Raw genomic sequence first — 131167 nt, forward strand, 5'->3', positions numbered from 1 at the left:
GTGGAATTGCGGTGTCACATGGTAGTTCTATTTGTAGTTTTTTAAGGAACCTCCATACTGTTCTCCATAGTGGCTGTATCAATTTACATTCGCAACAACACTGCAAGAGGTTTCCCTTTTCTCCACACCCTCTCCAGCATTTATTGTTTGTAGATATTTTGATGGCCATTCTGACTGGTGTGAGGTGATACCTCATTGTAGTTTTGACTCTCATTTCTCTAATGATTAGTGATGTTGAGCATTCTTTCACGTGTTTGTTGACAATCTGTATATCTTCTTTGGAGAAATGTCTATTTAGGTTTTCTGCCCATTTTTGGATTGGGTTGTTTGTTTTTGTGATATTGAGCTGCATGACCTGCTTGTAAATTTTGGAGATTATTCCTTTGTCAGTTGCTTCATTTGCAAATATTTTCTCCCATTCTGAAGGTTGTCTTTTCATCTTGTTTGGCTTCCTTTGCTGTGCAAAAGCCTTTAAGTTTCATTAGGTCCCATTTGTTTATTTTTGTTTTTATTTCCATTTCTTTAGGAAGTGGGTCAAAAAGGATCTTGCTGTGATTGATGTCATAGAGTGTTCTGCCTATGTTTTCCTCTAAGAGTTTGATAGTGTCTGGCCTAACATTTAGGTCTTTAATCCATTTTGAGTTTATTTTTGTGTATGGTGTTAGGGAGTGTTCTAATTTCATTCTTTTACATGTAGCTGTCCAGTTTTCCTAGCACCACTTATTGAAGAGGATGTCTTTTCTCCATTTTATATTCTTGCCTCCTTTATCAAAAATAAGGTGACCATATGTGCATGGGTTTATCTCTGGGCTTTCTATCCTGTTCCATTGATCTATGTTTCTGTTTTTGTGCCAGTGCCATATTACCTTGATTACTGTTGTTTTGTAATATAGTCTAAAGTCAGGGAGCCTGATTCCTCCAGCTCCATTTTTCTTTCTCAAGATTACTTTGGCTACTCAGGGACTTCTGTGTTTCCATACAAATTGTGAAATTGTTTGTTCTACTTCTGTGGAAAATGCCATTGGTAGTTTGATAGGGATTGCATTGAATCTGTAGATTGCTTTGGGTAGTATAGTCATTTTCACAATACTGATTTTTCCAATCCAAGAACATGGTACATCTCTCCATCTGTTGGTATCATCCTTAATTTCTTTCATCAGTGTCTTATACTTTTCTGCATACAGGTCTTTTGTCTCCTTAGGTAGGTTTATTCCTAGGTATTTTATTCTTTTTGTTGCAATGATAAATGAGAGTGTTTCCTTAATTTCTCTTTCAGATTTTTCATCATTACTGTATAGGAATGCAAGAGATTTCTGTGCATTAATTTTGTATCCTGCTACTTTACAAAATTCATTGATTACCTCTGGTAGTTTTCTGGTAGAGTCTTTAGGATTCTCTATGTATAGTATCATTTCATCTGCAAACAGTGACAGCTTTGCTTCTTCTTTTACGATTTGGATTCCTTTTATTTCTTTTTCTTCTCTGATTGCTTTGGCTAAGGCTGCCAAAATTTTATTGAATAGCAGTGGTGAGAGTGGGCAACCTTGTTTTGTTCCTGATCTTAGTGGAAATGGTTTCAGTTTTTACCATTGAGAATGATGTTGACTGTGGGTTTTTCATATATGGTCTTTATTATGTTGAGGGAAGTTCCTTCTGTGCGTACTTTCTGGAGGGTTTTTATCATAAATGGGTGTTGGATTTTGTTGAAAGCTTTTCCATCAACCGTTGAGATGATCATATGGTTTTTCTCCTTCAATTTGTTACTGTGCTTTATCACATTGATTGATTTGCATATATTGAAGAATCCTTGCATTCTTGGGTTAAACCCCACTTGATCATGGTGTATGATCCTTTTAATTTGCTGTTAGATTCTGTTTGCTATTATTTTGTTGAGGAATTTTGCATCTATGTTCATCAGTAATATTGGTCTGTAGTTTTCTTTCTTTGTGACATCTTTGTCTGGTTTTGGTATCAGGGTGATGGTGGTCATGTAGAATGAGTTTGGGAGTGTTCCTTCCTCTGCTATATTTTGGAAGAGTTTGAGAAGAATAGGTGTTAGCTCTTCTCTAAGTATCTGATAGAATTCGCCTGTGAAGCCATCTGGTCCTGGACTTTTGTTTGTTGGAAGATTTTTAATCACAGTCTCAACTTCAGTGCTGTGATTGGTCTGTTTATATTTTCTATTTCTTCCTGGTTCAGCCTCAGAACGTTGTGCTTTTCTAAGAACTTGTCCATTTCTTCCAGGTTGTCCATTTTATTGGCATATAGTTGCTTGTAGTAATCTCTCTTGATCCTTTGTATTTCTGCAGTGTCAGTTGTTACTTCTCCTTTTTCATTTCTAATTCTACTGATTTGAGTCTTCTCCCTTTTTTTCTTGATGAGTCTGGCTAATGGTTTATTAATTTTGTTTATCTTCTCAAAGAACCAGCTTTTAGTCTCATTGATCTTTGCTATTGTTTCCTTCATTTCTTTTTCATTTATTTCTGATCTGATCTTTATGATTTCTTTCCTTCAGCTAACTTTGGGGTTTTTGTTGTTCTTCTTTTTTCTCTAATTGCTTTAGGTGTAAGCTTAGGTTGTTTATTTGAGATGTTCCTTGAGGTAGGATTGTATTACTATAAACTTCCCTCTTAGAGATGCTTTTGCTGCATCCCATAGGTTTTGGGCCATCGTGTTTTCATTGTCATTTGTCTCTAGGTATTTTTTCATTTCATCTTTGATTTCTTCAGTGATCTCTTAGTTACTATTAGTGTATTGTTTAGCCTCCATGTTTTTGTAATTTTTAGAGTTTTTTCCCTTTAATTGATATCTAGTCTCATAGCATTGTGGTCAGAAAAGATACTTGATACGATTTCAATTTTCTTAAATTTACCAAGGCTCAATTTGTGACCCAAGATATGTTCTATCCTGGAGAATGTTTCATGAGCACTTGAGAAGAAAGTGTATTCTGTTGTTTTTGGATGGAATGTCCTATAAATATCAATTAAGTCCATTTTGCTTAATGTATCATTTAAAGCTTGTGTTTCCTTATTTATTTTCATTTTGGAGAAAGTGGGGTGTTAAAGTCCCCTAGTATGATTGTGTTACTGTCGATTTCCCCTTTTATGGCTGTTAGCATTTGCCTTATGTATTGAGGTGCTCCTATGTTGGGTGCATAAATATTTACAATTGTTATATCTTCTTCTTGGATCGATCCCTTGATCATTATATAGTGTCCTTCTTTGTCTCTTGTAATAGTTTTTATTTTAGTCTTTATTTTAAAGTCTACTTTGTCTGATATGAGAATTGTTACTCCAGCTTTCTTTTGATTTACATTTGCACGGAATATCTTTTTCTGTCCCCTCACTTTCAGTCTGTATGTGTCCCTATGTCTGAAGTGGGTCTCTTGTAGACAGCGTATGTATGGGTCTTGCTTTTGTATCCGTTCAGCAAGGCTGCGTCTTTTGGTTGGAGCATTTAATCCAATCACGTTTAAGGTAATTATCCACATGTATGTTCCTATTACCATTTTCTTAACTGTTTTGGGTTTGTTATGTAGGTCTTTCCCTTCTCCTGTGTTTCCTGCCTAGAGAACTTCCTTTAGCATTTGTTGTAAAGCTGGTTTGGTGGTACTGAATTTTCTTAGCTTTTGCTTGTCTGTAAAGGTTTTAATTTCTCCATCGAGTCTGAATGAGATCCTTGCTGGGTAGAGTAATCTTGGTTGTAGGTTTTTCCCTTTCATCATTTTAAATATGTCCTGCCACTCCCTTCTGGCTTGCAGAGTTTCTACTGAAATATCCACTGTTAACCTTATGGGGATTCTCTTGTATGTTACTTGTTGTTTTTCCGTTGCTGCTTTTAATATTTTTTTCTTGTGTTTAATTTTTGACAGTTTGATTAATATGTGTCTTGGCATGTTTCTCCTTGCATTTACCCTGTAGGGGACTCTCTGTGCTTCCTGGGCTTGATTAACCATTTCCTTTCCCATATTAGGGAAGTTTTCAACTATAATCTCCCCAAATATTTTCTCACTTCCTTTCTTTTCTCTTCTTCTTCTGGGACCCCTATAATTCGAATGTTGGTGTGTTTAATGTTGTCCCAGAGGTCTCTGAGACTGTCCTCAATTCTTTTCATTCTTTTTTTTTAATTCTTCTCTGCAGTAGTTATTTCCACTATTTTATCTTCCTGGTCACTTATCCGTTCTTCTGCCTCAGTTATTCTGCTATTAATTCCTTCTAGAGAATTTTTAATATCATTTATTGAGTTGTTCGTCATTATTTGTTTGCTCTTTAGTTCTTCTAGGTCCTTGTTAAACGTTTCTTGTGTTTTCTCCATTCTATTTCCAATATTTTGGGTCATCTTTACTATCATTATTCTGAATTCTTTTTCAGGTAGACTGCCTATTTGCTCTTCATTAGTTTGGTCTGGTGGGTTTTTACCTTGCTCCTTCATCTGCTGTGTGTTTCTCTGTCTTCTCATTTTTCTTAACTTACTGTGTTTGGGGTTTCCTTCTTGCAGGCTGCAGGTTCATGTTTCCCGTTGTTTTTGGTGTCTGCCCCCAGTGGTTCAGTGGGTTTGGTTCAGTGGGTTGTGTCAGCTTCCTGGTGGAGGGGACTAGTGCCTGTGTTCTGGTGGGTGAGGCTGGATCTTGTCTTTCTGGTGGGCAGGACCACATCCGTTGGTGTGTTTTGGGGTGTCTTTGACCTTATTATGATTTTAGGCAGCCTTTCTACTAATGGGTGGGGTTATGTTCCTGTCTTGCTAGTTGTTTGGCATGGGGTGTCCAGTGCTGGAGCTTGTTGGTCATTGAGTGGAACTGGGTCTTATCGTTGAGCTGGAGATCTCTGGAAGAGCTTTTGCCATTGATACTACGTGGAGCCGGGAGGTCTCTGGTGGACCAATATCCTGAACTTGGCTGTCCCACCTCAGAGTCACAGGCCTGACACCCAGCCAGATCAGCAAGACCCTGTCAGCCACACGGCTCAGAAGAAAAGGGAGAAAAAAAAGAAAAATAATAAAATAAAGTTATTAAAATAAAAAATTAAGAATAAAAAATTTAGGGCTTCTCTGGTGGCGTGGTGATTGAGAGTCCGCCTGCCGATGCAGGGGACGCGGGTTCGTGCCCCGGTCCGGGAAGATCCCACATACCGCAGAGCAGCTGGGCCCGTGAGCCATGGCCGCTGAGCCCGCGCGTCCGGAGCCTGTGCTCCGCAAGGGGAGAGGCCACAGCAGTGAGAGGCCCACATACCGCAAAAAAAACCAAAAAAACAAAACAAAACAAAACAAAACAAAAAAAAAAGAATAAAAAATTTAGAAGTAATAGAAAAAGAAAAAAAAGAAAGAAAGAAGAGAGCAACCAAACCAAAAAACAAATCCACCAATGATAACAAGTGCTAAAAACTAAACTAAAAAAAAAAAAAAAATGGACAGACACAACCCTAGGACAAATGGTAAAAAGCAAAGCTATACAGACAGAATCACACAAAGAAGCATACACATACACATTCACAAAAAGAGGAAAAGGGGAAAATATATATATATTGTTGCTCCCAACATCCACCTCCTTAATTTGGGATGATTCGTTGTCTATTCATGTATTCCACAGATGCAGCGTACATGAAGTTGATTGTGGAGCTTTAATGCACTGCTTCTGAGGCTGCTGGGAGAGATTTCCCTTTCTCTTCTTTGTTCGCACAGCTCCTGGGGTTCAGCTTTGGATTTGGCCCCGCCTCTGCATGTAGGTCGTCGGAGGGCTTCTGTTCTTCACTCAGACAGGACGGGGTTAAAGGAGCCGCTGACTCGGGGGCTCTTGCTCACTCAGGCCGGAGGGTGGGAGGGGTACGGATGCGGGGCGAGCCTGCGGCAGCAGAGGCGTCATGACATTGCACCAGCCTGAGGCACGCCATGCGTTCTCCCGGGGAAGTTGTCCCTGGATCACGAGACCCTGGCAGTGGCGGGCTGCACAGGCTCCGGGGAGGGGAGGTGTGGACAGTGACCTGTGCTCGCACACAGGCTTCCTGTGGCGGCAGCAGCAGCCTGAGCGTTTCATGCCCGTCTCTGGGGTCTGCGCTGATAGCCGTGGCTCGCTCCCGTCTCTGGAGCTCGTTTAGGCGATGCTCTGAATCCCTTCTCCTCACGCACCCTGAAACAATGGTCTCTTGCCTCTTCAGCAGCTCCAGACTTTTTCCCGGACTTTCTCCCGTCTAGCCATGGCGCACTAGCGCCCTGCAGGCTGTGTTCACGCAGCCAACCCCAGTCCTCTCCCTCTGATCTGAATTCCGAAGCCTGAGCCTCAGCTCGCAGCCCTGCCCGCCCCGGCGGGTGAGCAGACAAGCATCTCGGGCTGGTGAGTGCTGGTCGGCCTCATCCTCTGTGCGGGAATCTCCCCGCTTTGCCCTCCGCACCCCTGTTGCTGCACTCTCCTCCGCGGCTCCGAAGCTTCCCCCCTCTGCCACCCACAGTCTCCACCCATGAAGGGCCTTCCCAGTGTGTGGAACTCTTTCCTCCTTCACAGCTCTCTCCCACTGGTGCAGGTCCCATCCCTATTCTTTTGTCTCTGTTTTTTCCTTTTTCTTTTGCCCTACGCAGGTACGTGGGGGGTTTCTTGCCTTTTGGGGAGTCTGAGGTCTTCTGCCAGCGTTCAGTAGGTGTTCTGTAGGAGCTGTTCCACATGTAGATGTATTTCTGATGTATTTGTGGGGAGGAAGGTGATCTCCACGTCTTACTCTTTCGCCATCTTGAAGGTCTCTCCTCAGTCTTCACTATATTTAAAAATAATATTAGTGTCTTCTGAGTGGCAAAGTATAGCCACAATAAATTTTTTTCTTAATAATCTAATCACTCAACAGGTTGTTGGGACAAATCTCTCTGTCCCTACACTGAAAGCTGCATTGTGGATACATGAGGGCTTATGGAGGTACTGAGCAGACAATTGGTTCTTCATAAATGTTTCCTGAATCTTTCTCTTGTTTCAAGTCAGCCACTATCAAGCTGGGTGAGGTCAGATAGTTACCTGTCCTAGTTGACCTATAATTTCTTTATTCTTAAAAGATAAGCACTTAACCAAATGAGTGGTTTTTAAAGTTATCTATTGGTTTGATCCTCTGATCCTCTTTTTATAAAAGACATATTCCATACAACTTCAAAATGTCAAATAAATGGGAGTGGGACTATTCTGGCTTAGGCTGTGTTGAAGAGGCTGACTTTTACCTGTTTAGTCGTCTTTTCTTTTTATCCTCACCCCACCCCCAAAGGCCTTGATACACCTTAGAGAATCCCAGAGCTCCAGAGAACACAGTTATAAAATCATAGTACTAATTATCATTATTATTTATTTAAGCTCCAATTTAAAAACTTGTTTCAAAATATTATTTAGTTAATTGCCTTACAGGTTCCTACAATTTTAATTTTTCTATTGTTCTGTAATAAAACTTTTTTTTCACTTCAGTCATCAACATGTGCACAAAGGCAGTAAAGTAGAAAAGATGAATTTTCAAGGTTCATATCTATCCTCATGCTTTGGAGACTTTATGAATCTATAAACAATTCTATTTAATCACACACACTTGAGTATCAGAAACTCAACTTGATGTTGGATTTTGTAAGGATAAAGAAACTGGTTGAGATATCTAATTGACAAAACTTTTGAAAACTATAAAGTACTGTATCATAACTAATTGAATAACACTAAAATATATATGAGTGTTGAAATTCATGTGATAAAGTTGTCTGAATTTTATTGCTGTTCAGAGGAAAGGGAGGCCAGTATATTTTGCAGGAGTCAGAAAAAGGACAAAGTGAGGGCTTCCCTGGTGGCGCAGTGGTTGAGAGTCCGCCTGCCGATGCAGGGGACACGGGTTCGTGCCCCGGTCCGGGAAGATCCCACATGCCACGGAGCGGCTGGGCCCGTGAGCCATGGCTGCTGAGCCTGCGCGTCTGGAGCCTGTGCTCCGCAGTGGGAGAGGCCACAACAGTGAGAGGCCCGTGTACCACAAAAAAAAAGAAAAAGGGCAAAGTGAGATGAGCTGAGTCTAGAAGAAAGCAAGACTTTGGACAGACAGAAGCATCAGAGGTTGATGAGGTTCTTATACAAGTTTGGTGGCAGGACTGAATGCATGGAACCCAGCTTCGTGAGGCTGTGTGGTACACAGGAGGACCAAGAGCTGGGGTCAACAGCTCTGCTGCTGGACCCTGACTTTCCTCCTTAGTCAATGAAAGAATGTGAAGACACAAACAATATTTGGCACTTAAAACCATTCATTTTTTTCTTCTCTCTTAGAGGGGGATATGAGGAAAAAATTAATCCACTCTGCTCCCACCTATATATTATTTTGACCGTGTAAAAATATTGGAAGAGTACAATATATTTATGGTATAAGTGCATAACTTATACTTTGAAATGTGTTTAAGTTTTGACCTTTAAGCAGAGAATTCATTTTTCATATGTAGATTGGTGATGTTAAGAATTGGTATAATATCTTCAAACATGAATATGTATGGTTCTGTGAAATATTTCTTACTGGCAGATAGTCATGCGTAAGGAACTCTGCCTGGTAGGTCAGTGCTGCCCAAAACAGATGGCACAAGTCATGGGGTATCAGCTGTTCTAAGAAGTGGGATATGTTATGTTGGAAATCTAGCTTTTCACATATGAGAGGTGGAATACGACTATAACGAAGGGTGAAATGTCATTTTTAAGGAACAAGCCCCAGATAGATAAGGTAGGATCAACTACTACCATGTTACCTCTTACCATGTCTATCTGGGCCTTGTTCCTTAAAAATGATGTTTCATCCTTCATTTGATGATTTTATAAATCATCGTAGATCCTATTTGGTGAAGGAGCAATAAAAATCTGCCCCTCCATAGAAGTTGGTGGTGTTTCTCCTCTTAAATTGCTATTATTTTTCTTTTTGCACCCTGGCTCATGGGCTTTCTGGCCCTGAAACAGGTTGAAGCAAAAACAGGAAAACATCATTTCTCCTACTCTGTTTCCTGCCAAGTCAGCACTAGGAAGTATTAAAGGACCTGGAGGTGTAGACTCAGGTCAGTTCCTGAAATCTTCCTAAATCAGTCTGGTTCATTCCCTGAGAAGGAGACTTACTGTTGATAAGATTGTGACTCCCACCAAGAAAGAACATTGATAGAAAGTCAGTTAACATATTTTATCACATTTATAGGCCGAATGGAAGAAAAATATGATACTCTCAAACAATGCTGGAAAGCTGTTTGAAAAAAGAAACTCAACATCTGTTCACCAATGAAAAATATTTTAGGACACTTGGAATCAAAAGATGTATAATACTAGAATAAATAGGCAATATGTTTTCTAGGGAAAATAATATATAAATAATGGAAAAGAGGACAAAGAATTATTATTATATGTACATGATGCACCAACCAGGAAAATGAACAAATTACTTTGACAACTATTTAGAACCAAGAGATTTTAAGTGCATGATTATAATATTTACATATGAAAATTATTAGATGTTCTCTTTATAGCAATAACAAGTTATAATGTGAATGGGATATACTCCACTTACAATATCAAGAAAAATGAAAACATCATGAATAAAACATACCAAGAAATGTTTTAGAAAAAATTTTGAAGGACATAGTAATAGAAAATGATTTAATGTAGATATAATCTATTGTGTTACTGAAACTTGCAAAGTTTATTTCTTCAGCTGTGGCAGCCTTGGGGTGCAAGAGGTAAGAGATTATAACTATGCTAATATTAGGAAAATTCTCTGCTTTTCAATCTATGCCCTGAGCTGAGAATTCTGGACTTTTAAGTTGTTACTCCCTATCTTTAAGTTGTCAGTCACTCTTAGGAGCCACCAGTTCACCTCCAATCCCTTGAAATTCTCATGCCCTACATATTCTTCCATGCACAGACCACTCAGACTTCCAAGCTTTGCCTGTAATGGGCCGTTTATTACATGTGATCCCAGACAGCCCATGCATGCCTCTAGCTGCCAGAATTCCAGCCCTTAATTGCACCAGGATTTTTCACTGCTCTCAGCACCAATTAGGCCAGTAATACATCCTAAATTTCACCACCTTTCTTGGTGGAATGGTTGTCAGTTGTATTAGTTTAGTTGTAAACATGAGAGTCTAACTTATAATGTTAAGAGTCCAACAAAACCTTGCTATAAGCAAAAGGTTGATGGTTTGTATAGGTAGGAAAGGATTATTAAAAGGATGGTGGTAACTGACAGAATCTCTTAAGGTGCCAGACAAATAGGTATAGAGGTTACACAGAAAAGAATGCCTCAAATCCTACCCAGTACTCTTCTGCTACTGCTGGGACGTAGGTAGTACATATGATTAAAACTGGACACTAATGCCACTAGAATTGCTGTCACTGCAGCTCTTGGAAACTAGAAGTAGCTGCTGCCTCTGCTACTACCTATCAACACAACGTGAATTTCCAATCACGAAGGGTGTGTGATTGGAAAGGGTGTGAGGAAGGGTGTGTCTGATTGGCATGGCATAAACTGTGTCACCACAACTTGAGCTATGGAGGCTGGGAATGCAAATACTTTACATTTACAAGTCTTCTAGAGACGCAGCCTTAGCTTCTTCAGGAAAAGGAGTCCCTAAGCATAGGAAGGGGTTCTGTTTCCGGGATGCAAAAACAATGACAAATAGTAAGTAGGGGAAGTTCTTGCTCATGTATTTTCTTTCTGAAAAACATTTCTTCTCAACATTTCTATCTTATTTTTCGTTTTCAAAGGAATCATAGGGTCACATGACACATTTTGAAATAATAGAGTTCCAATTTTCATTAGAGTAGATTTAAATCAATCAGATAACCTGAAAAAAATTTACATTTTGTGATACCCAGTATTTCCATCTAGGAATATAGCATGACTCAATTGATTTACATATTCATTTATATTTTATAACGAAGTCTGCAAATATCTTCACGTGAAGATAAATTTACTAAATTTATTCCAAGGTAATTTTTCTGTTTCAAATGAGGTCTTCATATGGTTTTTAAACTGGCGTTTGCCAAAATATAGAGAAGTCATTGATTAGTAAGATTGTTTTATTGACATATACATTTAGAAAAGTATGCATATCACATGAATTTTCATAAATTGAATATATCCTATAATCAGCAACTAGATCAAGAAACAAAAAATTACCAAGCTTGACACCAAAGGCAAAAATCTTAGCATAATTTTCTTGAGCTCTATCCTTGTTGTTTATATGTATCAGTAATTCATTTCCTTAGAGCTGAGTAGTATTTCATTGTATATATATATCCCAATATATTTATTTATTCATCTGTTGATGGACATTTGAATTGTTTCTAATTTTTGATTGTTACAAATGAAACTGTTACGAACATTATGTGTAAGTTGTTGTATGGACATATGCTTTCATTTCTGTAGGATAAATATTCTGCCCTAAAAACTTACCTCAGGTTCCCATCCCCGTCTTCATAACTCAGGGAAACTACACACTGAGTCTGCCTTCTTGTGCTTTGTCACGGAAAATCTTTCTAGGCTGGAGCAAATGTAAGGCTTACCTCTGTGTTTCTCATCATCCTGGGATCACTGTCTTTGAATTGCTAAATGTCCAAATTCTTGAAAACTGTTGCTTAATGAATTTTTTCCAGTTTTTTATTTGTGTCTGCTAGGAGGGTTAATGCTACTCCATCTTGGCTTGAAGCTGAAGTCCTAGTAGATTTTTTTTTTTTTTAAATAGCTTTACTGAGAGATACTACACATGCTATAATGTTCACTATTTCAAAGTGCAGAATAATCGTTCTGTAGGTTGCCTTTTCATTTTTGAATAGTTTCCTTTGCTATGCAGAATCTTTTTACTTTTAGTTAGTCTCACTTGTTGATTTTTGCTTTGGTTGCTTTTGCTTTTGGTATCAGATTCAAAAAATCATCACCAAGACCTGTGTCAAGTAGTTTACCACCTGTATTTCCTTCTAAAAGTTTTATGGTTTTAGGTCTTATAGGCAAGTCCTTAATCCATTTTGAGTTAATTTTTGTGTCTGGTGTAGGATAGTGGTTCAGTTTCATTCTTTTGCATGTGGCTGTCCAGTTTTTCCAATACTATTTATTGATGAGATTGTTCTTCCTCCATTGTATATATTCTTGCCTTCTTTGTCATAAATTAATTGACCATATCTGCGTGGGTTTATTTCTAGGCTCTCTATTTTGTTCTATTAATCTATGTTTTCATGCCAATACCATACTCTTGATTACTGTAGTTTTGTAATATAGTTTGAAATCAAGACGTATAATGCTTGCAGCTTTATTCTTCTTTCTGAAAATTGCTTTAGCTATTTGGGGTGTTTTGTGGTTCCACACAAATTCAGGATTGTTTGTTCTATTTCTGTGAAAAATGCCATTGGAATTTTGATAGGGGTTGTGTTGAATCTGTAGATAGCTTTTGGTACTGTGGACATTTTAACAATATTAATTCTTCCAATGTATGGGCATGGAATATCTTTCTATTTATTCGTGTGTTCTAATTTCTTTCACTAATGTCATAATTTTCAGTGTACTAGTCTTTCACCTTTTTGGTTAAATTTTTTCCTAGGTATTTTACTCTTTTTGATGCAATTGTAAATGGTATTTCTTTTCCTCAATTTTTCTTTCTTGTCATTATTATTACTGTATAGAAACACAACTGATTTTTGTACGATTTTGTTTTCTGCAAGTTTACTGAATTTGTGTGTTAGTTCTAACAGTTTTCTGGTGCCTTTATGGTTTTCTCTATATATGATATCATGTGATCTGCAAATAATGACAGTTTTACTTCATCCTTTTTAGGATTAGGATGCCTCTTATTTATTTTCCTTTCCTTGGCTAGGACTTCCAGTACTAAGTTGAGTAAAGGTGGTAAGAGTGGGTATCCTCAGCTTGTTCTGATCTTAGAGGGAAAACGTACACCTTTTCACCATAGAGCATAATTTAATTATGGACTTGTCATATATGGCCTTTATTATGTTAGTGTCCATTCTCTCATACCCACTTTGTTGAGAGTTTTTATCATGAATGAAAGTTGATCAACATAGTCTTATATATTTCTTTGTACATTTGTTTTAAATCAGATAGGAGAAGAAAAGTGGTACAAGCAAAAATACTCATATAAAAGAGTAAATGGATTTCATTTTATTGCTGTTTTTTATTTCTGCAGTCAATCAAATCTAGTATCCTTTAATTTCAGCCTGAAGTACTTTTTTAAGCACCTTGTAGTGCAGGTGTCTTACAAAAGATTTTCTCAATTTTTGTTATCTACAAATGTTTTAATTTCACCATCTTATTTTGGAGGATAGTTTTGTTAGACATAGAATTCTTGGTTAACAGTCTATTTCTTTCAGCACTTTCAATAGATTATTCCACTGTCTTCTGGCCTCAATAGTGTCTGATGATAAATATTCTGTTAATCTTATGAGGATTCCCTAGTATATAATTAGTCAAAAGTGACCCTTGATGCTGTCAACATCCACTCTTTTTCTTGACTTTTGACAGTTTAACCGTGGTGTTTCTAGGTGTGAAACTCTATGAATTTATCCCAGTTAATATTTGTTGAGTTTCTCAGATGTTACATAAATGATTTTCCTTAAGCTTGGGAAATTTTTTGGCCATTATTTCTTCAACTATTTTTTTCTACCCAATTCTTTCCCCTTTTCTTCTGGGACTCCAGTTGTGCATACTTTGGTATGATTTTTGGTCCCCACATGTCTTTGAGACTGTATTTTTCTTTATTATTATTTTTTCAGGGAGAAGCCAGACAGGTCAAATAGTGACAATTTCCTGTTGGGTGTTTAATAAAAGTCTGTTATTAACAACAATAGTTAATACTTAAGTTTTATTGTATGTCATGAGAATCGATACCTGAACAATTTTGAGTCTTCTAATACATAAACGTTGTTTATTTCTCAATTCATTTAGCTCCCTTTAATTTCTCTTAGCAATATTTTATAATATTCAATGTATCAACTTTGTACATATTTAAAAAATTTTGTCCCAATTATTTCATGATTTTTGTTGCCATGGTTTATGGTATTTTTAAAATTTCACTTAAATTATGTGTTGATAGTATGTAAATATACAATAAATTTTGTATATTCACCTGTTTGCTACACTCCTCCTTAGTTGTAATACTTTTATTGTAGATTATTGAAGATTTTCTACCTAAATTATTTTGTCCTCTATAAATAAGGACAATTTTACTTCTTCCTTTCCAAACTGTTAGCCTTTTATTTCTTGCCTTATTGCACTGGTTAAAACTTCTAGATAAATGTAGTGAGCAGATATTCTTGGCTTATTCCATATTTTAAGTATAATGTTATCCAGAAGTTTTTCATAAATGTCCTTAATCATGGATATTGAATTTTTTCAAATATTCTTTTTCTTCATCTATTAAGAAAATCACATATGTTTTCTTCTTCATTCTGTTAATATGATAAATTACACTGATATTTGTGGTAAACCAGCATTGCCTTCTTAGAATAAACTATGGTTAGTCATGACATATTATTCTTTTTATACGTAGCTGGATTAGATTGTTAATAGTTTAAAAAAATTATTTTTGTATTTGTGTTCTTGAGAGAGGTCACACTGAACTTTCGTTTCCTGTGATATCTTTGTCTGACTTTAGATCAAAAGTATTCTGTTCTCATAAAGTGAATCTAGAAGTACTTGTCTGATCTGTTTTCTGAAGGAGTTTTTGTAGGGTTGGTCTTATTTCTTCTTTGAACGTTTTGATGGAATTATCAGTGATATCACGTGAGTCACCTAAAATTCTGAGGATAGATACATGTATAGATTATAAATTCAGTTTCTTTAGTAGTTATAGGACTACTGAAATTTTCTTTTTCTTCTTGTATCAATTTTGGTAATGTTTATCTTTCATGGAATTTGTCCATTTCATTTGAGTTTTCAGGTTTATTGGCATAAATTTTTTCTATAATACTCCCTGATTGCCATCTTCATTTCTATGAGACCTATAGTACTGAAATCTATTTGATTCCTGATATTGGTCATTTGCACCTTCTCTCTTTTTTCTTGATCAGTTTAGCTAGAAGTTTATCAATTTTATTGACCATTTCAGTAAAACAGCTTTTGGCTTCATGAATTACTTATTGTTTGTCCATTTTAAATTTTATTTATATCTATTTATTACTTTGTATATTTCTACTTACTTGGGTTTAATCAACATTTATTTTTCTAGCTTATTAAGATGGAGACCTAAGATAATTAATTTTATAATTATTATTTATTTTCTAATATAAAATTTAAATTTAACTGTTTCTAACACATTTTGATACACTATGCTCTCATTATCATATAGAAGAGCTTCAAAATAAACAAAAAAACCCTGATATGAAAAGAGAAATAGAAAAATATGTAAGCTACAGCTGTTTTATTATTTGTGTTTGTATAATTCATTTTTCCTATTCTTTTAACTTTAAACTTATTTGTTTCATTAAATTAAAAGTGAATTTCTTAAAGACAGAATATAGTTGGGCTCACATTTTTATTCAGTCTGATAGTCTGAAAGTCTGACTTTTAATTGGAGTATTTAGTTTATTTAAATTAATGTTATTATTGATAGAGTTAGATTTAATGTACCATCTTGATATATAAACTGCTATTTTATTTTTTTCCTCAATTTTATTGTCTTTTTTTGATTAACTAGTTTTCTTAGTGTTCCGTTTTATCTCCAATAGTTAGCTAACTCATCTACTTTAAAATGTTAAGCATTTACAATATGTATTTTCAAATTTATTAAATCTTTTTTCAAATAATGTTATTCTAATTCACATATAATTTGGGACCTCTGTAAAAATATACTTTCATTTCATCCCCACTGCTTTTGTATACAACCAATTTTTAAGGAATAAAAGTTTTTAAGGAATTTGATAATTAAGAACAAGTAAGTTACATTTCCCACATATTTCTGATGCTCTTCATTCCTTTGTTTGGACACCATTAGAAAATGAAATGCAAACCTCATTCTGAATTAATTTATTTGCAATGTATATATATGACAAGGAAGTAGGACCCTTAATAGATAAAACTCATAAATTAATAACAAGATAAAGCAAATAAAAATGGTCAAAAGATTTGAATTGACACTTTACTAAAGACGGTCTTGAATGGCTAACATACATGTTGAAAGATGCTCAACATCATTAGTCACCAGGAAAATATCAAGATGAGACTGTAATAGATATTATATAGCCTCTAGATAGCCTCTAGAATGGTTGTAATCAAGAAGACTGAAAATACCAAGTGTAGGGGATCTTGTGGAAAACTGTCACTTAAACACTGCTGGTGGAAGTATAAAGTGGTAGTAATACTCGGGATACTTTTTGGATATTTCTCATAAAATTAAACATTTTGAGGATAATCATAAAATCCAGCAATTTTACTACTAGGTATTTATCCCAGATAAATAAAAATAGATGTCCATACTTGGTCTTGAACAGGAATGTTCACAGCGATTTTGTTAATAATAGCTTCAAACTGGAAAGTCAAATATATATCAACAGGTGAATGAATAAGCAAATTACGGTGCATACATGCATTGGAATTCTACTTATCAATAAAAAGAAACAGTCCACCAATACAGGTATTATCATGGATGACTCAAAATATTTCACAAAGTGAAAGAAGGCAGAGGTATAATAATACATACTGTATGATTCCATTGATATGTTCTATATAAAGCAAAGCTTGATATTAACAAAAATCAGGTCACTAATTATCTGGATTGAGGAAGAGGGATCGCCAGCAAAGGGGCAGGGAGACTTCTTTGTCTTAGGAAACATTCTCTGTCTTGATTGTGATGGTAGTTACATCGGTGTATACATTCTTCCAAACTCATTGATCAATTTAATTAAAGTAGGTGGATTTTATTGTAAGTAAGTTATAACTCAATAATATTGACCTAAAAAACAAAGAATAGAAGTTTGTACTTTAAAGGACCACTGAGGGCTGGTCATTTTGGGAGGAGAGGATTTTAATAACTTTCACTGTTTCTTCTTTGAAAATCAGTATGTTTTTAGTTCCTATGTTTTCTGTAGTCATTTGAGTATATTACATATTTTTAAAATATTTTCCATTTCATTCATATTTTCTAGTTTATTTGCATAGAAAACAAAGTTGTCTTCTATGTATCTACATTTTTCTCTTTTTTGTGGTTATTTTCATCTTTTTAATTCTTTAGGTAACTTTTCGTTCTGTGTGTTTTTTTTTTACTAGATTTAGATGGTGATTTATTTTCTTACAGAACCATCTTTCTTTGTATTTATTAATTTTACTCTGTTTTCTAGTTGATTTTTGCTTTTATCTATCAGTTTTGCCTTTTGTTTCCCTGTAATGGATTGTTTTTCCTTTTCTACTTCTGAAGTTATATGCTTAATTTATTTGTTTTCTTTATTTTTTCTTAATAATGCTATAATTTTTTCTGAGCTATACTTTAACCACAGCCTACAGACTTTCCTATATACCATCATATTATTTTTGGAAAATGTGAAACTTTTGCTTTATTATATAAATGACGCGCAAGTTATTTAAGGTAAAATAATTTTTATCTACAAGCAATAAGAGCTCTTTGTTTTCTGGTTTCCATAGTAGTTTCCAGTCTGTTGCTTGAATCCCTTTCCCCCCTAGGATGTTTTTTTTTTTTTTTTTTTTTTATTTATTTTTGCTGTGTTGGGTCTTCGTTTCTGTGGGAGGGCTTTCTCAAATTGCGGCAAGTGGGGGCCACTCCTCATCGCGGTGCGCGGGCCTCTCACTATCGCGGCCTCTCTTGTTGCGGAGCACAGGCTCCAGACACGCAGGCTCAGTAATTGTGGCTCACGGGGCTAGTTGCTCCGCAGCATGTGGGATCTTCCCAGACCAGGGCTCGAACCCGTGTCCCCTGCATTGGCAGGCAGATTCTCAACCACTGCGCCAACAGGGAAGCCCCCCTAGGATGTTTTTGAAGATATTTTGCCATCTACTCCTTTGAAGAGGCTGGAGCAGTTTGGGGGAAAGTTGTTGAGAATATCAGTGACATTGCCAGTAATATTTATTTTAGGGTCCTCTTCATTCTCATTCACACTTTTTCAGAAAAAAAGCAAAGCATGTGAAACTAGACTTTTAAAAAGTTAAGAGTCAGGGACTTCCCTGGTGGCACAGTGGATAAGACTCCATGCTCCCAGTGCAGGGGGCCCGGGTTTGATCCCTGATCAGGGAACTAGATCCCACATGCATGCCACAACTAAGATGCCACAACTAAGGAGCTCACGTGCCGCAACTAAGGAGCCCACCTGCCACAGCTAAGACCCAGTGCAAGTAAATAAATAAGTAAATGAATAAATGGGGGAATAAGAAATAAGAAAGATAATAATCTAAAGAAAAAGGATAGACTCAAATAGGGATTACTGAATGTACTGAAATTGGTTCTAAAGTCAATTAATTCAAAAAAAATTCAAGACATTAAGGCAATGAAAGAATATCTTTAGAATAAGTAAAGGAGATAACTTTCAATGGTGAATATTTTGAAAGCAATAACATTCATATGCATCTGCAAACTCTGCATTGTTTAAAAAAATATATTCTCATTGTATCAGTACAGTCTTGTTCAAAATATAACAAATTTGGAGTTAGCTACCTGAGTTGGCATCCTGCCTTAATCAGTCACTAATTGTGTGATCTTGAGCAAGTTCTGTAACTTCACTGAGACTCAGTTTTGTCATAGTTAAGCATATAATAATAATAATGTCTCATTAAGTCATGATGTGAGGGTTATAAGTGTAGTTTATTCAAAGCACAAAACCTGCCACAATGAAGACATCCTTCAAGTGGTAGTTATTTCTGTTTGTGCTGTTATCAAAAGAACCGAAGTAAGAGTGGAAGTATAAGAATCCTCGTCTCACTCATTATATTGTACTATTTTCAATTTTGTGAATCAATAGTGTGCAAGCTTTTTAAGAAATAGGATTTATGCATCTTCCACAGAACCCAGATATATGACTAATGTGGAAGAGTTATCCAATAAATTTATTCATTCCGCATTACCTTATCGAGCACTTATGCTCACAGAAACATAAAACTGAAAAATAAATTGGGAGTGCTTAGATCTGTCTTGTCTTGGTGTGTCACAGAAAGATTTAACCACGAGGTGGCAGCAACATATAGGGAAAGACACTGACTTTCTCTTGTAGAAGTTAGCTGGTCTGTGTCAGCATAACCAGCGTTTATAGCACTGACACCAGCATAATCAGCTTCCCGGCTGCTGGTAATGGCCTGAGTTACTTCCTAATTGTCACCATGAATCCATTTCATAGCTGATGCTAATAAAGGAAAGCCATAGGTTCTCTCCTTGACCATCCCAACAGGATTCTCAGAGTGATATTTGGGAATTTCTTTTTGTTTCAAGTGAAAAAAATGACTACATGAACAATATACTTTAAAAGTGCTCCCATTACACTTGGTACTATCTCTACTTCAGCTCAAATCAGCTTGTCTTCTCTCTGTTACTGTAGCTGTGTCACGAGCCCCTGGTGAGGATATATATTTTTTTACCTTTAGCATATTTAAATTTATATATTATTATCATTCTTCAAATTTAGTTATAATATTCTCTAGGGGCATTTGTTTTAACCAATTAGAACACGGATTGTAGAACTAGCTGTGATTTTTCTAAATTTTATACTTTTTTATTTTGGAATAATTTCAGGTTTATAAGAAAGTTATAAAAATAGTACAAAGAATCCCCAACTATTCTCCCCATGAGGATATTTTAACTCTCTCTGTAACCTTGATGGCTAGTACCATTCCCCATAGTTGAGAAAGAAAATGATTCAATAATAATTACTCCAGAAATAATCTTACTTCTAAAATGTATTGTGTTGGATGATTTTAAGCAAATACCAGAGTCCAGATGAAACTTTCTGTATCTAGTCACCGTCCAGAGAAAGCCAACATCTGATAGTTACCTTTGTTTGCTCAAGGTTTTCTTTGTTTGTTTGTTTTGTTTTGTTTTAATTAATTTAATTTTTGGCTGCATTGGGTCTTCGTTGCTGTGTGTGGGCTCTCTCTAGTTGCTGAGAGCGGGGGCTACTCTTTGTTGCGGAGCACAAGCTCTAGGCGTGCGGGTTTCAGTAGTTGTGGCACATGGGCTCAGCAGTTGCGGCTCACGTGCTCCAGAGCACAGGCTCAGCAGTTGTGGCGCACGGGCCCAGCTGCTCCGCGGCATGTGGGATCTTCCCGGACCAGGGCTCGAACCCGCGTCCCCTGCACCGGCAGGCAGATTCCTAACCACTGTGCCACCAGGGAAGCCCAGCCCAAGGTTTTGAACCAAGTTGTTTCTTACTACCATTTCAAAACTCTATTCGTACCTGCCTGCTTGCATTTTATTCACAATTCTCAAAGGATTTTCATGTATTTACTCCTTACTGCAATCTTTGTGGGTAGATGAAGCAGGCATTACTGTGTCAACTTTACAGATTTTACAGATCATTTAAGTGACAATTAGGGAGATTAACTACATGGGAACTAAATCAGTGTAGGAATTTATACTGAAGAGTTTGACTCCCACTTTACCGTTCTTTCTCCTCTACCTTGCTGCTTTTTCCTCAGTAGAAATATCATGATGCTGTCCTGCAAATACATCTTAATAAGAGGTAAGAATGAATTAGGCTCTAAGGCTTTGAACAGCATTTAATCTGCAGGCTAGACATTTGAAGACAATCTCTCTTACTCTATAGTTTTCAGTAAAATGGCTCAAGTTGTCCTGGCAAGAACTATCCCTTATAAATAACCTTTGAGGGCTTAGAGATATAAAAAATTTCTCTTCATCTGACATTCTCACATACCCTTTGTAACAGTCAGAGCCCTTTGATCACAAGTGACAGAAAATCCAGCCTGCCCTGCTTTACACACCAAAGGGATTATATTGATTTCTGACTAAAAGTACAAATGTGGGTCTGACTTCAGAAGAGAATCTGGACACTCCAATCATGTTTTTAAGATTCTATTTTCTCTCTCTCTTTATCCTGCCTTCTGCAGTGTCGACGTCCTCCTCAGGCTCTGTGTGTCCTTGTTCCCGTACCAATCTCCTTGTCCCCAAACAGCTCCATGAGCAAAATGACTGCTGTGGTTCCAGACCCCAGACTCTACCATCTAAAGATGGAGAGAGATCCTCTTCCAGAAGATCCCAAGCAAATCCTGGGATTTATCTTTTCTCTTTGGCCTGAATAGAATATTATGACTATTCCTCAAACCATACAGTGCAGGAGATAGGATTCGCTGATTGGCTTCGACTAACCAGGGTCCCTTCCCATAGCTGGAAAGGAGCTAATCTTCCCAAGTCCCAGGCCGGAGAACGGAGGCAGCCTCGATTCTCCAAAGTCTTTGGGCAGAAGCAGAGGGAGATGGATATTGGGTGGCAATCAGCAAATTATACTCCCTTCACTGTGCCCCTGTTTTTAGGCTTCTTCAATATATTATTTCATCAATTATTACTTCCTCATATTTCCTCACAGTTACTTCCTCTCTTTGAATTGGAATACCTGGGGTGAGATTTATGATAACTGAGATTTTTCTGTAGCATCGAGACCTTTTATCAGGAGTCATATCTTGCTGTTGGCTAAACACCAAAATATTTGGCCATATTTAGATGGTTAGCTAAAGTTTGCTGGATACAGAATTTACTAACCATCTAACTTAAGCACATCACAAATTCTGAGTCAACAATAAAAATACTTAATTCTTGAGGGATTGAGATAGCAGAGGTTAAAACACCTAGCAGAAAATTGGTTCCCTTTTTTCTCATGAATGACTTGAATGGCTCAACTAGACACTGACCCCTCATCTACCTCAGTTCTAATAGGGCTTGGCACTAAAATGCATGCTCCAGTAGGCCCGCCATCCACTTCATCCAGGTGTCCTCAATAATTTTGTCAACCATCTCTCCCCTAGACAGACCAGAAAGGAGGACAGTCTCTGGTTAAGAGTTCACGTGACTTCTAACAAGTGATAATTTTAGTAGTTTCAGTGTGCTAAGAGAATGTCCATTAAGAGACTTTTTGGTCTGTACTAGGTTTATCCCTTGTTATCTTCAAGCCTGAGGAGGGAAATTTTGAAAACTAGAGTATGAAGAAAAATAACTAAAATTGCTATTCATAGTAAGGTAAGGTCATAAACCTAGAGCAGTAGTTCTCATCGGGGACAGTTTTGTCCTTCAGGGAACAATCGGCAATGTTTGAAGATATTTTGGGGGGTCCCAAGTGGAGAAAGTTGGTGGTATTAGCATCCAGTGTTTAGAGACCAGAGAAGCTGCTAAACTTTCTATCAGTACAATGCACAGGGCAGCTCCTGACGACAAAGAATTATTCACCTCTGCTCAAAAGTATCATTGTAGAGTATGGGACAGAAAAAATATTGTTTTCCCTTCTTAGTGGATTATATCCTACAATGTGTGAGATTCGATGTGTGTCCTTCAGGAGGTGTGTGTGTGTGTGTGTGTAGTTTGTGTGTTTGACTGAACAGTTACTTACTGAATAACCAGGAGAATAAAGAGGTATGTCTAGCTGGGCTAGATTGGACTCAATTTGGATGTCACTGCCTTCCTTATAGAAAAAGTTGAAGATCTAAACCAATACTTTCCTGTGCTTTGCCATTCAAGAATTTCCAAATATAATTGAGACTAGGAAAAATGTACTTCTTGAGAGAGGGACAGGTACTGTGGGTGAAATGGTGAGCCCCAAGTGAAGGTGGAGAGAATTTAGCAGAATTTAGAAGAGACAGACAATTTCACAGAGAAGCGCAAACAGAAGGACTATGGACTGGGGGGGGGGGGGCATACATCCCAGGTTCTCAGCAGAGTTCTAATTTACCCCTATTGTCCAGAGAGCTATTACTAAAGCCCTCTTTCATCCTAATCATGGAGCAAGCTTAGCCCCCAGAGTGAACACATAGAGCCCACACAGGGAAGGATTATATTTCTTGAGCGCTTTGCCATTAGACTAACATAAAAGTACAATTTTAAGTGTTTATCCTTCTCCTATGTTGTAATTCATTTTTTAGTTTTTCCTAACCCTTCAATAAAATCTGATATAAAGTTGTGTCTGGAAAATAAAGAAACAGGCCTGTCTGTCTCACCCTCATTAGCAACCAGCAGCCAAGTACAGAGTTCAGTGACCAGAGAGGTCGTCAGAAGCAGATCTGGGAGAAGAGACCAGTGGGGAGAAGCAACCTGGGCAAATCAGAAGGATTTCGTTCTTTTGAATTAAAATTTTTTGACTGGGGACTTGAAAAGCTGATTTAGTTATCAAAAGTTTTTTTGTACCTTAATCTCATTCTCTGCACACTGCTTGGCTCCATTTTATTTATTTATTTATTCATTCATTCATTCACTCATTTATGCATTTATTATATACTCCTCATTTCCTGTAAAACTCCTATTTATCCTGCCTGAGTATTGGACGCTACGTCTCTCCCCTCAGGCGGATCTGACTGCTTAGTTCTTGCTTGTCAACCAGACATTTCATCCACTCTTTATCTAGTTCTTGGAATTAAATTTGTTCCATGACATGACTTTTAGGTCATGGAACAAATTTAATAACTTTCACGGTTATTCATCTACTCATGTTTCAACATACTCACATTACTGCTTATGTTTCTCCTTGAGACATAAGAAAATATAAAAGCAGAGCCCTGGCCTTGTGTGGCTGGTATAAGAGAGAAAGTAACAATTACGTTTCTGGATTGGTCCAAGGTCTGAAAAGTGGAGCTGAAAATGGAGGTCCTCCAGGCATTACAAGAAAGGAAACCGGGCTTCCCTGGTGGCGCAGTGGTTGAGAGTCCGCCTGCCGATGCAGGGGACACGGGTTCACGCCCTGGTCTGGGAAGATCCCACATGCCGCGGAGCGGCTGGGCCCGTGAGCCACGGCCGCTGAGCCTGCACGTCCGGAGCCTGTGCTCCGCAATGGGAGAGGCCACAACAGTGAGAGGCCCGCATACCGCAAAAAAAAAAAAAAAAAAAAAAAGAAAGGAAACCAAAAATATGGAAGCCCAAAGAACAAATCTGGGGTGGAAAAGCTTAAGGCAGTATGCTCTCACGCCTGGCAGGTCATCACATTCCCTGTAAAATTTATAACACATAGATGCCATGCCCCACCACAGATATGCTCAATGAAAATCATGCAGATTGGGATCCAAGGATCTGTACTTTTGGAAAGCATCCCAGGTGATTCTGAAGAGCGATCAAGTTTAAGAAATTGGGTTCTGGGGATTTAAGGTGAAGAGCTGCCTTGCAGGTGTGACTGCACTTATGGATCCTGCCATGTCTGGGGACAGGCTTACAGAGTTTCTGAGATGCAACACGTATTGCTGGCCCCTGAGTCCTGCTTGGGCCCAGCCTAATTTGCATCATATACCCTCCTGTACTCCAGTCTGGGGGGGGCCGGGTCCTCACTGCCTGTGTTCCTGGCTTTAGGTAGAGCACTGACCTAATATATAGATCCCATCACTTTGTACTGGGCCTTACTCTATTTCCCTTGGCCTATACTCATGGCACAAAAAGAGATGAGAATAATTTTTTGAATTCAAAATTCAAAAAAATTTTTTGAATCCCGTATATATATATATATTATTTTATATATATATATATATATATATATATATTATTTTCCATAAAATCTGTGCCACAAGGAAGGAGTGGTTTCCCAGCCTCGGAAGCCTCTTACAGCTGGTGTGTGTGGTTTTGTTACTGAGCTGTCTCTTCTGAGTGGTTTGGAGATTTTTAAGCTACAAAATATTAATTGTATGATTTTCAGGGAAATGGCATAATTCTGTACAATGGAACCTCCTGTTTAAAAAAGACCTTGCTCCCAATCCATATATAATGTCTCCTAATCTTGCACTCATGATTTCTTTTAAAAATTTGAACATGGGCTTCCCTGGTGGCAAGTGGTTGAGAGTCCACCTGCCGAGGCAGGGGACACGGGTTCATGCCCTGGTCCGGGAGGATCCCACATGCCGCGAAGCGGCTGGGCCTGTGAGCCATGGCCGCTGAGCCTGCGCTTCCGGAGCCTATGCTCTGCAACGGGAGAGGCCACAGCAGTGAGAGGCCCGCGTACCACAAAAAAAAAAAAAAAAGAAAAAAATTTGAACATATTTATTTGTTTTTCTGTTTACCACACTTTCTTGTTTTGTTTTTTTCTTAACTACCCTTTTATTAAGAACACCTTCCCATTATTAAAAAAAAAAAACAGTGATTACAGTAATGTATGATTTAGAAGTACAGTCTTCCCACAGGACCTTCTCATTTGGTATATTTAATATTCTTAATCTGGGATACTGTTGTATATTAAGTGTAATGTGTACATATGTTTAAATATAAAAACACAGAGGCTCATAATTTGAAAGCATAAAAATAAAAGCTAACCTGGTAAAAAGCAGGCTTGGAGTGTGTATCATTGAATGGATTCTGAGATGGCATCCCTATACTAATTATATGAGTCAATGAGCAAAAAGATTAGCTTACCCTCAGCATTTCAGGGTCATATCTTTGGCGTTTGGTATAAAAAACTAAAGCTACATGAGGTTAAAATGAAACTCAGGGGATTCCAATAGTATTTTATACTTGGTGAATTAGTGCCTTTATAAAAGAGGCCCCAGAGAGCTTGTGAGGCCCCTTCCACCATGTGATGATACACGAAGTCTACGACCTGGAACAGGGCCCTCACCCTACCGTGCTGGTACCCTGATCTCAGACTTCCAGCCTCTAGAAATTTAAGGAATATTTTCTGTTATTTATAAGCAACTCAATCTGCTATTTTGTTATAGTAGCCAAAATGGAGTAAGACACTTAATATAGTGGTCAGTGCCTGGTCCCTATTGAATTTACGATATCATGTCCTTGCTTCAATACCATCCTTAGGTACTCATCGTCCATGGCCCAAAATTAAAATTATCTAGTTTTATATTTCCAATAGCTTTCATGATCTGGCTATAATCAATCCTTCAAGCCTCATTTTCACCTAGTTTTCTCTAAGAACCCTCTGTTTCACCCAGACTACACAGTTTCCTCATTCCTAGGGAAAATACCTTTGTTCAGGATTTCCCACTCTTCAGAAAGGGCAACCAAACTTTTTTCCATATAGCTGAGTCCTACTTATAATCTAACACCTAGTTTACATTGGCCCCAAACCGAAAAGACTTTCTTGACCTCCCAAGACCAAAGTGTTCTTTCCCAGAATTTCTGTATCATTGAAGGCCCATTTCATTCTTCTGGCCCTTAACATAAGCTGTCTGCACTGTCAGTGAACTTTAAAGCTATGTTTGTATCTTGTTATCTCAGTTATGTTGAAAGTCCCTAAGGATAGAAATTTGGAGGTTTCGTCTTTGTAATCTTTCATAGCATAAAATAGTGCCTTTCATACCACACTCAAATATGTATTTAATTTTTAGTACACCCAACAGAAGTAGATATAGAGTAAATATTACACAGTTGAATATCTGTTTGTAACAGTGAGGTATTTTTTAATATATGAAAAAGGTTAGTATTCGTTCCAGTCACTTATTTTTTTATTTTCATATTATCTTTGGATAACATGTGAGTTTCTTTTCCAGTTGTTTTCAACAGTCCCTAATTTTAAATATTCAAGCACAGTTTTTAAAGATGTTAAATGGTAATTCTGGCTAAAAATAATTCTTATTGAATGGCTCTGATTTGGGACTAAAATTTGAAAAGAAGACAATCAATGTTTTTCCTAGAGCTTCTTATTAAAAGCACAATAAACATTCCCAGAATTGTGGAGAAGTTATAGCACAGTTAAGTTTGTTTGTCCTGGAGCCAAAAATTCAAAGGAACATATGTTTGTCAAGTTAATGGAACGTGAGAAGATGGGTTTAAATAATCACAGGATAAATCTGTTGCTAAGTTTTTCAAGGATTTGAAAGTTTTAGATGAATGTGATTGGGATCAAGGGACTGAGGGAATGAGCAGAGCCTGTAATTGTGGTCATTTAGTCTATATTTCTTTACACTTACCATGATTGTGTGCTCCTTTCCCACAGCACACAGATGTTTGCTTTGTAGTATTCCATTACTCAGTTGGAAAATAAAAAGCTACACATTTCCAGGACTGTTCAGTAACACACTGTGTTAGGGCCAACCATCCTAACTCATTCTGCCTTCAGAGTTAATCATGTCCGTAAGACAATTACATACATTGCTAACTTAATACCCTGACAATAACTGAGGTGGTATTTTCCAACTGCTTGTATTATAACTCACCTAAATATCCTGAGAGGACCAGACAGAAGTAAGGGGACTTGACTTTCCTGTTCAAGACTTCAGAGACTAATTTGGCATTTATTTGTTTCACTCTCAGAATTCAACTCTTTAAAAAAAGAAAAACCCATGTGGTTTTAATTAAAAACAGAGTACAGACTTATACTAGATAATTTGGAAGCAATAAACAAAGATAAAAAAGAAAAAATTTTCTCATATTTCCATCCATCTGTCATGACCCACTATTAGTATTTTGTAGTATTACTGTTTTTTCTTGGAATATATAACATATTTTTAATAAAATCTGAATTACACAATACTGTTTTATAATTTTCTTTTAAATTTAACAATACAATGTGCATGTTATACCATGTTATACATTACTTATCTTTTATAATGTCATTTAAATATTTCTGTAGTATTCCATTTATCTCCCTATTCTATATTTTAATTAATATTTTAGTAAGGAATGTTTATGCTTCCATTTGTAACTATTATAAATACTTCTGCAGTAAATATCTGTGCCTATTTTTTGTTTCAGTCATTGCAATTTTCTATTATATTCGTATTGTATCAGATGAGTTCCTTGTTCCTCTTTATATTTTTTCTGTGCAAGCACTTTTCTTCTGAATTCAGGACAATTTCTCAAGCTTGTTTTCTAATTCCCTTTCTTATCCAATCTAATATATTCTGCCTCCTCTACACTTCAGTAGAGATTATATTTTTCGTCCTACAATTTTCCTTATCTGAGCTTTTTCCCCCCTCATAAAGGCCTGGCCTAATTTCAAGATGTAATATTTTATCAGATAACTTGATGAACAAAGATTAAATATTTACAAACATTTCTTCCGTTTCACAATGTATGTGTTTCATTGAGGGCTATTTGTTAATGTCTCAGCTCAACTCCTTTCTTTGAATAGCTGTCCTTTCATGTGCAGCTAATCCTCCCCTACACAATGATCCCATGTAATAAGCCATAAAAAGACACATGGTCTGAAAAAACATTTTAATGCAACTTCTGGGTGACAAAAAGCATGCTAAGAAGTATACCCTAAATGTTAGAATTTCTGGAGTACCTGGAAGGTATGTTCTCTACGATGGTGGCTGTGTGTCAAATAGTATTCTGATATTAATGGTTTCCTTCAGAAATGGACAGGATCGAAATTTATTTATAGATGAAATCACTGACATTAACAAAAGGAAGACTAATTGTTAGTGCATGTTACTATTTATGTCAGCAAATTTTGTGCAGTCTTTTACTAACATGGCTTTACAGAAAGAAAGCAAGAAATCCGTTTTATCACGTTAGGAGAATTTTTTCTAGTTTCAGGTCTATCTTGTTGTAATCTCAAGACAGTGCTGTTTTTAACATTCTAACTTTAGGTGTAGGGTAAAAAAATCTCTGTTAATGGCTATTTCTCATTAGCTACAAATTTCTGAGTTGTTTTATGTTTTGGAGGAAAGGGGTCAGGAACGTGTGTGTGCACGCGCGCGTGTGCACGCTCGCACAAGCTTAGGAGGGAGTAAGGGGGAGAGAGAGAAATAGAGAAATGGGGGGGTTGTGAAGTGAAGCTCTAATAAAGAGGATCACTAAGAGACATTTTATACTGAAATCATCAAGAATGGTACTACCTAAAAAAAGTGAATGAATGACAACAAACACTCATCAAATTATAACCTTTGTGGGAGGGCAGGTTTGATGCCGGCAACTGGAGACGCCTGTCATGCCGAGACGCTAGATGGCTGATATAAGTTTATGGCTTAACGATGACAAAATTCTTTTCAACTTCTGTTAAAACTGAGTTGAGAAAAACTAACAGTATCTCTCCATCTTACAGTGGTACTGTGCTATAATGTTGTGAGTTGCTGGGGCAAGGAATAAGATAGCGACTTAGTAAACTGAGAAGATGGTGGATGAGTGTCCCCCAAAACCATCCTGCCTGGATTTGGTGCTAGTTTCTTTTATAGAACAAAGAGGGGGTGATGAGAAGGTAAAGTAAAAAGAGGATAAGTTGTAGCAAATATTTCCTGGTTCCTGACAGACTTTTGTGGGAATGTGTTCATTTCTTCTTTCCTCCAGCCATTCACAGGTGGGCCTGGTCAGGATGTTTCCTGTGGGCTCGAAGAAAGGTGTTTTAGCTTAACATTTAGGCTTGGGAGGAAGAATTGTCAGTGGCGGATTATTATGTATACTTTATGCTATGGGCAACATTCCTTCAGTGATTAACTTGTGGTTAACAAAAGGCATAGAATACAAAAGTTAAAGTAAAAGAAACAGACCCAATATGGAGTCAGATTTGTTCTTCCCTATTACAATGATAAGAAATCTATATCTTGATCCTGGTCCTTGACTCCTGGCCAGACCTCCTAAAACCCTTGTAATTTCCTAAATAATAAGAGCAAAAGGAGCATCTTTAGTTACATTCCTTTTTTGTCCCTAGTTCCTGAAAATGGCTTTGGAGCTATAAATGTGAAATTTGCATCTTTTCTTATTCATAACAGGCCCATTTCAACCTTTATTATGTTAATAAAGTGACTTTTGGAAGCCTCTCAGGATGGGGGTGCTGGTTGCCAGGAGAAACGATCATATGATTCAAGAGGGTTAATCACCAATGACCAAAAAATGGGCAGATGACCTGAATAGACATTTTTCAAGAGAAGACATAAATGGCCAATGGGTGCATGAAAAAGTGTTCAATGTCACCAATCATCAAGGAAATGAAAATCAAAACCACAGTGAGATATCACTTCACACCTGTTGAGATGGATATTATCAAAAAGGCAAGAGATAAGTACTAGCAAGGGTATGAAAAAAATGGAAACCTTGTGCACTGTTGGTGGGAATGTAAACTGGTACAGCCACTATGGAAGACAGTATGGAGGTTCTTCAAAAAATTAAAAATAAACTACCATATTATCCAGCAATCTCACTTCTGGGAGTATATCCAAAGTAAATGAAATAATTATCTTGAAGAGATAGCTGTACTCCCATGTTCATTGCTGTGTTATCCATAATAGCCAAGTTGTGGATGTAGGCTAAGTGATTATCAATGGATAAATGGAAAAAGAAAATTATATATATAATTTAATATATATATGTATTATATATACCTCCAATGGAATATTATTCAGCCTTAAAAAAGAAGGAAATCTAGGGGGCTTCCCTGGTGGCGCAGTGGTTGGGAGTCCACCTGCCGATGCAGGGGACACGGGTTCGTGCTCCGGTCTGGGAAGATCCCACATGCCGCGGAGTGGCTGGGCCTGTGAGCCATGGCCGCTGAGCCTGCGCGTCCGGAGCCTGTGCTCTGCAACGGGAGAGGCCACAACAGTGAGAGGCCCACGTACCGCCAAAAAAAAAGAAGGAAATCTTGTCATTTGTGACAACATGGAAGAAGCTGGAGGACATTATGCTTAGTAAAATAAGCCAGACTGAGAAAGACAAATACTACACGGCATCCCTTACATGTGGAATCTAAACCCCCCAAAAGTGAAACTCATTGCAATAGAGAGTAGAAAAGTGGTTGTCAGGGCTTGAAGGTGGGGGAAATAGGGAGAGGTTAGTAGAAGGCTACAAACTTTCAGTTATAAGCTGAATAAGGTCTGAGGGTCTAACGTATAACCTGGTGACTACAGTTGATTGTATACTTGTATTGTATAATTGAAATTTGCTAAAACAGTAGAATTTAAATGTTCTCACCAAAAATAATAATTATAATAATAATAAGGTAAATATGTGGGGTGATGGATAGGTTAATCAACTCAATGAGGGAGGCCTATGGTAAATTAAACTTTAAGGATTGGAATAATCAAAGAAGACACTTTGTTAAATTAAGTATTGACAATATGTGACAAACTGGAGTTTAGAAAATGTTCACCAAAGTGCCTGAAAAATGGCTTAATTTCCTATTCATAGGTTTAATTTCCTATTTCCAATGGAAAGATCATTGATGTTAAAAAAAAAAAAAAAAGAATTACACTAACAGCCAAATGAGTGTTAGAGGCTGTAAGTATTATACACTAGGTGTTCATTAGAGCAGGAAATCAGTGTGGGCTGGGTATGGTCAGGGAATGTGTCTTGGTAAGTACAGGATCTTGAGAGATACAGCAATCTCTTTCAAGTATACTGTGAGCTTACTGGAGCATAATGGATTAAAATAATGTCAAGCTCCTTGGTTTTTACCTAACCATATATTTGCAGTGAGAGTTCAAAGATGGGGGCAGACATAGCACTTGGTCACTGCCTGTACTTCCTAACTCTTCTTCTTTTTTATAGGCAATCCTCTGTTTTGTGGGTTTAGTGGTTTCAAAGAAAACAAACCGTTTAAAGCAGAAATCAAGGTGAAATAGATTAGGTTTGAACACGAGAAAATGGTTTTTAAGACTCTACTGAGTTTTGTTTCCCTTCATTCTCTTTAAGGCTCTAAATAAATCTGAAATAGCTTTAGCCATGTCTTTTATGATTACCTGAGATTTTTTTCTCAAAGTGACTAAGTCGACTTTGGAATATACACATAGGTGCCGAATAAATACTTGTTGTCTAGTAGACTAAACTGTGGTATTAGCTCTTGATGTTGTAGACGTATGTTGTTGATTGGATAGTGTTAGAGAAAGCAACACTTGAATCTTCCTAAATCTTTCTCCCCAATGTGCTAGTAAACTTTTCTTGTAAGACAGCTTATTATTTTTTTCTTTTATTGTAACATAATTGACATAGAGCATAATATTAGTTTCAGACACACAACAAAATGATTCACTATATGCGTATATTGGGAAGTGATCATCACAATAAGTTTAGTTACCATCTATCACCACACACTGTTACAATTTTTTTTCTTGTGATGAGAAATTTTAAGATCTACTCTCTTAGCAATTTTCAGATATACAGTACAGTATTATAGTCGCCATGCTGGGTATTATTTATCTTTTAACGGAAAGTTTATACCTTTTGATCCCCTTCACTCATTTCACCCACCCCTGATCCTAGCCTCTGGCAACCAGCAATCTGTTCTCTCTACCTATGAGTTTGGCTTTTCTTGATACATGTTTATATGTAAGTGAGATCATATGGTTTTTGTCTTTCTCTGTCTGACTTATTTCACTTAGCATAATGCCACAAGAGCCACCATACAAGTTGTAGCAAATGTCAAGGCTTCCTTCTTTTTTTAAGGCTGAATAATATTCCATTGTGTGTGTGTGTATCACATTTTCTTTATCTAGTCACCCTTGGATGGACACTTAGGCTGTTTCCATGTCTTGACTATTGTAAATAATGCTGCAATGAACATGGAGGTACAGATATCTTTTCAAGTTAGTGTTTTCTTTTCCTTTGGATAAATACCCAGGAATTGCTGGATCATATGGTAGTTCTTTTTTTTTTTTTTTTTTTTTTTGAGGACCCCTCCATACTGTTTTCCATAGTGGCTGCACCAATTTACATTCCTTCCAACAGTGCACAAAGGTTTCCTTTCGTCCACATCCTCACCAGCACCTGTATTTTTCTTGTCTTTTTGCTATGGCCATTCTAACAGCTGTGAAATGCATATCATCGATATATGATACATATCACTGTGGTTCTGATATATCATTGTGATTCTGATTTGCACTTCCCTAGTGATTAGTGATGTTGAGCACATTTTCATGCACTGGTTGGCCCTCTGTATGTCTTCCTTGGGAAGATGCCTATTCAGATCCTCTGCCCATTTTTTATTAAGATTGTTTGTTTTACTATTGAGTTGTATAAATTTTTACATGTTTTGAATATTAACGCCTTATAAACTTATGATTTGCAAATGATTTCTTCCATTCAGTAGGTTGCTTTTTCTTTTTTTTTTTAATGGTTTCCTTTGTTGTGTTGATGCTTTTTTTGTTTGATGTGGTCTCACTTGTTTATTTTTGCTTTTGTTGTCTTTGTTTTGGTGTGAAATCTAAAAAAATTCATTGCCAGGACCTATGTCAGGGAGCTTACTGCCTATGTTTTCTTCTAGGAGTTTTATGGTCTCAGGTCTTTACAAGTCTTCAACAGCTTGTTCTTTGTCTACTTTAAATCTGACATTTTAAAATTTTGATTTTCAATTTCCAGTGGATGTGTTTCTTAGACAAACTTAAAGAATAGACTTTTATTTCAAGAGACATCAAAACTTAGTCACTTCCTTTTATAAAACTCTTCAGCAATACTTAGGAAAGGAGTCACAATAATAAAATAGGGAAACGAGAACAATTTATTCATGGAGAAGAATTTTTACAAAGGGAAGTAACGAGCTAAGACAACCATCCAACCTCTTTACCCAGATATTTTAACCAAGCAGATTTATGGACCAAAAAGCTGAGATTAATGGTTCTTAAGCCTGGCTGAGCGTTACAATCACCTGGGGAGCTTTTAACAAATACCTAAGTCTGGGCCTCACCCCTGGAGTATCTGATTTAATTGACTTTGGTGGTGTCTGGGCATTGGTGCTTCTTAATAGCTCTCCAGGTGATTCTAATGTACAGCCAGGGTTGAGAACCACTGGTCTAGAAACTGTCTCTACTGCCCCTATGAAATATACAGGTAATATAATCAGAAGTGCGTTTCCTTGGTTTTTCTACTCCACCTGTGGAGCTTAATCATCTTTAACTCCTTCAGGTTTCAGGAAATGTTGTAGTTAGACATTACACACACCCAGGCACAACAGAACACCTGATCGACTCAGATCTTTAGAGCAACAAAGAGGTACAGACTTTATCATGTCTTTAAATGCTATAGCTCAGAATCTTCAAGTGGCAATACCTGTCACAGTAATAATCACTGGTCTTTAATAAAAATAGAATTTCACAGTTTGTGCCTCTAAGATCAAACATTGAATAAAGCTCTTAACTCTAGTAGTATAGACATGAATTGACAAATTCTTTGGAAGAGGCTGTCCAGCGATCTTTTATTCATTCCCTCTTGGAGGTGAAAGTGATGACACGTGGAGAGTGAAAGTAGCGATGTGGATGGGGGTGCAGTCCTCATCAAAATTTTCTTCCACATTGAGAAACTGCTATAATTCAAAGTAGTTGGGCTGAATGTAGTCAAAGACCCCTGGGAATATGCCCATAAGCTTCACAATTGAAGACCAAAGAGATAGGTAGGAATAGAGTGGCAGGATTCAGCGTGATGAGGAAGGAAGTAGGGTCTCCTTGCTAGAAACATGCAAATATTTTTAAATAACCATTTATTATTTATTTTTATTAGATTATATTAGTAATTTAACATACTTTCAGAGATTAGTTGGAAGTCAGTGCTGGACAAGAATGAAACATTGACTAGGTAGCAGAGTTGAGGCGAAACGTTTTCCACCAATATATTGGAAACCTATATCCAAGTGTTTTCACATAGATTTCTCTTCCTCAAAGATTAACATGAGTGGACTTCCCAGTCTCCTACCCCCCAGATTCTGTTATTGCGACCTAAGCTTACATCCTTTCCTTCTGTACTATCTGAATCCCTCTCGGCCATTGGCAGTGTGCCTATTGGAGATCCCATTAAAATTCTGGCTCATAATACTTATGTGATATTTGTCAACCTCAGTGTGTAAAATGGAAATGATATGACATCCTATGATTTTTATTAGAGCAAAAATTAGATTAACGTATGAGAAAGTATACTGTAAACTTTTGCTACTCAACCTTAACCAAAGCTGAACCTAGGAAAATTCACGTTGCTTGCTTTCTTTGTTTTTTACTGCCAAAGATCAATGTGGGAAGTATTGCAAATATGCTGATCCTATTGACATATGCAATGTCAGTCTGGACCTCACTGCCGTCCTATAATTCTTTAACTTTTGTGGCCTCTCTGTTGCATTATCTAAAATGGTTGTTTCATACTTTTTTCACTTGCCTCAAATCTCTACTTCTGCCTCATTTTAGCTCCTGGGAGTAGACGGCCTTGGCTCTGTTATCAAGAATGATTGGGTCCATCCAACGGGAGGTCCCTTTAATGTTTTTGCATTTTATCTGGATGTATTTTCCTGGATTGTCATCTTTCCTACCTCTCTTTGCTCCTGCCCAAAATCTCTAGGTCCTAAAGATTAGCTTGACTGAAGCCCATCTTCTCCTGCTCCTATGAAGCCTAAGTCATTATCTTCTCTCTGCTCAGCCTCTTCCCTCACTCCCTACTCATTGACTTGTTGCCTTCAGACATGTTCAGGTCTCACCACCTCCATATAAACTCTCCTTCACCCTGGTTCTACCTTACATTACCATGACATCTCCCTCTTTCCTGGATCCCAAGTCTCTTAAGTGAGTAGTCTTTCCTCATCCCCCTTTCAATATTTAACGTCTCGTTATTTCTCACACCCTATTTCCTGTGACTTTTCAGGTGTCCGTCCCACCTTTGTGGCACTAGCATCTTCTTTGGTCTCTGTGACAACGGCTCTCCTCATTTTTGTCTTACATCTCACACTCTTTCACTGACTCCCTTTTCTTTCTTGTCTTCCAAGTAGTTTTACACCAAATCCATTCCACAGCCATCTTTTCATTTTAGAATTTCTCCCTTAAGATTATTAACCATTCTCACAAATTCTAATATGTACATAACTCTCAAATTTGGTCAATGCCAGTCTTTTGAGTTTTATTCTTGTATTTCCGATTGTTTGATGGTTACCCCCACCAAACTCATATTTAAAATTGAATTCGTTGTATTTCCCTCAAGCACATTTTCTCCAGTCTTATTATTTCTATTAATGACATTATCAACTGTATAATATTGGTGTTTCAATCTCACTCAACCACCGACTCAATCATATTTAGTCTAAATGTCTAAACGTATTAGATTCATATTTAAAATCATGTAATCAGTCTAGCCCATGCAGTGAAAGAAACCTCCTAAATACACACATTTTTCCTCTTTATCATTTATTTTTGTGAATAACATGTAAATATTATGAGTATGAAATTGGTTACTAAGGATAATCTGATTTGATGGCATTGTATTTATTGGAAGAAAGGAATGGATTTATAGTAATTGCACATGCGACTATTGTCCAGGAACTAACCGAATCAAATACATATTGTAGCATGAATGTCTTTTACAGTAACAAATGCATTCTGCCTTTAGTGTATTTTAAAATTTGTCTTATTTTATATCTTAGGTTGAAATGTTAAGTGATAGCAGAAATTGTATTCCATTCATCTCTGTTTTATCTGTGGCCCCTAGAACTTGCTCTTGTAAAATAGGTAATCAGTAAACATTCACTAAATTTACAAAGGCATTCACAGAGTCCTTGAGGTATAATGCAAAAAGCCACCCCAAATGTGGAATGGCTAGTGGAACAATTGCTGACAACAGAGTAGAAGGCTTGCAAAGAGCAATCTTTACTTATTTATGTATTTTTTCCTAGGCCCAGACATTACTGTGGCATCTTCAGTAAGAAACAAGGACATTAACACAAGGAATGCATACATTTCTACCCATAGTAACACTTTGTGTTTTTTATTTTTATATTAGTTATTTATTTTAACATCTTTATTGGGGTATAATTGCTTTACAATGGTGTGTTAGTTTCTGCTTTATAACAAAGTGAATCAATTATACGTATACATATATCCCCATATCTCTTCCCTCTTACGTCTCCCTCCCTCCCTCCCACCCTCCCTATCCCACCCCTCTAGGTGGTCACAAAGCACGGAGCTGGTCTCCCTGTGCTATGTGGCTGCTTCCCACTAGCTATCGGTTTTACATTTACTCCCTCAGTTCGTCCCAGCTTACCCCTCCCCCTCCCCGTGTCCTCAAGGCCACTCTGTGGTAGGTCTGTACTCTGTGTTTTTTATATCCCATCTTTTTCTTTGTCATTGGCAAGCCCTACATATTTAGCTTAATGTTCATCCTGGGTGTCCTCCTAGAAATATCATGAGATTAGCTCACTTATGAAACTTGAGCAATTGTACTACATGATTATCGCCTATAATAATGATAATGAGTTAATAAAGAGAAACATGGATTCAACAATTCTCAAGACCAACAGAGCTCTATGGAACCATCTGAAGTCCAACTGGAGGCAGTTCTTAAAGAGCCAGTGAGCAAAATCTAGACAGTTTATAAAAGCAGCCTGAGCCAAGAATCATGAAAACATAAACCTTAGGGAAACGAACTTCCAGCTGTATAGATTTCCTCTTTAAGTTTCAAAGTTACCTGTTTAAAAAAAATCACAAAATTCCAGTACTTTCCATTTTATTTTGGAACTGGATTGTCTCAGAATCAAGCCACTGTTCTTATCTGACTTCTGGTTGGTCTCATACTGCCTTTTTATTAGTTTGGCTGGCGTTGGTTCTAAGCGCCATGCCTAAAATTGTGGGCTTGTCAACAAAATCCAGTTTTTTGTTTTCGTTGCCGACATGTTATATATACCCTCATAGAATACTTAGTGGGTAAATGGAATAGTCTCCATTCTTTGTGGCAATAGGAATTATTTTCAAATGAGTCATTTGCGGTAAATGAATGTGGTGGTGTGGGCTACCGCTTATACCAGCAGCGTGTAAAGTTAGAAACATATTCTAAGAAACCTTAGAATATGAAGACATGATTTAAATCTTGGAAAGTTTTTAAATTGATAGTTTGATATTTGATTTCTTAGACTCACACATGATGTATGGAATATTTACCAGGGAAGAAATAAGGGGAAAAAAGGAAAAGAAAGGAAAAAAAAAAACCCCACAAATACCTTTTCTTTGACTTTTATTTTTTCTTTTAGCCTACACAGATAAAACAAAGTTCAGAATTTACTGCCAAACACTTATTCATGAGTGTAAGTCAAATTAAATGAAGACAAGTTAATAACAGCACTTTGTAAAATGAAAAATAGCTAAATAAAAGGAAGGCATTATTATATTGCAGATCATTTAAAGCTATATTGGACAATATGGAGCAGTTTAGGAAAGATTTGAATTTATGACAGATTGTAAGCTCCTCAATGCCAGGAAAGAAGTTCTGCTTCATCTTTGTATCTATTCAGAAAAGCGGTATATTTTAAGTGAAGATATAGATGTGAATGTATTAATATATAATTTTATATTTATATAGAAAATATATTAACATATAATTTGCATATATTATCTATAAATCTTATCTATATATGAAATTTTCAAAGAAGTAGTGCAACCTTAACAAGTTTTTTTTTTAATTACCTTAAGAGTCACCGGTATATGTTTCTATTGTTTTATGGAAACATAAAGAGTTAAATTCAGAAAAGTAAGGGAAAGCAGGGGCCAGGATTCTCCAGCGTGACACACTAGAAATATCCCTACAAAACAGAAATGTCTGTGGATTGATGTGTCATATCTCAAAATATGGCCCTACAAATATAATAGGATGAAGAAAACATCTTGCTGACTCATCTATTTTCAATAGATGCTCTAATGCAGTATTGTAAATGGGAGGTATTCCTGTCCCAAAATAACACACCCAAACCTGTTAGATAAATTCAACTTCATATGTCTGTTTCTCTATAGGAAATGTTAAAGCCAGTTGTTAACACACTTTGGAGACTTAATAAAGGTTCACCAAAAATACAGAATAGACTTCCTCCCCTGTTCATTAATCCTACCAAACCCTCCAAATCCAGGTCTCACCTTCTCCTGGACACATCCACACTGCAGAAAGGAAAATTAAAAATCATCTTATCTGGCTGGTATTTCACAGGTGAGAGGATTGAGCTGTCGAGAGGTTATGTGAGTGGCCTAAAGTCACACAGTTGTTCTGAGGCCAGAACTCAGATCTTCAAGTCCAAGTCTACTTCACTTTTGCCACTTCCTCACCATCCCTAGTAAATTTCTCAGGCTTTGAAGATGACCAATAAATGCAATTTAGGGAGGTAGTGTTCTAGGAAATGGGTGCAGTGTTCCGGGACCACCTCCCCACCTCCAGTGGGGTCTTCCTGACAAAGAAAATAGATGTAAGAGGCTTCTTAGAGGTGAAACCTCACTCTTTAGTTTGAGGGGGTGATGTTGGCAGTTACAACAGAGTGGGAACAACCTCCTTGCCAACATTATTATAGCTTACCTTTGATATCAGGAATGAGTGTGCGTTCTAGAACACTGGTTTTGAAAACAAATCAATAAATGGACTTCACAGGCTCAGTACTTCTCATGAAAATCTATGCAGAATTTTCTTAATTTTTTTTTTTTTTTTGCATTTATCGGCCAAGTCCAAAGATTTCCTCAAATTATCTAAGGGTTTTATGAACCAAAGAAGACATACAAATCACAGATCTAGACTGTCAAAGGAAGTAAATCCTGCTCTAAAACTGCAGAGTTGATGCTTTTATGTTTAGTATTTCCAGCCTCTCCTTTCTGTAATATTTTGTCTTCATTAACAATATTCTGTTCCAGTCATTCCCTCCCATTTCAGTACTCTGTTCTGATGGTCTTTTTCTCCCTCTTCAAAGCCTGTCTTCAAGAAAAAAAATATTCAAACCTCTTTCCTCCCCACTGAGATGGATGTAACCCATAAAGCTGTCATTCATCTACTCTTTCCTGTTTAGTTGAGCTGGAGGTTTGAAGGCGTCCAGCCACTTCCCGCTTTGGTCATGAGAGGATGACCTCCACATTCCTTGGCTATTTGCCATCCTCTCTTTCAGGCCAACTTTAATGATTCCAGATGGGATATAATTCTTTTCCTGTGTTTATCAACTTCATGTTCTAGAGAACATGCAGTTTTTTTCATGAAATGATTATCACAATCATACTAATTAACAAATCCATCACCTCCCATAGTTATCATTTTGTGTGTGTGTGTGTGTGTGTGTGTGTGAGAGAGAGAGAGAGAGAGAGAGAGAGAGAAAGAGAGATCTACTATCTTGGCAAGTCTAAAGTGTACAATACATCATTATTAACTCTGGTCACCATGTATAACATGAGGGCTCCAGAATGTATTCATTTTATAACTGACACTTTGTCCCCTTTGATCAGTATCTCCCCTTTTCCCTTACACCCCCATTCTCTGGTTGCTATCATTCTACTCTCTGCTACTCTGCATCTGACTTTTTCTTTTTTTAAGATTCCACATATACATGAGAAAAGGACTGCTGGACTAGCCTGAAGAGAAGGGATCTGCTTTGGGAATTATAGGAAGTAAGGCTGAACACCTACGGGAAGATAAGTTATGTAGGGTCTTCTATTCCATGGTGAATTTGAACAGTGTTATCTTTACAGATTTAGGTACAGAACATGGTCTCTTTGCGGGGACTTTTGGAAAAAAAGGATGCTCAAGAAAGTGACTTGGCTGCAAGAGGGACTCTAGAGATGGGTAAAGGGGACAGAATACGATTTGGTAAAGAATTCAGGTGGCCAGTGAATCAGGTATTCAGAACAAAATAGTAGGGAACTTAGGCAAAGGTTAGTTTTCAGATTTTGGCGGGAAGGTAAGGAAGTAGTTGTTATTTGTGAAAATTCTTTTTGGATGGCAAGATTCTTCATACTGACTTAGGTCTAGAGCAGAGCTCAAGTCTCGCGGTGGGACTAAGACAGGTGTTGGGATATCTCTCGGTACAAATACACACATGCATGCTCACACATACATTATCCCAAATCAAAGACACAGGACAGTAGGCTAGGCCACCATTTGGTTAGGCTGGAGGAGGAGTTGTATCAGTTGTACAACTTGTATCCAGAACTCTTTTCTGGAAGTACAAAGATCTGGGTTAGCAAAAGGGACTCAGAGGATAAAGCAGCAACCCAACCGGTACAACTGGACCACCCCTATCCCCTTTTTTGGTAGAAACAATTCTTAATATCTAAAAAATTCCAGTGTATCACAGAGAGTATTGAAAAAAAACTAGAAAAGCTCTCTGTTTCTACTTGATGTTTTAGACTGTTGCTGAAACATCTCACTAGTGGCTAAATTTATGCTTTTAGGTGCATTGCTACCTTTCTAATTTTGCCAAAAAAAGATTCTGTGCAATTGAATAAAAGCTTTTGCTCCAAGCCATCCAGTGTCCTTTCTGGACCAGTAAAGATCTTCGTTTCAAGAATGGGCTAGACAGTAAAAAAGAATGAAATAATGCCATTTGCAGTAACATGGATGGACCTAGAGATTATCCTGCTAAGTGAAGTAAGTCAGACAGGGAAAGACAATTATCATATGATATCACTTCTATGTGGAATGTAAAAAAATGATATAAATGAACTTATTTACAAAACAGAAACAGATTCACAGACTTAGAAAATAAACTTATGGTAACCAAAGGGGAAAGTTGTGGGGGAAGGATAAATTAGGAGGTTGGGATGAACATGCACACACTACTACATATAAAATAGAAAACAGCAAGGACCTACTGTAGAGCACAGGGACCTCTATTCAATATTCTATAATAATCTATATGGGAAAAGAATCTGAAAAAGAATAGATATATGTGTATGTATAACTGAATCACTTTGCTGGACACTTGAAACTAACACAACATTGTAAATCAACTCTACTCCAATAAAATTTTTAAAAATGATGTGCTAGACAGAACTCAGGGGTGACACCCCAGTTTATTAGGCTGGAATGGAATGAAACTCAGGTTTCTGGGTAGCTTGAGCTCAAATTACCTACCTGATATCTCCTGAGTGCCTTATTCTGATCTACAAGATCATATTTGCTCAAAATGCCATCTGAAGTTTCCCTGAAGTAAACACTGACAGGCCGAAATGAAGCTAGAGTGACAGTAAGAGCATAGAACCATGGTTAATATGCACGGAGGGCTTTTGGAGAAGACCTGAGTGCTACACCATTTACGCTGGGATCAAGCATTAATGAGATGTGATAAAGAGAAGCAGAAAGTAATCATGACTCACTTTGTCATCTGGTACAAACCACACCCTCTGGTGTGCAAACATGTCCCTCTTTCCCATCCAAAACTGGTGGGAACAGATGGCTTTGGAAAAACTTGTTTTGTAAGATGAACTTCTAAAGGGTCTAGTGTGTTTTTTACATGACCCTTATCTCCAAACACAAGACCCTCAAATCCTGTATTTTTTCTCACTGTGTGTGTAGGGGGCTGGGGGAGGGAATGCACATTCTCTCAGTCCATGCGAATGAATCTCTTGCCCTGGCCCTGGTCCATTTCTGCCTAAATGAACTCATAAGAAATACTATAATTGGAGCCAAGGTTTGCAGCAAAAAAAAAAAAAAAAGAAAAAGAAAAAAAATTTTTTTGACTGAGAGAGAGAACTGACTTTATTTCCTCCTGGGACTTTTTAAAAAGATAACTTAGCCTTGTTGATTCCAGCTTTCTTATCAGGCAAATAAGTAGGTTTGGCTAGAAGGCTCACCTAACTAGTTATTCTGTAACTCAGATCCCTGATACATTCAGCATTTCTGTTGGGGTTAATAATGGTGTATTGTGCAAAGCAAGCTTGATTTTCACAGCTCAGTCTTTCCTTTGCTTGTTTCTGTCTTCTCCCTCTCCTCCACATTATCTTCTCGCCACGCACATTATGAGTTCACTTTATAGCATCCCCGGCCTTCCTGTCCCTTCAACCTTTCATTAGTTCTGAATTCTAAATGTCTCCTTATTTCCTCACTGGTAACTCTCTCAGCCTTCAATCTTGTACCCAAATCATGAGCAATCATTACAACTGTTCCCTTTATGTCTTCAGCCTGCTTCTTCCTCCCTAAGTCTTGTTTATTCATTTTTTTTTAATTGGGGTATAGTTGCTTTACAATATTGTGTTAGTTTATACTGTACAGCGAAGTGAATCAGCTATACATATACATTTATCCCCTTTTGTGGATTTCCTTTTCATTTAGGTCACCACAGAGCATTGAGTTTCCCTGTGCTATACAGTAGGTCCTCATTAGTTATCTATTTTATACATAGTATCAATAGTGTGTATATGTCAATCCCAATCTCCCAATTCATCCCGACCCCCCCTTCCCCCTTTGTATCCATATATTTGTTCTCTACATCTGTGTCTGTATTTCTGTTTGTAAATAAGATCGTCTATACCAACTTTTTCAGATTCCACATGTATGTGTTAATATATATTTGTTTTGCTGTTTCTGACTTACTTCACCCTGTATGACAGTCTCTAGGTCCATTCATGTCTCTTCTCTACAAATGACCCAATTTTGTTCCTAAGCCTAGTTTATTCTTATAAGAAGTTTTCTTGCCTGGACAGAAAGAATCAATAAAACATGACCAATGAAAATATTGCCTCTCCTGCACCTTCTCCCATACATAGTGTGTTATTTAATCATTGATTTTATGATATTCAGGTAGCCGGTTCTTGATGATAAATTCTCAGAGAAGAAAAACGTTCTCTACTTGAGCAGTGGGCATGGGCGAACCAAATTCTCGTGCTTATTTTGTTACTTGCTTTGTGATCTTTGGCAAAGGACTGCTGTATGATGTATGCAGATTCATGTTAGTACCTGTCGCATGATCTCAGAGTGTCATCATGGTGCAAATGAGTTGCTTTCTTCCCGTGCTCTATTTTTTTCAAAAATGCTCAGATTAGGAGCTTATGTGAGCCTCTTGAAGGTAGTTTCTTTAGTGTCTGCTGTGTGTATGTGTGTGTGGGGGGGGGGGGAGGGAGAGAGAGAGGGAATGTGAGAATATAAAGAAGGTAATGAGTAATCACTTATGGAGTGAATGAATGAAACTGGTTAAAATATATGAAAATCAATGGGGTGTCATTTTCTATTAATAATTAGAACAGAGAAACACATTCACCTACTAATTTATTTATACTTAAGAAAAGCCAAAGTTCTGAAAAATTCAATGAGATTTTTTTTGTAGCTCCCACTTTTCAGATTTATTTCAGAATTTTCCAAACCCCACATCTTCTTAAATAAATCGTGCTTTCAGGAAAATGTCACCATGCTAAGAATTAGTTGATTTCAAATTTTCAGATGACCATGACTATTAATTCTCAGTTGATAGGGACTTTGTGAGCACACTACACTCAATAGCGTGAGATCTGCCAACAACAGGTGTATTTTTGTTTCCAGTGAAAGGTGTTGCCTATTTTGGCAAGAGTGGAACCAATTTATAAATCACTAGTTTACGCTGGTGTTGTGTTTATACACACACACACACACATACACACACACACACACACACTTACACACATGTATATTTATATATGCATACACTCTCCCAGCAAACAGCCCAGCTATCCAAGACTGCATTCCAATTTGCCAGTGTCAGTAAAATTGGCTACAATACCAAAAGGTGTTCTAATAAAATTGTGTGTCTATCCCCAAATGGTGAGAGTGTTCACATGCTTCTGCATGAGTATTTTCTGTAACGCTGTGACAATGAAATGTTGGAAGCAATCCCAACAGAAGTACATTAGTTAAATTGTTGTGCGTCCATCCAGTGGAGCACTGAGCAGCAATACAGATGCTTCAGAACTGTACCTATTCATTTAAGAGATTTTCACAATACATTTCTAAATGTAAAAGAAAGCTATAGAACTTAATATCATGGTCTCATTTTGGAGAAAGTAACACACATATAGATGTGTTGAAAATTTTCTAAATGAATATACCCTGGTGAGAACTTGTCTCTGATGTGGAGAAATTAGACCCTTTAAAAGCCTTTTTTTCTTTTTTTTGCTTGTTGGTACTTTGTGTTCTTCTATACTCAACAAGAGTTAATATGATAATAAGGAAAAACACTTTCAAGATGGCTATTTGGCCATATATGTTAAAGCCCAAGAATCATCATCCCCTCAGCATAAGAAAAATTTTACACTTTGGAATAAGACCCAAGAAAATGATTAGAATGTATACAACGTATCCAAAATATTGGACTAATTTCCCCTTCCTTCAGCAGTGATATCCTTGGCAGTATTAAGCACTATCATTTAAAAAATCTGTGCTAATTTGATGGGTGAAAAATCTGTTTATTTATATTTTATATATTAATCTTTAATTAATGTGGAATTAGTATATCAGACAGGAATTCTAAGTCGATGTTTTTCTTTTCTATATAGTTAATTAGCTAGACTTATTAATTAGTAAACCTACTAATTAATACCATTTATTGAGGACCATAAAGTGGTATGAAAATTTAACCTTATTATACACTAAATTTATAGATATATTATGATCCATTTCTGTACTATCTAGTCGATCTCATGTATCTGTCTGTTACTCTGCCTGGACAAGACTTTTATTTTTATTTATTTATTTTTTTTTTCTTTTGCGGTACGCGGGCCCCTCACTGCTGTGGCCTCTCCCGTTGCGGAGCACAGGCTCTGGACGCGCAGGCTCAGCGGCCATGGCTCACGGGCCCAGCCACTCCGCGGCATGTGGGATCTTCCCGGACCGGGGCACGAATCCGTGTCCCCTGCATCGGCAGGCGGACTCTCAACCACCGCGCCACCAGGGAAGCCCTGGACAAGACTTTTAAATAGTGTAGCTTCATGATTTAACTCTGGTGAAGATTTGCCCCTCCCTGTCCTCACTTTAATGAAGGGGTGTTTACTAAAATGAATAGAGAATTATTAATCAAGGAACTCAAAAGCATGAACAGGACTGTTTGGGGACCCCTTACAAAATTTTGACAGGTAAACGTGTGATGTATTTCTCTAGGTATCTGGGTCAGTGATATCATTACGACTTGTCTGCACACGTAGACAGTGTTCACCTGCAGATCAGTATTTCTCCTAATCAGCTTTTCTACTATAAATGTTCTAACTCCTTGCCACCCAGCTTCTTTCCTCGGAACAAGAAATAACAATGTAGAAACTTCAGATAACTCCTTGGGTTCTGTGGGTCATGTTTCATTCTATTCATCCTGACCCCATTCACGAGGTTGTTCCTGATAAATACCTTTCCTCTATATAGTAAGACACGTGCTGAGGTTTGCACCTAACAACTCTGGTAAGTCAAGCAACCCTGGCAGTGATTCATTAGAGAATTGCATACTGGAGACATCTGAGATTGCTTCTGCAACTCTCTGTGATCTATGAAGATAGTTCAAGACAGTATTTGTACATGAAGCTCTCATCTCCCATTCTGCATTCTACTTATTCTTCCAAGTATGTTCTCCTAGAGCTGTACCTTTATCTTTTTTTAATTTAATTTTTATTTTATATTGGAGTACAGTTGATTTACAATGTTGTGTTAGTTTCAGGTATACAGCAAAGTGATTCAGTTTTATATCCATTCCTTTTCAGATTCTTTTCCCATATGGCTTATTACAGAGTATTGAGTAGAGTTCCCTGTGCTATATATTAGGTCCTTGTTGACTATCGAACTGTTCCTTTTTCTTTCAAGTCCTGCCATTCGTGGTCATCTTCCAGGTGAAAACGACTTTGGTCAATTTTTTTCTATATTCTTGTCTCGAAATTTCTCTGTGCTTCTTGTGTCACCTTGTCACTACACCACTGCTCTCTTTTCAGGCTTTCCATTGTGCCTTCCAGAATGACTGTGGCATTGTTTACAAAACCTGTGTTACTTTTGACATCACTTCACTTCATTCATCTCTAGCAAGGATAATGTACATCTGTAGCTTTTTAGTGGACAGTCCTCATTCTGTTACCTCCTAAGTATGCAGGAAGCAGTGTTCAGTTTCCCTAAGTTTCCCAGCTATTGGTATCTTTCCTCTTCTATATGTGTGCAAATCGTTTTTCCTCTGAAGCTGGGCAGCACTCTATATTTGCTTAGCCTCCCAGCTACTTCTGCATATTCATCTACAAGTTAGCACACTTTTCACAGATTTTCCTCTTTCAAACCCTAGTTTCTACCACCATCCAAGTGAGTACAATGTTCATGTAATCTGATAAAAAAAGCTGAGCTTATCGCTCAGTTCCTTGACATTCTGTTGCATTTATCTTCCCCTTATGTCATTCTCAGAAATAGCTTCATCCTCAACCTGTTCATCACTCTAAAATTTTCCAGTTTTGGAACATTAAAAAAAGTTTTTGATTTCTAATTTATTATATAAAATTAATAATGTTCACTTTAGAAAAATTTTAAGAGAATTTAAGTATATAAAGAACATACAACTCACCAGTAAGCCCAGGATATTGATAATTTGTAATTTGATATATTATATTGATATAATATATATATATAGATATAATATATATATATATTGATATATTATATATCAATCTACCTCTGTACCGATCGATCTATCCATCTATCCATCCATCCATCCATCCATTTATTGTCTATAATGTGCATGTTATCTAGCTAGCTAGCTAGCTATTTACCTATAATTCTCCCTCTCAAAACCCTCAGCCACACACTAACACACACGTACTAACATATAGGTATACATACATCACTTTTTCTATGTCTGCATGAAGTGGCAATTGAAACTCATTCTGGCCTAAATTGCTAGGCATAAACACGTGCCCTGGAACTAAGGCTGTGTAGATGAATTCTCAAAGTTGTAATGTTGAGATCCAAGTAGATTTGAGCAAGAAACACACAGTTTCAGCCTTATTGACTCTCAGCGTCTAAACAGAACACCTCTTTAACTGCCTATTGCTCTTGAATAATCATGAATAGTGTGACCAACAGCAGTGCAGCAGCTATCCTGCAAGACATCCAAGTTCCATCATGTTCTGTGTATCTCCAGGGGCCTTGTAGTGTCTGGAGCAGAAAGATTAACTCCCTAGGCTCACATGGCCATCTGACACAGGTGTTCTTTTCCATTCTTTTTTCATTACAGGTAGCTCTCTTTGCACATGTAAGTGTTTTTCCTTCTCATGGCTTTCTTCACCTGTTATACAGACATTTAAAATATATATACTTTTCAGGGGGCAACATATGACTCCTAAATTGTTTTATATGTCTTTTAAAAAATTATTTTAACAAGCATGCTTTTTTTTGTGGAAACTTGAGAGCAATACTTCATTGCCTCATTTCTGCCTATATTTTTATAGACTTCAAGTTGGTTATTTTATCTATATTCAATTTGAATGGAAAGACATCATTCTAGTTCTGGTGTTTCCTAATATACACGCTGATGGAAACAGATTTATGAATCCCAATGTCCAACATGCTCCCCCAGTCCCTCACCTAGCCCCTACCCCTTCCTTTTAACACATGATGCTCTTATTTTATGGAGAAAGTACTTTTCATAGTGTGTATACTTCTTCACCAACCTTCAGTCATATTTTTTAGATGTTCCTTTATCTTAACAATTTATAACCCAGAACCTTAGTTTAATCCATCTATCTTACCCTCACATAAATGATCAATTAATATTTGACAAAGGAGCCAAGAGTACTCAATGGAGAAAAGATAGCCTCTGCGATAAATGGTTTTGAGAAAACTGGATAATAACACACAGAAGAATGCAGTTGGACCCCTATCTTATACCGTACGCAAAAAATAACTCAAAATGGATTAAAGACTTAACTATAAGACCTGAAATCACAAAACTCCTAGAATAAAACATAGGAAAAAATATTCTTGACAGTGGTTCTGGCAATGATTGTTTGGATTTGATGCCAAAAACAAAAGCAACAAAAACAAAAATAAACAAGTAAGACTACATCAAACTAAAACAATAAAAACTAATAAAACAAAACTGCACAACAGGTAAACAATTGGCAAAATGAAAAGGCAACCTACAGAATGGAGAAAATATTTGCAAATTATGTATCTGGTAAGGGGTTAATAACCAAAGTATATAGGAACTTATACAACTCAATAACAAAAAAACATACAGTCCAGTTAAAAAATGGGCAAAGACCTGAAAAAACATTTTTCCGAAGAAGACATACAGACGGTCAACAGGTACATGAAATGATGTTCAACATCACTAATCATCAGGGAAATGCAGAACAAAACTACAATGAGGTATCACGTCACGCCTGTTAGAATGGCCATCGTCAAAAAAACAATCGATAGAAAGTGCTGGTGAGAATGTGGAGAAAAGGCAACCCTTGTGCACTGTTGGTGAGAATGTTAATTGGTGCAACAACTAAAGAAAACAGTATGATGATCCCTCAAGATATTAAAATTAGAGCTACCATATGATCCAGCAATCCCACTTGTAGGTATTTATCAAAAACAATAGAAATCAAGATCTCGAAGAGATGTCTGTACTCCCCTGTTCAGTGCAGCATTATTCACAATAGCCAAGAATGGAAACAATGTAATGTCCATTGAGGGATGAGTGGATTAAAAAAATTTATGCATACAATGGAATATTATTCAAGCTTAAAAAGAAGAAAATCCTATCATTTATGATAACATAGATGGACCAGGAGAAGGTTATGCTAAATGAAATAATCTAGACATGGAAAGACAAATACAGAATGATCTCATTTATATGTGGAATCTAAAATCATCAAATTCATAGAAGCAGGGCTTCCCTGGTGGCGCAGTGGTTGAGAGTCTGCCTGCCGATGCAGGGGACGCGGGTTCATGCCCCGGTCCGGGAAGATTCCACATGCCGCAGAGCGGCTGGGCCCGTGAGCCATGGCCGCTGAGCCTGCGCGTCCGGAGCCTGTGCTCCGCAACGGGAGAGGCCACAACAGGGAGAGGCCCACGTACCGCAAAAAAAAAAAAAAAAAAATTCATAGAAACAGAGAGTAGAATGGTGGTTATCGGGGGCTGGGGGGGAAGGGAAATGGGGAGTTTATGGTTAAAGGGTACAAAGTTTCAGTTTTGTGTGGTAAATAAGTTCTAGAAATCTACTGTATAGAACAGTGCCTAGATCTAACAGTACTGTATTGTATACTCAAAATTTACTAAGAGGGTAGATCTTATGTTAAGTGTTTTTACCACACAAAATAATAGTAGTAATAAACAATAATTTACAAAGGAGGTGGGCGGATACTTCAGGAGGACTTGGATATATCTATGGCCTTGATAGTGGGGATGGCTTCACAGGTGTATACTTATCCCCAGACACATCAACTTCTATACTTTGAATATGTACAGCCTTTTACATGTCAGTTATACCTCAATAAAGTGGTTTAAAAAAGAATCTGCTGATTTAAATGTTAATCTCATCAAAAAAACCTTCATAGAAACATCCAGAATAATATTTGAACAGATATCTGGGTATCATGGCTCAGCCAGGTTGCCACATAATATTAACCATCACATATTTATAAGTTAAATTCTAAGTCTTAATTTCTTCAAACTCTTCTCAGTTCCTTGGCATTCAGTTGCATTTATCTTTTCTCTTCTTAAGCCACTCTCAGAAATGGCTTTATTCTTGACCTATTAAGAAGATCTGTTCAACACAAAATTAATTTAATTTATGAATAATTGGATGGTTTTAATTCATAATTATAGTGCATAAATGATCACAGACTAATAAGTGCATGGGTTAGCAGCTTTGCTTGGTTAAGTCCAGAGAGAAATCAGAAAGGATCACCCAGTCCTATATTCTTATTCTATCAAGCTTACAGAGTACTTCTGCTCAACCCAGAAGCATGTGACACAGAAGGAGAGTTTGTAGAATGACTAAGTTACAAATAAATAAATTGGTTTAATGTGACTCCTGGGACAATGTTCTTCCATACAGTTTGTATAAAAGTAAGGACAATGCCAGCAGACTCCACTTGCAGGTGTTTAAAGTTCATTTTAATTAACCTGTCACAGCTTTGGGCATTATTACTTGTGTGGCTATCCCTTCCTTTCTCCAGTGGGCCCAAGATTTGTAATACTGAGTTGATCCTCTTTGTCTGGCAAAGAATCTCTTGGAGGGCCCTCTCTGATATGCAGATGTAGGGCTAGCAGGAACACATTTTTCTAGGATTAGAGAATTAGTGTATAACCAGTTCTTTTTTGTCTTTTTTCAGTGATGAAATAGCTGCAGTATGGAGTACATCTCTGTGGAGAGGGTGACAAATTAAATAAAAAGCCCTGGGCTTTCTGGAAGGAAAGAGTCAAATCCCAATCTATATGCCTAGTGTATGATTAATTTTCTGTGTTAACTTGGCTAGGCCACAGTACTAAGATATTTGGTCAAACGATATCCTGTTCCTGTGAAGATATCTTTGCAGATGACATTAACATGTAAATCAGTAGACTTCAGCAAAGGAGATTACCCAATTAATATGTACAAGCCTCATCCAATTACTTGAAGGCTTTAATAGAAAAAAGAATGACCTCCCCTGAGAAAGAGAGCATTCTGCCAGTAGCCAGCCTTCAGACTTGAGCTGCAATCCTAACTCTTCTGGGTTTGCAGCCTGCTAGCATACCCTGCAGATTTTGGACTCGCCAGCCTCCACAATTGTGTGGGGCAACTCAGGGAATACTTCAGGATATGAGGACCAAAGACAGAGACCTCTGAATTAAATAGCATGTGGGAAAAGGGACTTTACGCCAGAGAACGGGCTTTAGACAAGGTTTTAAGTTTGATTGAGAAGAGTTGATTTGAAGCAATACGAAGCTGCCACTTCCTTTAAATCTAGCTATCCTCCCATGAACAAGCAATGTGAGCGATAGCTAACCAAGTCAATGTGAACTAAGAACCTTAGTGCCTTATTTGAAGCACCATCACTGTCCAGGGAGGGTTCAGAGCCTGTAAAAATACTTCTATATTATGGACCAGTTTTTCCATCCAGTGACAAAACAGTTGCAATAATAGACCAATCAGAATCCAGTTCTCAGTCTCTGCTTAATATCTTGATATCTTGAAAAGGCATGACGTACTTTCAGCTATGTAAATCTGTAAGAGTTTTGAATGATTTGGGGAGTGGAAGGGTGTATACAGAGAAATATAATGGGTTTCCTGTTAAGTGTGTAATGGGGGCTCAAGTGGGTTACTAAAAACTTTTCTAAAGTTAAAATATACATCAGAATTTTATGTTAATAGATAAAAGAATTTTTGCTCCAATTTTTTAATTTAAATTCATCCATTTAAAAAACATTAACGAATATTTATTGAGCATTTTCTAAAACATGCACAGCTCTAAGTGTTAGAGCTAACTTATTGAACCATTACTTGCTTCATGGAATTTACATTCAAGGGGAAGAGAGAAAGGCTTTAAAAATGAATAAACACACAAATACATAATGTAGAATGTTGGTGTGTAATAAGTGCAATGGAGAAAAATAAAACAGAAAGGGTATGAGTTGTGCTACAGAAAAGAAAAATGGAAATTTCTGATTAAGTTACACCTCATTGAGAAGGCAACCTTTTTTTTTGTTGTTGTTGCGGTACGCGGGCCTCTCACTGTTGTGGCCTCTCCCGCTGTGGAGCACAGGCTCCGGACACGCAGGCTCAGCGGCCATGGCTCACGGGCCCAGCTGCTCCGCGGCGTGTGGGACCTTCCCGGACCGGGGCACGAACCCGCGTCCCCTGCATCGGCAGGCGGACTCTCAACCACTGCGCCACCAAGGAAGCCTGAGAACGCAATCTTTGACCAAGTACTTGAACTAATCATCCAGGTACATATCTGAGGGAAGAGTATTTCAGGCAGAAGGAAGAGTCAAAGCAAACGCTGCGGCAAGCCTGTGCCTGATTATTCAAGGAATATGGAGTCATCCAGTGTGGCTTGATTAGAGTGAGCAAGAAGATGAGCTCAGACCAGAAGGGACTGAGGGGTGAGTGCCGAGTGTCGGAGTACAGGTCCTGTATAGCCTTGAAAGTCATTGTAATGGATGGAGTTGAGTTTAATTAGGGTGGTGAAGATTTTTCAGTCAGTCTGGATTTTCATGTGTAGGAAGACCATGAGGGGACGACCATAAGAAAACTTTCTCTACCTTTGATTGTAAATAAGAGGAATGAGATTTCCCTATGGGAGTTTACATGTGAAATCAACACATAATGAATCCAAACAGATATAAGCAGAATGCCTCCCTGGTCCCTTTGGAAAGGATTACTGTTTGACTAGGGGACCTTATCCATAAAAATAGAGTAGGGAGGGAAATTTGTAGTTAGACCAATCCAGGCTCTCTCTCTTTTTTTTTTTTTTTTGCCATATCAAAGCACACATATTATTGGATCTTAATTTTAGTTTTTATACCAGATGAAGGGTAGGGGAGAGTGTAGGTCAGCAGTGGAGCACAGAAAAACTAGAAGAATCACAGATATAAAGATGGACAATGTCTATTCTCATTCCACCTGGAAGACAGAGTGTTCTGACAGCCCTATCTGCTTGTTAAGTACATCAGATTATGCAAATGATGCATCAGTTTGATTGGACTCAATAAATCTCTGTGATTAGCTACTGCTTTTTAATTTAGATACTGTGTGATGAGAGGAAAGGTCACTTCATGTTACAAAGAGCCTAATGCAATGTAGCAAGTCTTAAATAATAGCTAGTAATTCAGGGTGATTCAGGGTGAGAGGAGTTATTGGCTGATTATAACAGTAAAACTTAAGGTAAAATCTTATGTAAATATAGTACCTGAAAGGAGATAACAAAAACCTGTTGGCTTTCGTAAGTAAAAATGTATTTACAGAGCTTAAAAGCCAATAGCTTTCTTTCTTTGTGTTACACTATCTACTTACCATAGGTGGGAACATAAGTTAGAAGAGGAAACCTTAAGCTTTACCTTTGTTCTGGTTTTAGAAGACTAACAGCGCTTTTCTCTCTTTTCTTCTAAGACTCAGCTGCTCATGGCTTGTAGTTCAGGGGCTCTGCTTGTTTTTTGAGTGATCCTCCTTCAAATCACTAAATCAATGTGCAAACATATATTCATTAGCTCCTGTTTTCTAAGCACTCTGTTGGGGTCTTGAGGGTGCAATGATGACTAATATGTATCCTCAAGGAGAGCTCAGTTTAGGGGAGAATAGGTCTGTTCTGAAAAAATATTTTGATTTTTGTGTTTACTTTATGTAATTTTTAAATTATAAAAATAATAGTAACCACTACTTAAATATTAAGAAATACAGGAAGAAAAGAGGTAAAAACATTCATCTTCCCAGCACATACAGAAACACCTCCCTAAATATTTGGGAATTTTTTTGCTTTTTTTTTTTTTTTTACTCCAAATAGGTTTTTGAAATTTTTATGTAGTTGTGACCATTTTGTATATAAATTTGTGGCTTCAGTTTTGTTCCAATATTATAATGTTACAATTTCCCATAATATTAAATTTCATTGTAAGTGGTTTAATATTTTATTGAGTAGGTATGTAGTTGACTATATGCCCATCTTTTTATTTTTGGATATTTAGTTTTAGTTTTATTCCTTATAGATAATGTAATTAACATCTTGATGCATAAAACCCATTTTATATTTCAGACAATTTTCTTAGAGTGATTCTCAGTGGTTGAATTACTTGTTTAAAATAGAAAATATTTAAAAATCTTGAATTTGATGACCAGTCTGTCTTCCTTTAAACTCTAAGTTTGTATTTTTGTTTGTTCTGTTATAGGGATGTGATCCAATAAATTTTCAACATGTGTACAGTATGTGTATAGAGCAGGCAGAAGGAATGTATTCAGCCGTGTTAACGCCTGAGTTCCTTATGCTCTACAACATATCCTTTAATAGCGTCTCTGGAAGCTATTTAATTTACTCAGTGCCAGCTCTGTGTAGTTCATTTCTGGGCACAGGGAAGACAAAGGTGGTGCCTCAGTATTCACTGACCCCGTAGTGTGTCTTTGGGTTGAAGGAACGTTACCTCTCTGTCTGTTCCAGAAGCAATTTGTAAGAGCATAGCAGTGTAGGAATGTTTTAATTAAATAAAAACATATTGAAGAAAGATCCTACACCCAGTGGTCCCAAGATTTGTCACACATGCTCAGAAAAGATCAATACTGGGACTTCTCTGGGAGTCCAGTTGTTAAGACTCCGCACTTCTGCTGCAGGGGGCGCAGGTTCGATCCTGGTCAGGGAAGTAAGATCCCGCAAGCCGAGCGGCCAAAAAAAAAAAAAAGAAAAGATCAATATCAAGTCTTTGATAATTCAATGACACTTCCTTCTCTAGGTTCTAGGTTGTGGTGAAGATGATTCATGTTAATACAAAGCAACTAGCACATTCTAATCACACAGTAAACATTTGCTCCTTTCTCTCTTCCTGCTAAGAAGACTTTGCATCCCCTTGGTCTGAGTAGAGTCAAGTAGGTGGTGACTGAATAATCCTTTTCTCCCAGTTCCAATACTAACATCATTTGGTCTTTTTTCTACGTGATGTTCCTTGAACTAATCAGAATGGAAAGCAGAAAGAATAGTGAGAATTCCGGGCTGAAAAGAGATTTTTGTGAAGTTCTTTTGAGGAAAAATACAGTCTTCCATGTGTGCTATTTCTCTTCGCCCTTAGTGAATAGGGACAGAGCTATAATGGTCCTGGGAGGTGAAACAGTGACAGTAAGATCTTCCTGGAGCTTCAGTGAGAACCCATCTTGGGCAGAGTTCAAGACCTGATCTCTCATTCAAATGATTTGATGATTCTAAATAATTACTGTTGAAGAAATTTTGAAAGCCTTGAATGACATAAACATACAGAGAACACAGCAGAACGATTATATTTATTAAATCAGATACAATCTATGAGTCTTAGTAACCTACCCATAATTGGATCCTTTTTTTCCCATGATCCCACTCTCGGTTTTAGGTCCATTTCCTCCTAAGAGGTAAAGATAAGGTGTTTTAAACCTTGAACACCTCCCCTACCCATTTATCTATGTCTGTTTCTCCAGAAGTTTCTTTTTTGAGGTGTGCAGCAGGGAGGAAAACAAGAAGAGAGGGTGTCCTATTGTGGTACAGACACTGCTCCAAGAAACACTTCCCAAAGCATCAATGAAAAGGCAGAGCTCAAGACCAGATCCTCCCTGATACATTACATTGATCCTCATTGCCTGTCTCCTGCTTGGTGCTGTGGGGTCCTTTCACTATCAGCCTTTCCCAGCCAGCATCCCTAAAGGATTTTCTTTTTCTGATAATCATCTCCCAGTGGACTGTGGCCCTGAAGGATGGAGTAGGATCTGAGTAACTCCAACGCTACCAAAAAACAATCCTTCATAAGCTACACACTGCTGAAGTCCCTGCAAAAACTCCCTTAATACATCTGGACCTCAGTTTCTGCATATGTGACTTGGAGTTGTTGATACATACATCGAAAAATTTTAATAGGAACTAGCGACACCACATACAATGAACTTCAAATGGCATCAGGCGTATATTAAAGGGAAGGGGCTTTACAAGTGTCTTATACATTACAATGCATAGGAACTACACAATCTGGAACACCAGTTCAAAGTAGTAATGTTCTTACCTGTAACCAGATCAGATTTCATTCCTCACTATTTTTAATCAAATGATTAAAATGGATCATCTTGTTAGAATCCTCTCTTTAGGTGACATTTAACTAAGAGAAATTTGTGTAGAATAGAGGATAAAGTAAACATTTTACAAGCGCTTTTCAAATATATATTATCATTTGATCCTTATAAAGTCCAGTGAAGTAGAATGCTGGAAGTTATTTGCTACATGACTTTGGAACTTAACTTTCTCCATAATCAAGATTTAAGAGAAAGTTATATTCCCAGTGTAATAAAGCAAGTGGCAGAGTAAGAACTTGAACCTGTATTTTCCCACTCAAGTTCCTGTGCTGATATCACAACAACATCTTCCCATTCCCCCAGACACTCTTTGCTCCAAAAACACCAAAACATTACCAGCCATAAACTAATGTGTTTATCCTCCTCACTACTTCTCACAGTTGGTTCTTCATTGATCTCATTGTTCTTGCCTCCAGGAAGCCGTCCTTGCCCTGATAGGATTTCGGCATAGAGGTCACCTCTGACTTCTGGCCGGCATAGAGGTCACCTCTGACTTCTGGCCGCTATGCCTAAATCTATCATAGCACTAAACACAAGGTACTGTGATATACGGACAGTACTCACTTTGCACAACTTCATGGTAACTGTTCTTGCCTATCTGCCTCACCAGACTGCAAGCATCTCAAAAGAAATGATTGTGTTTTCAGCCACGACCTCAGTGTCCTACGCATAAGATACTAATGAATGTGTACAGAATTAATGGAGAAAAGCCATGTAATCATTTAAAAGCAGATGTATTCTTTCTGTTCCCTGAAAAAAACAAACCAATAGAACTTGGATGGAAGAGACAAGACACCTGTGAGATTCCCAATCCTGATGGCTGAAATGTTCAATAACTAGATTAAAAAAGTCCCTTATGCTTGTTGGCCAATATGTGTATTATCATTTAGAGATATCCCTTTTCATTGCAATCACTAGTATAAGAATGTGCTCAGAATCCGTAAAATGATGCATAATTTTAGTGGACCAGGAATGGGTTTTGTAATAATACTTCAGGGTTTTTTAGTAGGAATTGTATATTTATTTCTCAACAGAAATATAACTGGGTGTATAAATCAACTGCATAAGTAGGAAGCATTAGAGTCTGTGAGTAGGAGATCAGACAACACCAGGTCCAAATTCCACTCCTACCACTTGCTAGCTAGGTAACTGTGGGCGAGCTGCTTACCCTTTTTATTCTATAAAATGAGGAAAACTGAGTCTTAATCTTCTGAATTTTTTATCTTTTTAAACCCCAGTTTTTTTCATATACAAAATATGGGTAAGATGATATTTATCACACAGGAGTATCGTAAGAATCAATATGATAATTAGTATAAAGGACCTGGAACTTGGTAAGCAGCTCTAATTAATATTAGCTATACTGTGTGATATCTGGGCATGCCAGCTTAGACTCACTACCACCTGTGACAACTCCTGAAATTATCCTGGAAATTACATTTTTTGAGTCTTAAAGGCTTCCCCCTACCCCCTTCTCTTGGTTGTTATTGATGTTACGAATACCCTTGGAGAGCTGAAAAACCTTGAGCTTATAGACTCCTACATTCTTATTTCATGAGAGTTCAAGCTCCCTGAGATCGCCATTGTGGAAGAACAGGCTAAGGATACAAAATAATTGGAAAAGAGAGTTTTATATAATAATGGGATTGGATCAGAAATTGCTTCACTGAACCACATGTATATGTGAGAGGATAACCTTCTCAATAAATTTTTGCCAACATAGCAAATACATATACATGTAGTTATTTATTTTGCTTTTTATTTTTTTAATTTTTATTTATTCACTTTTTTATTGAAGTATAGTTGCTTTACAGTGTTGTGTTAGTTTCAGGGATCCGCAAAGTGATTCAGCTACATATATATATATACTTTTATATATACATGTATTTATGTGTATATATATATTTACAAATATATATATACTTTTTCAGATTCTTTTCCCTTAGAGGTCCTTACAAAACACTGAGTATAGTTCCCTGTGCTATACAGGAGGTCCTTGCTGGTTATCTGTTTTATATATAGTAGTGTGTACATACACATATATTTATTATACACATAATAAATACACACATTTATCAAGCTGCATTGAAGCCGTTATTGCAGTGGCTTATTGGAATATAGTATTTTCCTGGAAATGTACTACTTCTGAGTGGGGAATATGGGGAAGAAAGAAAGAGAAACAACAGCGTGGGATCAAGGGATCTTAGAGCCAGACTGCGGCCAGAACTTCCGCCTGCTGTGCCACTGTCACAGGACCAGAGCCCCGAGGTTGTGCAACACCTCTAGTAAACACTTGCTGAAGCAGAGACAACAATGAACCCTGAGGTTTCATTCTGTCTCACTTGAGAGGAGGGGACAGACCCAGTGCACGTCTGCTTGAGACAGAAGGACAGACACCAGGCTCCTGGGATCACCCAGCATGTGGCCAGGGCTTCTTTTGACAGCCACTCTCCTCCTTTCTCCACTTCCAGGTAGGTGTTTAACTCCTGTTCAGGTTCTGTTAAATACCCAGGGAACTGCTTGCTTTTCATCTTCTCCCAGTATTTTTTTTTAACCAATTTTACTAACCAGTTGAGCTGGTTTAATTTGTTGTTTTGGGGGGCCCTGACTGATTTAAACACTCAGTGTAAAGGAGAGGTAAGCAGACTTCTTGAATCAGTATTTACACGTCTGATCTGAGAACACTTAGAAATCAGAGGGGAAATTTCATTCAGCATCATTTAAGCAGTGAATGTGATCTTTGCATCAAAGAATGGAATGCACCCAGATCAACCTTGTCAGTTTTTAGAGCAGTTAAGATGAGGCAGGTTTGACTGGTTATTGCGGTACAGAAGGCTTCAGAAAGTATCTGTTATTATTATTGGGGCCAGTTCGATTCGTCCTATTCCTTTCAATCACATTTTTATATTTAGTCCTTTCATTATTGGTGATGATAAATATGACGAATTAGAAATAAGTAGTGGACCCATTTCATGTTTATAAAGCACTGTCATATTACTTGATCAAAACAATGTTGCCGTTGAACTTACGTTGATCGTTCACTTCCATTTTGCTGGTTAGATCAAACATTTGTTGACTGAAAAAAAAGAAAGCACAATGTGAGAGTTGTGAGTGAAGTTTTATTTGGGGCAAAATGAGGACTGTAGCCTGGGAGACAACTTCTCAGATAACTGTGAGGAACTGTTCGGAAGAAGTAGGGCAGGGAGATCAGTGTTATGCGTTTTGGTGAAGGGGGACCCATGGAATCAAGTGTACATTTTGGCAGGAGGTTGCTGCTAGTCACGGTGAGCGGATGTCTCCATTAATAATTTTAGAGCTTTTCTAGATATGAGAAAATGCAAGAAATTGGGTTCATAACATCTTCTCCTAAAAGTATCTAATTATCTGAAGGTCTGTTCTGCCAGTTTTTCCCAGAGTACAGAGTTCCTCGTTCTTTGCCGGCCCTGAACTCCTGTTTCAGGCTGCGTATTGAAGGTCAACTACTGCAGTGGCTAGTGACTTCATTCTTTTTTTTTTTTTTTTTTTTTTTTGGCGTACGCGGCTCCGGACGCGCAGGCTCAGTGGCCATGGCTCACGGGCCCAGCCGCTCCGCGGCATGTGGGATCTTCCCGGACCGGGGCACGAGCCCGTGTCCCCTGCATCGGCAGGCGGACTCTCAACCACTGCGCCACCAGGGAAGCCCCAAGTGACTTCATTCTTGTAGTGCCAGATGGTGAGCAGCAATTTTTAGTTTAAGAATTCAAAAGTAGAGTAATATTCCTTCCTAATAATCAATTATATCTAGCAGATCTCTCCATCTCTGATGAATTCTCCAGTTAGATTTTGGTTAAATTAGATTGGCTAACACATTTCCTTTGTTTATTTCTACTTCGAGAGCTTATTGAAATTCAGCACGTTAGCTTCAGTGTGTGAGACTCCTTCCCTGGTAAACCTTTTCCTGGGCTTTAGAATGTTTGCCGGGACCTAGAAGTGGGAACACATTATCAACAAGAAGGATGGGGTTAGGTAGGGAAATATCCTCCTACCCCTTTTGCCCACACAGTACTTTGTCACTAAAAGCGACTTTCCTTTTACGCTGGTTTCTGATTTGTTTTTCAGACTTGGGAAAGTTTTAACTTAACATCTTTTGGTATAGAACTGTGCTAGGAATTTAAATTATTGACTTAAAATTCCTATTTTTTGAGTCAAAGTTAACAGAAATCTTCTTTCCCTACATTCTCCAAAAGTAGGATCACTGAACACTCTCTGGGACACTTTGCTTGGTTGAAACATAAGAATTGTTTGTGTACTAGCCTTACCCAACAGCATAAAGATCAAGCGGGATCTGTTAACAGAATAACATAGCTACCAGTGCGGTCCACCCACATTATAGCCTTTTCGGTGAATTTGGGCATACCAATTGATTCTGTTCTCCTATCTTTGCATTCACAGCATTTGCCCCAAGAGACAAAACATTTTTAGAGGTCATGTCTCAAAGTGTGACATCTCTGAATACTTGGTGAGAAGGGGACAGAGGTTCTGAAGTGGCTTTTGTGAGGATGGGGGGATGAACAGAAAGCTGCCTTCCCTTATCTTCCATCTGGAACAGAAAGCTGCCCCCTCTTTTTTATTTTCCATTGTGTATTTTCAAGAATGTCTCCGTGAATCCGCCTGCCAATTCAGGGGACACAGGTTCGAGCCCTGGTCCGGTAGATCCCACATGCCGCAGAGCAACTAAGCCTGTGAGCCACAACTACTGAGCCCATGTGCTACAACTACTGAGCCGGTGTGCCGCTACTGAAGCCCACGAGCCTAGAGCCCGTGCCCCGCAACAAGAGAAGCCACGGCAATAAGAAGGCCATGCACCACAATGAAGAGTAGCCCCTGCTCACCACAACTAGAGAAAGCCCGTGTACAGCAACCAAGACCCAACGCAGCCAAAAAAAAAAAAAAAAAAGAATGTCTCCATGGTCCCTGAAATGAAATACCCACTGAAATGTAAGACGTAAAGCAATTTCCATTTTCCCATCTCCTCCTTTTTTTGTTTCTCTGCCCCCATCATCCAGAGAATAAGTATGTGCCCCTCCAACCATGACTCCTGCCCAGTTCTTACATATGCGAAATTAAAACATGAGGTCAAATCAGGCCAACTGTTTGTAATGAGCTTTACAATCCCCTGAGAAAAATAACTTATAAGATTTCATTGTAGGAAAGGGAAAAAAATTTAAAGAATGTGACAGGTGCTTGGGGGTGAAGAAGTAAGGAGAAATTTCTTTACTTCAGAATATCCAGGGGGTACAGTACTTTTTGAAATTATTTTATTTCAAATTGCAGTTTCTTCCTGTCTTCATAAGTCGACTGGAAGACCCCAAAGAGTATACGTAATTTGATCTTTAGAGCCAAAGTGATAGACATAATTAGGATGTGTATTTTCCTTTAGTGTTTGTACTCACTTTTACTGCATGAAGTTTAAAATCACCAGATAGTTTGATGGGGTAGCTTGATGGGGTACAGAGAATCCCAGAACTCAAGTCCATGTCATTGCATAAACCCTGATTCAGGGCTTCACATCATGTGTCTAGTTTGAAAAGACATTGCTTTCAACAGTTTTGAAAAGATCTGAAGAAAAATGGAAATATCAGTATTATGTACAAAGGGGCTAAACTCTAAAATGGCTCCAAACACATTAAAAAATAAAGTAGCCATCCAGACTAATGTCTGGTATATTAATCTTGTCAACAAGATTTAACTTTTCTAAAGACAGAGGGAGGGAGGCAGAGAGAGAAAGAGAGATAGAGGAAGGAAGAAAGAGAAAGAAAGAAAGAAAACGGTTGGAAGGAAGGATGAAGGGAGGGTGGAAGGAAGGTGAGAAGTTTCCAGATTAAAAGAGAGTAAAGAGGGCTTCCCTGGTGGCGCAGCGGTTGAGAGTCCACCTGCCGATGCAGGGGACGCAGGTTCGTGCCCCGGTCCGGGAAGATCCCACATGCCGCGGAGCGGCTGGGCCCGTGAGCCATGGCCGCTGAGCCTGCGCGTCCGGAGCCTGTGCTCCGCAACGGGAGAGGCCACAAACATGAAAACTAGATAAAATACCTGACCCTAGAGTGGATCCTGCACTGGAATGGGGAAAATGCTATAAAGGATATTATTTGGTCAATTGACAAAACTGGAATACTGATGGTAGATTAGATAAAAGTACTGGCTCAGTGTTAAATTTCTTAAATTTGAGAGCTGTGCTATGGCTGTGTAAGAGAATATTCTTGTACTTAGGAAATACTCAAGTTTGTAGGGGTAAAGAACCATGATGTATGTAGTGTAACTCATCCTCAAATGGTTAGAAAAAATTGTGTGTATGTGTATGTATATTTATATACATATGTATGTGTATATATGTGAGAGACTGAGAATATTCAAAATCTCAGTGACAACAGCCTCAAAATATTGATGGCTTACAAGAATGCTTTGTCACTACATGAACATGTAGGGTAAATCTGTGAATTAGGTAAATCCGGGTGAAGGATATAAAGACGTTATTTGTACTATTCCTATTCTTGCAATTCTTGTATACATTTGAAATTACTGCCAAATAAAAAGTGTTTAAAAGTACCCCCCCCCCCAAAGATTTCACTTTTCTAAAACTAATATACAGTGAAAATAATGATCGAACCCAAAGCCAAATAACAGTTTTCTTTTTCTTGATCCGGTTTTGCTCGTCAAAACTAATCCATCCTGTGAGTTCTGTGGGAGAGAGAAAAGCAAGTATTAAAGTGAATTAGTAGAAACATATTGTGTTTCATCTCAGATTTGTGTAATCCCTGGATGATAGTTAGTTGTGTTTGTTCCACAGGCCTTAAAATGATTAGTGTGCTGTTATACAGCTGGGAGGAGACGGCAGCATCACACCTTAGGATGATGAGCCAAACAACACTTAGGTCTGTTGCCTCTCTTTAACTGCTGTATAATTTGTTGTATCTCAAATCTCATTCTTTCAGGGCCTTCTTGGTTTCAGAAAAAGAAGGGCCATTAAGGGAAATTCTATCTGTTATCTTTAGAGAATGTACCCTGTTGTAAGAATGTGAAAAGCTGGAAATCTGTTCACTTCACACTGAAGAAAGTGAGAGGTTGCTGGAGGCGTTTTAAAAAATATCCTGGTTTAGTTTATTCATTGATTTGTTTTGGTTGCCATTTGGAAGTGCTTGGCCATCAAACAAAGAGTTGGAAAGAAATTTCTCCACTGATTTACATGCTTAGACTCCATATTTCATAGTCAGTTGGGAAACATTAGCATTTAGATAGTAACTAGAGGCATGGAGATCAATGTGTATATCAGAGAAAACTTGTGTTGGTTGGATTGGCCTGTCCCCTTCTCACCACTTCTGAAGGGGAGCATGTGAGTGTTATCCCTTTCTGCTTTTATAAAAAGAATTAGTTGGGTAGTTATTATTTTATGAACTGAGGGCAGCTTAGACTAATATTTCCCATCAGAATAATGTGTGTTTCATACAGCATTTTTAGAAGAGTTACTCTGGTTGCAATGTTGGTGAATATATGGCTTCATGAGCTCCATATTAATGGGACTAATTGCATTGATTGAACACAGTCCACCAGACAGCATGTGGGTGCCTTATGGTGTACTTAGAGAGTAACAGGAGACTGTACGGAATTGCTACCATCAGTTAATTTCTGGCAAGAGTAATTTTCTTACTCTTGGCATCTTATTATTTTGAAATAATTATGATAATTAGGAAAATTTTCACTCGATGGAAAGAAAATGACTGATTTACTGTTCCTTTAGGCTTTTGAACCTCGCTTATTGTTTTAAAACTAACATTATTATTTTCCTCTACCAAAAATTAATTAAATAGAAATAAAAGATGCCCAGTGATTAGCTCTATAACAGCAAGAAGTAAGTGACTGAGGGAACTTGTGATGTAATTCTTGAAGTGTGACTATGTAATGAGACATTTTATCACAAGGTTCTGATTAGAACATTATTGAAATGACCGTCACCTATTCAAAGAGATCATTGGAGATTCTGTATTTATTTGCATAAAGTTGTAGACTGCTTGAACTGTTCTTCAAGATCATTTAATCTGCCCCCTCTTTTCACAATTAAAAAACCCAAACTAAACCCAAAGTTAATGTAGTCTAGTGTTGACGCCACGGCTTTAAGTGTTTCTGAATTATTTTTAACAGTAAATCTTGAGCCAGTGAAAGAAATGCCATTTCATCTCTTTAACACTCCATTTTGACCCAGTGAGCTTTTAGCAAATTTAATCACTTTTTCTATTCTTCAAAGTTAGATATGCAAATGGCTCTTGAATGGTCAGAAGAATGAAAGCCATCCTAAAATGATAAAAGAAAATTGATATCCCTAGGAATCTTGAAAAGTTTCTACTTTAGTTTCTGAAGAAACTTTGAAAAAATAAGCATTTATTCTCTGGAACATCACTGGGATAAGTGTACATTCATGCAAAGTGACTAATGAAAAATACTGTTTTATTTGCTAAAAGATCAACCCCATCACATAAATTTATGTTATCACAGAATTTAGGTTTGCCTATTTTAATGAGCTAGAATTACCCTCTAGTCATTTAAAGCCTTTCCAGTTCTAGTTAGGAAACTGCTGGGTTGGGGCCATCCTGTGGATCCCCTGTTCCCTTGTACCTACATTCTCCGTGGATCTGCAGCCCCTTAACCTCTAAAGAGCTGGTCTGTTGACATTTCCTCAGGCACTTCTTTATACAGAGTAGGGACTGGACCATGTGGGCAAATAAAAAAGAAAATAGAAAATTCAGCATCAGCTTTGGGAAAACTGAATTTCTCTAAAAAAAATAACTTCTAGAAACAACATTGAAATGAGAATTCAAGATGCCAGTAGTAGGTTGAATCTTTCCAATTCTCTTTCAATATAACTGCAGGTTCAGAAGTTTTCCTTCCAGGCCAGTCCTAGTGTTCTAATTGTCTGCTTCTCCAGGTTTCGTATTTTTCATGTTTTGTATTCAAAAATGAAGGTATGTCTGTACTGCAAAAGTCAGCCCATTCTATGGAGCTGATATTGGAGCCTTTTCTTACTGATTTCGTTTCTTTCATTACTGTAAAATATTGCTGTTGGAAAACCCAAGAAAAATATATTAGAATCTGAAATGGCATCCATTAGTTACTTCATTTTTATGACACTGTGTAGTTTCAGAGTGCTTCAGTTTGATTATTCTGACACTAATTAGGTTCTTAGAGGATTACTTTGGCTTCTGTTCTCCTGTCCTGGCTTTTGCCTGAACTGTTTGCTACCTTCCCCTAGGGGACACAAAGTGGTAAAGAGAAGCGGGAAAATTCTTAGTGAGGAAATATCTTCACTAAGTGTTTTTGAATTATTTTTATCTTTGAATTATCTTTTATCTTAGTGAAGATATTAAATATCTTCACTAAGCTGAGAAACACCGGTAAACTTTCAGTGGGAAAATATCTGAAGATATAGATGAAAGATCTGAGAGGAAGAGTGGGCTTCTGATTTTGTTGATCTTTTCTGGTGTCTGCACTCTTATAACTCTCTCACATAACTCAGTTAAAGCCCCTGCGTGTGGCCTCATTCATCAGAAACGCAATCAACATGACCACTACCGAACAGCATATGTTAGTTCTGCTTAGCTGAATCTTCTCTAACTTTTTTTTTTTTTTTGCTCAGTAAATTCTATAAAAGAACTCCCTGGAGTGAAAAACTATCAAGTGGTTTATCCCAGAAGACTTCATCCACTGCATAAAAGAGAGGTCAAGGATCCAGGTCAACAGGTACAGCTTTTGATTTAATAAAGAATTTTGAATACACGCACACACACACGCACACACACACACGCACACACACAAACTATATTTAATATGTAGATATATATACATACACACATTTGTGTTTTTTAACCTGTCTTACCTTTATTAATCTTCACGATAACCCAACATTCTATTATTAGCTTTATTTTGATTTTAAAGTTCTGGCAGTTGAGATAAACTAACTGTCCAAGGTCACACAGAGGGTGAACTTTATTTATGGTAATTTATAACTTATTCTGTTACTTCTAAAGAAATTGATGCAACTTCTTTTATCTATCTCTTTATATATCTCTATCTATCATCTATACATACACACATACAAACAAAACCGTGAGCACTAAAATAGAAGTAAAAAATAAAATACTGTGGGTGAATAAATGCATATATGTGTAGTAAATTAGGATTAATTCCTGTAATCGAACATAAAATTTACCTCTGTTTTTTCAAGAGTCGGCTATTAAAGTTTGTAGAATTCTTACCACTTGACAAAACACACATTCTCAGTCAGAAGAGGAAAGCTAAAACATGATGATTCATTCCACAGCAATTTTCTAATTACCTACACCTGGAAGTCTTCTGCTGGGAGCCAGGAAAATACAAATAAATGAGACATAAATGACAGCTTCTACATCTACCTATTGTAAGATGAAACTCACTGGAAGCTCATATTCCCCAACTGTACAAAGTTCCTCACAAATTATTTTTTCTAAAGCAAACACATGTATAGCAACAGAACCCAGAGTAGACTCTGTTTCCCAAAATAATTGCCTCTCAACAAAATGTTTCTGCTAAATTTATATAGGACCCATATGCATTGGATTCCCTGTCAATATGGCTTTCTTCAAATGCTTTCTGGCAGTCTCTTAAAAATGCCAACTACATTTTCCACTGAATATTTTGAGGTGAAAGCCAAGTTGCTAGAAATTAACTTTGTGGTTTGTGTGTTGAGACTCTTGGTCTTCCTTGTGCAAATAATTGATTAGCAATTACGTGAAACATTTAGAATTTAGAGTGCATGGGACAGAGGGGATCCCTGTATCTACACAGATCTCAGTCTGGATTGATCACTTCTCAAGGCAGTGAAGAGGAGGACTCTTGTACTTACTATTACACCACTGTGCCCTCTGCTGGACCAGAGAATTAAGGCACCAACATTACCTGTCAGGTATGCCAAGAGCATGGCCCATCTTTCTGACTTCCTCACACCTGGCCACATTACTTAAGATTTGAGCTAGAATGAAGTAATCCTCTGAAACATTTTCTGGAGGAGGCACTAACAGCCAAGACAGAATCTTAAAGATTTGATTCATGATTGTATTCTTGACTGTATTTTACATACATGGCATAAGGAGACCTGAATAAGCGTTTGTTGAATAAGTGAGCAAATGAGTAAGTAAACAAATAGACAAATGAATGAGTGTAAGTGGAATACATTTCCTATAAACCTGCATAGATGTATAGTCAACACATTCTCAGTCAAGGTCCCCGATGTTGAAACTTACATTCCAAAGGTGGTCACTGTTCTTGCAGTCTTCAGATCACATGCTTCCTTAGAGGCCAAAATCATCTTGCTGTTGGTCCATGCCTTAAAACAACATATCTGGGGCTTCGCTGGTGGCGCAGTGGTTGAGAGTCCGCCTGCCGATGCAGGGGACATGGGTTCGTGCCCTGGTCCAGGAGGATCCCACATGCCGTGGAGTGGCTGGGCCCGTGAGCCATGGCCGCTGAGCCTGCGCGTCTGGAGCCTGTGCTCCGCAACGGGAGAGGCCACAACAGTGAGAGGCCCGTGTACCGCAAAAAAAAAAAAAAAAAAAAAATCTGGCATCACAATGCCTCCCCTATTAAGAACAACGTCAGGCCTTAGCTAGGTCCATCAAGGCTTTCAGAGGCCTCGGATTACTGTATGTTATCACAATAGTTGGGCTACAGGGTTTCCTTTGTGTATTCACAGGCATCATGTTGACTTTACAGTTCTGTTTCCATCTCAGAACCATACAGGACTCTAACCGTCCCAATCCACCCACTAGACCTTACCCATGGTGTTTCCTGGAGGAAATTTTTATTTATATGTCCCTGTGCCCAGTTAATCTTACTCAGTGAGCTCCAAATCATTTCCTTCTAGTGGAAGCTCTCCAAATAAAGGTGCCTATTTCCTCTCCCAACCCATAGCTCAGAACCTAGATAGAATACAAATAAGACACACTTCTTATTAGCAGGCATTGTTCTCCACCATGAGCTTCTACTTGAGAAGTACAGTTATAACATTACCCAGCGCACCCTCTTTCGTATAGTCTCTGGTTTTCTTCTTTGCTGTTTTCTTTCATCCGTACCCTCTATGATAGTATTGGCTAAAACTCCCATTACCCAATTATCTTTTCTGAAACAACCTCCAAATAATATTTTATCTGAAAATCTACTAAAATCTATTGCTGACAGAAAACAGATATCTGGAAGGCTCTTCTGTTTGGACGGTCATATCTGGTATCCTCCTAATATTTTCATTTTATCTGGCCTTTCTTAAGCCTGAACAAGAAGTGGTGACAACAATTCTCCATGACGTTTGTTTTCAACCCTCAGGCTTTTTTCCAGCTCCTGTTATTCATGAAAGTAAACTCAATTAGAGCAGCTTCCCCTCCTCTAGACCCACAGTGTAGGATATTTATAGTCTGAGATTTTTGACACCAGAGACACACTTCAATAACTGAAAATTTAAAGGAAATTTTAGCTGAAATAACTGACCTTGGAGATGGTAAATCCCTGCACAATACTCTGACCAGATGGCTCTAACTTTTTTTTTTTTTTTTTTTTGCGGTACGCGGGCCTCTCACTGTTGTGGCCTCTCCCGTTGCGGAGCACAGGCTCCGGACACGCAGGCTCAGCGGCCATGGCTCACGGGCCCAGCTGCTCTGCGGCATGTGGGATCTTCCCGGACCAGGGCACGAACCCGTGTCCCCTGCATCAGCAGGCGGACTCTCAACCACTGCACCACCATGGAAGCCCCTTTCTTTTTTATCAACAATTTTATTTTTAAAAATTTTTATTGGAGTATAGTTGCTTTATAATATTCTGTTTATACTGCGCAGCGAAATGAATCAGCTATATGTATACATATATCCCCTCTTATTTGGATTGCCTTCTCATTTGGCTCTAACTTTCTATTGTCCCTGGATGAGCTCAGGTCCTTTTCTCTCCTTCAGGAGAGGGAGGAGACAAGAAAGCTTGACCTTAGGTGTAACACAACAGTGGAAGCATCACTGAGTCCATAATAACTGGTGCTTTATCACGTTTGCTCTGCCATATTGGATCTCTTTAATAACAACAATGTCCTAGTACTTCCCAGTGAATTGGTAGATATTACATGTCACCATGGCTAATAACCCTGTTTTATAGGACAAAGTCAGAATTCAGTACCTGATAACATCTTCTTTAAAATTCTTCTGTATAGACCTCTCTATCTCCTCCTGTATATATAAATCTAAACTTAAAATAGTTCTCCTTTTCCACACAGTTTACTAGAAGTGCCATTTTCTTCTCTTTCTGAACACCCGAGACTATGTTTTCTTCCTGATGACTTCTTCTTGCCTTAGGGTACGAATTCATGTTATTTTGCCCATATTCTGCCCTCCATGTAGCAGTGAGAAGACCTCTAGACCAAATCATCAGTTGAGAGGCTTGCGGGTCTTTGGGTCTGTGTGCATAGTAGTACTTCTTCTCAAATAACTTCCCCACCCTGTGTCACCTGGCTAATTCATATCTCAGCTGACATGTTCCTTCCTCAGGAAAGTCTTTCCCTGCCCTTAAGACGTGAGACATCCTACCCTGCTTCCAGATTCATACCCCTTATCATATAACTCACTTCTATTGTCTGTCTTTCCACAATATTATAAGCTTTCTGACAGTCAGTACCAATTTTTCCTGCTCAGAGGCCAGTTTCCAGAACTTAGCAGTGCCTGGCATATAACCCACACTCACATCCTCTTTGTAGAATGTGAGGCTGCCTGGATGGATAGATGGGTTTGTATAAAGGTCTCAGATAATTTGTCTATTCAGTTGGCAGCTTGACTTGTTAAAAGAGGCAGAAGCAGACATTTGGAATTACAGAGACCATTGTTAAAGAAAAGCAGGCATTGCTCTCTAATGATGAGACAGATGGACATAGCCAAGTGAATCTGTGTGTGTATGTTTTTAATCACCAGTAAGTGTTTGTACATTTTTGCAGGAAAAATTTGAAACTGAACTGAAGTATGAAATGACAGTTAATGGAAAAATCGCAGTGCTTTACTTGAAGAAAAACAAGTAAGAGTCTTTACTTCTGATACTATCCTCACCAACAGCCAGTTAGCATGTGGCAAGTGTGATGACTGAGTCTGTTACTACTTATGACTCCCACAAACCTTGACTAATCATCTTTTACTCTCAAGTGACCCAAGGGCTTCCACGAGTATTTGTTTGTACTGAAGTAGTAGAGACACTGAGTAAGGTAACAGTTTACTAGTGTTCTGCCAGTTGAAGTCATAAACACAATGAACGAGGTGCGAGCAGATGTATATTTTATCAACTTCTATGAAACAGCACATAGATTTTTAAGTCTCCCCCATGCATCACTGCATTTTGTTATTTTAACACTGAAAGATTAGATATTTTAAAAATTTGCAACTATTTTCATCAGAAAAACAAGACATACATAAGTTAAGTGAACTCTAGGGCCAAAAAACAAGTCAGTGGTAAAAACTGACTCAGGGTCCCCTGATTGCAACGCCAATGCTGTTTCTACCCAGCCAACCACTAACCCTCCATTTTCTCATACATTACATTTTCCTGTATTCCTTCATTCTCTTCATTCAGTTCATTGAAATTCAACATTCTTTTTCAAATTTCACTACCTCAGCTCTCACCCAGATCTTGATCATCCTATATCTAGACTATATCCAAAGTAGTTTCTTCCTAATTCTATGCTTTCAAGTTTTTTTAATCCCTCAATTGTTCAGTATAGGGCAACGAGATTTTTTTTTTCCCCTCAAATAGACTATCACCTTTTGCAAAAAGCCACAACTGTCGAGAGTTTGGAAACAGTGTGGTACAGTGGAAATAGTACAGGCTTTGAATTCAGACAAATCTGGATAGGATTCTTTGCCACTTGAACTGTTTAATCTCATCTGAAAAATAAGGAGAGTAGTATTTATCTGGTAGGGTTGTTGAAATGATTAAATGATATGTGTAATAGGTCTATCCCAGCAGCCAGGATAGAGATGGTATAGAATACATATTAGTTACTTCCTTTTCTCCTTGCCCTGCCTCTTTTAAAAATATATTCAGACTCCTATTTGCTGGTGGATAATTGAAAGAACTTTAAGAAGCTCAGTGAGAATGCTGAAAGAGCCCACACTACCAAGTGCAAGTCAATTTTCAATACACTTTCCACTGCTGCAACTGTTAACAGTTACTGGTAACTGACAAGGACTGGGTGAAAAAGGCAGTCATCCTTAGCTGTGGGGAAGAACAGTGCTCTTTTCAGTCATTTTTATCAGCTTTGCCCTACTCAGTTCTATTTCTTCCTCAAATCTCTCCTCAAACAGGCAGAGTCTGATGAGGAAACAGACATTGTTCCACACTACTCAGGAATGTCCCTGCCCTTCCCACTCTCTCCAGTTTAAGCATCCCTTTCACGCTTGGATTTGCCCTGAGGGGCTAAGAGGTAAAACTTTTCTCCACACCCAGGGAAAGCTCTCGCTTTGATCACTGGACTTTGCAATTAGCATGAGTAAACATGACATTTTCCTCCCACCCTCAGGGGTCTCCTTGCACCAGGCTACACGGAAACATATTATAATTCCACTGGAAAGGAGGTCACCACGAGCCCACAGATCATGGTAAGACAGAGTATCCTAAATTCATTGCTAATTGGCGTGTGACCCACACACTCAGAAGCAGTGTCATTGCCAATTAGTGAAAGTGAAATGGTGTTATGGCAACGATGTTTTTTTCACAGTAGTAATTTCTTTTCTTTAATTTTTATTTTATATTGGAGTATAGTTGATTTACAATATTGTGTCAGTTTCAGGTGTACAGCAAAGTGATTCAGTTATACATGTATATATATCTGTTGTTTTCCAGATTCTTTTCCCATATAGCTTATTATGGAATACTGAGTAGAGTTCCCTGTGCTATACAGTAGGTCCTTGTTGACTGATTATCTTATTTTATATATAGTAGTGTATATAAGATGTGGTACCTATATACTATGGAATATTACTCAGTCATAAAAAAGAATGAAAAAATCCCATTTGCAGCAACATGGATGGACCTAGAGATTATCATACTAAGTGAAGTAAGTCAGACAGAGAAAGACAAATACCATATGATACCACTTACATGTGGAATCTAAAAAAAAAAATTATACAAATGAACTTATTTACAAAACAGAAACAGTAGTAATTTCTTAATAGATCCTCTAACATTTTTACAGTCTGACAAGAATAAATGTATTCCTTGACCACCATGGTAACCGTTTCCAGCCTTTAAGGACTCCTTATAGGAGAGTGGGCAGAAAGAGCTTCTTATTTTCATTTGAAAAGTAGAGAATTAAATGTATCTGGTGTTCTTATTCAGTGCCAATCACCTCTCAGGATCATGTAGTCTCTCAAACTCAAGACTATTTCTTCAATGGTAGAATTGTAGATTTCTGTGTTTTCCCTAAATAATTTCCACTCTGGACTCTTATTCAGAGAAGACGACAGGATGAAGTGGTATGAGGAGTGTTTTATCCTTGCCATCTATTCTGAGGAAGTTTTTCAAGCATTTTCTTCCATAGCAATGCACAGAGGTTTATGTGGGCCAATACCTCACCTGTTCCAAAGTAGAAAGGTGAATTTGACTGAAGTACATCCATGTGAAAAAGTGCTAAGACTGAGCATTTGGCTTCGAGTGGATACAGGGATGTTAAACTAATCTAGTTAGTCTGGTGGCGCTCTTTGGAAAAATCAAGAAATAACAGCACAAACTGAATAATCCATTCATTGGAAAGAGCTCATCAGTGTTAGGAAAATTTACTGAGCAATTAGCCAAGGAAAAGAATGAATGTCTGGTGTTTTGGGGGCTCAGGTTTTAAACTTATACCTGTGAGTTGTTTTTTTCCCAGACTGTATTCATCCCTGTTATCCTTCTTCGGCAACAACAAAATTTACAACAGTGTTTAGTTAATGCCCCCTAAGCATTTGGGATCATTAGCTAAATAGTAAAGATTTTAACCACAAAAGGCTGCTTAAAAAATTTTTTTTTAGGGAGACTTCCCCGGTGGTCCAGTGGTAAAGAATCCACCTTCCAATGCAGGGGATGAGGGTTTGATCCCTGGTTGGGGGACTAAGATCCCACATGCCGTGTGGCAACTAAGCCTGCATGCCACAACTACTGAGCTCACGTGCCTCAACTAGAGAGCCCACACACCACAACTAGAGAGAAGCCAGCACGCCGCAACGAAAGATCCTTCATGCCTCAACGATGATCCTGCGTGCTGCAACTAAGACCCGATGCAGCCAAAAAAAAAAAAAAAAAAGAAATTAAAAAAAATTTTTTTTTGTTGTTCAGCATAAAATGATTTGAAAATATTATAGATCTTGATTCAAGATTTCAAATTCAAATTTAGTAGCGGGTCTAAAGTACATGCACACTTTTCCTTTGTCAAACCCCTTTTCCCTTTTCTCTAGGATGACTGTTATTACCAAGGACACATCATTAATGAAAAAGTTTCTGATGCTAGTATCAGCACATGTAGGGGTCTAAGGTAAGGCTTCATAATGGTTTGTACCTGTGATGATGGGGGTGTGTGTGTGTGTGTTAATTACCTAAAGAATCTCAAATATAATAAATTATATTATAGTTGAGTATGCATTCTAAGGACTCAAAAATTTTGAAATTTAAAGGAAACATGGATTTTCTTGGTAGTAGTTTGTAAATTACACCTCTGAATTGCTTGCAGAGTTGTTTTTGTTTGTTTGCTTGTTTTCAAAATATAGGTTTTTGTGTCCCAGTTTTAGAGTCAGAATCTTTAGGGAATGGGAACACCTCTCTTCACTCTAAACTCTCTCTAGTGTGTCCAATCCATGCCTATGACATCCATTTCTTTTGGGATGTTAATGACTTGTCATATATTTGTCTACAGTAAGATATCTCTTCTGATGCCCAGACTTCATTATCTCACTTCCTCTTCCATATCTCCATCTCTCTCCATATCTGGATATCTTAAGGAAATCTCAATCTTAATATACTCCAAATCAAACTAATGATATTCTCCCTCATGTGGCGTTTTTCCAGTGCTTCCTATCTCAATAAAAGATATAGTCAACCAACCACTTAATACAGAAACCTAGATTCCTTGATGACTTCTTGCCTTTCAAATACGCATTTTCTATCCATTTAACAAGCCCTATTGATTATATGTTCTAAATATTCCCTGAGATTATTCACTACATTCTCTCTCTACTGCCACATCCTAGTCCAAACTGCCATGATCCTTTAGGCAGACTATTGCAAGAAATCACCTAACTTATTTCCCCAGTCCACTCTTCTACTTCCAGGTATGCTTAGTCCAGTCTCCCTGCTATATATTCTCAGACTTTTTCTTCCTAGCAGTTATCTGCCATAATTGCATGTATTACGTATACATCATATAATTGTACATATTTGTGGATCAAATGTGATTATTCGATCCACATCCATCTTCCTTATTTGAATATAAGCTCCATGAGATGAGAGACCACGACTCTTTTCCTTTTACCTTCTGCCCTTGCTCCAGTGTCTAATGAATAATGGGTGCTCGCTCCCTAATTCATGGTTAAATGAATCTTAGCTCAGGGCTTTAGCAGAGAGAATCGAGAAGAAATTGATAATATTCATTGATTATGTGCCTTATGTATTATCTCCTTCAATCTTTACAACTATACTATTAGGTAGGTATTATTATTCCCATTTCAGAGGTGGAGAACTAAGGCTATGTGAGTTTAAGTCTTTTTCCCATGGTATCATGGATAATAAGTGATAGACTCAGAAGTTTAACTCTATCTGTAAGACTTCAAAGTCTCTTTTATTGTCGGTGTATCTTTAGAGCAGACCAGGCATGAGAATCGGAAGGACACTTGACTGAGAGTCAGGAATTTTCCATTCTAGCACCAGTTCTGACACAGGTTGGCTATATGACTGCAGTAGTTACTTCTCCCCAACTAGTCCAATTTCCTCATAGAGAAAATAAGTTTAGGTAATCTCTAAGCGTCTCTTCAGCTATAATGTTATACTATATTTTACTGCCATGAGCTTGGAATGCTTTGGCATTGGTCATTTTTTGAAGTCGACAAGTCTTTAGTGCTCAGAACTGGAATATTTTTAGGAAGCTTAGATTCTTGTGTTTTTCAGGGGTTACTTCAGTCAGGGAGATCAAAAGTACTTCATTGAACCTTTAAGCCCCACAAATCAGGATGAACAGGAACATGCACTCTTCAAGCACGATCCTGATGAACAGAAGACTAACAGCAACTGTGGGATGGATGACATGTTATGGGTACCTGAAATTCATCAGAATGCAGCCCCATCGGCCACCAGTCTTCTTGTATGCCTACTTTTATTTTTTATTTGCGGTGCTCTCATGTATCTCATCGTGGCTGCTCTGGTTTCCAGTCTCAGTAGCTCCAACTGACTGAAACTTTACAGTCATTGTTGAAACTAGTAGGTTAAAGAGACACTAAAACCTTACTGTACCTTGACGATTTATTTAATGAGTGTGTAAGGATCAACTATTATTAACAACATGTTGTGTGCAAGGGTTAAAAAGACGCATCGATATAATGCTGGCCTCCTAGAAGCAGACAGCTTTCGCGATGCTACAACATACAACAAAGGTGTAAAGTATTATTACTGCTTTGAGATAAAATACCCTGCCTTCTCCATGAATGAATTTATTCAATAAATCTTTCTTAAAGTACCGCCATAGGTGCTGGGGGTATAGCAGTGGGCAAAATAAATATCAGATCTTCCCACAGGAACTTAGAATATTCTTTCATACCTGGAATTCAGCTTCTGGTCACAGAAGGAAAATGAATATCGCTTGTGTTTGAAACTATAAAATATATACACAAAAACTTTGTCATTATTACCTTCATTTTCTTTAGGAAACGCTTCACATCCAATCATCTCTTCTACTGATACATGTTCTCAGAATGCATAAGCACTGGACAGAATAGGTTTGAATAAAATAGAATCTCTGTTGGATTCAATTTGCTATGGGTTTAAATTCTACCAGCGGTATGATATCTAAGAGTCCAGGAGAATCACTCTGAGCTATATGTTCCTGTGAACGTTGATCTCCTCATTTAGCTTGGTACAGGCCTCTAGTCTTTCTGTCTCAATTCCTTGGTAACTGTGTGCAAATAACCTCGCTCTCATGACATCTTATTGTTTGGTTTTGCGACTTCTTCTCAGTTCCTCTCACTGTTATCCCGCCTCTGATGGACCACTAAATATTAGAGGCCTCATGTAACTCAATACTGGGTCCCATTCTTTACTTTATCTACACATTCTTCCTAGGTAATCTCATCCAGTGCTATGTCTTATTTAAATAGGAACTGTTCACTAATTACCATCAAATGTATATCTCCAGCCTTTGCCTTTAGAGGCCAGACCGTTACAAGTAGCTACCTACTTCATGCATCTAACCCTTGTCTGAATTTCTCATCTGGCCTCTTACCAACTTCTACTGATTAAAGAGTTCAAGAACCCAGATCAGTAAAAAATCTACTGTGAAACATGTTTTTTGTTTTTGTTTCATTTTGTGGAGAGAAAGAAACTGAAAATAGGGAGGCTTGGAATGTGGGAAGGCGATCAAGCACTGTCTGAGAAGAAAAGGACAGACTGGGTGCCGCGGTGGCTCTGGACTTTGCACCATTGGTAAAGGAGGGTGTATTCACTGGGATAGGAATAAAAGGCAACCAAAACAAAACAAAACCCTAGGAGGATGCTGAAGTTAACGTGCCTCTATTTCACAGCAGGCTAGTGGAGAAAGTCCACCGTTCAAAAAATATGAAGACTTTGGTTTTATTTTTAGCACTCAGTTGTGTAATCCTTTACACTCTTTGGTAAAAATGAAGGGGCCAGACTAGCATATCACCAATGTCTCTTCTACCGCTGACATTCTGAGCCTTGTCTATAGATGATTCTGGATGGTTAGTTAGAGTCAAAATGGTGATATTGTCTTCCTTCATTCCCAGACCAACCAACTCTTACAAAATTACTCATTTAAAATTTAAGAATGACTCTTGCAGAGAAAGATGTTGTCTTAGTAATCTTCTTTTTTATGTTTATTATAGAAATCCAAAGACCAGAAGGCTTGGGAACAAAATAAATACATAGAATATTTTTTGGTCCTGGATAATGATGAGGTAATTATATCAGATAAATGTGTCTTTTAAAATACTATACTACATAAATTTATTATGCAAGATATTAAATAATGGATAAGTTTTTAAAAATAATGAGTATGAGCTATTCTTTTTTACAAATTGTTTTGAACCTAGGAAATGTAACATATAATTAGACTGATATGATCTTACCTTTTAAGGAATGTACACCTAATATGATATGCATAAACTGATTTTTTTGCACTATAATGCGCCTTTCTCATTGTCTTAAGAGCCCCAAACTTATTTTCCAATTAAATTCCTTTGTCACTTTGTCTTCTGTTAAGTAGTTAAATCATTGGTAAATTAAAATTTATGCTCATCAGGGAGTGGTAAATAAAAAAAAAAAACTAATGGATAGAATTTTCTGAAAAAGATGATTTTTTGGTAATATTCATTGTTAATCTTCTTTTATAAGAATGCATTTTATATATTGATTGTTCTAAACCTGAAGTCCACATGTATGCTCTCAAAAGGAAAATTTTTGTGTTATGATAATGTAAGTTAGTTCAGACCCTAAAATTTTGACCTCTCTTATTATACTAAATTCACTTACTGCTCATATTTTTTGAAATAAGTAGACTATTCCTTGCACTAGTGCTCCTCAGCTTAGGAAACTATGGTATTTAACTGAAAATATGTCTGCAATAGCTCCTTAGAGCTTTACACTGAGCTAGTACTTCAGGGGACAAAACATCATCTCTTCTTCCAGACTGCTTTAATTTAGGTAGAGAAATAAGGAAGTGCTTTGTTTTTAATGTTTAAGTGTTAACTTTTATAACTGATCATTAGTTATAATAAGTAAAATAAAGTGAAATTGCTTTTTCTTACCTTCCAATTATATTCATTTCTATCAATGTCTATATTTTGTCTGTAGTTTAAAAAGTACAATCAAGACCAAGAGGAAATAAGAAAGAGGGTGTTTGAGATGGTCAATTACATCAACATGGTATGACATATTTTATTAAGTGTAATTTTAACAATTTGCTAGGTGATGCCATTGGGTGTTTCTATGAATGTTCATGAAGCAGGGAAGAAAAGCCAATAGTCCTAAGACTAATACTGCTTACTGGCTCTTGAAGGGTGACCACAACTTTGGCAACTTAATTGAATATTAATATTACATGATAGAGAAGTATCTCACATACTCACCACACTATTCTCAGGTCCATGAAGGTATAGGAGGTGGTTTTGTTTCATGGTTTTTATTTTTCTAAAACCCAGTAAGAAAATGCTGACACACAAATCCCAATAGAAAACCAATCTAATGAAGAAAATGGAAAACCAACCAACCAACCAACCAAAAAACAAAATAAGCCAAGCTTTGGTACATAGCAGCTTTCAATACCTAATCTCATTTAATCCTTGAACAACGCTAACATATTATTAAACGTAATTTATAGCTAAGAAATTAGTTTCTAAGATGCAAAATAACTTGCGTAAAATCACAAAGTTAGGAAATGGTAGAGAGAAGATTTCAACTTAGATCGGTTAGATTTCCACGCCTGTTTCCATTGTAAAACTGTTGATTTGGTTCTTTAAACGTGATTTTATTATCTAATTTCTAAAAACTTTTAAAAAATGATTTTTATATCATTTCTATTTAAATCTTGTTAGTTTCCTATTAGTTGAACATATGGCTACCTACTTAGTTGAAATGGCTGAGTCACTTGTGGTCCTGCAAATCCTCTGAGGATAGAAATAAAACGAAGGTGGATACAATGACCAAGGTCATATCTCATCTTCTCACCACAAAGAGTATGCTGACTCCTCTTAAAGAGCCCCAAGAACTGGCCATATTTATTGAGCACCTACTTTATGTCGGTACTTTTCTAGATTATGGAAATAAAATGGGGGACAAAACTGACAAATATACTTTTTTTCAAGGAGTTATCCTTCCCTTCAGGAAGTTAGCATCCTTGTTCAAGGAGGCAAACAAACAAGTCAAATAAAGAGTATGTAAGATGGTGATAAGTGCTATAAAGAAAAATAAAGCAGAGTTTTTAAAAAGAGAGAAAGGGAGAGAGAGAGAGAGGGAGAGGAGAAAGATTGAGATATCTTGGGTGCTGTGTTAGACAGGGAAGTCATTTCTAATAGGGTAACATTTGAGTAGAGACTTGAAGGAAGGGAGAGAAGTCTGACCCTAGGCAGAGCAAAGGACCTGAGGGCAGAACCTATATTGCCTTGTTTGAGGAATAAGGGGAAGGCCATTGTGGCTGGTTGTAATAAGCCAGGGCTAGGGTGGGAGATGACATCTAAAGGTAGCAGTGGCCAGAACCTGAAGGCCCTGTGGGTCTGCGTAAGGACTTTGCTATTCTTTTTTTTGTTGAAGTATAGTTGATTTACAATGTTATGTTAATTTCTGCTGTACAGCAAAGTGATTCAGTTATACACACACACACACACACACATATATATATATATATATACATACATACACATTCTTTTTCATATTCTTTTCCATTATGGTTTATCACAGGATACTGAGTGTAATTCCCTGTGCTATAAGTAGGACCTTGTTGTTTATCCATCCTATATATAATAGTTTTCATCTGCTAATCTCAAACTCCAAACCCTTCCCTCTCCCACCCTGCTCTCCTTTGGCAACCACAAGTCTGTTCTCTATGTGTGTGAGTCGGTTTCTGTTTCGTGGATAGGTTCATTTATGTCATATTTTAGATTCCACATATAAGTGATATCATATGGTATTTAGCACTTTGTTATTCTTAATGAATGAGGAAGACATTGGAAAGCCTGAGCTGAGGTGTGACATGTTCAGATCTGTGTTCTTAAAAGATTACGTTGGCCATTCTGTTGAAAATAAACTGAAGGAAAGCAAGGGCAGAAACAAGACCAGGTAGGGGAATCGTGTCATAATTCAGGGCAAGAGAAGATGGTGTCTTGAGAAAAGGCAGTGATGGGAGACCTATTGAGAAGATCTGATGTCTGGACAGAGTCAACTGGGTTTACGAGGTGGGTGGAAGATGAGAAGCATAAGAAAAAGAGTGGAGTCAGGTGACACCAAAGGTTTTGACCTAAGCAACTTCAAGAATGGGGAACAATGGTGGGGGATGATGGAAATCTATCAGAGGAAAGATTAGGATTTCCATTTTGGACCCAGCAACTTTGAGATATCTCTTTGTATAAAAATTTCTAGGTGGAAATGCTGGAGATACAAGATTGAAGTTCAGGGCAAGAGATGGCGGGTCCAGGTCCATAGATATAAATCTATGACTTTAGCACATACAGATGGCATAAGACACAGGTTAGCAAACTGTAGCCTGTGGACCAACTCTGGCCTATTGCCTTTTTATAAAATAAAGTTTTATTCAAACACAGTCATGCCCATTTGTTTACATTGTTTATGGTTGCTTTCCTGCTACAATAACAAAGGTGGTGAGTAATTGCAACCAAGACCACATGGCCTCAAAGCCTAAAATATTTTCTACCTGGACCTTTGCAGAAAATGTTTGTAAAATCACCAAGGGAATGGGTGTAGATAAGTAGGAAGAGGACACAAAGATATATACTCGAAGTACTTCTCTAAGGAGGAGTAAAGAGGGGAAGAGGTGAGAGAGTGGAGGTGAGACCAAGGAGTAGACAGTGAGATAGGAGGAAAGCCAGGAGAGGTTGTTATTCTAGAAGCTACTTGAAACAAAAATCTATCAAAGGAAGACATGATCAATGATGTGAAATGTTCTGAGGACCAGGAACTGGCCACTGGATTTAACAAAGTAGAAGTTATTGGTCTCCTGGATGAAGCAAGTTCCTGTGGAGTGTAAAAGCATGATTCCAGGGAGTCCAGGAGACAATGAAAGAAGTGGAATTAGAGACAGCAAATACAGAAATTTTGTTATAAACGGAAGCAGAGAAATGGGGCCTAAGTCATTGGAGGAAGAATCATAAAGAGAAATTCCGGTCCCGCCATGATGAGGCATCCTTTATATGCTAATGAGAACCACGGCACAAAAGGCTAAACACTGACAGTGAAAAAAAGATGGAATAATTTTTGGAGGAATCTCTTTGATCTGGGGAGAGATGGCAGGTCCAGCGCATGCATGGAGAAGTTGGCCTTGGGCTCACAGTTCATTCATATAGTGAAGAAGGGGAAGCACAGGTTGTTTGAACAGGTGTAGACCAGTGGGTGGACGGGGTGGGAGCTTGTGGAGATTCTCTTCTGGTTGCATCTATGCTCTTCGATGAATGTGGCAGCAGGGACGTCTGCTCAAAGTGAGGTTTTAAAAGAAAGTGGCAGAATTTTTGAGAAAGAAGAGCAAGCATGAAAAAATGTATAGAAGGTTGTGAGAGTGAATGGGTTTCGGAAATGCAGCAGGTTTGCTGGAGGGTGGTTCAGACCACTGGAGGTTAGTGGTCATGGCTTCTAAGCGAAAGCAGCCAACATCATTTGTTTTCCCCTGTCTGTGTTCGGGGCTTGATGGGGGAGAGACAGAAGGGAGAGTTTGTTTTAACCGGGACTGGAGTTTTGTCAGGTGAGTAAGATAAAGAAGTGAGGAATAAGGAAGTTGGAAAAAAATCAAAGGCAAGCTTTTACTCTGATTAGATTTTTACTTTGCTTTTGATGATAATTGCATTCCTCAACACTTTTCTTGTTTTCTTGTTTTTTTTGAAAAAATATCTCCTCAGGTTTCTCAGCAGAAAGTTGCCCCAGGAGAAGGCCTGTAACTGTGTAGTTTTCTTCCCCAGCTTTATTGAAATATAACTGGCATATTACATTGGGCAAATTTAAGGTGTTGTGTTGATCTGATATACTTATATATTGCAAAATGATTAGGTTCGCTCACCTAATAGGTTGGCTAACACCTCCATCACGTCACATGATTCCACCATTTCTTTTCTGCGATGAGAACATTAAAGATCTTCTCTCTTAGCAATTTTGAAGCATAGAATACAGTATTATTAACTTTAGTCACCATGTTGTACATTAGATCCCCAGAACTTACTCATCTTATAACTGGAAGCTTGTACTCTTTGACCAACACTGTGCAGTTTTATAAACTATAGTAGTAATTTAAGTTTTCATCTTTACAGTAAGTGTATTGTCTCATAAGCTTAACTAGCTATTTCTAAAGGTTATTCTGTATGCATTGTAGATTATCTGGTTCAGTCCAGTTTCAAGTATTAGAGGTCCCTTACTTTATTGTAACTCACATATGCAGGACTTTTTCATGTAGCCTGTTCCTTTTCTGATGTCCAAATCAGCACCGAGTCAGGCTTGCTAATTCTGAAAAATTATGACTGAGGAAGTTACATAGCATTTGAGGAAATATATTTATAGTAAAGTCATAGTCATGAACTACTAGCAGGAAATTATAATATTTTTTGAGGTTGCAAACAGGAAAAGTTTGTTTCAATAGACCCTTTGTCCCAAAAAAGGGAGTTTATAGACCTGAAATATCTAAGGGTGTCTGTCTTGCCTACACATGGGGATGCTAGTGTCTGCCAAAAGAGATGGTAGCTTCCATTTCACAAGTAGGTTTGGAAAGAAGGTTTTTACAGTGCTGTTGTAAATAAGTTTCAAAATCTAAAGTACATTGAAAATATTAAAAGATAACACCATTATGAGTTGTTACTTTGCCATTTATTCTCTTTCAACAGCTTTATAAAAAGCTCAATACTCATGTTGCCTTAATTGGGATGGAAATCTGGAATGACAAGGATAAGATAAAGATATCCCCCAATGCAAGCCTCACCTTGGAAAATTTTGCTAAATGGAGGGAGGGTGTCCTCCTAAGAAGAAAGCGTCATGATGTGGCTCAGTTACTCACGTATGTAGAGATTTTCCCCTTTGTATGTACTGTGGTATTTGCCATAGACATTTTTCAAAGCCTTGGCAAAGCAAATGGTATCTCAGGTTACAGGTTTACACATAGAGCGTTAAAAGTTTAAAAAGTATTCATTTGGATCTTATGTTGCATGTGCTCTTACTTTTGTTCCAACGATTTCTTTTTCTTTTTTTTTTTAAGAGAGAGGCTAGTAAGTGAGCAATGATTCATAACAAGCTTGTTTGTTTTGATTGTGTATAACAGAAAGGAAAGGCGGGTTTAGATAATGGCAAGAGGGATTTAGATTCAATGTTTTAAAAGAATGGATTAGCTGTACGCACCAATCAGGACAAACTTCTAGGACTGAAGGAAAATTGAACATGATATTCTAATCCCATGCTTCTACCATCCTGACAAAATGACTAATTAGTGACTAATTTAAAAAATAGGGGAAATAAATCCAACAGCTATAAATGACACAAGACTGCTAAGCATATGCCTCAAGACAGTTCTGCCAGATGGTTTGCAGCTGGAATCAGATTGCAACAAAGAGTGACTTAAAATTACTTGAGTTTCACTACCTAAGAAAACAGTGGGTGTCATGGGAAATAAGTGGACTAGGTCCTGTCAGAATTAATTAATATTCTGTGCTGGTTGTCTGTGACTGCATGATGCATCAGCCCGCAACTTCCAGACTTAAAATAAGTCTTCTTCATTTATATGTCTAGTGCCTTGCCTGGGGTGCCGGTTGGTCATCTCTTTGCATATACAGCTTTTCATGCGGCTAACTTGGACTTCCTCCAATATGGCAGTCTCAGGTTTCTGGATATCTTAACAAGGTGACTAGCTTTCCCCAGAAGAAGCATTCTAAGAGGCCCAGGAGAAAACTTCAAGGCTTGTTATGACTCAGTCTTAGAAATCACACATCACTTCTGGTGTATTCTATTGGTCAAGAACAAGTCATAGACCTATCCAGTTTTAGGGAAGGTGCTACACAGGATATGAATACCACAAGGCTGGCTCATTGGGTTATCTCTGAAGGCTAGCTGCCACAGTTCCTTAATTTGGAAAGATGAGTTCCAGACTTAGGGGCCCACCACAAGACATAGCTCATTTTGGGGAGTGGTTTGGTGATTTTCCAGGGTCTCGAAGGTAGTGAGTAGTAAGGGAATTCAACTCTTACCAGACTGGTCCCAGGACAAAGCTAAAATGGTAGTTGAATCCAGTATTGTGAAGTAATAGGGTAGAGAAATATAAATTATAGACAAGATGACAGATGTATAGATAAAAAATAGTAATCTAATATCAAGAGTAGATTTCCTGAATAGACCAGAATAAACAAGATAAAAGAACTAAAAAGATAAGGATGGAAGGAAATAATTGCCCTTTCATGTGTAAATTGAAAGCCTTACCATTTACCTGACAAATTAACAAAATATACCTATACCTGGGCATAACCGGGTATGAATCTTAGAGTCCAAATATACTCTATCCACTGAAAAGAGAAACCAAAATAGGTAATCCCATAATGGAGGAAGATTTTATTTTTTATAAATGAGCTAGTAGTAAGAATTAAATCCACAAAAATGTAGACTTAAGTATAAATAATTTCACAATATAATTTTAAAAGAGAATATAAGTGCCATAAATCTTTAAAATATCATGTATGATACAAAATATCATTACAGAATAACAGATATTGAAATCTCCATAGGGAATGGAAAGTGGCAGGAAGTTCTCTGATTTCCTCATTTTTCATGGCAAAATGTGTACTTGCCATTCTTTATGTTGATAAGTGGAAAAATATAGGTTCAACTTTTTATGTAAATGCACCTACTCTGGGAATTTTTAAAATGATGCATACTTGCAAATTTCTAGACGCAAACCGGGGTCAGATTCTTAACAGACAATAATAACAGAATAATAATAAAAAAAGCACATGGGGGCTTCCCTGGTGGCGCAGTGGTTGAGAGTCCGCCTGCTGATGCAGGGGACACGGGTTCGTGTCCCGGTCTGGGAGGATCCCGCATGCCGCGGAGCGGCTGGGCCCGTGGGCCATGGCCGCTGAGCCTGCGCGTCCGGCGCCTGTGCTCCGCAGCGGGAGAGGCCACAGCGGTGAGAGGCCCGCGTACCGCAAAAAAAAAAAAAAAAAAAAAAAAAAAAAGCACATGGAATTATTAAAAATTGAAAGAAAAAATGAAACAAAACCAAAATAGAAATTAAAATTACTAAAGACCAAATATATCATCTACGTAAATAAATGCAAGTGGTTCAGATGTCACTCCGATAGGACAAATATTGCAAATGCATAAATGCTTCAATAACACAAATACTTATAGAATGAGCCCAAACGTAAATCAAGCTACAGCTAAAACAGTGCTAAAATAAAAGTAAACATATATAAAAATACATGAGGAGAATATAAATTAAGGTGAAACATGTTTCATCCTAATTTATATATTTATATAAATTTATACATACATATGTATATTATAAAGCAAAACATTTGTTAGAAAAAAAATCCCCCTTTATTTCCTGACAAGAAATGAATTCCACAATGAAAAATATAAGAATCATGAATAAGAGATATAAAATATTAAAGTGATTACTCCCAGATGCTTGGATTTAGGTGGTATGAAAACCATTGTATTTAAAAAAATGCCTTCTGCAAACTCGCTGAAGGAAATATTTGAGTGATGATTCGCAATGTGAGTTTCTCTGTTAAATAGTAAGGGTTCTGGATGAATTGTCTATAGAAAATATACTTAGAGTCATAAGCTTTATCAATTTCTCTCTTTTTCGCAGGGCAAGTGAATTTTCTGGAACAACTGTGGGCCTTGCTTTCATGTCTACAATGTGCTCTCCGTATCATTCTGTTGGCATTGTTCAGGTTTGTTTAAACTGTTGGTTCTACAGCTCAAGCCTGTCAAATGCTGTTCTGCTGCATCTGTTGAGAAGGTCATGTAGTTTTTCTCCTTTGGTCCTTTGGCATGGTAAAAAACAGTGACTGAATTTCAAATGTTGAATCAAGCTTGCATATCCAGTATAAACCCAACATGGTCATAATGTATTATTTGTATATATTGCTGGAGTCAACATGGTAACATATGTTGAGGATTTTTGCATCCATATTCATGAGGGATATTAGTCTGTAGTTATCTTATCCTGTAATGTGTTTTTCAGGTTTTGTTATTAGAGCAAGTATCAGGGTGAAGGATGTGCTCCCAACTCTTCGATTTTCTGGAATATTTGAGTAAAGTTAGTATTATTCCTTCCTGAAATGTTTGGTATAATTCACTAGTAAAACCATATGGGTCTGGCATGTTTTTGTGGAAAAGTTTTAAACTACATTTTCAGTTTCCTCAATAGATATTGGACTTCTCAGGTTATTTATCTCTTCTTGAGTGAGCGTTGGTAGTTTGTGTCTTCAAGGAAAGTTATCCATTTAAGTTGGCATATATTTGTTGATGATATTCCATTACTATCCTTTTAATATCTGTAGGATTTGTAGTTATTTTCCCTCTATCATTCATGATATTAGTAATTTGTGGGGGGTTTTTTCCCCATTATCAGTCTGGCCAAAGGTATATCAATTTTATTGATCTCAAGGAAACAGTTTTTGCTTTACTGAGGCTTTCCTAGTTTCAATTTCATTGATTTCCGCTCTTGTCTTGATTATTGATTTTTTTCTGCATTCTCTGCATTTAATTTGTTACTCTTTTTCTAGTTACTTAAGGAAGAATTTTAGATTGTGAATTTGCGGGTTTTCTTCTTTTCACATATAATCATTTAATGCTATAAATTTCCCACTATGCACTGCTTTAGCTGCATCCAAGTTTTTTGGATACGTGTGGTTTCATTTTCATTAAGTTAAAAATATTTGCTAATCTTTTTAATAAATTTATTTATTCATTTATTTATTTATTTTTGGCTGCGTTGGGTCTTTGTTGCTGCTTGCAGCCTTTCTGTAGTTGCAGCGAGCAGGGGCTACTCTTCATTGTGGTGCGCGGGCTTCTCATTGCAGTGGCTTATCTTTGTTGCGGAGCACAGGCCCTAGGCTCACGGGCTTCAGTAGTTGTGACACTCAGGCTCAGTAGTTGCAGCACACGGGCTTAGTTGCTCCGCCATATGTGGGATCTTCCTGGACCAGGGATTGAACCCATGTCCCCTGCATTGGCAGGCGGATTCTTAACCACTGCACCACCAGGGAAGTCCCCTTAATTTCTTTTTGACTCATGTATTATGTAGATGTGTATTGTAATAGTTTTCATTATTGACTTTTTAGTTTAATTCTGTTATTCTGTCATGGTCTGTGTATTCATTTGTTAGGGCTGCCATAACAAAATACTATCGCCTGTGTGGTTTAAACAACAGAAATTTATTTTCTCACAGTTCTGGAGGCTGGAAATCCAAGATCAAGGTGTCAGTAGCTTTAGGTGACAAGGTATCTGAGGCCTGTCTCCTTGGCTTGATGATGACCGCCTTTTTGCTGTGCCCTCATGTGGCCGTTTTTCTGTGCACACTTATCCCTGGTGTCTCTTCCTCTTCTCATAAGGACATCAGTCTTATTGTATTAGGGCCCCACCCTTATGACCTCATCTAACCTAATTATCCCTTTGACGATTCTATCTCCAAATACAGACATGTTAGGAGTTAGGGCTTCAACATATGAATTAGTGGGCAGGACACAATTTAGTTCATAATAGTCTGGGAATATACTTTGTAGAATTTTGATATTTTAAATTTTTTTGAGGTTTGTTCTTGGTCATTGCCCCATATGAACTTCAAAAAGAATGTGTCCTGTTGTTGGAGTGTTCTGTAATTGTCAATTATGTCAGGTTGACTTATAGTGTTCAGTTCTTTTGAATCGTTTATGGAGAGAGTGTTTAAGTATCCAAGCGGAACTGTAGATGTGTCTGTTTCTTCTTTCAGTTCTATAAGTTTCACTTCATGTATTTTGAAGCTCTATTGTAAAGTGAATACACAGAGTTGTCATGTCTTGTTGGAGAACTGATCCATTTATCATATTATGTCCCTCTATTTCCCTGAGATATTCCTATTCTGAAGTCTACTTTGTCCAAATTCAGTATAATCACTCCAATACTTTGTGGCTATAGTGTACTTGATACAACCTCTTCCTTACTTTTATTTTTAGCATATGTATTTCTTTACATTTAAAGAAGGTTTCTGCTAGACAGTATATACATGGATTTTATTTTTTATCTAATCTGACAATCTCTGTCTTTTATTTGGTATGTTTAAATAATTTATATGTAATATCATTATTCATATTGTTGGATTAAAATCTTTCATTTTGCTAGATGTTTCCTATGCCATCTCTTCTATTTTTTCTGCCTTTTTAGGATTGAGTGTATAAAAAAAATTTCGTTTATCTCCATTATTAGCTTTTTATTGATTTGTTTCTTTTTAATGGTTACCCTGGGGTTTATTATACATCTCTGCTTGTATGTTTTACCTTGAAATGGTATTAACTGGTTCACATATAGTATAAGGACTTTACAAGGGAACACCTCTAATTACTCCCTTCCATCCTTTGTGCTATTTTTATCAAATGTTTAACTTCGCATATACTACAAATACAATATACATTGTTACTAATTTTTCTTTAAAAGTCATCTTGCTGTGCAATTTAAAATGAGAAAAAATTAGTTTTCCGTTTATCTTATCTTTACTGGTGCTTATTTTGGTTACATTCCCAACGTTCTTCCTTTCTTTGCAGAGAGAAAATTTCTATCTGGCATAATATATTTTTTCTTCCATAAGAATTTTTAAAAAATATTTCTTATAAGACCAGTCTCCTGTCCATGAATTCTTTCCATTTTTTTAAGAAGATGACCTTATCTCTCTTTCATTCTTGTATATATATTTCACTGGGTTGACAATTCTGGGTGGATAGTGTTTTTCTTTCAGCACGTTTAGTGATCTCACTGTCTGCTGGAGTTCCTAACGAGAAATCTGCTGTAAACTTTATCTTTGTTCCTCTCTAATGTGTGTGGGTGGGTTTTTTTTTTTCTGATTTTAAGATTTTTCCTTTGTCCTTAATTTCTTCGATTATAATTATGTTATAACTAAGGAGTTTTTGTGGGGAGAGGTGATTTATCCTACTTAGTGTTCCTTTGTCCTGGGGCTTGGTATTTGTGATTAATTTTGGAAAATTTTAGGCCATTATGTCTTCAAATATTTCCTCTCTTCCATTCTCATCCTTTTTACTTTCTGGGATTTCAATTACATATAAGTAATTGAACATATATGTATGATCATTCCATATTACCCCACAAAACTTGTATCTCCATGTTCGTTTCATTTTGTTTGGTTTTTCCTTTTTATCATTTTTTTCAATTCGTGTTACCATTTGGGTAATTTCTGTCGAAACATTAAATCCACTGATTCTTTCCTCAGCTATTCCGGATCTACTGTTAAGCCTATGGAAGGCATTATTCATCTCTGTTACTGTCTTTTTCAATTCTAGTGTTTCCATTTGATTCTCTCTTATGGTGTCCAACTCTCTTCTGAAATTTTCCATCCAGTCTTATATGATATTCATTTTTTCCACTGAAGCTTTTAACATATTAATCGTAGTTATTTTAAAGTGCCTCTCCGATAGCACTAATAATCTGAGTCTGGTTCTGTTGATCAGCAAGGTATTGTTTTTTCTTGTTTTTTTGGGGGGGGGGAATGCCTTATTACTTTTTGTTGAAAGTTAGGCATCTCGTGAAAGGCAATAGTCTGAGGTAAATAATTTTTTTTTTGGCTTGGAAATGATCCCTTCTTTCCTTCTTCTAGGACTTCAGTGTGAAGATTGGAATCAATCTAGCAGGAGTTGAGCTGGGTTCGGGATTTTTTGATTGGTATGGACATCCTCAGTGCATCACAGATGTTAAATTCCTTTCACATTATTTTGTGTTTAGAATGAAGGATGGTTTGCCAGAGTTTTTCTCACTGTGTGTTCCACACTCATCTTTAGGGCTTTACTGCACCTCACAGGGAGTCTCTTTAAGCTGTTATCCATCTCCCATCAATAGGTTGTTGTTACTTGTTACTGGATGATTGTTGGACGTTTGGTGGGAGGAGGGCATTTCCTTTTGTTCTCATTAAGCTCAGTCTTAGGCAAGTCCTGCATCTCTTAGTTTCTGGCATGGGTCCTTCTAGTGATTCTGGTCCACTGCCAGATGGTAGAGACCTCTAGTGACGTAAACCCAGCAGGCATTCCTGCCCCTTCTGCCTCTCCCCTCCAGTGGTAGAGGTGTTTTGCTTTTGGGTTTTTTATTTCCCTTTCTTTTTCTTTTTCTTTTTCACAGTTGCACTGAGACTTCACCAGTGCGTTAAGGGTGGCAAGATTTGTTGCCCTTCTCTTAGAAGTTTAAGACCTTAGTTAGGGCTAGGACTAGAGTAAGCCAAGTGAGGCACTTAGCTCACCCTGGTGCTGGTCACGTTTGCTCCATTACAGGGATAAGGGAGAAGGATTGTGAAGGGGTTTCATGCCTTTGCTACTGCTGTTCTGCTCCCCCAGGTCAACACCATGATGGAGGATTTCCCAGAACTCTGACTTAGTGACGTCATGTGGAGAAAAATCTGTGAATAGGTGGGAATTTCTCTAATTTCTGAATTCCTCACATTTTGCATATTCTCTTGATATTCCACAATCAACATTTATCAGTTTTTTGGGGTTTTTTTTTTTTTGGTGTTTCCACCACACTTTTTTTTTAAAATAGATCTTTATTGGAGTATAACTGCTTCACAATACTGTTTTAGTTTCTGTTGTACATCAAAGTGTACAACAGAATCAGCCACATACATACATATGTCCCCATATCCCCTCCCTCTTGAGCCTCCCTCCCACCCTCCCTATCCCACCCCTCTAGGTCATCGCAAAGCACCGAGCTGATCCCTGTGCTATGCTGCTGCTTCCCACTAGGTGACAGTTTTACATTTGGTAGTGTATATATGTAGATGCTACTCTCACTTCACATCAGTTTTTAATGTTTTGTATGAGTTATTACTGGCATCTGGTAGTGTCTGCCCCAGGTAAACAGAAGTTCACGTCCAGCTCTCCCACTAGGTGCCAGCCTGTCTTTCCTTAGATTTCAGCTTTGTTGCCTTGTGACCTCAGCTCTAGGATTGGTTCTAGAAAATTGTGAATCTGACTACAATAAGTTTGGGTGGGATGCTCTGTCCAGCTTTCTATTATCTGGTGATGAGAAACAGGGGTCAGGGAATTCTCATCTGACTTTGTCTAATTTCAGTTTTCATCAGGCCCTGGGTCTCAGCAGCTAGGCTTTCTCAGTGATCCTGCGTCCTTTCAATGGCAGCAAAACTCTGCTTTCTGACTTTTGCAGATCATTCCTGGAAGAGAGTTTCCTGGCCCTCCTGCACTGGCAGAAAACCTCACTTGATATCAATATAGGATCCTAGGCTCAGGATTTTTGTCTGCCCCTCTCTCAGGAGTAGAGGTTTTTGTAGTTGTGTGTGTGTGTGTGTGTGTGTGTGTGTGTTAAACTCATGCCCTATCTGTAACAGGTCGGCAGTTCTGCTATAGATTGTTGCCACTTCTCCCGTCAGTGAATATGTATACATCTCTCCAATATATCTTATGAGTCTGGGTTTATGATAGGCTTCCTATCATAAACGGAGGAAGTAAAATATGTATTTTAAAACTTGAAAGTGCCTACCATAAAATTGGAAGAGAAACTAGCCCACTTAAAGCAACAGTTAATAATATATGATAGTAACATCCATAAGATGTTATGGAAAAAACCTGAACAAACTTTCTGGCCAACCCAACAGACTTAACACTGCAGTAGGAATCCAGAGGAGAGGATTGTAGATGAAGAGTAATGTGGTCAGGAAAAGTTGCACTAAAACGAACCTCAGAGCTTGGATTGGATTTAAGGGGAAGAGAGGATGGAGGTAATACCAGTAGAAAAAAACCATTTAAGTTATGAAAATAATTATTTAAAGGAAGGTACCCTAAATTTGAATGAACCTCAAATAAGGCAATCTGGAAAGTGTCTACTTAAACACATTTCTTTTTTTCTTAAATTGTTTGGTTTGTTTTTGTCCCCACTGAAGACTCTCCATCTTAATAGATAGTAAGGTTACCAGGTTCACCTCAACAGGATGAAACAATATTGTGAGTGGTAGGTATTAACTTCCTGTCTCACATACGTGTTCCTTGTTTGCCAGCCTTGTACTGTGCCTGATGGACTTCTCTATTTTGTTCTTTGAAATGAAGTACATAAGGGAATCAGTTTTCTGTGGGTGGGTGTTATTGGCATATTCCTGTGTCCCTACTGGGAAATTACAACCAGCAATAATTCTTTAGTGTTGTTTTATTGCTTCTGGATAACTTGGATGTCCTGGTCCAACACCTTTAATCAGAAACAACCTGGTAATGAAGTTGGCTACTCGCTGAACTTCATGCAGTAAGGGAAGTCTGGAGTTGACTGATGTCTAGTCTTGGCAGTAGTAGATTTGAAAAAGGTACCAGTGGTTCTAAAGTTCTAGGTTCATGAGCACTTCTAGATCCCTATGAACTAAATACATTAAAGACCTCCAATTATTGATAAATTGGAAAGAATTTGAAAAACAAACCAAATGTGAGGGGGGGAGGTAAATCAGTTTTTAAAAATTCTAATTTCTTATTATTGTTGAAAAAAAGGTCATTATCCGTCATGGCAGGAAATAACAAAAATCTTCATTATAGGGACCCATTGACAAGAACAGAGAGTAGGCTGTATGCCTTGTGATGGGGATTCAGTACCAAAGGGGTGTGTGTGTTGGGGGGAGAGACAGCAAGAGATACAGAGACAGAGAGACAAAAGTGCAGAGAAAGTCAGGGTGAGAGACAGGAGAGAAGGGAAGAGAAGGAGAGAGGGGAAGAGATGGGTAAGCTGAGGAAACTGAAGCTAAAATCAGACTCTCTACTCCACTTGACTACAGTGAAAATACTTAATTATGTCCTGAGTGATAATTCAATTTGCAAACCAGAGTATCTGTCTCCCTATTCTCATCCTCAGGACCACAGTCACAACATGCTTAGCACTGCAGGGACCATGGCCCATGAAATGGGCCATAACTTCGGAATGTTTCATGACACCTATGCTTGCAAGTGCCCTTCTACAGTATGTGTGATGGACAGAGCACTAAGGTGAGCCTTTCTGGGAAGATGCTATTTATCTGTGTTTTGGATTCACTCTGGGCTGTCATCTTCAATGACATGTTCAAACTTTCAAATTATTAAATAGCAGTATCAGGACAAAATCATGGATGTGTATCTATACCAAACTACCTTGTACCTCATCTATGTGTAATGTTTTTCATTAACTGAGACATAGTTTAAACATACTATCTCTTTGCTGTTGGGGTGATATGTCACTTTATCCTCATCTTAGCTACACAAGATCTGGGTTCATAAAATCATTAGCATTTATCACATTTTCAGTGAATTCAGATTGGGTGGTGGTAATGGAGAAGTTTTAGAAGAAAACTGTAATTAAAGAAGAATGGGGCTTCCCTGGTGGTGCAGTGGTTGAGAGTCCGCCTGCCGATGCAGGGGACATGGGTTCGTGACCCGGTCTGGGAAGATCCCACATGCCGCGGAGCGGCTAGGCCCATGAGCCATGGCCGCTGAGCCTGTGCGTCCGGAGCCTGTGCTCTGCAACGGGAGAGGCCACAACAGTGAGAGGCCCATGTACTGCAAAAAAAAAAAAAAAAAAGAAGTAAACTCAAAATGGTTTAAAGACCTAAAGGTAAGGCTGGATACTATAAAACTCTGAGAGGAAAACATAGGCAGAACACTCTTTGACATAAACCACAGCAAGATCTTTTTCAATCCACCTCCTAGAGTAATGAAAATAATAACAAAAGTAAACAAATGGGACCTAATTAAACTTAAAAGGTTTTGCACAGCAAAGGAAACCATAAGCAAAACAAAAAGACAACCCTCAGAATGGGAGAAAATATATGCAAACAAAGCAACCAACAAGGGATTAATCTCCAAAAATATACAAACAGCTCATGTAGCTCAATATCAAAAAAACAAACAAACCAATCAAAAAATGAGAAGATCTAAATAGACATTTTTCCAAAGAAGACATACAGATGACTAAAAAGCACATGAGAAGATGCTCAACATCATTAATTATTAGAGAAATGTAAATCAAAACTACAATGAGGTATCAACTCACATGGGTCAGAATGGCCATCACCAAAAAATCTACAAACAATAAATGCTGGAGAGGGTGTGGAGAAAAGGGAACCCACCTATACTGTTCGTGGGAATGTAAATTGGTGCAGCCACAATGGAGAACAGTATGGAGGTTCCTTAAAAAACTAAAAATAGAGTTACCATATAATCCCACTCCTGGGCATATATCCAGAGAAAACCATAATTCGAAAAGATACATGCAACCCCAATGTTTATTGCAGCATTATTTACAATAGCCAGGACATGGAAGCAACCTAAATGTCCATCAACAGAGGAATGGATAAAGAAGATGTGGTACATATATACAAAGGAATATTACTCAGCCATAAGAAAGAATGAAATAATGCCATTTGCAGCAACATGGATGGACCTAGAGATTGTCATACAGAGTGAACTGTCAGACAAAGACAAATATATGATACCACTTATATGTGGAATCTTAAAAAAGGGTACAAATGAACTTAGCTACAAAACAGAAATAGATACAGATGTAGAAAACAAACTAATGGTTACCAGGGTGTAAAGGGGGGGGCAGATAAATTGGGAGACTGGGATTGACATATACACACTACTAGATATAAAATAGATAATAAGGACCTACTGTATCACACAAGGAACTCTATTAAATACTCTGTAATGGCCTATATGGGAAAATAATCCAAAAAAGAGTGGATTTATATATATGTATAACTGATTCACTTTGCTGTATATGCGAAACTAATACAACATTGTAAAGCAAATATACTCTAATAAAATTTTTTTTCAAAAAAGAAGAATGTTCTCATAGGAAGATGACCAGAGTCTTTGAAAAGAGATTACACATTCCTGCCACACCTTAGGCAAAACTGCCCTGGAATTTTATTTTTAAGGACCCCACAATCCCTTTTATGTGTTCATTTCCTCTTTTTGTATTTCCCTCTCCCAGCTCATTCAAGCTAGGGTTAGTCTCCCATGCCCTTCCACAAAGTAGCATATGGCTGCATGCCAGTTACATATCTTATGCTATCTCTCACGTATATTACTGTAGTTTAAAATTTTTTTTTAATTTTAAGTATAGTTGATTTACAATGTGTTAATTTTTTCTGTACAGCAAAGTGACTCAGGTAGGCATATATATTCTTTTTCATATTCTTTTCCATTATGGTTTGTCACAGGGTATTGAATATAGTTCCCTGTGCTGTACAGTAGGACCTTGTTGTTTATCCATCTTATGTATAATAGTTTGCCTCTGCTAATCCCAAACTCCCATTCCTTCCCTCCCCCGCAACCCCCCGGGCTACTGCTTTTTTTTTTTTTTTTTCTCGTTACGCGGGCCTCTCACTGTTGTGGCCTCTCCCGTTGCGGAGCACAGGCTCCAGACGCGCAGGCTCAGCAGCCATGGCTCACGGGCCCAGCCGCTCCGCGGCATGTGGGATCTTCCCGAACCGGGGCACAAACCCGTGTCCCCTGCATCGGCAGGTGGACTGTCAACCACTGCGCCACCAGGGAAGCCCGGCTACTGCTTTTTTAACCTCATTGTTATTTGTGGAATGAAGAGAGGCTGTCAATAGAAATCCCTCTGAAGGAAAATGAATTCTTAAACATGTAAATAAATATAATTTTAGTGCCTTTAAGACTTCAAAACCAAGACGACCGAAGGCTGAATTAGATTATCTGGATAAATTAGAACGATTTTTAGTTTATTAAATAGCAGCCTGGATGTTCTGTTTTAAGATGTGACCATACTTGCTTTGTTCATTAAGCTGGAGGTGTTTATACCTGCCGGGTGGGCTACTTCAGGAGCAAAAATAAGAGCTCATGATTTAGCAGTTGGTGAGTAAGGTCTTCCCTTTGATCTTTTGGGTCACGTTTTGAGTGTATCACACCCAATGTCTGATATTTCCCCCTATCTGCTCAGCGTGACTGTATTCCATTTTCTTTTTCCTTACCTTTACAGCTTCTATATACCTACAGACTTCAGTTCTTGCAGCCGTGTCAGCTATGAAAAATTCTTGGAAGATAAATTATCCAATTGCCTCTTTAACGTTCCGCTCCCTACAGATATCATATCCACCCCAATCTGTGGGAACCAGCTATTAGAAATGGGAGAAGACTGTGACTGTGGGACCCCCGAGGTACCACCAAGTTCCTTCTAAAATGATCTACTTTGTTTTTCAATTGCTGAGAGATAAACTATCAACGTGAGGTTCACTAAAAAAATCACACTTCTTGTAATTTTGTAAATGTTTGTTTGTAGACATTTGTTAGGCCAACTTTGGGACTCAGGACATTTTACCATTCGAAGTGCCTGGCTTGGTCCCATCCTCTTGACAGGGCAGCCAGGATTCTGAATGGGACCTTTGCCCCCATCTTATTAATACCTAATGCGAGTACCAGGCCAAGCTCTCAGGGGGTTGGCCTTTCAGTACTTCAAAATAGGATTACACATTTATCCCTTCTGTGAGAAAAAGGAATCTTTCCCAGGTGATGTTTGTTTGAATAAGGGCAAGAGTTTTTGGGGTTTTTTTTGCGGTACGCGGGCCTCTCACTGTTGTGGCCTCTCCCGTTGCGGAGCACAGGCTCTGGACACGCAGGCTCAGCGGCCATGGCTCACGGGCCCAGCCGCTCCACGGCATGTGGGATCTTCCCGGACCCGGGCACGAACCCGCGTCCCCTGCATCGGCAGGCGGACTCTCAACAACTGCGCCACCAGGGAAGCCCAGGGCAAGAGTTTTAACCCTAAAAATTGGTAACTGTAAATATCTCACTCTGAGGTTCCCAAAGTAGGAGTTTCCCCAAAGCCTTGTGCAGATGCCTAATTTCTCAGAAGCAAGGTGGGGAGAACAAGACAAAGTATACTGCTTTACAGAGAGCTGAATTAAATGTCAAACTTGAATAAAGAACTATATTTTTAGATTTTCAGTACATGCTCTAGAGATTAAGTTTACTGCTGGATAGATACAAAATTGATGAGCTGAACTAATTATGTTCTGTAACAATTTAGAGGAATTTGATTTTCAAAAACTGTCCCTTTCTTTTGTTTTCTCTCCTATTTCACCAAAAATAGACCATGTTCAGTATTACTATGGGAGATGGGGGAACTAGAAAAGATATTCAAATAAAAAAATGATGTAAGTAGAATTAAGATAAACTCAGTATTTCTAACATTAAACTTTTTTTTTTTTTAGTTTTCCCCCAAATCATTTTCAGACTGTATCAAAGAAAGGTCTGTGTGATGAATAAATTGTATTATGAATTGTGCCAAAATGAGACCAAAAAGTAATCTTGCATTTGCATTTGTTTCTGGTATTTCTTAGGAATGTACCAACGTTTGCTGTGATGCAAAAACATGTAAAATCAAAGCAAATTTTCAGTGTGTGGTAGGGGAATGCTGTGAAAAATGCCAGGTAAGATTATTATTTTATCTATCTTAATAATTATGATTACTTTGTTTTTTCTGTATTAAAATCTTAGGGATTATGTTAAATGAAATAGGCAAAGTAATATTTTTCTGTCTATAAAATAATGTTACCTACCATCTATCAAGTCCTCACTGAGTACTTTGCAAAGATGGGCTCTTTAATCCTCCAACAGCCCTTTGAAGTATATATTATTATTTAATTTTGTTTTCGAGCAGAGTCTCAGAACAGATAATGTACAAAATAATACAGCCACTAAATGGCAGCCAAACTGAGGATTATAACCGGGGAAGAGCATCTCAGAAAGCTCTGAAAACTGTTGAGCCAGTTAGAAGTCAAAGCACAGTTGTGTAAGTTTTTTGAGACAGAGGGCTGTACGTTAAATGGCATATTATTGATAATTTACACAATCCATATCTAAGCATCACCATGGCCCCTTACAAGATCAAGAAGGAACGTTATCTTTTAAGGAGTTGTCTTGTTGGTGCTGGGAGTATGTTGGTCTTTATGGTTGAGCAGGTATTTCTGCTGATGGGGGAGGTCTGGTCAATGCCTAATGCAGATACACAGTGCACGGTATGGGGAGAGAGGAGGTCAGAGGGAGTGACAATTTCTTATGTTTAAATTTTCCTTGTTTTGCCATAAAATATGAATTTTATTTCACACTTTAATATGGTGTAGTGGAAAAGCTTTTAATTTTAATAATATAGGGGCTCCTCTATCTTCAACCTTTGAAGTCACTTCCGGGTGAAATTCTTAGAAAAAAGACATAAGATGAGGATGCCGTGTCATTTTCTCTGTGGGGCTTTTTTGACTTTCTCTTCCAGTTTGAGTTCAGCATGTTACATCCTACTGTTGCAGAGAATTCTCTATTATGATTATTTGTTTATGTGTCTTCTTAGTTAAACTGATGCTTAATGTCTGGAGTCTGATTCATGCTCACCTAACACAGAATTGCGTTCATTTTAAAAGCCCAATAACCATCTGTAAAAGGAATGTGCAGATGGCATGCCAGGTTATAGGCAGTGTTTGAGATAGGTTTTTTTTGTTTGTTTGTTTGTTTTTAATGTTGGAGGGAGAGGAAAGAAATAAAGGAGGCCAAACTGAAGAAAATTTGAGAACTTAAGTAGTATTCAACAAGTATTTATTAAGTCTTGTTTGTTAGAGATTATGAGTGATAAAGAAAACTAGTATTTGACTTCAAAAAACTTGCTATTTCTTTAGGGTGATGACATACATAACTAAAACAGACGAAAATATGATACATGATTAAATGCTCAGATAGATATTATAATGACAGATGGCCATTATATGGGTAATAGTTTCCACATATATTCTCACTTAATGTTCATAATGACCTTAGAAAGTTAATATTGGATCGGGAAACGGATCTTCAGAGAGATTAAATCCATTTGCTAAGGGTACACATCTAGCCACTGGCAGAGCCAAGATTCAAACCTGTATCTTTCAAATCCAAATTCAGGGCTCTTTTCCTACCACATGTAGAAAAGAGGAACAGTGATTTGCATTGAAGAGGCCAGAGATTTTAGATAAATAGAAAGAAAAAATCCAAGTGAGCAGGCAGGGAGAAGGAAGAAAGAAAAGAAGATATAAAGATGGTTTGTGTGACATCTGGTAAGAAAGCTAGTCTGACTGGAGTAGGGGGGGCTTGAATTTGGAGGGTCTCATATGCTCTGATGAAAATTTGGATTCTTTTAAAAATATTTATTTGGCTGTGCCGGATCTTAGTTTTGGCACATTCTGTCACCAGCGTGAAGATATGGAAAGTCTTTTGATGATATGAGAGCATGCCTTCTCACTTCAACTAGAGAAGGGTATGCTTCCAATATCCACACAGGCCTCTTAGATTTGTATGAATGGCAGAATTTCTTTTCCTAAGGTTTCTCTGAGCTCACAAGAGCAAGACTTGCAGTAATAGATTGCAATGGAATTAACACATGAAATGAATATTTGGTTGTTTCCTCCTTCTGATAAATCATTCCATAGAAAGACGTGAGTTGAAAAGAAATATCTGAACATACAATAAAAGGGATTAAGGATTAGGAAACTCTATGCCTGGGGAAGTCTCAGAGCATGCTGATCTGGGTTTATAAACTTATCTTCCTTACTATGGAAGATTTACTTCACCAATAAATCTCTGAAGCTGCAGATTTAAATCTCCTTGAAAAGCTTGTCAAAGATGCATTCAACAGAGGGAGAAATAACTTCCTTCTTTCCATCTAAGATATTGCTCAGTTTTCTTCTGTGTTTTTTCATTGTTATTTCTATAACGTTTGCTCTACAAATTCAGAAGTATTGATTGCTTAAAGACTCAGGGCTTGGCCAAAGTCAACAGAAGAGAGATTATAGGAGATGGCTTCAGCTTATACAGTGAAAACGTGAACTAAAACAGAACGATGCCTCTAACTACGTTGCCAAAAAAAGGCCACAAGGAAAATGTTATTTGAATCAATTTGAGATATTAGGGTTAAGTCAGGTGGAAAAAAAAGCCTTCTCTCCAATTTTATTTCTCTATAGTTTAAAAAGGCTGGTGAGGTGTGCAGACCAGCAAAAGACGAGTGTGACCTGCCCGAAACGTGTGATGGCAAATCTGGTCTCTGCCCGGATGATCGATTCCAAGTCAATGGCTTCCCTTGCCAAAATGGGAAGGGCTACTGCTTGATGGGGATGTGCCCCACCCTGGAGGAGCAGTGCACCAAGCTATGGGGACCAGGTAGGAGGACAAACCCCAGTGATGCTGGCACTACCTTTGTACATACAAAGGAAAATCGTATCACTCCAAGTGACAGTGTTTAATCATGGCCAAAGTAGCATTCTGTCCCTTTCTTCCATCTTAGAGACTGTGCCACTGCTCAAAATCCTGGATAAGTGGAGAATTTTGGTGTTGCTAGATGTAGCAAATAAAAATAAGGACAGTCCAGTTAAATTTGAATTTCAGATTAATTAATTTTTTTTAAGTGTCAGTATGTCTCAAAAAAAATTTTTTTTTAAGTGTCAGTATGTCTCAAAAAAATAAATTTTTTTTTAAGTGTCAGTATGTCTCATGCAATATTTGGGTGAGACTTAGGCTGAAAAAAAGTCTTTATCTGGAATTTAAATTTAACTGGATGTCCTGTACTTTATCTGGCAGCTCTAACCAAAATCCTTCCCAGTTAAGCAGACCCTTGGAAGTGTGTGTGTGTGTGTGTGTGTGTGTGTGTGTGTGTGTGTGTGTGTGTGTGTGTGTGTGTGTAGGGGTGGAATGCAAAGGAGCAGTGAGGAAAACTGAAAGTTTTTAAAATGTTTATTTTGTCCATAATACCAGAATTTTAAAGGTCATATTCTCTGATTACACCATAAAAAAGAAGTTAAAAATAAAAGCATAACTTAAGAATCTTCAAAAACTTTAAACCCAAATTTAAATTATGCTAAATAACTTGATTAGAAGAGCAATTTTTAAAATATCAATTCGTTGGACTTCCTGGATATGATATATATTGTGTAGATATATTTAATTTTCATACCATTTTCTGCTACATTTCCAGATTCCTACTGAAATGGCTGAAGGACTATTTTTAACAGGGAAAATACATATTCCTAAAAATATTTGAGGAAGGTTATCATATGCTGGAAACTTTCTATAATTCCTGAAAATATACATAAGACAAGATGAAGGAAAGCAACAAAAATCACTGATTGACAATATACCCAGAAAAAAAGACACCTGGGAAATAAATGGACAGGAACCTAGAGAAACCCCTGAATGAAAGCCTCTGTATCAGGCTAGGGTGAGCTGAGACACAATTTGAGGAGAAAGCTTGATACCATTGGTGCCTCAGGAAGTGCTCTGATGGTCTGGAATTGGGTTCTGGCTCTCCTCCAGTTTATAGGTAATGCAGATGGACGTGCTAAGTTACAGCTGCAAGCAAAGATGGCTTTGCTGGTTAAAGACCTTGTACTTCCTTGGCTAACTTCAGTATATGGCAGAAACCTGGGGAAAGGAAATCTTCAGCACAGAGATGAAGCTCTGAACATCTCCTTTGTTACTTGGCTATAAATCACTGCGATAAAAACTATTACTTTCTTCTTTCTGCCTGACCCTTCAATATCGCCTCCCTTACAAATCTGTAAATTTTCTAGTACCTAGACACTGTTTTGTTCATAGTTGTTATTCCCAGTGTATCCTAGCACAGTGCCTGACTTTAGTAAATGTTCCAAGTGATCTATTGAATTAATGTTGAATATATTTATCCAATATTGGAATAGAGAAGAACTTTTAAATCATATATTTAAAGGTGGCCTTTATAAAAGACCAGAAAAATAGATTTGCCTAAATAAAATTTCAAATTTTACAATTCACAAGGATCACACATTTATTTTAAATTAGTCTTCAAAGTTTGAAAAGTCTTATAACACATATAAGGGGGGAAAATCACTGTCTTTAACCTCCTATAAATCATTTGGAATTCCAAATATTGAAAATGTGACCAAGGAATAAACAGGCAATTCATCATAAAGAAGTACACGTGTTTAATAAACATTAAAATCATTTTAACTCACTAGCAAGAAGTATGAAACACTATTAATACATCAGCACATGCAATATATGGTAAGAAATATAAATGAAGACAAGTTAATCTTCTACGCTTGTTAAATTGCAAAGCTTTGTTACAGTTAATGCTTAGTGTTGGTGAGGATGTGACAAAACACTTAGTTTAATATGCTCTGGTAAGAGTATGAATTAGTACAATCTTTTCACAGAGAATTTGGAAAAATGTGTGTGCAACCTAAAAAGAAAATGTGCTCCTTTCCTTAGCAATGGTACCCAGGTATATTTATTTACAAAGGATTTTCAGCCAGCATTTTCTTTCTGAACCATGTACTACAGACCAGGCACTCTCCTCAGTGGCTCACATATATTAACTCATTTAATCCTCATAATAACGCTGTGGGGGAGGTACTATTATAGAATCCTCATTTTTACACAGAGCAAACCAAGAGATTAAGGCACTTGCCAAAGATCACACAGCTCTTACTTAACGCCTGAGCTCTTAACCACTGTGTTCTGTTGCCCCAGTTGATGGGGATCTGAGGAAGATTACCTGAGAAATTAAGCATGCGATGCTCATCTCTGTGCCTGGCAGAGTAGAAGTTTGACTAAGCACAGCATCTACCTGTCACAGCTGCACCCTCCAGCAGGATAACATTCCAGTATCTGCCTGTGGGCTGCTACTACGATAACTACGGCTCTTCCAGCTAAGTCTTCAATCATCCAGATGTTTCCAAATATTTAGATAGCCATTATTCAAAAATAGGCTATCTAAAAGATTGTTTTAACTCTAGCCATCTCTCTTGGTATCAAATTAGTGCAACCTATATTTCCAAGAAGGGTCAAGGGGATGATGCTAAAATCGTATTCCTCATGCTGGTTTTCTGTTTCATGAATCCTTTATGGCACTGAACTATTTATCTCTTTTCTTTTCAACTGTGTGCCTACTGACTATGCCTGGTCCCAGGAACCCAGGTTGCAGATAAGTCATGTTTTAGCAGAAATGAAGGTGGGTCAAGTTACGGGTACTGCCGAAAAGTGGATGACACACGCATTCCCTGTAAAGCAAAGTAAGTGGCCTTGTTATTTGAACCTTCCTGCTCATTTTGACACATTCTGATTTATCCCATTTAAAGAGAAAGTGAATTTGGACATCATTCATTTGATAAACATTCATTGAGTGACTATTATATGATATATTTTAGGCTAGGCACTGAGTTAAAAAGACAAATAGGGAATGATCCACTTTTTCCAGTCTCTCATAATGGATGCTTCAAAGGACACCAAGTACAGCTGTTGTTAAATAGAATGAATGTTTGAGACCGAGCGTGCAATAGTTAAATGGGCCTGGTTGGAAATTTGCACACCGATTCTCCAGTATACTTTAGATGCTTTTCCATCTAGTGTCTTTCATTTTGATTCTAGGGTATAAATATGTATCTACTCAGAGAAATAAGCAATATGATGATTGTACAGTTTTATTTAAATTTGCCATGGCATTCCATAAAGAAAAAATACAGTAAGGGAAAGATTGACAATTTACCTAAAGAATTTGTTGTCCTTTTTATATTGATAGTCTGAAAAAAATGATAGAACACCATAAGCAATGAACTTGAGATTTTTTCTATATATTTTCCTTTGATTCTGCAATTTTAAGATGACTTTTAAAATTCAAATGATAATAGATTAAACTTTATACCTGCTCCAAATTTTACACATACAAACTAATGTGTAACCAGAGATTGAATGAAAAAAATCAGCATTTCTCAAAGATTTTCTATTAAAATAACACTGATTTTTCTCAATGATAGATATTACCAAACAAACTATATTTTGGACAGAAGGTCATCTCTTGGGGAGTCTAAGCCTCAAAGATAATCATACCCTGTGGGTTCTTCTTTACAGGAAATCATGAAAATTATGTAAAAGGCAATATGTGTGGGAGAGTGGGGTGGGAGTGTGGCAATATTTAGTCTGAGAGAGTGTGACAGGGAAAAGAGACTAGGGTAATTCCATCTTTCCTCTGTAGAGTGTATACACCCTTGTCCTGTAAAACTTTGTGTGAACACTGGATAATTTCTGCAACCAGAGGCACAAGCATTTCATTTCTTCCCACAGGCTGACCTCCTGGTCACTTCTTGATAGTCTTTGGCTGTAGTGGGAAATAAGCCTGAAAGTCCCTGTGTCCTAGAGCCTTCCTCATAAAGCTCTACCTAAATGATTCAAGAAAAACACCCTCTCAAGTCTGGAGAGAATGCGTGCCTTTCTCCACTCCTCAATGGTATTTTCTAAAAGCCTCAGAGACATCAGAAGAATCTGATTCTACCACTCTCCGAAGAGTTTTTCACAGCATTCCTCTAAATTCTGCATAAAGCAATTGATTCCAATTTTGTTGGCGATGACTTTCTTCCCCTTGCTAGTGAAGGCAAGGCTTTAATGAGTGCTGAGCAGTTTCATCTGAATTTGCAGGGGTTCTTCCAGTAACACACGATGCCTTGGAGTGACCACCGAGGCTCAGCCTTAATACCGATACAACTACAGTCGAGAGAATTATTCTGCTGCCCTTCATGGCAATAAATAACTTAGCTGAAACAAGACAGAAACTGATTTCCTAGGTGCCCTCCATGATGTTAGACATCCATCCTCCTTATAGCTTCTTGCTCCATCATACGTATGACCTCCTTTCCCAAATGTTTCTCTCAGTCTGTGATGGCTTCTCCAACTCCAACCGTCATATTCCAATAAGCAAAAAGGAGAAAATATTGAGAAGAGGACATATACCCTCATGTAAGGGCACCCTCAAGAATCTGCAGTTAAGATTCTGCTTCCTTCCCATTGGCTAGAATTTAGGCAACTGGCCAAAATTTGGGAATATGAGAGCCATGGGATTTTTCTTTTGAGCAACATTGTGCCTTGCTAATACTCAATGGTTCTATTGCTGAAGAATAAGGGGGAAATTGGTATAAAGGAGAACTAGAAGTCTCTGCCGTAGGGGAAAATACCATTAGTTAAATATCGATAGGGAGCCGATTTATATTTGTATAAAACTGCATTTTGGATCCTGCTATTTCAAAGGCAACAAATTTCGGCTTTTCTTCAGTGACGCCCTGTGTGGGAAGTTGTTCTGTAATGGTGGGTCAGATTATCTGCTCTGGAAAGGACATATAATAACGTTCCTGACATGTAAAACATTTGAACCTGAAGACAGCAGTCAAGAAATCAGCATAGTAGCAAATGGAACCAAGTGTGGAGAGAATAAGGTACATTGATTAATGGTGGCTTTTACTCAAAATGTTCTGGTTGTTTGTTCATTTTGTTTGCTTGCTTCTCAAGGCCTCCTTGTGTTTCATGGAGCACAGTTTTTCAAAGTAATGTTTATGCCATTCACGTATACATGACTGCATTCTTGCCTTCAATGTTATTTAATAAGTACCTATTATGTGTTTAGCACTAGGTTGTTAAATTTAGGTAAATTTTATTTCCCCCAAATTGGTATGGTCTCAATAAATGATAGCCATTCTGATGATAATAATGAAAAAAATCGTAACAATACTATTTATTTTTACATAAATGATAATTATCTTAATATTGGAGATGATGTGATATTACCATGTTTTCCATAGTATTTTTGTTTAGGATGCGTACCTTGTACCATGTACAATGCTTAGCTCAGTGCTCTCAGTCTTCAGAGTTGGACTAAAGAGGTGCATTAAAGATGACCCATGAGATATGACGTGAAGTAAGGAAATCTTCTTTAAAGAGGACTTCCTAAATATTTTATTATAAAAATGATCTAGATTCCATATTCTTATTTTCAAAAGGATTTGGTGATTTCCCTAATGAAAAGGCAAGTTTGATAACAATAATAGTAACTAAAAATACAAGGCTAAATACCAAAGTCAACAGTTTGCAGAACTGAAACCACTGGACATTCATGTCTACTTTGTGTTTTTCATATCACTTTCAGGTTTGCATTAATGCAGAATGTGTGGATGTCGAAAGAACTTACAGATCGGCCAATTGCTCCTCTAAATGCAAAGGACATGCTGTAAGTCTTGACAGTGTTTCCCCAAGCTTGCTGAATCTTGTGTCATTTTAGGTCAGACAGTTTGGATGATGTTAAAATAATGTTTCAGCGTTGAATGATTAAAATTATTATCTAACTCCTCACTAGTTTTATTCAATGAAAAATTCCTTCAAAGAACCTAGTACTGAAATTACTATTACTGATTCATACATTACGTAGACAGCTGAAAGGCTACAGAGCAGAGGTTATTCTTTTTTTGGAATGGACTTAATTATGGATGAATCAACCCTCGGGTTGGGGATTAGTCCAGTGAGAAAACTAACAGGATCATTGCTCCTCTAGGTGTGTGACCACGAGCTCCAATGTCAGTGTAAAGAAGGATGGGCCCCTCCTGATTGCGGTGCTTCTTCCATGGTCTTCAGTAAGTAATACTGCACATCTAATGTGAGAAAATTACTCTCCTCTTCCAAGCTTTTATTTCCTGTTATGTAAGATTTCATTGTCTTTTTTCCACTTCTCTTGGAATTCCTATTCTGTAGATATTGAATCCACAATATTAATCCCCAAAGTTTCTACAGCAACTTTTTAATCATATTTTCCACATTCTTATGTTTTTGTGCTACATACAAAAAGATTTCTTGACATTTTATATTTGTCATTTTATTTTAATTTTCCGAATTTTCTTGCTTTATGATTGTTCCATTTTCATAGCAGCCTTGACTGAATGTGTACTAGATATAATATCCTCATAAAACTCTAAGAATATGACATAATTTTTGCAGGTTCACTTTGTTCTCTAGATTGTTTCTTTTGAGTCGAGTTGTTTTGTTTTTTCACCCTGTCTCTTTTATTTCCCTGGGCTGTTTTTCTTCAGTATGTATGATCCTTCTTTCAATGTGGGATTAGGTTGACTTGCTCTTTATAACTAATAATAATAAAATCTTTTCTTATTTTTTGGCCATTTGGATTTTGTTTTTTGCAAAGCATCTGTTCAAGCCATTTTGTTTATTCTTCTATTGGGTGTCTCCCCTGACCCCTTAATAACTTGTGTAAGTTTTAATATATTCTTGATATAAGCTATTTTTTCAGTTATATATGCTGCAAATAACTCCCTTCATTCTGTGTTTTCTCACTGTCTTTGTGATGTCATGTGATTAAAGAAGCTTTTTTTAATTATTATTATTTTTAAAATCTATTTTTGGCTGCGTTGGGTCTTTGTTGCTGCGTGCGGGCTTTCTCTAGTTGCGGCGAGCAGGGGCCACTCTTCGTTGCCGTGCGTGGGCTTCTCATTGCAGTGGCTTCTCTTGTTGTGGAGCATGGGCTCTAGGCGCGCGGGCTTCAGTAGTTGTGGCTCACGGGCTCTGGAGCACAGGCTCAGTAGTTGTGGTGCACAGGCTTAGTTGCTCCGTGGCATGTGGGATCTTCCCGGACCAGGGCTTCAACCCATGTCCCCTGCATTGGCAGGAGGATTCTTAACCACTGCACCACCAGGGAAGCCCTAAAGAAGCTTTTAATTGTAATGTAGTCAATTTGTTAATCATTTCCTTGATTATTAGTTTTTTTTCTTTTTGTGTCCTTTTTAAGGACAATTTTCCTATCCTGAAGTTATGAATGTATACCCATATATTATCTTCTAAAAAGGATTTTTGTATTGCCTTTTCAAATTTAAGTCTATAATGTATCTGGAATTATTTTGTGTGTGATGCACACAAAGTGTGCAATTTCATAATAACAAAAGTGTTAATTCACTGGGAAGACATACAATTCTAAACTTTACTGTAGATAAGAGCATGGTCTCAAAATATATAAGTATTGATAGAACCAGAAGTAATAGCCAAATTCAGAGTTATAGTGGGGGATTTTAACACTCTTGACTCAGTCATTGGTACAACAAACAAACGAGGTATCAGTAAGGGTTAATATATTACACACAGTTAACAAACATGGCATTAAAAACATATGGAAAACACTGCACATAAGTGCAGAACACATATTTTTGTGTTCATAGACAGAACACTTACAATATGGGCTTATGCTGGGTCATAGAGCAAGTGTCAACGAAGTGTTCAATTTCGTTTTTATCTCAGCTAGATGCCCAGTTGTCACACCATTATTCATATCATAAATGACTTTCTAATAAAGCACGTATGTCCATGCACGTGTGTTGTTCTGGGATATCTGTTCTTTGCTGGTGGCCCTATTTGGCTATCCTTATGCCAGTATAACACTCTTTTATTATTGTATCTTTAAAATAATTTTGTTATCTTATAGGAGATCCTTTAACATTGTTCTTCGAGAATGTCTTGGCTATTAGCTTTTGTATTTCCACATATATTTTATAATCAGATTCTCAAGTTACACACACAATTCCTGTTGGGATTTTAATTTAGTGTAAACTACAGCTATACATTTACTTGCAGAAAATGAGCATATATAAAATATTGAATTCCAAACCTACTGACATGAAATATCTATCCATTTACTTAGTCTTCTTTAATTTTGCCCAATAATAGTTAATGGTTTTCACCACAGAAATTTTACATATATTTTGTTTGATTTGTTTTATAAGAAATTAATTTTTATTGTATTTTTAAATGGTATTTTTTGAAAAAATATTTTTCAACTATTACTAGAATATAGAAGGTCAACTAATTTTTGTATATTTATTTTTATATCAAGCACGTCTGCTAACCTCTCTTAATGATCTTAGTAATTTATTTGTAGATTCCATTAGATTTTCTACATATTCAATCATTCTGTTTCAGAAAAATGACAGTTTTGCTTCTTCTCTAATCTTCACCATTTTAATTTCTCATACTTGTTTTCCTTCACTGAGTAGTACTCTTGTGCAATGCTGAATAGAAATAGAGATGGCAAGCCTCTTTGTTTCTTTCCCAATCTTAGGAAAGACTTTCAGTATTTTGCCCTGTTATCTGAAGGTATTCTGTACATATTGGATCCTCTTCATTAGATCAAGAAAATTCACTTCTATTTCTAGTTTGCTAAGAATTTTACCAAATACTTTTTATTTATTGGTTAAGATTTTTACCTCTTTACTCTGTTGGTATTGCAAAATAAATTGATTGATATTTGAACATTTATCTAACGGTGCATACTTTGGATAAACCCAACATGGAAATAGCTCTCACGGATACTGATGGATGATGTTTGCTATTATTTCATGTTCATGAGTGATGCCTGTACTTGCTAAATTTGAGTATCATGGTTATGCTAGACATATTAAATGAAGTGGAGCATTTTCATTCATTTAAATTCTCTGGAAGAGTTTGTATAAGAATGGAAGACTCTTTCCTTAAATATCTGGTAGAACTTGTCAGTAAGCCATGTAGGCCTAGAATTCTGGACAATATTTTAGTTAAAGATTCAGTGTCTTTAGTAGCTATAAGACCCTTCAGGTATTTAATTTCTTCTTATGCAAGTTTTACTATGTTATATTTTTCTTAGACATTTACCTACTTCACCTAAATGTCAATGTTTTGGTTTAAGAGTGCTCATAATACTCACTTATCTTTTCAATATCAATAGTATCTGTAGCATTGTTTTTTCTCTTTTTTTATATTATCCTAACAAAATTTTAAAACTTATTATTCTTTGATTTGTTTTTTTAACATTTTTTTTGCTATTTCAATTTCTACTTTATACAATTCCATTTCCTTAAGTTTATTTCATCTTTAAAAGAAAAATCTTGAAAGGAATCTTTGGCTCATTAATTTTCAGTTTGTAGACCATATCGTAATCGGTGTTTTCATTATCATTTGTTTCAAATTATTTTCTATTTTCTATTTGCTTTCTTCTTTGGCCCTTGAACTGTTTAGACATCTATTTCTTAACATACATGCATATGGAGATTTTCTAGCTTCTGTTAAATTAATACTTAGCATAATTCCATGGGGATCAGAAAACCTACTGTGTTGAGAATATGCTGAAATTTGTTGACACTTGCTCTATGACCCAGCATAAGCCCATATTGTAAGTGTTCTGTCTATGAACACAAAAATATGTGTTCTGCACTTATGTGCAGTGTTTTCCATATGTTTTTAATGCCATGTTTGTTAACTGTGTGTAATATATTAACCCTTACTGATACCTCGTTTGTTTGTTGTACCAATGACTGAGTCAAGAGTGTTAAAATCCCCACTATAACTCTGAATTTGGCTATTACTTCTGGTTCTATCAATACCTATATATTTTGAGACCATGCTGTTATCTACAGTAAAGTTTAGAATTGTATGTCTTCCCAGTGAATTAACACTTTTGTTATTATGAAATGCTTTTGTGTATCTCTAGTCTTCTTGCCTTTTAAAGTCCACAGTTCCTGGAGAAAAATGTAGCTGTACCATATTTCTCTTGGTCTCTTTTGCTTTGGTATAACTTTTTCTTCATACTTTTACTTTCATCCTTTCTGAATCCTCATGTTTTATATCTGTCTCTCATTTTAAAAAATACAGATATATTTTAAAATTTTAGTCTCAATCGTTTTTTAAAAACTTAGTCCATTCAAATTAAATGTAATTACTGATAAATTTGGGTATAATCTACAATCTTATTATATGCTTTTTATTTGTCCTGCCTGGTTCCTGTTCCTTTTTCTCTCCTTTCTTGTTTTCTTATGGACTTACTGAGGATTTTAATCACTTCATTTTTATTTTTATTAATTTGGAGATTATACATTTATTTTATATTCTTTTCGTGGCCAGCATAAAAATTTCCATTTTATTATTTTTAATAGAGACTTTACTTTTTAGAGCAGTCTTAGGTTCACAGTAAAACTGAGCAGAAAGTACAGAGATTTCCCCTATATCCCTGCCCCACACATGCACAGTCTCCCACCGCTAACACCCCCCAACCAGAGTTGAACATTTGTTACAATTAATGAACCTACATTGACATGTGATTATCATCCAAAGTCCACAGTTTACATTAAGGTTCATTCTTGGTTTATTTACTTTTCATTCCTTTCCGCATTTCTGAGCTTCCTTTTATGATCGTTTTCCTTCCTGTGTTTCTGAGTTCCTGCTTTCTCACTCCAAAGTAATTTTCTCTCACTCCAAAATATTTTCCCCCTATTTCTTCAGCACTTCTGTGCTTTTAGGAAGATTTTTTTTTAATTCATTCGTTGTTTTTAGTGAGAGAGCTAGTCCAAATTTCCTAGACCACCATTTCCAGAAACAGAAAGGGCTGTATTTTTTGTTCAATCACTGACATCTTCAACTGTAAACCTGCTTCCTTTTATAGTGCTCTCCATCTGCCTGATGCCCCGGCTTTACCTCTAGACCACATCCTTTCAAACTATGGATGTCTGTGAAGTACTGCCAAGTTCCTCTTTATTTCCTCTGGACCGTGTCACTCTTTTGAAAATAGCTACGATTCTGTTGTTAGTGCAAGTACACTTTTAAAATTCTGAACGCATCTATACTGTTTCTAACACAGATGCTTCAGAACTTTATTTCCTTTGACTTTTTGGGTAGGAATTTTTATGGAGGGTAGAGAGTATTAGGTATTTGAACTGTTATTATCTTACCTAGAATTCTACTTCTGAGGTCTCTATCTCTCTGCACGCATGTGTGCTCACACTTGTGAACTTTTCTTGCATTTATGCAAAAATCATTCTTATTATTCATTTACTGATCTCCGCCATCTCTGTAATAAGAGAGCAGTAGCTGTTTGCATTGCTCTTCAAACTTGTACCTCCTGGTCTTTGTGCTTTCAGATTATTATAAGAGAAATGAATACATGAGATAGCAAAAGATTGAAGTTGCATTCTTTATTAGATTAGTAGGTAAAAAACACCCTATAAATCAAAAAACTTTGTTAGAACCATTCCCCAGTTCACAAGGTCACATAATTTTTTTGTCCATAATAATTCCACTATAGAGCAAACGTCAGCAGGACACTCACTTATGTCCTGTCTATCTATCACTTATCAGTTATCCATCAATTCTCTTTTTCACGTCTCAGCTTCTTACTTGCTACTAAGAGGAATATGATTTCAAGTCTTCAGATTCTTTTCACTGGTTTTATTCCAAGGCTGAATTTTAACAATGTTTCCCTCCTCTTCCGCATCCTCCTTACTTCATATTCTTTCAGCCCTTTGTTTTCAATTTATTACAAACATCATCCCTTCTAAGAATTCCCAGTAGTATGATGCTTTACCTATCTCGTGTAAAATGTTCTCCCTAGACATCCTCTTACTTTCTTCTATCTAAAAAATATTATAATAATCATTATCAAAATATATTTTCATTTTACTGGCTATGAGAGATGTTCCAGGGACTGCATGTCCTTTGGGGAAAAGGTAGGCAGAGTTTGTGATAAATAAAGAAATAAGGGGGCTTCCCTGGTGGCGCAGTGGTTGAGAGTCCGCCTGCTGATGCAGGGGACACGGGTTCGTGCCCCGGTCCGGGAAGATCCCACATGCCGCGGAGCGGCTGGGCCCGTGAGCCATGGCCGCTGAGCCTGCGTGTCCAGAGCCTGTGCTCCGCAGCGGGAGAGGCCACAGCAGTGAGAGGCCCGCATGCCGCAAAAAAAAATAAAATAAAATAAAGAAATAAGGACCAGTGTGATGTATACTTGTGAATTTCCCCTATTCTCACGAGGCTCTCGTTCTCCTGGCTGCAGATTTCTCCATTGTGGTTGGGGTGCTGTTCCCTGTGGCCGTCATATTTGTGGTGGTTGCTATAGTAACCCGATGCCAAAGCACCAGAGGAAAGCGGAAGGAAGTCCGGAGGTAGGCATTATCTTGCCTTGGGGACGTTTTTGGCCTTTAATTCACTTCAAATGTAAGGACCCAAACTATCCAATTTAATTTTAGTTTACTTCAAATACTCAGAAATAAGTACAGATACATTTTTCTTGGACCAGAAGCTAGTTATTCTTTTTATTGGGAAATTCTTCACAGTAAGATCTCCTTTTTCTCTTCTATTAATCACCGTTTATAATTAATAACTCTCATTATTAAAGATGTTTATGCTCATTATCCAAATACAGTATCTAAAATATCGCTCATAGCTTTATGACAAGCACTCTGCTTAGCCCTTTTACATATGTCATTTAATCTTCATAAGGAAATAATAGTTCCTATTATTCCCATTTTATAGATGAAAAGGTGTTATAGATTGATCCTCACAACAGTCCTGCAAGGCTAGGCACTTCACTTTTTTACTGATGTGGAAACAGAAGCTCAGGGAGATAAACTAACATGTTCAGAGTCTTACAAAGTAAGTAATGGAGTCTAGGTTTGCACATACATCAGTCAGTCTTTCAAAGATAATCTTGACACTACAGTCTCTTTCTAGCATTTTTTAAAAATTGATTTATTCACCCAGAATGGGCTTTTAATAAATAATGAATAAAACAAATCTTTAAGTAAATGGCATAATTTAGATAAAAGTTGGATTCAGCATCTTCATTATTAGGTTTCAGGGATTGGTAGAGAATGGAAAAGAAAATTAGTGGTAATGATTATTAATTACAAGACAAGGAAACCTGCAGGATGCCCTAGGGAGCAGATGAAAACCCAGTCAATTACCAAGTATGAAACAATGGGCAGAGGACACTAGCAGACTTCTCTTGAATCTCCCTCTCACGGGGAAGGAATTTCTAAGTCAGTTTATATGATATGCTTTCACATGCAGGCCACTGTCTACCACTGACACCGGGCCACACAAGCAGAAGAGGAAACCACAGACGGCGAAGGCTGTTCAACCCCAAGAGGTGAACCATAGTCTGTACTGTGTTTGCCCTGGGTCCCAGTTTGTGATTCTCTCACTCTTGTCCTGACCAGCTAGCTGTCATTTCTACTCAGCAGTGTTTTACAAATCCATCTCACTAGTTAGTATGCAGCAAGGACTGTGGGCTCTGAACTACACATTCAGAAAGTTCACCTTTGCCTTTTGTTCCACGCAAGAGTCTCTACAATTCAGAGGCTGCTTTGCTGGGGTTCACAAAATGCAAAGAGAAGAAAGAGAAAGGGGAGGGCAGATGACAGCTCTCTCTCCTTTTCTCTCTGTGGGATTCTAGGTTGATTCCTTATTCCTTTTGCAATATCCCAATAATGACAATAATATGTATACTTGTATGACAACACCTGTAATATGTATAATCCTTAATGCCCTAGTTGTGTCCTGCAAGTTTAAAAATTTAAGTGGCAATTGCCTAATGACAATGACATTGGTAATAATGTTTTTGATGGAAACTTACCCATCTCTGATAGCTCTGTACACAGCAGAATGCAGCAGCTGGGCCACTGTGATTTTCCATCCAATCTCTTAGTGTCATCTTAGTTCTGAGCTCACATCAGAAAGGGCTGCTTTATTTGGAAGCTGAAATTAGGACACCGATCATTTTTTAAAATTTATTTTTATTGAATGAAGCATTCTTTAAATTCTATAGTGCTTTACAATTTTCAAAGTTTTCACACACATGATTTCATATAAACCCATTTTAAAATTTTATTTTTTTCTTTTTAGATGAAGCTGGACACACCTGACCTTCTGGCAGAGGAGGATGCGCCTCCAGCTTCTGTTGTGAGTTGGTAACGTCTCTTAAAAATCCCTTCCAATCTAACCTCAGGGGAACGCTAGTGAAAGACATAACCCACAATGCCCAATTATTTCTTCAGGAGAATGTTCAGATCTGTGTGAATATTCATAGAAAATATGGATTCTTCTGCAAAACGTTTTGAAAAGACGAAATACGAGCTTGCCTTTCCATTATACTACTAAATTTAACCCTTCAACCTGAGTTACTGGGTCTGAAAAGCTAATTCATTAAAGAAGAGAACCGATCTGCTTCATAGAATGCCATCTTCATCATATGTCTGTTGGCATCGAGCTTGTTTCTGAACTGCATGTGCGCCCCTTAGTGAAAGCAATTAAATGTACAGGTTTAGAAGATTCCTAGTTCTCCGTTTCTGAAAGTGATTTAAGCCTTTCCGTTAAGCACACCTGTTTTCGAGGCCCCATTTTTTAATTTTTTTTTTTTTACCTTCTTACTAGCTAATTACGAAGCCAGATTTTTCTCCACTGCTGATTCCTACATCTGTGTCATTCTCTTTCCTTGTAAGTATCAGATGGTCACTGGTGGTGTTTTAAATGTCTCTGGTGCCCAATGTGAAGGGTGTCTTCAGATCTCTGGGTTCCCTTTCAGGATACGCTAAGCTAACCTGAGATATCATAGCCCATAGGAATATCTGAGAAAGAAGGCCTACTCACTATCTACAAATTAGAATGGCTATTAATTTTTTTACTGTTAAAAATAGTTCTACTGTTACATGATTGTTAAGAAATGATAAATGGTTCTGCTGCAGAAGTTGAACTGTCTCCTTCACAGGTTAGTTTCTAGACGCTCTTTTTGGAGGATACAAAATTGTATTATAAATTAGACTGTACTTGTTTATTCTAGACAGAATAAGGTCTATATTATTCACAGTGTTCTAGAGGAGGAAGGGTATGAAAAACGGAGCACATGAAGGCACACCCAGAATAAAGGCCAAGCACTCATGAAGCAACAGGTAGAGTCAGTCATTCGCTCAAGTGGATCCTGAACATACTCCCCTGATACTTGGTACTTTGTTGTGAGTACATGAGAAGGAATTAAAACTTAAGGTCCTTTTTTCCAATAATTTTTACATTTTTGGTAGGAAAACAAATCATATGCATATGGAGCACTTAACTCCTCATATATTACGTGTGCCAAAGCAGGCAATACTACTGAGAGAAGTATGGCGAGGGGACAATGAATGGGGTAGGAATGGGAAAGTAAGAGGAAGGTCCATTGACTAAGTGGTTGGAATTTGTACTGGACCCTGAGGGTTGGGTGGAAGTTAAAATAAGTGACAAGGAGGTAGGAAGGATTTAAATAAGGAAATAAGTATAGCAAAGATGGGAACTGCACAACATTTCTAACGCCCTCCCATTATTTTTGTCCCTAATATAGCATAAAGACATAAAAGGACTTTCCTCTGCTGTTTTCAAGGATAAGCCAATGTCTGCACTTAAAGTAAGAGACCGATAACCAAACTATTCTAATCTTGTAGCCCTCCTAGAATCGAGGACAGAAGTGCTAACCATGTCTTCCTAGAAGATGCTCACTAAGGACCGTGTCTATATGAGTATATTTTGGGTTCTAGTATATGTCTTCCTTCTGAGCTTGGACAAAAACCAAGAGAAAGAAGACGTAAGGGTCTTTGCTAGAAAGTGATGATGACCCCAATATTCTTTGTTTTCTCAGAAAAATTACCCAGGGATAGTGAGAGGGAGAAAATTCTCCACAGAAAAATTACTCAGCATGGCATAATTCTTCTCCTGATGCCCCACCCTCTACAACTGATAAGTGGCCAGGTGGATAGTTGAATCCCAGTTGTGATGTTTTTCTCTCCTTTCTCTACCCTCTTATGTTTCCACTCCTTCACTGTGAAGTATCAAGCTACAGAATAGCAAGAGTGACTACAGATAAATCATTTTAATTTCTTAATAGTTCAAAGTTATGTAATATCTAAGTTTTTAGGGAAAGTTCATTATTTAAGAGTTCTGTCTTTTTTTAGGGCTCCAATCCAGAAGTCTGAAGTAACAGCTAAACAAGGATTGGTGGGTAAATGATCAACTTAGAAGACTGGACCATCTGGATGGAAGAGAAATGTACTAATATTGCTCTTGACACTCAAGGACGTTACTATTTCTTGATTATACTTTGAAGACATAAAACTTTCAAGAGAGACATACTCTTGATAATCTTTGTATGAATTAAAATTTTCTGTTCTCTATACTCACGGGAAAGAGGATGGCTCTAAAGAAAGAGTTATAAAGCTGAAATCTCTAATTAGGTGAATTTCCTAACCTTTCCCACCCCTGCTTTTTTACTGTGATGTTGACTAATATTTGTTAAAGGGTTTTGAGCACCTTGATTTCCTCATTCAGTAGGAATTAATTCACCCTCTAATGAAAACAAAAAACAAGAAATCACAGGAAACTGGGAAGGATGGGAGAAAATTGTATACTCCTCATTGGATGACTAGCAATAGCTTAACTGTTTTAACCCTGAAACTGTCAAATTAGAACCCTCAGTTAAAAAGAAAATTATACAGACAGACATTCTCTGGTTTATATCATGTCTTTTTCCTACCCTACATTATCTTCTGGAATTCTTATTAGCTGTGTCATTGGAAGTTCACTACAACTGATTAAGACTTTATTAATTAAATTGTTTTTTCATAGAAATTTGTATAATTCAGTTACTGGTAAGCTTAAAGTGAACATTATTTTCTAAGTAGTTTTAGTAGAAACTTAGTAGTACTTTCTAACTAAGTTTTAGTTAAATAAATTAATAACGTAAACCAGAAGTTGTAAACTGCTGACCAGCAGGATGTGTCTGGACTGCAGATTTATTTTATTTGGCCTCAATGATTTTGGCCAAAAAGTATTTTTTAATGTTTTGAATGTATTGCCAATATTTAAAACTTGGGAGATCCTGCATAAACATCCAGATCTCCAGCATTTTAAAAGTAATCAAATGGTTTGTCAACCCTGGAATCACATTGCCCACAGCAACCATCAGCTTAGCTGACTGGTGATGGAACAAACATTGTAGGTTGCCTTACCAAAAACTCCTTTCTTGCTTTTCAGAAGCCAAATTTTGTTCAGTTTTCCATATGCATTTCCATTTTCATGCATGCATGAAGAGATAATCTCTGTAATAACCTATATGGGAAAAGAATCTGAAAAAGAATAGATAAATGAATATGTATAACTAAACACTTTGCTGTACACCTGAAACTAACACAACATTGTAAATCAACTATACTCCAATATAAAATAGAAAATTAAACAAAAAAAGACAATCCTAACTCCATCTCCTGGATACATTTCTATCATCAGTCACTCTAAGTCAATCATCATAATCTCATTTCCTTTACCAGTGGTTGATTGATTTAGAGGTAAGTGTATTAACCCACCCTACCCCCATCCCCCCCCCCCCTTTTTTGCCAATGGGCAAGACAGGAGATATGCTGGGGAATTTCTAGGAAAGATATCCTTGTCCCTTCTGGCTATTTGGATATCCTATCTGGTACTGTTGCAGTCATGTTGTTGTGATTATGAGGGCATGGCTGATATACTGAATAAGATAGAGCAGAAAAATGAAAAGAATAAAACCTGGTCTTTTAATGATGTCATGAACTGGTAGATTAGTAACTGCCTGCATCACCGTGTACTTTCTTGGGACTTCTGTTGCATGACCAAGAAAATCTTCTTATTGTTTAAGCCATTTCAAGTTAAACGTGCTCTTATTTGTGACAGAAGCCATCCTGACTAATAAAGTAGCTGCTCCTATTATTAGGGCACATGTTCCACTTCACCATCACCGCTATAGATCGCTTCCAGAAAAAGACCTTCCCTTGCCAGTGACAACTTTAGACATTGCTTAGCAATTAGCCCTGGACAGTCTGCTATTCTGCTCAACACTAATACAATATTACTATTCTTAATCTGCTAAATAAGTAATATTGTTATGGAAACTAAGTTCCTAAGCAGAAGAAAATTATGGTATGCTGTTTACTATGAAAGTATCTCCTTGTTAAAATTTAACTCTTTTCTCTCTCACACCTGGTGTTGAAGTCCATACTCTTTTTTATAAAATAAATTTTTAAAAATGTATTGTGGTAAGAACATTTGACATGACATCTGTCCTCTTAACAGATACTTAAATGTACATCAAAGTATTGTTACCTGTAAGTACAATATTGGGCAGCAGCTCTCCAGTTCTTATTCATCTTGCATAATTGAAATTTTATACCCATTGATTGGCAACTCCCCATTTTCCCCTCCCAGCCTCTGGCAACCACAATTCTGTTTTTTGCTTCCAAGAGTTTGCCTATTTCAGACATCTCATATAAATGGAATCATGCAATATTTGTCCTTCTATAATTCACTTATTTCATTTAGCATAATGTCCTACAGGTTCACCCATGTTGTTGCATATGACAGGATTTCCTTCCTTTTTAAAGGCCAAATAATATTCCTTTTTACATGTATACCACATTTTAAAAACTCATTCATTCATTGATGTTACATTGTTTCCACATTTGGGGTATTATGAAGAGTGCTGCAATGAACAAGGGATTGCAGATAACTCTCTGAGACCCTAATTTTAATTTTTTTATATAAATACCCAGAGGTGGAATTGTTGAATCATATGGTGGTTCCATTTTAAATTTTTTGGAGGAATCTTCATACTGTTTTCCATAGCAGCTGTACCAATTAACACTCCCACGAACAGTGCACAAAGTTTCCCTTTTCTCCACACCTTCACCAACTCTTCTGATCTCTGGCCTTTTTGACACTAGCCATCCTAACAAGTGTGAGGTGATATTTCACTGTAGTTTTGATTTGCATTTCCCTGATGATCAATGAGGTTGAGCACTTTTTTACATACCTGTTGTCTGTCTTCTTTGGAAAAATGTCTGTTAGGCTCGTTTGCCCATTTTCTTAAACCTGGCTGTTTTTCTGAAAATATAGATAAAAGTTTTACCATTTTAACCAATTTTAAGTTTACAATTCAGTGGCATAAGTACATTCACAAGGCTGTGTACCCATCACCATTATCCATTTTCAAAACTTGGTCATCATCCCAAACAGAAATTCTGTACCCGTTAAATACTTCCCATTACTACTTCCCCCAGGCCTGATAACCTTTCTTCACCTTCTGTCCATATGAATTTGCCAATTCTAGGTACCCTAATAAGTGGGATTATACAGTATTTTTTTTCTTTCATGTAACTGGTTTATTTCACTTAGCACAATGTTTTCAAGGTTCATCCATGTTGTAGAATATATCAGAATGTCATTCCTTTGAAAGGCTTAAGAGCCTAATATCATTTTAACCTATTTATTTTCTCCTTAAAACAGCTGGAGGCAGTTTCTGGGGTTCCACTTCCTCATGCACATTATCACTGTTTTCAGGCTTGCTCATTCCCTAACCCACTAATTCTTTTTACACGTGGCTTCTTGGTGAACATACTTTTGAATTGATCATGTTACTCACTGTATTCTTAGTATTTTAGAACGTTGTTTTAAAGCAAGGGTCTTGCTAGCCTCTTCTTAGCAAGAACCATGTCTTAGGTCGCTTTCCTAGCCTTACCAAGCATCCGCATGAGCTGAGTGTTGAAATCCTTAGTGTACAACCCCGATGGGGACCTAAAGGAAGCTGGTAAGTTTGTCTAAGTGAAAAACAGGGTGTAACAACCTGACTATAGATAATGGTCTCCTCCTGATGTCCCAGTAACTTCTGATGAAGGTGATTGCAGCCTCTAACTGCCAAAATTGTTGCATTTTTCATAGAGAAAGCCCCTGATTCAGAGGCCAAGTACATAATGACTCAGTATATAACGTTTTCCCTTCTAAGTCAATGTGTGTCACCTGTTTGGCTTTCTAAACTCCAACTGCTGTGAAGTAGCCCCCTGAGGTTTGTGTGTCTTTGGGGACATGTTATAACCGTAATTAGAATGGAGTCTACAGCAGCCAGTTCTAGGCAGACTCCTTTAGTCCTACTTGTCAATGGCAGGCCAAGCAGACCCAGTGAAAAGCTGAAGTGTCAGATGGGGACCCGGAGAAAGTCAAGAGCAAATTTAATGGAAATGTTCAGAAAAGAATAAGGAAAAGTTTTAAAAAATACGTTATGTGGGGGAAATATACAATACACAGGGATAAAAGCAGAGACAGTTCCCCCAGCTCTTCCATTAACTAGCCTTTTAGACTTAGTAAATAATTTGAACTCTGTGGGCATCTTTAAATTTCCTATGAAATGCAATTAACAATTCATGAATTGCCAATATCTAAAGAGGGTTTTCTAAGAAATGTGTAAAGGTAGTATGAAGAACATAAAAAGAAAAAGAGAAAAGAAGAGAGATGTCCATAGTCTAGAAGGGCAGATAATGTCCATCTGTCATGGATCTACCCATAAGATGCTTCCATTCTTGGATTTGTCAAAGGTGGAGCCCTTCTCCGTACAGGCTGTTTCATGCATCTTTGAGCAGGAAGTAGGGCAAAGTTACTTATTATGTGTAGATATCTCATTGGTGAGCCTCTATTTTTCTTAGTGTTTTGTTGCGTCTATGAAGTGCTTTTAGAATTTGTCTCCATACCTTTATTCCTCCCCTTCCATTAAGTCTAAATCTCAGCCAGAACTTCTGGGTCAAATCAAACACTGTTCTAGATTTGGGGCTGCCATATAAAATGACCTGGAATTGATATTTGAGGGAAATCAACAAGCACTGAATCCACAAAACTATTAGAAAAAAATGAAATCACAACTGATTGTAAATTTGATGATTTTTTTTAAAAGTTAGAATATCATAGGGTAATGATAAAAGTTTACAACTGTAGAGTACCATATGATTTATGCAAGCCTGTGTGTATGTGTGTGCATGTATGTCTTTGCTTAATCCTTACAACACTATCCTCATTTTACAGATGAGAAAACAGAGATAAAAATGAGAGTAGGTTATTTTTCTCTAGATTATTCAGCTAGGATGTGTTGAAATAGGGTCTCAAACCCAACTATTCTGACTCCAAGTTTTTAGTTCCTTCTACACAACCACACTGTCTGCAGCAAAACTATTTTGAACAGAAAGGCACATTTAACATTATAGTACTAAGTAGAGAAATTCCCCTTTATCTCCAGCTATAATTTCCTTTCTACAGTGTTACCAGTGAAAATTTATCTGATGTTGGTGTCAAACTTTATGCCCCTTGGCTGTCCACTCCTTCTGAAAATAACTTTTAATTTTTCTCCCCATTCTTGCCGCTATTGATAGCACAGAGCCTGGAAAATGGTAAGTACTCAAAAAGTCCTTAACAAAAGTCTTTGGTCAAGACTCTGGATTTAGCATTATGCAACTTACACTTACCTGGTTGTTTTCTTTTGTTCTTTAATGCAAACATTTGCAAAAATGGCGAGAGAGAGGCATGGACATATATACACTAACAAACGTAAGGTAGATAGCTAGTGGGAAGCAGCCACATGGTACAGGGATATCAGGCTCGGTGCTTTGTGACCACCTAGAGGGGTGGGATAGGGAGGGTGGGAGGGAGGGAGACGCAAGAGGGAAGAGATGTGGGAACATATGTATATGTATAACTGATTCACTTTGTTATAAAGCAGAAACTAACACACCATTGTAAAGCAATTATACCCCAATAAAGATGTTAAAAAAATGTTAATTTACTATGTTGACCTTTGGGATAGAAAGATTAACCTCTTTCCCTGATGTCCTGGGACACACAGCCTCATTCTAAAGACTGGCGTAAATAAATACAGAAATAAATTTATTGCTAAAATAACAGCACAAGGGAGCATGGGGGAAATATTTATCAAAGGAGGGCATGAGAAATTTCTCAGGGAGGTGCCACTTCAACCTTAAAATAGCAGGTTTGTCAGGCCTATAAAGGAAACAAGAAGAAGGGGGCATTCTGGGGAGATAATGAGATTCAACAATAGCATGTATGAAGTCATGGTTCATCAGGTTTATCGAGGTTAGCCTGAAATGAAGCATTTTATTTATTTATTTTTTTAAGGAGTCTCTTTATATATTTACATACACCACCCTTCATTAAACATACACACACACTGTGCACACACAAATTGTGGAGGTTTCAAAAAGTATAACAAAAGGAAGAGAAACAGTTAAGAGAATTAGAAAACAAGAAAGCAAGAAAGTTCCAGAAACCATAAAGCCATGGGTAAGATGAGACCAGTGAAATATAAAACATACAGCCCTACAAGTTTGATAAGTATGAGCTCTAAGTTTCACTCCAAACTATCTGAAGACAAAATAGTAAACAAACGAGAAGTAAACAGGATTGATAGGAGATGGATAGCACCCATAAAACAAAAACATACTATCAACAAGGATAATAAAACTACATAAACAGAGCAAAGCCAACCAAACAAATACATAAAAATCAGAAGGAGCACAGCTCTTCCTGTTTCTGAGAGTTTTCATGGTGGTATCGTTATTGGATCAAACTCGAGAGAACCTGACTTTGCCTTTTTCCTGGGCTTTCACACTGGTATCCCCCAGGTATTTCACAGATACAGATTCTTGACTACTTGCCCTAACCCACGCTATACTCACACCCAGCAGGAAAAGAACCCCAAAAGGGAGGAATCTGTAGGCTTAATTCAGCTCATCGACCCAACCTTTTCACCAGTGACTTTAATCCATTACTTGTCACAGTAATGGAGTAATTTCAAACTAAGCTGTAAACCATGAATTGAGAAATCAGATAATTGATCTTTCTCACACTAATATATCATCACCGAACAAGTGAAATAGATATTTTAACCTGTTTTAAGAGTACTTGCAGCAATATGGATGGACCTAGAGATTATCATATTAGGTGAAGTAAGTCAGACAAAGACAAATATCATATGATATCACTTATATGTGGAATCTAAAAAAATGATACAACTGAATTTATTTACAAAATAAAAACAGACTCACAGACCTAGAAAACAAAGGGTTTTCCAAAGTGGAAAAGCAGGGAGAGGGATAAATTAGGAGTTAGGGATTAAAATATACATATTATATTTTATATATATATATATATATATATATATATATATATACACACACACATATTGTTACATATAAAATAGATAACCAACAAGGTCCTGTGATTGCTGGATTGTAGGGTTACTCCAAATTGTCTTCCAAAGTGGCTGAAACATTTTGCTTTCCCACCAGCAAAGAATGAGTGTTCCTGTTGCTCTGCATCCTCCCCAGCATTTGATACTGTCAGTGCTCTGGATTTTGGCCTTTCTAGCAGGTGTGTAATGGTATCTTATTGTTGCCTTAATTTGCAATTCCTCATGATATATGATGTTGAGTGTTTTCATATGCTTATTTGCCAAACATACCCTTTGGAACTGATCCAGGAACCTTTTATTTTGTTGCAACTGAAGATAATGTCATAATAAAACTTATATTTGAGTCCTTCTAATATCTCTTGAGATGGTAAATCTTCCATGCAGTGACTCAGATGACATCAAATAATACCTCCATTAGCAATAGGTGGGTCTCACAACTAAAGGTACACGAGCTGTTTGGTTTAGACTTCTGCTTTCTTCTTAAAACACAAAATGGAGAAGTAAAGAGGGAAAAAGGAAGCTAGGCTGATAGAAATAGGTTTTGTAATTAGAAAGGGGTTTTAAAGGACCCATTCAGCTGAATGATCTAATTCTAGGTAAATTTAGTGAGGAAAGAAAACATGCATATCTTGTTTACATTTAAAAATCATCCAGTCATTTCAAGGAAATAAGCTGATGTGGCACATCTGGCTATTTCTTTAGTCCCAGGAGAACTTAAGGAAGCTGGAAGACTTCCCCAGATAATGTGGGAGTGGGGGTGGATTTGTTTTTAGATTTCTGTGTGCTGCTTTGGCTTGGAACAGGAGGCAGCTTGGAAATCTGTGAGAGGGTAAAAGAGGAACAGAAGGTATTGAGCTTCTCTGGCTGTTTGCCAGATTTGCCTTGAATACACAGTGTTGTGTATTATATCTGCTCCAACTGGGATTAGTCCTAGTGGAATCAGGAATAAAATCAGGGCAATAGAGAAACCCTGAGCAGTATGATTCCAGAGGAAATGAGACTAACTAATCCTTCACAGTTGCTTTCTCACCCCACCTGCTCTAAACTGACAAAGGAAGTAACATCTAAAGAGTTTATCTTACTAATGCTATTTCTCTAGGGGCAAACGGTGAAGGTCTGAGAGCTGTCTGTGGGTGGGGAGTAATTGACTTGTTTCCTTGTATTTGAGGTTTTCCACCTTGTGAGAGATGCATCAACTTCCCACTTTCTCGCTTTTCTAGCTAACAATACCTGAGGCTGTCCTTCTCTATATGCATGTCTTAGTAGAATAAGCAATAGTGCTGTGTAAAAATGAGGTAGCTGACCCAAAAATAACACATTAGGGAAACAAACATTTCCAAAGACAAGCAATATGTTGGATTACAGATTCCAACCTAGGCAGAAATATTAGAAGAGAGGAGACAAAAATAATAATAAACATACTAATAGGAGTAAAGGAAGATAGTTCAAATATGAAACTAAAACAAGAAAACATAAAGAAAGGAACCAAGGGAAAATATGAGACATAAGAAAACTTAATAGTTGAAATATACAGAATAAAATAGAATAAATAATAGAATAGATAGAATTGAGGAACAAATCAGTAAACTGCAGAGACCAAATAAAAAGTTTTTTCCAGAAATAACCAAAAAAATTACGAAGAATTTTTTTTAAAAAAAGGAGAGCCAAAAATTATGGAGGGTAGAAGTAAAAATGCTAAAGTCCAAATAATAGAAATCCCAGAAAAATGATATCTCAAAAAAGGGGAGATAAGTAAATATTTGAATAATGGAGATGAATTTTCCAGACTTAAGAAAGAGAAAAGAGCACCATAGGAGAAAAGCCATGGAGAGTCAAAGGGGAAAGGGAAACAAAACATTAAAAAAAAAAAATCTTGCCCTTAGCAAATTTATGACAAATTTAGGAATATCAAAACAAAGAAAAAAATCCAGTGATTCCAAGAGAAATAGCATATCACACAGAAAAAAAATAAAAAGATTTTCATTGACCTCACATTTTCCAACAGCTGTAATAGATTCATGAAGGAAATACAATAGCAATTTTAAAGTTTTGAAGGAAAAAACTTAGAACTAGGATTTTATACCCAACCAAACTCTATTTAATTATAAGGAGTTGATTCAACAATATTCTCAAGCATCAGGGGTTACAGAAATTGACTACACAAAGACCCACTTGAAAAGCCTTTTGGATAAATTAATAAATGAGACAAAAAAAAAATCCAGAGTACACCACAAGAAATATATGAAGCAGAGATGATTAAACATCTTGATAAAATGTATGTATCCTAAAACAAAATAGTTATAGCCCCCCTCCCCCAAAGTATATCCATAATTGCCCTGATTGGAAAGTCTGGATCAATTCTATTCAAGAAAACTTTGTTATGATGGAAGTATTCTACATCTTCACCCTGTAAATGGTAGCCACTAGCCACATGGCTATTGAATGTTTGAGATATGGCTTCTATGACTTAGGGACTGAATGTTTAAATTGTATTTAATTTTAATTAATGTTAATCTTAATAGACACATGTGGCTAGTGACTACTTTTTGGACAGTATAAGTCTAGATGATATCAATAAAATGTAAGACTTGGGAAAGAGCAAGGAATAAGAAAGCGAGGTGAATTCTTGTCTTATTTGGGGGGAGAAATAGTTATCAACTATTTAAAAAGTAAGAAATAATTTGAAAAGATGAAAACAAGGACAAAAAATACCAATAGTAACAATAAATATAATTAAACTAAACTTACAAGTTAAGAGACAAAGATTGATGAACTGAATAAAAATAAAATGCAGATATGCATAGTTTACAAGTGACACATCTAAAATATAATTTCATGTAAAGTGAAAAGATAGGAATAGAAATATCAGGCAAATATAAGTAAAAAGAAACCTGGGGTATCTAATTATCAGAGAATATATACTTTATGGCAAAAAAGCATTATTAGGGATGGAGAGGGTAGGGAACAAAGAGAGTTATTGTATAATTTTAAAAGGTACAAAGTAAAATGTAGTATTTTATGCATCTGAACACCTAATAAATTTCTAGAACCACAAGGGGAAAGTGATAAACTTGCCTTAATTGTAAGCGATCTCAACATCTTCCTTTTGATTATGAATAGGTCAAACAGATAAAAAATTAAGAAGAATATATAGGTGATGTGGACAATATAATTAACAAGCTAAGACTAATGTAATTATATAAAGGTCTGCATCAAACAAGAAAAACATCTAAAAAACTATTACAAAGAGATATAGCCAAAAATCCAAATACAGGGACTAAAATGTGACACTAAAAAAATTTGAATACCCAAAAGAAGGCAAGAAAGGAAAAACAAGAGAATAAAAAGCAAATGCATGCAGACTCTGGAGGGGCTCATGCCAGGGAGTGCTTCCTGGGGCTTCTGCTGCCGGTGTCCTTGTCCTCACGGTGGGACAGGGCCTACCCCCACCTCTGCAGGAGGCCCTCCAACACTAGCAGGCTTTTAAAAGGCTACTGCCAAAAGTTGTTTACATAAAAACTCAAAAGAGAAGAGGAACCAAGATGGCGGAGTAGAAGGACATGCTCTCACTCCCTCCTGTGAGAACACCAGAATCACAACTAGCTGCTGGACAATCATCGACAGGAAGACACTGGAACTCACCAAAAAAGATACCCCACATCCAAAGACAAAGGAGAAGCCACAATGAGATGGTAGGAGGGGCGCAATCATAGTAAAACCAAATCTCATAACTGCTGGGTGGGTGACTCAAAGACTGGAGAACACTTATACCACAGAAGTCCACCCACTGTAGTGAAGGTTCTGAGCCCCATGTCAGGCTTCCCAACTTGGGGGTCCAGCAATGGGAGGAGGAATTCCTAGAGAATCAGACTTACAGAGACTCCACTCTTGGAGGGCACACAAAGTAGTGTGCACATCAGGACCCAGGGGAAGGAGCAGTGACCCCAGGGGAGACTGTACCAGACCCACCTGCTGGTGTTGGAGGGTCTCCTGCGAAGGCGGGGGGTGGCTGTGGCTCGCCGTGGGGATGGGGGCACTGGCGGCGGAGGTTGTGGGAAGGGTTTCTAGGCGTCAGCCCTCCCAGAGTCTGTCATTAGCCCCACCAAAGAGCCCAGGTAGGATCCAGTGTTGGGTTACCTCAGGCCAAACCACCAAAAGGGAGGGAACCCAGCACCACCCATCAGCAGTCAGTGGATTAAAGTTTTACTGAGCTCTGCCCACCAGAGCAACACACAGCTCTACCCACCACCAGTCCCTCCCATCAGGAAACTTGCAAAAGGCTCTTAGATAGCCTCATCCACCAGAGGGTAGAGAGCAGAAGCAAGAACTACAATCCTGCAGCCTGAGGAACAAAAAGCACATTCACAGAAAGTTAGACAAGATGAAAAGGCAGAGGACTATGTACCAGATGAGTGAACAAGATATAACCCCAGAAGAACAACTAAATGAAGTGGAGATAGGCAACAGTCCAGAAAAAGAATTCAGAAAAATGATAGTGAAGAGGATCCAGGACCTCAGAAAAAGAATGGAGGCAAAGATCGAGAAGATGCAAGAAACGTTTAACAAAGACATAGAAGAATTAAAGAACAAACAAACAGAGATGAACAATACAATAACGGAAATGAAAAATACACTAGAAGGAATCAATAGCAGAATAACTGAGGCAGCAGAACGGATAAGGGAACTGGAAGACAGAATGGTGGAATTTACTGTTGTGGGACAGAATAAAGAAAAAAGAATGAATAGAAATGAAGACAACATTCATTTCTGGGACATTAAACACAGCAACATTCACATTATAGGGGTCCCAGAAGGAGAAGAGAGAGAGAAAGGACCAGAGAAACTATTTGAAGACATTATAGTCGAAAACTTCCCTAACATGGGAAAGGAAATAGCCACCAAAGTCCAGGAAGCGCAGCGAGTCCCATACAGGACAAACCCAAGGAGAAACATGCCGAGACATATAGTAATCAAATTGGCAAAAATTAAACACAAAGAAAAATTATTGAAAGCAGCAAGGGAAAAATGACAAATAACATACAAGGGAACTCCCATAAGGTTAACAGCTGATTTCTCAGCAGAAACTCTACAAGCAAGAAGGGAGTGGCATGCTATACTTAAAGTGATGAAAGGGTAGAACCTACAACCAAGATTACTCTACCGGCAAGGATCTCATTCAGATTCGATGGAGAAATCAAAAGCTTTACAGACAAGCAAAAGCTAAGAGAATTCAGCACCACCAAACCAGCTCTACAACAAATGCTAAAGGAAATTCTCTAAGTGGGAAACCCAAGAGAAGAAAAGGACCTATGAAAACAATTAAGAAAATGGTCATAGGAACATACATATAGATAATTACCTTAAACGTGAATGGATTAAATGCTCCAACCAAAAGACACAGGCTTGCTGAATGGATACAAAAACAAGACCCATCTATATGCTGTCTACAAGAGACCCACTTCAGACCTAGGGACACATACAGACTGAAAGTGAGGGGATGGACAAAGATATTCCATGCAAATGGAAATCAAAAGAAAGCTGGAGTAGCAATACTCAAATCAGATAAAACAGACTTTAAAATAAAGAATGTTACAAGAGACAAGGAAGGACACTACATTATGATCAAGGGTTCAGTCCAAGAAGAAGATATAATAATTGAAAATATATATGCACCCAACAAGGAGCACCTCAATACATCAGACAACTGTTAACAGCTGTAAAAGAGGAAATGGACAGTAACACAATAATAGTAGGGGACTTTAACACCTCACTTACACCAAGGGACAGATCATCCAAAATGAAAATAAGGAAACAGAAGCTTTAAATGACACAATAGACAGATTTAATTGACATTTATAGGACATTCCATCCAAAAACAGCAGATTACACTTTCTTCTCAAGTGTGCATGGAACATTCTCCAGGAGAGATCACACCTTGGTTCACAAATCTAGCCTCAGTAAATTTAAGAAAACTGAAATCATATCAAGCATCTTTTCGGACAACAACACTATGAGATCAGAAATGAATTAAAGGGAAAAAAAAGTAAAAAACACAAACACATGGAGGCTAAACAATACGTTACTAAATAACCAAGAGATCACTGAAGAAATCAAAGAGGAAATCAAAAAATACCTAGAGACAAATGACAATGAAAACACAATGATCCAAAACCTATGGGATGCAGCAAAAACAGTTCTAAGAGGGAAGTTTATAGCTATACAAGCCTACCTAAAGAAACAAGAAAAATCTCAAATAAACAATCTAACCTTACACTTAAAGTAACTAGAGAAAGAAAAACAAACAAAACCCAAAGTTACTGGAAGGAAAGAAATCATAAAGATCAGAGCAGAAATAAATGAAGTAGAAACAAAGAAAACAATAGCAAAGATCAATAAAACTAAAAGCTGGTTCTTTGAAAAGATAAACAAAGTTGATAAAGCATTAGCTAGACTCATCAGGAAAAAGAGGGAGAGGACTCAAATCAATAAAATTAGAATTGAAAAAGGAAAAGTTACAACAGACACCACAGAACTACAAAGCATCCTAAGAGACTACTACAAGCAACTCTATGCCAATAAAATAGACAACCTGGAAGAAACAGACAAATTCTTAGAAAGTTATAACCTTCCAAGACTGAACCAGGAAGAAATAGAAAATATGAACAGACCAATCACAAGTAATGAAATAGAAACTGTGATTAAAAATCTTCCAAAAACAAAAGTCCAGGACCAGATGGCTTCACAGGTGAATTCTATCAAAGATTTAGAGAAGCGCTAACACCCATCCTTCTCAAACTCTTCCAAAAAACTGCAGAGGAAGGAAAACTCCCAAACTCGTTCTATGAGGCCACCAACATGCTG

General features: G+C 37.4%; 1 protein-coding gene across 1 annotated transcript; it reads left to right on the forward strand.

The window, feature by feature from the left end:
* The first annotated feature begins 58815 nt into the window (after positions 1-58815).
* ADAM28 (ADAM metallopeptidase domain 28) lies at positions 58816-117312 on the forward strand. Its single transcript, XM_060013573.1, has 24 exons — positions 58816-58887; positions 66078-66181; positions 70437-70513; positions 72009-72087; positions 73921-73997; positions 75623-75815; positions 77569-77640; positions 78536-78607; positions 83275-83444; positions 86247-86331; positions 93479-93609; positions 96605-96782; positions 97965-98054; positions 100605-100800; positions 103583-103685; positions 105716-105875; positions 106583-106663; positions 106985-107063; positions 113282-113390; positions 114298-114376; positions 115132-115188; positions 115660-115722; positions 116600-116662; positions 117207-117312. Exons 1-24 carry the CDS (start codon positions 58836-58838, stop codon positions 117225-117227), a joined length of 2391 nt encoding a protein of 796 aa, XP_059869556.1. The 5' UTR covers positions 58816-58835; the 3' UTR covers positions 117228-117312.
* Positions 117313-131167: the final 13855 nt, after the last annotated feature.

This window comes from Delphinus delphis, chromosome 6 (genome assembly GCF_949987515.2).
Source record: "Delphinus delphis chromosome 6, mDelDel1.2, whole genome shotgun sequence".
In the NCBI taxonomy this organism is placed as follows: domain Eukaryota; kingdom Metazoa; phylum Chordata; class Mammalia; order Artiodactyla; family Delphinidae; genus Delphinus; species Delphinus delphis.

Excerpts from the sequence above, each read along its gene's own strand:
- ADAM28 (XM_060013573.1), top strand. The coding sequence starts at position 58,836 with ATGTGGCCAGGGCTTCTTTTGACAGCCACTCTCCTCCTTTCTCCACTT. Across the intron at positions 58,888-66,077 it reads CCTCCTTTCTCCACTTCCAG|TAAATTCTATAAAAGAACTC; the intron begins GTAGGTGTTTAA and ends TTTTTTGCTCAG. Across the intron at positions 70,514-72,008 it reads CTTTACTTGAAGAAAAACAA|GGGTCTCCTTGCACCAGGCT; the intron begins GTAAGAGTCTTT and ends TCCCACCCTCAG.